Source organism: Eutrema salsugineum, unplaced genomic scaffold (assembly GCF_000478725.1).
Source record: "Eutrema salsugineum unplaced genomic scaffold, Eutsalg1_0 scaffold_22, whole genome shotgun sequence".
In the NCBI taxonomy this organism is placed as follows: domain Eukaryota; kingdom Viridiplantae; phylum Streptophyta; class Magnoliopsida; order Brassicales; family Brassicaceae; genus Eutrema; species Eutrema salsugineum.
The window spans coordinates 1-127,604 of record NW_006256812.1 but is presented as its reverse complement, the minus strand read 5'-3'; the positions used below and the strand labels follow the sequence as shown (position 1 = coordinate 127,604).

Genomic DNA, 127,604 nt, shown 5'->3' with positions numbered 1-127,604 from the left:
ATGCTATTCCAGAAAAATATCAGTCTAATGAACAAAAAGAGACCAAATTTCAAAGTTACAGACCTATAAACTCCAACTCTAAAGACGGCCAGCAAATTCAAAACAGAGACGACACTACACGAGTGGATATTGCGGCAAAACGCTTATACATAAAAAGAAGACAGTAAAAAGGAAACATTGAGCTTTAAGCTAAAAGTCGAAAGTTGGTTTTGTTTCCACTAGCGGATATTGCGGCAAAACGCTTACACAATAAGCTCGTGGAGGCGTATCAGCAGAGTGATATATGGCCGCTTCCATTAATTGGCTTTGCAACGAAGGAGAGAGGTTTCCTTTCCTCAGAAACGGAATCGAATCGGTCTTCTCTCTCTCTCGCTCAGAAAGAGATTTTGTGCGTGCGTAAGCAACAGAACGATGCGTTTTGATTCTAAACATCCACGTGTGACGACGTGAAAGGAACTGGGTAATGATATCTATTTTATAATTGTTACCTTATATGATATATCCCAAGTAGGATAATATTTTACAGACATGTAATCCTTGGACACTGTATCATCATATGTCAGTGTATGTTTTGCAGAACCGAAATTTTTAGCTTTTAGCAGACCAACCTTTCATGGTCTGAACCGAGACTATTATGTATTTTTATGATTTTAGTTCACAAATCTATCTATATGATTTTACCCAAAAAGAAAAAAATCTATCTATATGAAACATGTAAATAAGTCACATAAAAATTACAACCATTATTGCCGTAAAAACAAATAATCATAATTACAACCATCATTTTAACAAATATAAGGATAAAAAAAAACAATCACATATTCAAAAAAAAGTTTATTTTGTATTTCTTCCCTTTTCTCTTTGCAGAACTATTATCAACGTACGTGTATTTTTATTAAGTAAAATGTTCAGAGTTCTTTCTTATACAGTGGGAAAAAAATGTAACGATTTTAGCTCGAATATATAATTATTTTGGGGAAAAGTTAGGTAGATTAAACGTATTAGAATGATTGGTTTCAAACCTTAAAAAATTATGGTAAGATGCCAATAATCTACTAATCATCAAATGGCACCCCTATATATATACTCACATCGATTTCAATGCAGAAAACTGTTCACAATACAAGAAAACCGACATGTAAACTTCCCAATAATAATTATCATTTCTTAATCTTATTCTACTGTCTGTATTAGTTTTAGACTTTTAGGAGATCAACAAAAGATGCATGGGACCCACTTATATATCATTTGCTTGGCCCTTTATACCATTATTGCACGTTAATATCTGCGTCCATGTATATTTTACTGTTCTGCTGATGTCATGGATGATCCACTTCCTCCGCTCTTACATATTCTCCCATATATAAAATGAGATTACGAAAGCTTGATATTATACGGTGAAGATTGGCCGTCCGATTAGATTCTCCTTTCGAGATTCGAATTCTTTTTCAAGATTCTTTAAGCGTGGAATCTTCAACAATATACAGCTATATATATCTTGCAGGACTTTGCCTGTCTCCCTATTTGCTGCACTTATTAATCTGTTAAGTTCTTTTCAATGTATATATATGACGTATGATTATAAAATATCTGTAACTTTTCTTTTGGCAGCCTACTTCTTTAAAGATGTTTTTGTATAATAGTGTAAGATACTAAGATGACATATTCAAAAACTGCACTAGACGACCAGAAACATCTAATATAAACGAATCTGAATATATATATATATATATATATATATATCTAGTTATTTTTAATCCACTAGGATTCACAAAGTAAGTTTTAGATTACACAACTCTAGTTTTAATAAATACATTTAATAATTTGTACCACTTCCCTTTAATAATAGTCCTATATGTCTCAGGTACGTTAACCGAAGGTGATAACCTTTATTTTGTGAAATCAAAATACTTTCAAACTTTAAGGAACTTATTCGCATGTAACTAAATATATGACTTGAAAATCAATATATATGATATATATATATATATATGAATCGTTTAATCTAACATAGATTTGTGTAATTGATAAGGCCACTATGAAGCCACAAGTCATTACCAATAACTATTTATGGTGGAAGGATAAAACTGTTTTCTAACCTTTCAAAGTTTGCATGACTATTGAAAAGCTAAAAGTGCATGCAATTATTGTATATGTTGTCTTAGGTTATTAGAGCCAGATTCGCTCTTTGTCGATGACAAGTACGAAAATAGTTTTTTCGGGATCAGTCATATTGTCACGAGATCCAAACTTAATGTAAGTTTGTATCGTTTTTTTTTTTCTTTCTTTTTTTTTGTTTTGTTAAAATTATATAGTGTGCGAGAGAACGAATGAAAACATGGAAAAAACATGGATGCTAGCTCGATTTTTGTATCCACGGCCACGGTGATTATTTTTCGATAACATATTATTCTGGTTTCCGAATAGTGATCTCAATAAGAAAATAAAAATTGTCACAGTAATTCAACAAAAATCAAACAGATTGTCGCAATGATGAGCTGAACATGTTTTTTACTTGGCAAATGATCTGGAGTCTGTGCACTGGAAACTATACTTTCTCGCATTTGTACAAACTCAAAACGAAAGCCAATAAGAAAAAGAGAGTTTCAGAAAGTTGGGGCTGAGGCCTGAGGGTGTTGCATGATTTGCGAATCAATGCTCAAGAGGTTTTGGAACGAGCTGAAAAACCCACTAACCCTTTAATAGAGTCAAAACAATTCTGTTTAAATATTAAATGTTATTTTTTTATATATATATATATTGGTCAACCAATATATAGAGTGTTTAGGTCGTAAAGGAGAAGATTCAAATGTTACTGTTTTTGCAAGTAATGTCAAAGTTGTGTGACGTTGGTCGCTTTCTATCATTAAAATAACGATGAGCCAACCTCCTCTCTCTGAAATTTCAGCATAACAGATTAATCTTAACTACTCTGTGATTATAACCTAATCAGGCCTCTCTCACTATAAGTTTCTATTATTCCCTATTTTGTGTAATTAAGTCTTCTAATCAAAACCCACACAAAACATGTCTTCTGGTAAAAGTTTTTATTTTGTAATGAAATATATCTAATTATCCAGGCCTAATAAGGATCCAAAAGGCCCAATTTGTATTTTCTGAAAGTGCTGAAAGAAAAACTCCAACGGAATTGCAAACCTTACGATCAATTTTTGTTTTGGTGTGATCATCTTTGCTTTATGTTTTAATCACTATCTAAGGACATTGCAAATACACAGATCTTGTTCGTCGTAAACATGGACATTAAAATGGTATGATATCAAATTAATTGTATGAATTATGACACCGACTTTTTGATCGGTCCTATAAGGCTATAAGCCAATAACAATTATTTTGACTATTCATTCAATTTATTTTTGAGATTAGTGTTGCTTATTAAATTGATTAAAGAACTTTCAGCCTAAATAGAGGAAGAATAAAAAAAATTCAGAAACTCGGGGAAAAAAAAAAAAGAAAACACTTCTCATCAGAAAAGGAGAGAGAGAGAGAGAGAGAGAGAGGAGAGAAGAACAAAAAAAAAAAGGAAAAAACTTTCCGTCGATGAAAAAATGGAGATCGGAGAAGAATATCCTCCATAACCATTGACCCTTCAGGTTCTTCTCTCATCTTTCTGCATCGATGTAAATGATTTAACATGTGTATCTGAGCGCGAAATGTATGTAATGAATGCTTAAGGAAAGTTTCTGTTTTTCTGTTTTAATAGCGTATATTGTGAATGAAAGGTAATTCAATCTGACCGGGTCGAGTGATCAGATCGATGGTTTTATTCCTCTTGTTTCTCTGTCTCATGTCTGAAATCTCAATCATGTTATGTGGATTCGATATGACGCAAGTTTCTTAATTTTCGAATCTCTATATCTATTGATTTCTGAAATGTGAATTTGGTCACAGTAAGATCTGTGATTCCCGTAATGGTGAATTCTGATCTGGAACCATTAGTTACTGACTGATTTCGGTTATTGGTTAATAATACTACAGGATCCTGATCGATGTAGTTTCTTTTTATTTTGTGGGATATTGCGGATGATGTATAATATAAAAGTGATGACATGTTGCAGAAGAGTTGGGAAGTGAGGACTGATGTGTTCTGGTGGAGAAGGAAAACAATGGAGTTGTGGAAAAGCGGGTGTAGTGAGTTTGCAGAAAGTTGGATCTTTGGTTCGAGATTTGAGCGAGCCTTGTCTTTCACAGTCACCGATTCAGGTTGTTATCACTGTAAGATCTCCTCTTTTACCCCTTTTAACAATGTACTTTCGAGGCCTACGTTTTTTTCTTGTGTGGTTATTGTATCATTGTATGACTAAAAGTCGTTTTTTTTTGTAATGCAAAGATCGGCAAAATGCTTAAGCCAGAGAAGTGGCAGGCGTCTTTTGATAGTGACGGAAGAGTTTCTGGTTTTCAAAAGGCGCTCAAATTAATTATTTTAGGGGTATGTTTTCTTCTTTGCAGAAGAATTTGTAACAGTTTTGAATGTTTCGTCCAATACAGTGCTCTAATGTAATGGTGTTGTTCCTTATCAGGGGATCGATCCGTCTATTAGAGCTGAAGTTTGGGAATTTCTCCTTGGCTGTTATGCATTGAGCAGCACCTCTGAACACCGTAAGCAACTCAGGGTAGCTCGAAGGTTAGACTGTTTGATTGAGTTAATGTTGTACCACAGCTTAGAGTGCTAAAAGCGAGTTAATGAGAGAGTTCTGAAAGCGAGTTAATTTTTATTAAAAACCTAAGTGTCTTGAATTTTCACGCAGGAAGCGGTACAATGAATTGCTCAAGGAATGTCAGACGATGCATTCAAGCGTGGGAACTGGTTCACTTGCCTATGTTGTGGGGTCTAAAGTCATGGATATGCGGAAATCTTATAGAGATGAGGCGGTAAAGGTTGCTACTACAGATGAAAACAGAGAAGAAGCTTGTATAGATGATACTGATAATGCTAATACTGAAAATCATCACAGTGATTGGAGTAATAATGGTACTGAGACATCTCATGTACACAGACGGGGAAGTTCTAGTGAGTCTGTTGATTTAGTAAGCGGGAGAGAAAGTCCGGAGAGCGTAGTATACAACACATCCTCTTTTGTATCTGCTTCTAGTCCATATGGCTTCGCTTCCCCTGACGGTTATTTTGACTTTCCCTCGCTACCGGTTACAGATTTGTTTGGGAGGAATAGTTTAGATAAGATAGAGGTTTCTACGCCAGACGAGGATGCTTCGTTGCAAAGTGATGAGGGATTGCACACTTTTCGAGTTGACAAGAATGCTGATTTAGTTAGAGAACAACATAGGGCCACTTCAGAGATCGAAGTGATGCATCCGGATTCTGTGGGACAATCGTCTTATTCTGGTCGCAATGCAGAGATAGGTGATAGCTTGAAAATATCTGATGTCCCTGAAATGACATCAGTAAAGGAGACTCCCTCTCGTGTTGGGAATGTCACAGAAGACCGAGTGTCTGAATGGCTTTGGACATTGCATCGAATAGGTATGACTTCTTCCTTGTCTCTTTTGTTGCGAGAACTTGCAGAAATCTTTCTTTTTCTGTCCCGGCTTGCATCTTTTCATAGTTAACTTTGTCCTCTTCTCAGTTGTTGATGTGGTAAGGACGGATAGCCACCTCGAGTTCTACGAGGATCCAGGAAATCTAGGAAGAATGTCGGATATCCTTGCGGTGTATGCTTGGGTTGATCCTGGAACTGGTTATTGCCAAGGTTCCATATATCTCTTAAAAGTTTGATTTTTTAGATATGTTAGATTGAAACTTGAGGAGGTTTTACTGGTTTAGGATACTAACTATCTGGTTGCAAATCTGTTGATAGGAATGAGTGATTTAGTCTCTCCTTTCGTGGTTCTTTTTGAAGATAATGCCGATGCCTTTTGGTGCTTTGAAATGCTCATTAGAAGAACGGTAGATCCAATGCTTAATATTTCATTTGTTTTAGATTCTGGCCATAATTTGAATAATGCATTACCCTTTTGCTATGTGTCTATTTGTGTAGCGTGCGAATTTCCAGATGGAGGGACCAACTGGGGTGATGGATCAATTGCAATCACTGTGGCACATATTGCAACTCACAGATAAAGATATATTTTCTCACCTATCACGTATTGGTGCCGAAAGTCTTCATTTTGCCTTCCGTATGCTTTTAGTTCTGTTCCGGCGGGAATTGTCTTTTAATGAAGCTCTCAGAATGTGGGAGGTTTGTAGTTCTTCTATCTGCTTCATATACCGAGACTTTTGTTTAGTCTCTGTTTCTTTAGCTACATTGCTTAAACCATGCAATTTGTCAATGGGTTTTGTCTTTGATGTAGATGATGTGGGCAGCTGATTATGATGAATCTTTTGCTGAAACTTTGGAGAATGATTGCTTGGAGCCTTTGGTGATTCAGCTTCCACGAAAATCTGAAGCTGAAGCTGAGGTGAGTGAAGAAATGATTTATGTTGGAAATACAAAGAGGGAGCCAACTACTTCAAAGAGCGGGCCGATCTCAAAGAGCAGCGGTTTGTTGTCTAGGAGCGGTTTACTGCCAAAGAGTGGTCCGTTGCCGAAAACTACTGGTCCACTCTCTGATGAGAATGGTATAAAGTCGGCATCTTCCTCCACATATCACTTCTGTGGTTTGACAAGAAGTCTTTGGTCAAGGAACGATAGAACAACACATGTCCCTTGTGTGATTTCATCAATCAAAAAAGGGGATGATGCCCTTCCTGTCTTTTGTGTGGCGGCTATTTTAATCATGAATCGACATAAGATCATGAAAGAAACTCGCTCGATTGATGACATGATACAGGTAGAAAGTTTTCTCATTTGTATTTAGTTTGTTCTCTATACATGCTCAATTGATGAGATGCTGATTCAGAAGTTTTTTTTGTGCAGATCTTCAATGATAAGGTTCTTGTATTTCGCGTGAGAAGATGCATTCGCACAGCCATGAAACTTCGTAGGAAATACATGTACAAGGTTAGATATGGCTCAACAAAGAAAGCTTTTGGTGCTGGATTAATTCTATTATCGCCATTTAACTGTTGAACGCTTGTTAGAGTCAGGTAATCAAGACGAAGAGCCACACTCAATCTCAGAATCATAACGAGGTTCAAATCCAGCACCAAACTCATATGGAGAGCCAGAAGCTGGAAGAGGTTCAAAGCCATGGTGAGAACCGGAGCCAAACTCCAAGTTCAAATCATAGTCCTGCCGCTCCGTATGGTGACTAGTCAGATTTCAGTTTTAACAGTATAATAAGATTAAAAAAGAAAAACAAAAAGAAGAAGAAGAAGCTTACACAAGTAGGTCATCTTTGAGGAAAGGGTTCTGTTTGAAGATTCGTGCTTTGATCTGTGGCTACGACATGTTTGACAATTTTTTCAAGGTACCCATTTTTTTTTTTCATCTGAAGAACATACATGTTCGTGCATAATGAAATCTTGGAAATTTGCAAAATACCAGAAAGTGTGTGTGCAAACTATCTTTCACATAAAGTATGTTAAATCTTAATCGCTTCTAAAGCCTTTGCGATTTTGTTGTTTATAAAAATTAAAATTATCTTCTTGAAGCTAGCAGGAAGGAACTAGCAAGAGATTGAGAAGCTTGTGGCATTCAAACGCTTGGTACTACGCAAATTGAGAGTCTAAGACTCATAACCAAAGAGGTTAGACAAAATAAAATCTTATTTTCTATTTCTTGCGGGAACAATTTTGATTGCATACCCTTTATACTTATGTGAATATCAGAAAAATGTCTACTTTTTAGAAACACGAAAAGAATCAATCTCCTTTAGCTATAGAGAAGCCTTTTTCACGGCGATTACAATGTAATAAATGACAACAACAAAATTTATATCTGAAACATAAACTTTCTCAATCTTTTTTCCTTTGTTTGTTGTTTATACCCTCGGTTTATTCTTCTTGCAATAACAGAGACCAGTGAGAGAATGTTTCTTTTGTGTTTAGTTTCTACGCCTGCAATCTCTTCTTATCTCACCTTCGTTTTTAGTTAACACATTTATGGCTCCCATTTTGCTCATCGAAAGTGCAAATGATTTCCGAAAATCCTCAAAACTCTCTGAGAACTCCTCAGAGATCTGTTTGGTGTCATCATTGTAAAGTAGTTGTTGATCTACTTCAAGTACAGATTTTTGTGACAGAACCCGTGAGTAGAATGAGCTTGAGAAGCTGTGCTCTGATCCTGAGTCCGGGTTTAGGTACACGAGCGGATCAGTCTGGCCTTTCCTCGTTCTTGGTGGACATTGCTTTGCCATTTCGGTCAAGAAAGACTTGTTTATGGTCGAGCTTGGTTTACCGGTCTTGTTGAAATTGTGGAGACGGTCAACGACGTAGCTGCAATGTGTTTTCCCCATTGAATGTGATCCTGGTTAAGGAGGTGCAGCTCAATTTAACTGATTCAAACTAAACCAAAACAACCTTCAAATAAACCGATTTGGTTTCCTTTTTTCTATAAACAAACAAACCGTAACTGAATTCAAACCGAAAAGTTCCATTGAACTGACACCGAGCCTATACTTAACCGAACCGAGTGAGAATTTTGTTCATTTCTCATTGATTTCGATAATTCATAAACCGGAGATTTAAAACCCAATCCGAAACACCGTATGGGTAATCCTAAATCCTGATTAACCGGTTTTAAAGATGTCAGGAAGAAAAAGGTGACTGACCTAGAAGTGTAGCCATGTCAAGAACACTCAAGCCTCTGGATTTGAAGTAAGCCATGGCTGTATCCCATGAGATGGACGGTGATGGTAGGTCCACGGTTTGCTTATCTGAAGTCAAGCCATCTCTCCTGCCCGTGAACACAGGATAAGATGGTGCACCCGCCTGTAGGAAATCATTAATTTTCCCGTATATCGAAGCTGGTCAGTATCTACAGATGATGATCCATATAATATGGATAAAGAGAAAGAGAGATTGAAAAGGAAGGAGATATATAAACCTTATGAACAGCATCCCGAGTTGCAAGATTAAGAATGTCGGCGCAAGAGACAACACCGGGACATCTTTGTTCCAAGACTATTTTGATTTTGTCTATGATCACGAATGCTCCAAGTCCTCTGTTTTGTGGCGCCATTCTCTCCGAGTTTGGACCTTCTAGAAGAATCGATGCATCGCATCCCTAACATTATAGAGTCACATACATACAATGTTCGGTGACTAATTCTTAAAATAACACCACTCCAGTTAATAGCTTGGTTTCGCTTTAGTTCTAAGGTTTTACAAAAAGTGAATTAAAAATACTCTTTAGGTTTCTTACTAGTTCGGTTAGGTGCAGTTTTAGTTTGGTTCGATTTAGATTTGTTTCTGTTTTAGGTAAAAAAAAGGTAGTAATTACTGTATATTATACTTATGATTAAAACTTTAAAATATAATTTTTTCGATGAATACATCTATTATTAATTTATACATAACAAACAAAATATGCAACGTTAATAAATCATGGTTTTACTTAAGTAGTTATGCTGAAATTGGTTTCTCTTTTTTTTGGATAAAGATGAAATCGGTTTCTCTATATGTTAAAAATACAAAATCAGTTTCGGTTTCAGTAATAAAGATTAAAATAAGAAGACCAGTACCGTTAAGAAGATAAAATAAAATAAGACCAATCCAGGTTAGGTTTGTAACATTTCGTTTTAGTTTGGTTTCATTTGTTCGATTACATTAATTTGTCTCCGTGCGTCAGTGCGTGGATCAGTCCCGCGCAAATTTTCTAATTAAATCCTCTTAATACATATATAGGTATATATTCATATGATAGATAAATGATAAGATTAGTTAGACAAGAATAAGAAAAAACTTACTGTGACAAAGCAATCGGAGTAGAGGAGACGGAGGAGCTTAGGAGCAATGCTTTTATCACTCTTGTAGAACTTCTCAACTTGGTGCCTCACAAAATTCTCGGCATTCTCGCAAGTGTTGTAAACTTTGTAGTAATGCCATGTCAGTTTCTGCATCGACGGCCCCATAACGGCGGCTTCTGCCGTCTCCGGGCAGAGGCTGATGGCTCCAACCATCACCGCTGCGAGGAAGAAGTGAATCATAACCATCTCAATGTATAGGTGTTGAGTGTTGAATGTATGGAGAAGACAAAGAGATGTGTTGTTGAAAACTAGTGAAGTTTAATATAAGGAACTTAATATAGATTGTGAAGGTGCTTAAGGGTTTATTTGTCCACATGGCATATCTGACTAGGATTAAGTGGTTTTAGATTTAGTTAAAAAAAAAAAAGTTTTGCAAGCATAATAATCGGATCTTTGTTGAGTTTGATTAGGTACCGTGCAAAGTAAGTTGCCAGCCCGTAATGTCGTCTTGGCATTTAATTGTTGTGTCTACTTTTTGAATTTTTTGTTTGAGAAAATTAAAGATGTTTTAGTAAAAAAACAAATGTGAGAAATAATTTGCATGAAAATAAACACCAATGATTTTTAAAAATGGATTATTTCATAAATATGATGATTTGATACATGGAAATGTCTTTTAATGATATTTTATGAAAACGATGAAATAGTAAATGGTATAAAAATCTTCTGGAATGTAATTATGTAAATGGAAGAAAATTCAGATAGGCTGGGTTTAAACTTTAATTTTGGTTTTAAGAGTTGATGGTTTGTCTATGAAGATGTTATGTCATATGTGATATGCATGTAATTAGAAGCAAAGGTCAAAACAGAAACTAAGAAGACTTTAGTTAACACGATTGGAATTTTGGATTTCAAAGTATATTTTTTTTGAAAATTAATCTTTTGTTTTCGTTGAAGACTTGAAAATTTGATATTATACGTGTGACATCTTAAAATATTAATTAACTCTTGGAATAGGTCTATAGTTTACGCTATGATCATCAGATAGTGAAGCAACGTGTAATCATGTGATCTTAACTCGGATTCTGCGCGTTGTTTGATTTCCCATGCACAATTATGAGATCCCATTTCTACATATCTTGTTCTTGTTTACTGTAATATTTATTGTGTGTAAGACTGTTTCAATGTTTATATATAGATGGGATGATTTAAATTTAATTGTCCACAAAAGACTAATCATGTAGCAAAGCGACTACGGATTTCGCAATTAGTTCGTACGATGATTTGATTGATGGCGATATCAAATAATTAGCAATGATTATATGGTGATTGATTAAATAAAGAGTATCCGTTGTCATATCACATTAGCGAAAGAATTTTTCGTCTCAAACTATACCCTTTTACCACAATATATATGGTCCGATAATATTAACGAATAAAGACGTACAAGATGACAGTCTTATATATTTTGATTCAAATTCATCATCTGTATTATATTCTGTAGTTTATGGTTTTGATTATACAATCCATTTTGTAAATGCACAGATTTACCATTAGACCAAGGTGATGCTGTGATGCATATATTTAGCTACCGTAGAATTGACGTGATAGCTTTCTGGATGTGAAATATTTGATATTTGCTTTAACTTAATTGAAACATTAACAATAATATATATGGCTTATTTTTCTATAAATACTTAACTATGAGTCTATGACTTATTATTGCCGAAAGTTTATTATAAAAGCGGGCCAACAAGATTGAAACACAATTGTCAAAAGACTCAAAACCTTCTTAAGTAACCTCAATTTGCCATTTACATGTTTATGATGAAAGCAGGCCGAAAAATAATTTATTTAGGGGATTCAGAAATGTTAAAAAAGGAATTCATTTACATGTTTTAGTCTCTGTCCTTAAAAAAAAGGCTATATACATCGTAAGATAAGATATATAATTTCTTTTAAAAATTTGTTACTTACATATAGTAAGATCTAAAATCTTTTTTTTTTGTGTGTGTTCAAATAAGATCTATAATCTAGAATTGTTAATTATTTATAAAAGAAAGAAAAGAAATGCGAAAAAACATTAAGACATGAGAGGATGTCATATTGATATGAATTAAAACAGCTGGAAACTCCCGATTAATAATAATTAGTACACTGTATCTGTATCTGACTGTACGTTTTATACATGAACGGTTGGTCTTTTCCATTTTCTTTGTGTGGTCCGAAGTCTATTTTAAGTTTTCCTCTCTTACCGATTATATATATTGAGGATAATTTTAACTAAAGAAAATTCCATAAAAAACTCATTAACTTATTTTCAATAAGTTAATAAAATCTTCAACTTTATGATTATCCAGAAAAAAACTTCAAGTATTTTTTCTGCCCAAAAAAATTCTCATATGTTAACCGTGTGACCATTTTAAAATGGTTGGGTTACAAAAGTTAACGGTACTAATAACGGTGTTTAGATTTTCGGATTATCTGTTAACTATCTAACCATAGTTAAAACACGATTTAGTTCATAAAATCCCCAAATGCTCTAAACCCTAATTTCGTATCCCATTTACGTTCTCTCTCTCTCCGATTTTCCATCGATTTGTAGTGATGAATCAAAGCCAAAGCTCCGGTTCAGCATCGAACGCAATAATCGGAGGATTCATGGGCGAATTGAAGTGTCACTGTGGGAAGGAGTCGGTGGTTAAGAAGGCTTGGACGGATGATAATCTGGGGAGAAGATTCTATGGTTGTGGAGATCGAAATTGGAAGTCCTGCAACTTCTTCAGATGGTTTGATGTTGAGAAGCCTCATGGATGGCAGAAGAAAGCATTGGTGGAAGCTCGAGACACGATTCAGGACCAATTACAAGAGCTGAAAAAGCTGAGAGCTTTGGTCGGAGAAGATGGTGAAGTAATGGCTTCTGCCGGCGAGCAGATAGAGTCACGAGCCGATAATGCGGAGAATTCGGAGGTATGGATCGAACTGACTAACGAGAACAAGGCTCTGAAGGAAGAACTTGCATTGAGCGTGGAAAAGGAGAAACTTTGTCGACAATTTGTGGTCATTTCGTGGGTGGGATTTGTGTGTGTGACTGCAATAATTTGCAATGCTTTCAAGTAAATTATAATGATTTTAAGTTTGGTTGAAGTTTGGTTGTAATGTAGTTCGGTTGAAGTTTGGATATTGGTCTTTGTAATGCTTTGTTTGGTTTAGATATTTGGTAATGGTTGTAGTGTTTTGTTGGTGAAAAATGATGGTGATCCAAACCTATTTAGTTGCTTAATGTTCTCTATTCTCTCAGATAACAAATAAACATCATCAATAGCAAATGAAAACACAATGATAAAGCTTGAACACAAAAATACCAAAACCAAACAAAACAAATGCCATAACACCAAACACCATACCCAAGTATTCTTCCCTGAACTGTTTAGACACCAAAAACAATAACAAGCAAAAGAAAAGCAACTACTTGTGTGCACTTGGTCCTTGTGATGAGCTTCCACCGACCTCTCTTGCATTTTGACCAAAGCATTCAAATACCCGATTTGTATAAGGGCACATGAAGACACCTACACCTCTTGGGACTGTCACCTTCTTACGGGCTTGTCCTCTTCCAGGAGGTCGACCACGGCGGCCACGTCCACGGCTAGGAGGTGCTGTAGAAGAAGATGAAGCTGCTGTTGCTGGTGCATGTGCAGTTGACGGAGCCACGGTGGAGGACTGTGATTGAGGTGTAGATAGTGGAACAGAAGGCTGTGACTGAGGTGTAGTAGTGGTGCGTTTTTTCCTTGGCCGAGGATTAGATACACCATCCTATGACAAAATATGAGATTGTCAAAACAAAACAAGAACATCTTACAAAATGTATTATAGAGGGAAGAGATACACTTACATCTATCTTCCGAGGTCTTCCACGCTTGCGAGTTGGTCCTTGAACCACAAAAGTCGGATTTTTGCAACCCAGCTTGTTATGTCCCATCTGCTTGCAGTTTCCACATGTCATTCTTCTGCCATGTCTGGTGACTCGGTTTGGCTTGGAAGGAGACTCATGTGCAGCTTTGATCCTCTTTTTCTTAGGTCTTCCCGACATCTTCCTGAAACCGGGAACTCCAATTGGTTCCTTGTGAGTCTTCTCCCAATATAGCTCTCCATTAACAGGCTTTATGTTTTCTTGGTAGGTTGCTATCCAAACTTCAGTCTTGTAGTAGTTATCAACATGGCTGCAATACAAGGGTTGTGAAAATAAAACCTGATCAACTCAAAGCAAAAACATAAACACGGTAAAAGGATAAAATGGTTGTAACACATACTTTTCTGGTTGTTGGTGGTTTTCGTTGATAACTCTTATGGCGTGTGAACATGGAATGCCAGTCAGGTCCCAATCTCTGCAAACACAATGACGAAGACGAAGAGATACCTCATAGCTGCAACCATACAACAAAACCTCAAACAAATTGTCTGAACTAGTAAGTACAGAACAATCCTTGCTATCCTCTCTATTTGCTTCTAATATATCGCTGATCTTGTGTGGAAAAGCCATTATGCATGCCTTAGCTTTCTTAAACCTGCGTGCAATACGAGTCATAGCCTGCCTCCTTATTGTCTCCAGCATATTTATCAGAGGCAGCTCTCTTGCTCCTTTGATTGTCCTATTGAAGCTTTCGGACAAGCTGTTGCACACATTAGCAGACCTTGCATTTCCACTGAAGAAAGCAAGACACCAAGTCTTCGGTTCCTTAGCTAGCAAATCGGCATGTGCTGCTGGATCGTGTGCTTTGAGCTCATCCATGCGCATTTGGTATTCTCCCACTGATTTGCTGTATGCCACATTCTAGAAAAAGGCTTGTAATCCACATCACTGTACTTCTTTTTCCAGTTCCCATAGACATGCTTTGCACAATTTCTATGCTCAGCATTCGGAAGAACAGTAGCAAGAGCTACTTGAAGACCCTGCAAAACAGATATATCATTCGTTAGACTTTAAAAACACATATAGCATTCATTAGACCCAATAGAAACACATATACCTTCTGTTTGTCAGATATGAATGTATATCCATCTCCCACACCCAAGTCTAAATCGACTTGCAACCTTTTGATAAACCATTCCCAAGACTCCTTGTTCTCGCCTCTAACAATTGCCCAAGCAATAGGATAAATCCTATTTTCAGCATCCCTACCAACAGCAGCTAATATCTCTCCTTTCAACTCCCATTTTAAGAAGGCCCCATCCAAGCCTATCAAAGGTCTACAGTTTTGCTTCCAACTTCTTCTCAACGGTTCAAAACAGACATAAAAGCTATCAAAAATCTGCTTTCCATCCTTTGTAACTGTAACAATCTCCGTACTAACTCCCTCGTTAGACCTAATCAGCTCAGCTTCATAATCCCATAACTTAGCGAATTGTTGTTTCTGGGTATCCAGAACCATATCCAATGCGATTCGCCTTGCTTTTCTGCATTTGAATATTGAAACTGAGACCTTGTACCTATGCATTAGCTCGTCTTTAATGTCAGAACTCCTTATTTCTGGTCGTCTTCTTGCTTTTTCTTTGAAAAGCTTCGCAATAGTGCCTTGTTTCAGCATCCTTACTCTTCCCGTGGGCAAATGACAGTGTTTATCTTCGAAGACTTTGACCATCCACTTCCGTATAGGCTTCTCCATCGCACAATATATTCTCCAATTGCATTTCTTGTGTGTGCATATGGCTGCATACCTTTGAGAGTTCCACTTATTCAACTTCAAATCATATTGGGTTTTTAAAACATACCTCAGAAGTTGATCCTTGAACTCTTCACCATTGTTAAAGGTTTGCATCAGCCATAAGTATGGGGGCTGATTATAATCAGCCTTACTCTTTCCTTTAAACCTCCTTCCACGATCATCTGTGTTCTTCCAATTAGCCCATTCTTCATCAGTGTCTTCCGGAGAATCTGGGTATTCACCTTCTCGTCTTTGTTTCTCACCTTCAATATCACTATCCACAGCTTCGTCATCTGCATTATTCTGAGTAGGTGCACCACGAACTACAGGAGGAGGCTCATTTTCGAGTGCAGCAAACATATTGTCAAACCGTGGGTCAGGAGCTCCTTCGCCTAAGATCTGATTCTCATCTTCAGATGGTACTCCACTCGCTTCTTCTCTAAATTCCACTATTGCACCTTCTTCACGTCTCTGTTCTTCTTCCTTTTCTTCCTCCCTGTTTTCAACATCACTTTCATCACTTTCAGACTCTCTCTCCTCGTCATCGCTACTGCTATTGTTCTCATCATCGCCATTCTCACCATCGTCATCCTCCTCTCTATCCTCTTCGTCATTCTCTTCCTCTATATCCTCTTCATCACTTTCATCATTTTCAGTAGCATCAATAGGACCACCAGTAGTGCTCGGACTCAACATCATCCCGCGATGGAATCCCACTATGTCCAATGTAGATGTGAACCTCTCCACATTCATTTGCTTCCGCCGCCATCTTCATAAGCTCCCGATCCTTATCCTCGTACACACATCTTAGCTTCGACATATCCTCAGAAGGTAGTCTGTACCATAATTTCACCACATCGCTCGTAGCTTCAGGATTTGAACTGAAGTCTTCGAAAATGTAGAAAGTGAGCAAATCGGGATCTACCACCATATCAGGTTCTGTCAATCCTCCTTTATAGCACCACTGGTCTCCTTCCTTTGACATTGACCCTCCATAGTGGATGTGGAGCTTGAGCTTGTCGTCGCCGTTACTACACGAACACAGACATTTCTATTAGAAAATTACGACGCAAAATTTAAACGACATTAACAAAATGGGATCGATAAACAACTCGATTTAGTGCAGATTATACCTCATGTCTCTGGATTTTCCTTCAATTCAGTCTCACGATCTCGATTTAGGGTTCATATGTAAATTTGGGGATTTTAGGGTTTGCTTCTAATTTGAGAATTTTTGTTCGATTTGGGGAATTATGTTCGATTTGGGGTTTTTGATCGAATACTCGGGTTTACTTTAATCGGGTTTAAGAATCGGGTTTGGGTTGTTTAACTAATGCTAAACCACGAATAGTGACCATAGTTAGTTTCCTAACGTCGCTCTAATTTCCGTTTACTGTAGTTTCGTATACGATGTAAACTTAGTATACGGTTAACATATGAGGATTTTTTGTGGGCAGAAAAAATACTTGAAGTTTTTTTCTGAGTAGTCATAAAGTTGAGGATTTTATTAGTTTATCGAAATTAAGTTAATGATTTTTTTTGGAATTTTCCCTTCTAACTAATGATCGTACTTCGAATTCGAATAGCTGCAGTGAACGAATTAGTACAAAATGAACAAAATTGGCGGAAAAAATAAAGAAATGGTATATATGATGTAGAACATCCGAACTCCGAAGTAACGAATAATTAAAAAATACAATAACAAACAAAGTTCAAATATTTTTTCTTGCATAATTTCGAAATTATTCGATTATACTTTAGGCTTACTTCACACTGATTACATTAAATGCTAAAAGTTTTGTATAGCTCGTCGTGTATGCTTCGAATGCACGTGATTTTCTTCTCCGTCGTATACATATAGTCACAACAAGGGATCACCATCCAAAACTTCAAGATTATTAAATGCCGTTGTTTGCAATCGTAGAGAAAATATATTTATCACATAGACAACAGAACTATAATTACCACACAAAAGGAGAAAGATGAATCATCAAGAAAAGTTTTTTTTTTTTTTTCAACAACAATTAAGAACGTCCATATAGCAATTTTTAATTTCTTCTTCAGTGCACATTAATTATCACCATAATCACGTAAAAATGGGAATTTACACTACGTCAAATTGTTTTATGACCATCTCACACAATCATAGAGCAAACACTATTATCACATGCAAAGAGATATATGAATATAAAATAAAGAAATGTTCATTGTGAGTTGTGACCCTCTTTTGTTATTTATATAGCCGGAATATATCCTGGATAAAAATCTGAATTAATCTTCTAGACTTGTTAAAAAATGATATTCTTGCTGTTTAAATCGTTTGTAATGAATAAAAGTAAATCACTAAGTCCATATATTTACATTTAGCAATTTATGAGGTTTTTTCTTCTGGCTTTGCAAATTTGAGTGGAATTCGAGATAGATTTTTTTTTCTTTTCGATGATGTACATATACATGTTATCTCATTGTATACTCATATATGAACACATACATGATACATACATGTCCATATATCAACTGTGTTTATGGTCTACGATAATAGTGCACGATGATTGTGTAACCTTTGAATAATTTTTGTTTATTAAAAGATTTATAGTTGTCTTTGCAATCATGGAGAATTAACTAATTAACAAATAAAAGGTCAAGCTGTGTCTATACATACACATATCTGAAATTTTCCGTCTCTGTTAATTTCTAAATTATTTAATTGTTAAATAATGAATAGAAAGGAGAAAACAAAAGGAATTCTCTATTATCCAATTAAAAGAGTCGCTTTCAACATTTCGCTCTGCATTATTTTGTTTTTTTCAACCTTAATACATTATCTATATAGATTAATTGCATAATTTCCAAAATTAGGGTTTTCGTTTTTATCCTATGATTTTGTGAACATATGCTTCTTTAGTTTTTCTTGTTTAGGGGTTTGTGGTGTGTGTTTGATGGCTAATCATTCATGGACAAACGAAGAGAGAAATCACCATAATGCCTACTTCGCCAACTCAAAGTCACCGTCACAGAGCTTAGAGATGAAACACCACACCGGAATCGCCATGGATTGGAGCTCTGAAGAACAAGCAATTCTCGAAGATGGCCTTGTTAGGTTAGTGAAATATATATGTAGATCAAAAGTCGCTTTGGATCTCTCTAAGATTCAATACTAGGTTTCTCAATTTCTTGATTTATTGTTTGCTATGATATTTTTCTTGCATGAAGATATTCATCGGAACCGAGTATTTCACGTTACGCGAAAATCGCGTCAAAGCTTCAGAACAAAACCGTTAGAGATGTTGCTATGCGTTGCAGATGGATATACGTAACGTCTTCTCCTTTTCCTTCTTCCGCAAGTTTTCTTCTTTCTCTGTTTCTTAAATGCGCACTAATCATTAGTTTGTTTATGTCGCAGAAGAAGGAAAATAACAAGAGAAGAAAAGAAGACCATAACGGATTGGGAAGAGTCAGAGTTGACAATAAGGTTTGAAATCTCGCTCTGTTCTGTTTCTATCTCCAGCTATTTTTTTTTGTTTTCTAAAATCTAAATCTCGCTCTGTTCTTTTACATGGTTGATTTCTTCAGGAAATTATTGATATGGTGGTGGCTTCAAACTCTGTTCCACATCTGTTTGCACTATCCCCTCTTCTTGGAGAAGAAGATGGTAAGTATATATCTCTTTGATCCAACGATTCTTAAGGATGCTCCAAGATTGTAGACAATGAGATTTTAAACAGATATGGAAATATCAATAAAGATTCATTAAATGATATGCAGGGATCACCAATGAGCTTCTTACACAGAATGAGCAATTCTTCAATCAAATTTCTGCAAATCTCACAAATCCCACATCATCAAGGGTAAAGTATAGGTCCCTTTCAAATCACCACTTTAGGTCTCTTGAGGGAAAAGCTAATTTACTTCTTCTTCCTTTTTTGTTCCTAACAGTTGACAGAAAACTTGACACTCCTCTACAAAAGCCGCGAAAACATCCGTAAACTTCTCAAATGGTATGTGAAATTTCATCAATTCTGCACAATGGCTTGTTTATATTGTTCTCGTTGTTGTTAAGTGTAGTATATCATTACTTAGTTTTTCTTGTAAGCAAAACGATTTTCCCAAACAACATATATCATAGTTTTTTTTGTTTTGATCTTACAGTTTGAATGAGAATGTGCCGGAGCCAATGAAGCATATGCCACCATTGCCGGAGCAATTGAACGATGAGCTTGCTACAATCCTTCCTCCCTCAGATCTACCACAGCTACAATGAATGACTCTTTGTGTGTTTCTTCCTCTACAGTTCAATTTCTTCAGGACCTTCTTCTAATTGTTTCAGTTGACTTTTGGGTTCTTAGGTTTTATTGTTTCTCTTAACAGAAGCCCTAGCTTAGAGCACAAGTTTGTAATTAGTTGATGTTAATGATGTATCAGATCAAGAACATTTGAACAAAAAAAAAAAATTCAGTTTTATTCTTGTTCATATATCTATATATATAAAAAGAAAAACTTTACAGTCAGCACTAGTTCACAATTGAGGGCTTGTTTGGAATCTTCGAGAAAAAGTATTGAACTTTGTCCCGATTGAGTGAAAATGGATAGACTGAGAGATTGCATAGAGGAAATGGTGAAATTCACACTCGACCACCGTACAGATTTCGATTTGGGGCTGACCGGTGATTTCTGCTCCGGCCTTCTTTCCGGCGACCCACTTCTTCCCGCCGGTGATTGAATCGAACCGCCTTTCTAACCTTTGCTAAACCCGATTTGTTTCCCGTTGGCATCCCTTTGAATCATTCTGCGTTTTCTCGATGCAGATACTGTAGAAGAAGCATTTGCAGGTGTTCCTGATTATCCCTTGTACAAGCCTCTAGCTTTAAGCCTGATGAAATCAGTTGCTTCTGGTTGTTTCTGTGGAACCTTTGAGAAGATTCCGTTGGTGAAAGAGGTAACCTGGTTGAAGGAGAGAGAGGATGAGTGGAGCAAGCTGATTGCCCAAAAGGGATCCGAGTTAGTCAATGTGAGTCATGGTATAGATTATACTTCCAAAAAAAGCATAATTTCTCGTCGATTAACTCGGTTCAGTGTTGAATTTGAAGATCCGTACCTGGGATTACTTAGGAATCTGTGAATTTGATTGATGATGTTGGGATAATCAGAGTCATCAAATGCTTACATTTTTGTTTGCTTTTGACTATTCCCTTTGAAATATTCTAACAGGCCGTTAAGGATATAGCTTGTGAGCTTCACGTTCAAGAGCCCTTATTCTCCCTCATGAAAGGTTCAATTTTCCTTTTTAGGTGCCTGAAATTTTGTGTGGTTTAACCGCTCGTCAATGTCAATATCAATATCTAGTGTGCCAAGAGTTACTGTTGATCAGCTTTTCCGTTGCTTAATTTGAATGGATACATTAGATGGCATCAAAACAGTTGACGCAAGGTGTTTCGAAGCTGGGTATGATAGGTAAGGGAAGTGAAAAATTTCTGAGCATGATCAACTTTTGTATCTCTTCGTGTTCACAAATTTTGTTTGATTTCTTCAGACTTGAACAAAGAAGCTCAACTGTTATGATAAATAAATGTCTCATATTTGAAGTTCTGGTGAGATATATTATTGCTGGCATCATTTTCTTTAGCTTTCGTGTTTCTGCAAACAATTTCTTTTGTGTGTGTGATAGTATCTCTTTGATGTTGATAAATAGGAAGTTCACCAGTTTTCTTCCTTTTACGAGCTGTTGAAAGCCGAGAGTCCAGAGAAAGTGTTTCCTGGCATTAAAACATTGGAACAAGGTAGGCTTTTTCTTTATCTCGATCCCTAGCCAATAGCTTCAGTGTAAGTTCTGTTACAAAGATTTTACAGTCTTAGGTATGCAAATGTTTAGGAAGTTGTATGATGTTGATCAAGAGGAGGTAAACGGTGTTGTAGCAATCCATCTTACTAAATCAGTTTCTCAGCCTTCTGTAGCTTTGGCTCACATACTCTCTGTGAGTTGTAGTTTTTCCATGTCTTCTTCTGTGATTTATGATTCATATTCCCTTTTCCTATGTTTCTCCCAAAAACTAGTTTTCAAAATTGCAGGGTTTGAGTTACACCGGGGTGCAAAGCCTTCTGGGTCTTTCTCACACTATTGGGTCCATTTCTCATGCTCTGCCTCCTCCGAGATCGATTCTACTCTCTTCATTCATGCTTCCATATAGACCAAAGGTACCACAAAAACCAAGATATAGTTCGACTATATTAACTCAACGTGTATACATGAAAGTGAATTCTTTTGGCAATAACGAAGCTTTGTGGCATACAATTTAGAATCTTAGAGTGTTTAGTTTTTCTGCTTTGCTGAGATAAAAGGTTGTAGATTGAGCCATGGAGCTAGAGCATTAGCCAAACATGTTGATCGAAGTAGCGACAGATTTTGGGGTGTTCTTCATGGAACTGGTAAGTAACTTGGCCAGCTTTCAAATAACTAGTTCCTAGACACTTTAGCAAACAATCCAATTTTGCGCAAGATACTAATGCATTTCCATATCCGAATATCGCTCTTCATTTCCTTTTTTTCAGATTCAGATAAGAATAGCCTTGCGATGGAGATTATCAACCGCTTTGTTGGCCACTGTTGCTGGATGAACATACATATCGTTCCACCACACGGTGAAGTGTTCGAGATAAGAGTAGCTCAAGGCTATGGAGCACGTTGGTCTCAAGATGGAACCAAAGTATGTAATATAGCTTTGAAACTAGAAGATATGTTTCAGCCATTATTTTATGTTTGATCAACTTGAATGACTGTTTCTGGTTGTTTTTTGCAGTTCATTGGATTTCTTGAGCCTTACACTGAGGACGGTCACTCCATGGACTGGAAGCATTAGACCACACCTGAACATTTCTTTTGTAGCTGAATTTTTTTCTTTAAAAACTCTAAATGCTTCTTTTCTTGTGGCAAACACGAAATCATTGATTTTCTATAGTAATAGATTTTGCGGTTGACTATGAAACCGAAACAGACCGTATACAACAAGTATTAAGAACTTGGGTATGAAAATAGTAAAAACAAAAATATAGGGACCTAAATGTAAGCTTCCAGATACATATATGATTGGGCTGAAGCCCAATGTGAAAATTGTTTGATACATGGGCTAAGGGTAAATCTGGAATTTCGAATATACGAGTCTAGGGCTTCTTCTTGAACCAAAAGTTTTAACATTTAAGAGTGTCTTTTATATCTTGACGACGGTTTTGTTCTTGCTCTCTGTGTGGAAGGCGGCTAGCTAAAACAACTGATCCGACAATGGTACTTTTTCTCTGTCTTTTGATTTCGTTTCATCTGTGTAGGATTCCGCTAGCTAGCTATTGATCTTTATAACTTGGTTGTAGTAGCTCGTTTTATCGTCCACTATCTAAAAGCCTTTTTGCAGTCTTCTTAGTTTACAAACGTTGCCACTTTGTCTTGATTATTTCTCAATATGAATGATGAGTTTTGCTTTATTTCTTGTTACTTTCCTTAAGATTCAGTAAGACATAGGATTCAGAGAAATTGATCTGTTATTGTTGTTTTGATGTATTGGCCTGGATTCTGATGTTCATTATTATCCTGCGGATTTGACTACAATCAATTTGAATTGCTGAAATTTGTATTAAAAATTTGCTCTTTTGAAATTGTGAAGTTTTGGATATTGATGATCTGATTGAATGTGCAGCCTAAGCAAATCCACGAGATCAAGGACTTCCTTCTCACAGCTAGAAGGAAAGATGCTCGATCAGTGAAGATCAAGAGGAGCAAAGACATTGTGAAATTCAAGGTCAGATGCTCAAGGTACCTGTACACGCTCTGCGTCTTTGACCAAGAGAAAGCCGACAAGCTTAAGCAGTCTCTTCCTCCAGGTTACAATCTTAACTCTGCTCTTCTATTGCTCTACGCTACACTGATTGTCTCACTTTCAAACATTTGAGGTACCCTAAAGAATAGTAAATTTTGGCAATTTTGGTTTGTTAATCTTTTTTTTTGTTTTATGAAAACAATTGTCTGGTTTTTATGATAAGTGTATTAGATTGTTCGTACGGAACACAAATTGTCGTTATTGCATTCTCTTGAATTTTAAACATCGCATTATATGTTGTGTTGTTTCTGAATTCTGATTGGTGGACTCTGTTGCACGTTTTCAGGTTTGAGTGTGCAAGACCTTTGAAGATGAAGCCATGTTTCCGTGATGATGATGAATCCATGCTTCTTCTTTATAAGTTTTCTTAGGAGAAAATGTTTTGTGTCGTTACATTATGTTTCAGACGTTTACATTATGAGTGTGCTTTTGGATTTATTCAGTTTAAAAAAAATCAAATACGGTCTCGCTCTGGATTAAATTTTCTTAGGGTTCTAAAAATTGTCTTTGACGGTCGCCTTGACCACAAAAAGCGGCGGACGGTGATTAGCTGTGCCGATTTTTAGCCTTGTCGCTTTAAAATTCTCAAATTTTGATCATGAAGAAAAGATCAATAGTCATTTTGTTCTGTTAATAAATTGAATGTAATTGTCGTTGGAAAAGCTACCAAGGGAGAATACATAGCGTTAAGAAATAATATTCTAATTTTGACAATTTCTTTTTCTTAAAATCTCTTTTTTTTTAGCCTCTCAAGTGCTCTGAATTTCTACTAATCGCCCACTAGAATTGTAACAGTAATTCTGAAAAATATGTTTAAATCACTTTTTAGATCTTTAAACTCCTTCAAATCTTTTTCAGACTTAAATGTATGCAAACATATCTAAATCACTCATCCAATATATCCTTAGATTTTTGTTTAAGAGTTACTCTTATTAGATGTTCAAAAAAGAAAAAAGTTATTCTTATTCAACGCCTAGATCATTTAAAGAAGCGTTTAACATTTTTTAAGACTTTAAAAAAAAAAAAAAATTATTATCCCACACGTTACTATAAATCATAATCATGTAATCAAAATCTATCCGCTGAAGTACAATTTCTTGGAAAAATGCATGAAATGACAAATTTTCAATATTTTTGAAAATGTTAGGAACGATTGCTCTTTTTAAGATTTTGGGGTCGAGATAAAAAAAAAAAAAGGAACAATCTATCCGTTGGAGCTTGGGCTTTTTAGGATACTTGTTAGCCTTTAGACCAATTTGTACGATTTATATGGCCAATTATTTAGAGTCAACTCCAAAATCTAAACTAATTAATTGTCACCTAAAATTTATTAGTCAGAAAAACTAGATAGAAGATAATCTGAAATTCAAAGTAACACTAATAATAATGTATGTTTGGAAGTGACGTATTTATGGATTTGCTTATAATTTTACGATGTAAAAAAATTCTTCAACTTTGTGAAAAAACATGACTGACAAATCATGTTTAAAACAAATAAAACAGAAGTTTAAATAGACCAATATTAATATTAATAATAATGACTACATGTTAATCCACTTATTTACTTCTGAAAAGAGTATATAATGACACTGTCTGCAGAATACTTACATCAGAAACCCACATAGGTGTAATGGGTAAGATGTGTTCTCTTATTTTTTCGTTTAACATCTTATCAATTCATAACATATCTCTTTATTATGGTGATCACCAATCACAAAAAACGGTGATTACCAAAAGAACGAGCAATCAATGCTTATTAAAAAGTTTTCTATTATTATTTTTGTTGAATAAAAATATGTATTGTTATGAAAATGATGCAAGAAAAATCACTTCAAAAAAGAAAAATAAAAAATAATAGCTTGGTTGACAATTTGAATACTATGGTGTGAAGTTTTAGCCATATGAATTTTCAAACAAAATCTATTAAATGTGAACAACTAAGCCAATCATATAGTTATTTGAAAAATGAGTATGAACTTTGAAGTGAGGTCCTAATCATATACAAGTGGCTCATTTTCAATTAGGTAGGCACAACTCTTACTGGATTACTTTGGTGTTGTTGACAGACATAATCGTTTTACACTTTTACTCAATATACATATATCAGAATGAATTTAATATTATCAACTAATGTATAAACTTTTAAACCTTATGATATTTGATGGATTATAATAAATATTTTTAAATCAATACCTATAACTTTTTATTCGACACTATATGTAAGATTGACATAAATTTTGATTTTTTATGGGGGGGGGGGAGTTTAAATTTGAGAGAGTATAGCTGTATAAGACATTATCACATGTAAAAATTAAAACCCAAGAAGCTCAAAACTTTCATAAACTAGTTGATGTCTCTCGGAAAAATAGAAAAAAAGAAACTCAGATATGAATTCATAAAAGTATAACTGTATAAGAAGACATTATCCCATGTAAAAAAACTCAGATCTGAATTCATTAAAAGTATAACTGTATAAGAAGACATTATCACATGTAAAACCCCAAATGATATGTACTAGTAATACCATCTAACGAAATCAGCAAATTATTGAATATTGAGCAAAGGGAATTTTTGTGTGTTTCTTTCTTTTTGTTCGGCGTCGACCCAAAAGGAAATGTTTTTTCCTGGCTTCCAAAAGGGAATCTAATCTAGCAAAATACTAGTAAAGAAACAACAAATTAAATGGTGAAACCGTTAAAGTAATAAAAATCTTTATAACATATACAGTACTAGTGATAATTTATTACCCTTTTCAATAGACTTTAATTCTGAAAACCAAAAAAAATAAAATAAAGGTACTTGCTCGTGGTCGAATAATTATAACCAGTTTATGAATAATGTGATGGCACGAAACACAATTTATTGGGGGATTTAGTAGTTGAGCTAATATAAATTTGACTTAAAAGCGAAAACAAAAAATTAAATAAAAAAGAGTAAAAGCTGTCTCTAGCTCTGACGTCTTTCCTGTCGAAGTCGCAGACTCGTCATCACAGCTCAGGCAAAATTCTAGCTTCCTACGCGCAAAATCTCAAGAGGCTTTGAAGGTAATCAATAATCTCTCTCGTTTCTTTCTGAGGAATCTATCGGAGAGAGGTAGAGAAAGGGGGGAGAAGGGGGCGAGAGAGATAGAGGATGCCAATGATCTCCAAAGCTTCATCTACCACCAATTCATCGATTCCTTCTTGTTCTAGGGTTTATCTCTCTCTCCCTTCTTTTTGCTGTTATCTTTGATTCAGATGACTTTTGAAAGCAAAATAGAAAAATTCCGATCCGGTTTTATGATGGTTGGTATGAGATTCAGCCTTTTGAGCTACTATTCAGATAATATCTGTGATTTCGTTGCTGGAAATTCTTAGTACAGATTTTCTCTTTATTGATCTTTGTTTTGTTTGCTAGGAATTATTTCTGCCGATTCCTTGATTGGGTTAGTATTGTTTGTATTGAACTGAACGGCCTTAGTAGAGCCGATTCATTTGTATTCTTTGAGGCTACTACGCTTGGTTTTACCCTAAAGATCACTTACTCTGCTTGATTAGTCATCTAATATCATTTGTATTGACTGGTTAGGTGAAACTTTCGATTGAATCATCTAGGCATCTATTGTCTGCTTTTTGACAAATGTGTTTAGTCTTTTTTGGCAGCCTTATTATTGTTTCAGATTATAATTTTTTATCTAACCATGAAACAGATTGGAGGTCAGCTTTGTGTGTGGCCGGGTTTGAGACAACTTTGCCTCAGAAAAAGCTTAATATACGGAGTAATGTGGTTATTATCCATGCCACTGAAAACATTGCGTGGGGCTAGAAAAACCCTCAAAATCACCCACTTTTGTAGCATCTCCAACATGCCATCTTCATTAAAAATCGAACTGGTTAGTATGCTTGCCTTATCACTTTGCAGTTTTTCATTACCTCTTCTTCTGGCTTTGTTTATCTTCTGCATCTTTTGCCACTGCAAGTACTTCTCTTTATTTTGTTTTCATTCGCTTGCTTTTCATCCTGAAGGTGAGCTTACTTATACCCGAAGACATGAAATACGATCTATTTGTCTTTTCTTATTTGTCGGGGATGTTTCAGGTGCCATGCAGTAGGGAGAACTATGCTTATCTTTTGCACGACGAAGACACCGGCACGGTTGGAGTCGTTGATCCTTCTGAGGCTGCACCTGTTATTGATGCATTGAGCAGGAAAAATTGGAATTTAACTTACATATTGAATACTCATCATCATGAGGATCACATAGGGGGGAATGCTGAACTGAAAGAAAGGTATGGCGCAAAGGTATGGGGATACTATCTTCGGTTTGAACTTGTTATAACTTTGTTTTTTGTTTTCTTTCTACTCTTTGCGCAATTTATAGCTATGAAACATAGAGCTCTACGGTATAATGGTTTGGTTTTAAGATGTTGTTAAGTGTTAGTCTAACCAGAGAAATGGCTTTCTGGCCTTTCTGGTTATAGATTGAAGTTGACTTCTACCTTAATAGTCTGGCTACTTGTTTTGCAACTTTGTTTGGTTGTTTTTTTTTTTTTTTTTTGGTTGATTCGGCGATATATTCTAAAGTGTTTTATGGGACTTATGTGTGCAACAGGTGATTGGATCAGCTGTGGATAAGGATCGGATTCCTGGAATTGACATACTTCTGAAGGATAGTGATAAGTGGATGTTTGCTGGCCATGAAGTTCGGGTAATTGACACTCCTGGCCACACACAAGGTTTGTAGCTGCCATATACCTTTACAGTTAAAACTATGAGCATATCTCTACAGTCAAATATTGTCAACCGTAGAAACGTTTGGTGGACCGCGTCTTAGTAACTTATTTGTTATTCTCGAAACACACTGTGTAACTGCTCTCCTTTTTCATCCTTTCAAGTGTAGAATAACTAGTTAATTCATGAATACTTGGTGCCATGTTTTAGTCTCTTAACTGTTCTTATTCTCAAGCAGGCCATATTAGCTTCTATTTTCCCGGGTCAGCCGCAATATTCACAGGAGACCTGATATATAGCTTATCTTGTGGTACCCTCTCAGAAGGTACCCCCGAGCAGGTAACATTACTTGTAGAAATGTGCTAAGTGATTTGCGGTATTAGAAATCGTGTTCCTCAATAACTTAAATAATAAAAATGTTATTGGACTTTTTGAAGAGATCAATTGGGAGTAGAGTACTCTGATAACCTAACTTCATCGTTTCTTTTCACAGAAGAAAATTTATTCCGCTCTGACCTCTTTTAACGATAATACCCCCTTTTTTTTGCCTCTCTCAGATGCTTTCATCACTCCAAAAGATCGTGGCTTTACCAGATGATACAAATATATACTGCGGTCGCGAGAACACAGCAGTAAGTTTTCACACATAAATACTGTCTTATCTCACATTGTTCAGATACTCAGGCGAAGTAAACTGTTTATATGTCCTCCATAATACAGAGCAATCTCAAGTTTGCACTATCCGTAGAACCAAAGAATGAAACTCTTCGGTCTTATGCAACCCAAGTCGCTCATCTTCGCAGCCAGGGACTCCCATCGGTAAAATATCTCATCTTTTCTCTTTCTCCCCTCTCTCTCTCTCTCTCCAAACCTCTTTCTGGATTTCATTTGCGGGTTTTTGTCTGTAGATTCCAACGACTGTTAAGGTTGAGAAAGCTTGTAACCCGTTCCTCAGAACATCGAGCAAAGATATCCGCAGATCTTTAAGCATTCCAGACTCAGCAAACGAAGCCGAAGCACTGCATCGTATACACAGAGCCAGAGATCGTTTCTAAAAACTTGGGTGTCTTTCTTATTGTATAGTTGGAAAATCATCATCAGCTGCAAAGATTAATTATTCTGTATGTTTTGGGCTTTTTCCAGTTATGATTTGGATTTTCATTCAAACAGAGAATATCTATATATATTTAGCTGGGTCAATTATGAATTTTCAAGTGTAATATATATGCTTTTTCGTTTTGCATCAACATGACGTACGTGTATGTAGATACGTTTTAGCTCACTCTTCCAACGCTTGCCAAAATTCTAACTTTGGAAATCATTAGTTTGGTGGGTTGATGGATTTGGTTCACCAAACCGTAGAAGTGAAATCTCAACCGTGCGTCTATGAATTATTTTTGATTTACGATTTTTGTAATCAGCAAGCAAATAATTTTTATTATTTAACAAGAACTATATAGTATTCTATCGTAAGTTATTACGTTTATATACTGGAAAAATCTCAATATAAATGAAAACGCTAAAGCCTAAAGGTTTCGCGTTTGCAAGCATATGATCTGCCCGCCAAGCAAGCATATACATACTGTATTCAGCTTTTTCTGCATTTTGCACCCAACTCCACTCGGCCCTTTTTCTCTGAGTTGACTCGCGAGTTATATATTGCGAAGCCGATAGAGCGAGAGCTGGGGTTCATTCGACGATAACAATGGAGGAAGATGCCGATTCTCTTCTTAAGACCTGTGTCGTCCTTGGCGGCCGAGGGTTCATTGGCAGATCGCTCGTCTCCAGGTTGCTTCGACTCGGAAGCTGGACAGTCCGAGTCGCTGATTCCGCTCAGACTCTCCATCTCGACGAGTCCGATTCGGTCCTCGAGGATGCTCTCTCTTCTGGCCGCGCCTCTTATCACTGCGTCGATCTTCGTGATAAACCTCAGATCGTTAAAGGTATTTTTCCTATGTACTTATCGTTTCGATTCTAGATGCTTGCACTTTGTTGAAATTGAGGTTTTAGACAGAGGACAGATAGGTGTTTGGTATCTGAGTAAAATGCAGTGGGAGAATTTTTGGATATGGGATTTTGGGTTCTGATTGAGTAATGCATTTGAGATTTTAATGTTTTTGATGTTGTGCTGTGATTGTAACATCATATGGCTGTTTTGTTCACTGCAGCTACGGAGGGTTCCTATGTTGTGTTCTACATGGGAGCTGCTGATTTACGTTCCCATGATTACTTATACTGTTACAAGGTTATAGTTCAAGGTAAAGTTCATACTCATTTTATTCTACTAATATTGTTGTTGGTTTGGGTGAAGAATCGATTTCTCATATAATTATTTGTCTCCAACAGGCACAAGAAATGTGATTTCCGCTTGTCGTGAGTCTGGAGTCAGAAAGCTTATCTACAACAGTACTGCTGATGTCGTTTTTGATGGTTCCCAACCTATACGTGATGGTGATGAATCCTTGAGACTTCCTTTGAAGGTAATCCCTGAGCATGATTGTTTAATTGTTTTTTTTTTCTTTTTCTTTTTTGCTTTTGCTCTTGCTCAGGAATGATATCTGTTTTGCTCCGATTGTGTTGCAGTTCCAATCTAAGTTGACAGACTTCAAAGCTCAAGCAGAAGCGTTGATCAAATTTGCTAACAACCGTGATGGTCTCTTAACTTGTGCACTTCGCTCTAGCATTGTGTTCGGACCTGGTGACTCGGAGTTTATACCTTTCTTAGTGAATCTAGCCAAATCCGGATATGCAAAGGTCTGACTATTTCATCCCATTTTCTCGTTGACGTGTGTATTGTTGGATCATGTTATCATGAGAATCTGTTCGTTCTTATTTTTGGCATCAGTAAGCTAGACCCTGTAACTGTTTGTGTGTCCTAAATTTTGTTCTTGCCTCAGCTCACCCTATATTCTAAGTTTGTCAAAAGGTTTGACATAACAGACACTTCCTCAGCTAGATTCATTACTATATTATCATTATATGATGCCTGGTAGTTTTCCTTTTGGATGGCAATGGCATTTTCCTTAAGCGTCGGTTTTCTTTTCTTTTTTTTTGGGAATGACCGTCTTGTTTTTAATATTTCAGTTCAGAATCGGGAATGGTGAAAATATGTCTGATTTCACTTACTCTGATAACGTTGCTCATGCACATATTTGTGCCGTAGAAGCATTAGATTCACATATGGAGTCTGTTGCTGGAAAGGTAACCATGATGCTCACTTATTTGTCAAAACACTCCTGAAAGCGCTCAAACTTTATATATGATGAAGTTTTCTGTGCCGATTATTTGTAGGAATTTTTTATCACTAACCTTGAGCCTGTCAAATTTTGGGACTTTGTAAGCCACATAGTTGAAGGTTTGGGATACCCAAGGTAAATAAGCATTTTAACAGTTTTTGTTAAAAGGATATTTGTGTTGAATTCCTTTATTATGCTATTTCCTGATTATCCGGTGTCTGCTGCAGCGCTTACAAAGATCCATCAGAATTTATGAACCCACCCTGAATGTTCCATTCTTAATTCGTCTGCATTCTTATCATCCTTCTGTTAATAGATGTCATGAACAACAATCTAGTGGAACTGTTTCGAGTAGAGCCATATATATTTTTATCAGAAAATTATATAATGATTCTCGGTGTTATTTATACTAGCTTATACATGGTCGTACATGTTTCCTTCTCTTATTCCCTAGGGCATTTGATCATTTTGAAAAGTTTCAGATCCTGAAAGCCAAGTTTTTGCCTTTCTGGTTTACCTGATTTGATACTTTTCTTGTCTTTTATTGCAGACCATCCACTAAACTTCCTGTTCGGCTGGTTTCGTTTGTTCTGTCACTTCTTAAATTGACACAAGAAAAGGAGGGCATTGGAAGTTATTATGACACTGCTCATCAGTTTGCTCTGTTAGCTTCCTCAACGAGAACTTTTAACTGCAATGCAGCTAAGAAGCATCTTGGTTACAAACCTGTTGTGACACTTAAAGTGAGTTTACTTTAGATAATATTTTGTTTCATCATATTCAGCTGATTGATAGTTCCCTTGCTTACAATAGCTCTTGTTGAATTTGTAGGATGGTATTGTATCAACGGTTCAGTGGTTCTCTCGCGATCTTGAGAAATCTGATGATACGAAAATTCAGTCTAAAGCAGATGAGCTTCTTGGTTGTGGAAAAGGTTAGAACCATGTCCCTATTAATAATTATAATGGTCTGATGATGTCATCCCGCTACATTGCTTTGAGTCTGTTTCTTATTTAGCTACGGATATGATGCAAACTGCATGCTTATAAGGCTTAGCCTGGAAAGAATCTATCTCTGTTCTTATCTTAGATATATTGCTTCTATATATCTAGAACATGCTGATGTAGCTGCCCAGTCCATCTACATTCGCTTCCAGACACATCTAATTTTATGCAAGTTCCAACTGCATATCATGCACATATAAACAAACTCTGTGCGAGTTTGGTCTATGCAACTGTTAACTCTCCTTAAGTTGACGAAATGTTTCTATCTTATGTTCCTGCAGTGGCAGACATCTTACTATGGAGAAATGAGAAGAATACATTTGTATCTTTTCTATTCCTCAACTTTTTATATTACTGGTTCTTTTCTGGAAACACATTTACATCGTCGGCAGCCCAACTTATGTTTCTATTTGCTGTTGCTCTCTATGGACTCGCTTTTGTGCCGTCAAACATGTAAGTTGTGATTCTTAAAAGTGGCTTTCTCTTTACCACTACAGAAAACAGTGAACGTGGTTTGTGATACTAAAATTGTCCTATGCATACATGTATATATATATATATATATATGTTTCTCTTTTGAATCTATCACATTATAGTGACAGGTTTTGCTTTTTTCGACAGCTTTGGGTTTCAAGTCAAGAAAATACCCCCGTGGAGATTTGAGATCTCAGAGTCTGCGGTAAGAGATCTTAGCAGAGATATCGTAGTAGTATGGAACCACGGAGTTCGCAGTTTTAAATCCTTAAACAGAGGAGGAGACTGGATCATGTTCTTCAAGGTATAATAATACTCTCTACGCACTTCTTCTAATGCTCAAAAAACTTGAAAAAACCTCATTTCTCTCGTTTCCTCAAAACCAAAAAACAGATTGCGGGATCACTATATCTCCTGAAACTGATCTTATCGCGCTCCTTGGCAACATTCATATTCACAGGTATACAAAGCTTTTTGGTATTTGTACATATCTTTTATCTACTACTCTTCCTGACCATAACATTTGAACGATTTACTTAACAGCGATGTCATTCTCGTTCACTTCTTTCTTCATCTATGAGCAATACGAGCTTGAGCTCTATCACCTAGCCCGGATCTTCATAGAATGCGTAACAGTTGTTAAAGGGATGGTGCTGAAGAACCTTCCTGTTTCTGATACTTCGTCTAAACCAATGTTCATGTGAAGCTTCCAAGTCCAGAAAACGAACACAGCGATCTCGGGGACTGACCGCAGTTATTAAATGTTTATCTACTGACAAAGATGCTATTAAAAATCCTTATTTTTAGACTGTAATCTTGGTGACGGAATCAAAAAGTTGTTGTTACTGAGAGACAAATATTCATGGTATTTTACAAATTTGCCATAACGACTATAAACGCAGCGTTCTATTTTTTCTTAAACATAAAACGCAGCGTTCTTAATTTAGCAAAAGTATCCATCCACAAATTAAAAAATATATATATAATTAGAAGAAAAATAATATTCACAATGTGACAAAGGGAAATTAATTATGTATATATCCTTTGAAGACCCGCCGCTTCGATGATCTTTGCTCTCGCTTTTTCTCTCTCTAATCTATCTTCTTCTTCTATCTCTTTTCTAGGGTTCTCCTCTCCTCTCAGTTGTTAGGAATTGACGACGCATCTTTCTCTGAATTTTTCTCGGTCAACGTACTATTGCTTCATCGCACAATTCGGCTCTCGTTTTCGACTCGGGGATATCAAATCTGATAATCTCTAGGTAAACTATCAATTCGGGGATTCGAAATTTGATCCCAAGGATTGCCAAATCCTTAACTCTGAAGATGGCGACAGCTATGAAGCCTTTCAGATCACGTGAAGCTGATGAATCGGGTTTCAAGTCGAACAATCTATGGGTCGGTAGCCTTACGATGGATACCACGGAGTCAGATCTGACAGAGCTCTTTGGAAGATTCGGCGATATTGATAGAATTACGGCGTATTCTTCCCGTGGATTTGCGTTCATCTACTACAGACACGTTGAGGAAGCCGTCGCAGCCAAGGAGGCCCTTCAAGGGGCGAATTTGAACGGAAGTCAGATTAAGATCGAATACGCGCGACCGGTTTGTTCTTATCTCTTTGATTTGTTAGTTTTATCTCGTCTTCGTTTGTTCCCTAGCTTTGATGGTCTTTTGTCAACGATGATACTGTCTTTACGATTCCATTCTTTAGGTTCATATATCTTGACCGTGTTTGATGCTTCTTTAGTCCAAAACAAAATTGTTGAGTCTGAGTTTTTCTCCTCGTACAAATCAATTCAAAATCAAAACCCAAACCTAGATTTATGTATATATTTTTTTTAGTTGTGCGAAACCTGATCCGGTCTTAACTAAGAGGAACGCATTTCTCAAACCTTAGTTTTGTTTTATCGCAACGATCTAATCAAACTCGCGCCAAGTTAACCACAAAGAGCGAGCTTATCCTCGAGTGTGGTGCAAAATTTGAGTGTCAAAGCATATAACGAATGCATCAAGCACCATGTTTTCTCTCGTTTACGAGTTTGCAGCAAAAGCGTTGATTCAGTTATCGTCGCTTCGGTCTGCAATATCTTCACACTTGTGTCCGAGTAAACTAGTCTGATTTCAGGTTTGCTCCAGATGAGCCCACTATAGACTAATCGAACAAGCTTGAGTATGAATGAATTGCGTACAGCACCCGAAAATTCGCAAGGTAAATGCTAGGTGAAAATTTGGAAGCTTAAGCTAAGCATATCGATCATCGCCAAACAAATCAGAAATTGGGAGTTTTAAAGTTCAGTTCCATGCGAAAATAAACCGACTGGAGAAATTTGTAAATTCCGGCGAGATATTCTGTACTGCAGATGTCAACAGCTGCACTTGGGGAGTAGTTTTTACTTTCTGATAACATTAGTCCAGATTCCTCGTATCGCAGACACGATTCCATGTCAGCGTGGGAGAGCTTTGTGCTTGTTTTGGCTTGAAGATGAAGTAAGACAATTTTGCGTCGTCGTCGTGAAGCAGCTACTCTCTTTCCTCAACCAATAAGAAACGTGAAAGATGTTATGCTCAAACAGTGAAAATGGCCTCTCGTGAAACGGCTCTTTGTAGAATCCTGCTTATCACTGTGTCTTGCCGTACGTAAAATCTCTTGTTTCCCAGCTCAGTTCCTTGAGGAGTATAATTTGTACCGAGAAATCCTGAGTTTAGTATATTTGGTCCGAGCCAATCTGCAGTGATCAAGACAGACATTCCTTTCCAGACAGTGTTAAGATCTTTCGGCTTTGAGCTTCTGACTGAATGTCCCAGGATTGGTTTTATTTGTAACGAGAAATCCTGAGTTTAGTCAATTCTGCAAGGACAAGTGAGGACAAGAATGCTTAGCAGAAAGTGTTAATGTCTTGTCCCCTTTGGGGACGGCATGCGTCTCCTTATGACAAAGGAGAAAACTATTCACACCGATTGACAAAGGAAGAGAATATGTTTCCTTGCAGGAATGTTGTTTTGTGTATTAGGATAGCAACTGATATGAATTGGTGACATAACGTTTTTGAAATTATTGTTTCCGTGTGTGTTAAAATTCCTTGATGCTTTCGAATTTGTATTCATGACTGGCAGTTTTCTGTATAACATTATTGTATCGCCTTCTTATAGACCTTTTGTTTTTGTAGGCAAAACCTTGTAAGAGTCTTTGGGTGGGCGGAATCAGCCCAAGTGTCTCAAAGGATGACCTGGAGGCAGAATTCAGGAAATTTGGAGAAATCGAGGATTTTAGGTTTCTTAGGGAACGCAAGACAGCTTTCATTGATTACTTTGAGATGGAAGATGCCCTACAGGCAAGGAGCATGAATGGCAAGCGAATGGGTGGTAGCTATCTGCGCGTTGATTTTCTCCGGTCACAAGCACCAAGAAAAGTAAGCATTCTTGAGACATTTAGTTTTTACTTATGATAACGCTCTAGCAGCCATTTCTTTGTTTTTATTATCAGTTTTAACTTTTCTTTGCTGAAATCAATTTTACATTTTCTTTATCTTTAGGAACAGTGGGCTGGCTCTTACGATAACAGGAATGGCAATGTGAATCATAAACCTCAGGTTCGTCTTAAATGTTGAAAATAGTTTCTTTTTTGTTGCTGCTGATACGTATCTGTTAATTGGCTTTGACGTTTTGTTATATGTTTACAGTATACTCACTCACATGAAGATGCCAACGGGGATGACCAGCCAAGTAAGGTTCTGTTTATTGGGTATCCTCCTTCTGTTCAGATAGATGAGCAAATGCTACACAATGCAATGATACTCTTTGGTGAGATCGAAAGGAAAAAAAGCTACCCATCAAGGCATTTTTCACTTGTGGAGTTTAGGAGCATGGAGGAAGCTCGCCGTGCCAAGGAAGGTCTACAGGGGAGGTTATTCAAAGATCCTAGAATCAGAATTATGTACTCAAACGATGAGCTGCCTCCTGAGCAAGATGATACTAGTTTTTACTCTGGCGTGAAACGTTCAAGACCAGATATGTTCATCAATGATCCTTCATTTGTATCTTCTCCTCATTCTACTGGAGTTCCTGGGTCTATGAGGCCTTTCAGAGGTGGCAATGAGCGTTCGTATAATGCTTCAGAATTCAACGACGTTGTTGGTAAGGAGCCAAACTGGAGGAGGTCATCTCCAAATGGCACTGGAATACTCCCATCTCCAACAGGACCTGGAATCCTCCCATCTCCTGCACAAGGTATGAGGCACCCTGCGAGGTCAATTTTCTTATTCCTTTGGATATGATCCTGCTCAGCCTGACAGAGAAAGCAAACGAACAAGAAGAGATGGATCGGTGGATGGTTTTGCTCCAATGGGTGTCGATGAGAGGCCATTTGGGCGTGGTTCAGTTGCTGCTAGGCCTATCCGCGGTCACCCTGATTCTGATTACATGTGGAGAGGAATGATTGCCAAGGGTGGAACTCCTGTCTGTTGTGCTCGTTGTGTACCTATTGGAAAGGGGATTGAAACTAAACTGTGAGTACCATTTACCCGCATTTTTAACCCTTCATATTTGTTTTATGAGAACCATATCATTCATAATATTATTTTAAATAGGGAATTGTAGGTTAACTATTGCTTTTATAGTTGCTGAGATGCCTTGATTTGCGTGGTGCTGATGCGCTAACTATTGACATTGCCCTTCAATTGCTGACTTTGGTCTATTTTTTTTTTTATAATTGATTTTAGCCCTGAGGTCGTCAATTGTTCAGCAAGAACTGGTTTAGACATGCTCGCCAAACATTACACTGAAGCCATTGGATTTGAGATAGTTTTCTTCTTACCAGACAGTGAAGAGGATTTTGCGTCTTACACCGAATTTCTCCGCTACCTCGGCTCAAAAAATCGAGCAGGTGTTGCCAAATTAGATGATGGAACAACTTTATTCTTGGTGCCTCCATCAGATTTCTTAACTGATGTACTCAAAGTGTCCGGACCAGAGCGGCTATATGGTGTAGTTCTCAAGTTGCCCCCACCAGCCGTTCCTGTTGCAGCACCGTACAGACAAGAATCTCAGTCCAATCCTCTGCCTTATATGGATCAAGCCCGGGATTCACCTGCCAATGCCAGTCATGGTTTATATCCTCCTGCTAAACCTTCGGCTAGTGAGCCTCTCAGAATGCCTAACAATGCTGGGGTTAGTTTAACGCCAGAGCTTCTAGCCACTCTGGCCTCTTTTCTCCCTGCAACTTCTCAACCTGCTGGCCCCGAGAGTCACCAACCTATGCCAGGCACTTCAACAGTCGTTTCCGCAGTAACTCAATCCAATGGACTGTACAATGGAGAAGCACCGTCTCAAGCTTGGAACAGAGATCCACAAACAGTCCATGATGCCTCAAATCAGTCGTTCCAACAATATGGAAATCAGTACAATCCAGCCGGGCAACTACCTCCTCCTCCTCCTCCTCGTTACGCTCCAGCTTCAAACAACCCCAACTACTCTAGTGGAATGGTCCATGGAAACATGCAATACCAAGGCCAGTCTGTTAACATGCCTCAGCTATCTCCGTTACCGAATATGCCTCATAATAACTATGCCATGTACACTCAGGGTTCGTCAAATCAAACTGTTTCTCAGCCCATGACACAGCAATACCAACCAGAAGCTTCCGTGCCAAACCAAAACTATGGTCCAATTCCAAGTTATCAGCAATCCAGTTATCATGGTGTAACAACAAATCAGGCGCATAATTTAAACGCTTCCCAATTCCAAGCTGCCATGCAACCATCAGCTGACAAGGCAACCGTGGAGCCACAAAGCCAAGCACCACAGCTGCAGCCTGTGCTCTCTGGGGCTGGTCAGGGTTCAACAGATGGGGAGGTCGATAAGGACCAGAGATACCAGTCAACACTGCAGTTTGCAGCAAACCTTCTTCTGCAGATACAGCAGAAGCAGCAGCAGCAGCAGCAATAGTCTTTGGGTTCTCGGGCTGGACAGGGCTCTTAGCTCGTCTTCGTTATGTTGTTTTTTTTTGGATTTTTCTTTTTCTTTCTTCTGTTCTTAATTAGTTCTTTCTTTTTTTTGTATTACAAAACAAATCCTCCTTATGATATCAAAATTGTTGACGGTATATTTCAGTCGAGAAACCCAAAGTTTTCTTTTTGGTTTTCTCAAGTCTCTTTCGAAACTACCCGTTATACACCAAACGAAACACTAACGCTAACGCACATTTTCTATCAAAAAACTCCAACATATACGGTTTTGTTGAATTTATTAATCAAAAATGCTAAAGTGATACATTATTAAAATCTTGGGGACTACAAGAGGGAATAAGCAGAGCCTCCACCACCTTCGGGCACTGTCCACTCTATGTTCTGCTTTGGATCTTTGATGTCACATGCCTTACATTAAAAAAAGTACCAAAACAACGATTTAAGCTTTTCTCCAAAATCAATTGGGTCACATGAATACACACTAATTATAGTCCATTAACTCCATCAAGTGATGCGTACCTTGCAGTGCAAACAATTTTGGGCGTTGGACTGCAGTTTCAGCTTACCCTCTTCATCTTCTACATATCTTTTTAATCAATGCAGAAACAGGTTGAATATATTGTCCACGTATGCTGATCTATAGATCAAAGAGAGAAAGGGAACTCTAGTGCAGTTTGTGTCATGGTACAAACCTGTATAAGATGTTGGCACATCAAACGTTAAAACACCATCTGGCTGTGGTTACTCAATTGGCGTGCATTTCCGAGCAAGCTGCATAAAGATATAGCTCGACTTCAGTTGTGTTTAAGCCAATGAGTGCTGAAAGTAAAATCATATTAAGAAACAAAACATACATGAACGACATATTCAACAGAATCTCGATTTCAGGTTGATGGTCTTCTTAATTTTGGTACTCTTTTGAATCACCAGAAATCACTACACGAACATTCACCGTCTTGAAAATGATGAAACCTGTTTGAATCTCTCAAGATTATCTGTCTCCCTTCGATCTTTGATATATACTTGAATGCAGAGTGGCAATCACCGCAAACTCTGAGGTTCTTCATTATTCTGATGGGCAGCGTAGAGCTCCTCTGGGCAATGAGAACAAAAGCTACAGCGAGCTTCTCGCTGTGATAGCTCAGAATCTCTTCCTTGTTTTCTTGCTCTAGATCATACAAGGCGAATCCTGTCTGTGGCACATAACCTGCGTCTCTCATCTTTATGTTGAGCTCCTTGAGCTTCTTGTAAATCAAATCAGCGTCCGGGTGTGACTTATCACCAGCAACAAACATATGGACTCCATCCTTCATTGTGACCCAACTGTAACCAGCTTCCTTTTTCACATCTGCATCTTTCATCTTCTTTCTCGCCTTCACTAAATCTTCCCATCTTCCTCCAGCAGCATACATGTTACCAAGCAGCACATAATTTACAGCGTTTTCTGGCTCCAATTGAAAAAGCATTTCTGCTGCCTTCCTCCCTAACTCTGCTTTTCGACCATTGGCTCTGCAACAAGCCCCAAGTACAGTCCTCCATATGAGAACATTAGGCTTCATCGGCATTTTAACGATGAAATCTTCCAGCTTATCGAGTTCACCAGCACGGCCTAGCAAGTCAGCCATACATGAGAAGTGTTCAATCCTAGGAGCTAAGCCATAAGAATAACTCATAGATTCGAAATGTTTAAACCCTTCTTTAACCAAACCCGCGTGGCTACAAGCTGACAAGACTCCCACGAATGTAACATGGTCAGGTGGTGTTTCGCCATCGAGCTTCATATTTGCAAATAGCTTCAAAGCTTCTTCTCCTTGCCCATGTCGTGCATAGCCCGAAATCATCGAGTTCCAAGAATATGAATTCTTCACAGGCATTGCGTTGAAAAACCTCAAAGCATAATCTAGTCTTCCACATTTGGAGTACATGTCAACGAGTGCACTCCCAACAACCACATCAGATTCTAACAAAGCTCTCACCGAGCAAGCATGCACTTCCATGCCACGCTCTAGCGTTGCAACCGAAGCAAATGCGCTAAGAACCGTCGCATACATGAAATTATCCAATCGTTGACCGGTCTGCAACAAGATACACACCAAGTCTAAGGCTTTGCCAAAGAGCTCGTTATGTATATACCCCGAAATCATGGAGTTCCAACTTACATCATCTCTTCTCTCTAACATTCTAGAAAATATCTTCTCACACTCATCCATCTCCTCACACTTCCCATAACAAGCTATAAGCGCATTTTCAATGGTTGCTTCATCTGCAATATTGTACTTTAAGGCTAGCGCGTGTATTTGCTTTCCCAGTTCACCGGATGAAAGGGATGACACAGCTGAAAGAACGCTTGAAAAAGTGATTCTGTTAAGTTTTTGTCCTGCTCGTTGCGCATTCAAAAAACATGCCACGGCTTCAGGTACTGACCCTTCTGAACTAGCTAAAGCTCCTATCATGGAATTCCAAGACACCTGATCATGCTCTGGCATCAAGGAAAATATGTTACGGCATGCGTTGAGATTGCTGGTCTCGGCATACAGTGTAATAAGCGCATTTGAAACTGAAACATTCAAATCAAGCCCCAATTTGAGGCTTTCTCCATGAATCTGTCTTCCAACTTTTGCCCACTTCAAGCTCGCGCATGAGCTGAGTGAACTAATCAGTGTGAAACTTCCAGGCAAGATTTCATGTCGTCTCATACTTTGGTAGCGTTCCAAAGCTTCTAAAAAAAGGCCGTTTTGGTCAAGACCAGTGATCATGGAGTTCCAGGAGACAGAATCTTTCTCCCTCATGAAACAGAAAACACGTCTAGCATCATCTATTGAGCCGCACTTAGCATACATATTAACAAGGCCATTTCCAATGCCAACCATGAAGTCAACTAAGCCGGTTGTTATTACATGCCCATGAACCTCTCTGCCTTTTCTCAGACCTACTTCCTCAGCTAGAAAATACTCAGGAAATGAGCTCAGGAGATTTACGTATGACTCAGGACTAACATCAATCATGCTTTTCATGTCCATAAAGAGCTTAGTTGCTTCTTCTCCCCGTTTCTGTCGCACCAGACCAACCATTAGACCGTTTAAGGTGACTGCATTTCTTGTTTCCATCTGATTAAAAATCTTCCTAGCATAACTCAATGAGCCTGACTTTGCAAATGCACTCACCAATCCGCTTCCAACAAAAAGGTCTGAGAGAAAACCAGATTTCTGGATAGTGCACATGATCTGCTGTAGCAAACTAACATCTGGTTTAGCCAAAGAACAAGCACTAGTTACAAGACTACCGAAAGTGTACTCAGTTGGTCTAGAACATTCACATTGCATGCTAGAGAACATCTTAAACGCAGATCTCAAATTCCCAGTCTGTGAATATACAGATATGATCGAATTCCATGATACAGAATTTTTAACTTTTATGTCATCGAAAGCACGAAGAGCACAGCTAAGAGACCCTATGCATTTCCAGTACATTGATATGAGGACATTAGAAACTACTGCATCCACTGCATAGGAAAGTTTGAACATTAGGCCATGAATTTGTCTCCCGAAATGAATGCCGACAGAATCTAACTCTTGACAAGCTCGAAGCACACTAGCAAAAGCGTATTGATTTGAAAAAACCCCTTCTTTGATCATATTTCTCAAGAACAATAAAGCTTCCCTATGTTCTCCATTCCGGCTATACCCTGAAACAACACACGCCCATGTAACACAGTTCCTGTGAGGCATTTCTTCAAACACCTTACGTGCAGAGACCGAATCACCCGTTCCAAAATAATCATTGATGAGGTTGTTGCACAAGTACACATCTTCCTCTAGACCATTCTTATACAATCGCGAATTAAATTGTTTAGCTCCTTCATTTCCAACGCAGCTCTAAGCAAAAGAAAGAAGATCGACAACATGGCTTAGGAAAAAGGAAAAGACTTACGTTTAGAAACGACATGAAAGAAGTGAAAACGATCAAAACCAGAAAACAAATCAGTTTCTTTGGGTCGTGCTTTGCAATAAAAAAAAAACCATTCTGTTTTTGCCTTGTTCGTAACACAGAGAATACAAACAAAAAAAATCTTAGGACAGAAACAGAGGGAGGGAGACAAACCTGTTCGTGTCTCCAATGTGGAAGAAGGTCATCAAGTGCCACAGGTTCAAAAACATTACGAGATATGATGTGTGCTCCTACAAATCGAAATTCGATAGTTAATGTATATGACAACCAACTTCAAGAATCCAAGAGATAGAGATAGATACAGAGAGACCAGATAACTTTCAAAGATTAATACTTTGAGAAAGACAAAGACTAAAAACGGACCTACTTCTGCTCCTTTCTCAACGAGAACATCATCGTACTCTATCGACTCTCTTCCCGCTTCACTGCTGATACATCTACTCCCATTTATTCCTAAATTCCTCGAATTTGCGCTTAAATTTCGCGAATTTCGAAACAACACGGCGGAATTAGGACACCCATATGGAGGAACGAATCTATGCATGATCACTTAGTAATCTAATTGACTGTTAGACCCAAGAAGAACAAGTGAGCCGGTGGTGCTCTGCTCCGGTGTGTCAAGAAAGAGAAAACAAAACAAAACAGAAAGGTCTAATTTTGAGTGTCAGACGAAAAGTGTCTTTAGTTCCACGAGCTGACCCCACATGGGTTTTGACCTTTGAATGTGATTTTGGATTTTTTTTTTTTTTTTCTCTTTTTGTAACGAGTTATCTTTTGTTTTTCTATTAATACAGATATGCCCCATGATGTCAAAATAGTTGATGTCAATTTTATTTTAAACAAAATTGTTGATAGTTGAGAAATTAGTTCTCTCAAGTTTCTTTTTTTTTTTTTGGTTTTTCTTATACCACTTTCGAATCTACTTTCTTTCGCCTACCCGTTAATGTCAAATGAAAGTTTACAACAAACAAAACACTAATTTTTATATACATTCTATTAAGAAAATTCAAGACAAATATGATTTTGTTGACTTGAGACTCATTTATTTATCGGATATGGTAAACTGAGAGGTTTGTTGATGAATATTGGGGACTACATGAGGGAATACGCAGGGCCTCCACCACCTTCAGGCACTGTCCACTCTATGTTCTGCTTTGGATCTTTAATGTCACATGCCTTTTACATAAAAAGACCAAAATAACGATTTTAAGCTTCTCTCAAAATTCAATTGAGTCACATGAATACACATTATTAGTACACAAACCTTGCAGTGCAAACAGTTTTGAGCGTTGATCTGTAGTTTTGGCTTACCCTCTTCATCTTCCACATACCTTTTTAATCAATGAACAAACAATGATGAGTATGTTCAAGGATGTTAATCTACAAATCAAGTTGTATATATATATAAAACGAGAGAGAAAGGGAAGTTATTACTCGTACACACGGGCTGGGCAGTAACGTGACTCTGGTGCAGCATACTCTGGAAAGTTTAACTTTTCTGGAATTTTGGGATCCTTCAAGCGCAGATGAGATGGTTGATCATGATCATGATTAGTATTACTCCTGTTATCATCATTTTTGAAGATGAAACCGCTCGTTGTTAGTAACGTAGGAGGAATACTTTTACATTGTAAAGTTATTGCAGTTTGTATCATGGTACAAACCTGTATAAAGAAGTTGGCACATCAAACGACAAAACACCATCTGGCTTTGGATACTCAATTGGCGTGCATTTCCGAGCAAGCTGCATAAAGATGTAGCCCGACTTTAGTTGTGTTTTTTATCAGTGTAAGTGAGTTCAGTGGACTGTTTTTGATCTGATTATAGTGGAAATAATTAAGGTTTATCCGAGTGCTTATATACTTACATCTGTTGCTTCGTGGTCTGCTTTCCCGTGCTTAAGCGTGAAAGGTACCTTTCCTTTCAGTACATAGCTGCATAATCAAACATAAAACAGTTCACTTATAACAAAGATCATACAGAACACAGCCAAATGAAGAGAATCAATGCCGGGTCTTACTGTTCCATAGCACTTACGGCCAACCCAGGGAGTAGCCCATACTCAAACGCCTGCAAGTATATGAGATTAAGATCGTCCACGAACGAACAATTAGAGAGAAACAAGATTTGCTGATATAAGTTCATAATATTACGTACAGGGCGGTAGTTTCGAGCTGCGTAGAGCTCCTTCCACACCCAAGAATCCCTCAGGTTGTCCCAGTATGTGTTCATGTTTAAACCTTCATGAAGTGCACCAAATGCAGCCTCTGCTGCTAACATTCCTGTAAGATATTGATGAAACTGAGATGAGGATATCTATGATGGGACAGTAAAAAGAAGAAAAAAGAAACCGTATAATTTATTAAAGATAGATTGTGACCTGATTTCATTGCGGTATGTGTCCCCTTAATCTTGGGTACATTGAGAAAACCAGCTGAACATCCAATTATTGCTCCTCCAGGAAAAACTGGATAGGGAATGGACTGAAATTTTACTAACATCAAGTTCAAATATGTTATAACATGCCAAAACAAATTATATCTTTACTATTCATAAAAGGGTTCAACTAGATTATCTATATTCACGATGATATCCAGAAATCTCATTTCCCAGTCAACAAAACAAAAATATGTATATACAAGAAATGGAAAAATTTTCTGCTTTCAGAGTCAAAGCACCAGTTAAATCTAAGGGAGTGAATTTCAACTCACCTGAAAACCACCTTCATTTAGAGTACGAGCTCCATACTGAAGCACAGTACCACCTTCCAAGACGCGTTTAATGGCAGGATGGTGTTTTAGTTTCTATTTGGAAGATAAAATTATATAATTCATCAAACGTCTTTGTTTTGTGAATTGGCTTATTAGAAAGGTATTTGTAGTAACCAGTGAAAAGTCTTATCGTTATGAGAAACTGACATACCTGAAACTCCTCATACGGATTCAAGAAAGGGTTTTTGTAATTCAAGGCAACAACCAAGCCAAGCGCAATCTGTTTGGTTGAAAAGAAATCTGAGCTACCAAAATTGAAAGGTACCAAAGGATCTTCCAAGTGAGAAATGAGTTACCTGTCTATCGTTCATGTGGTACAAGAAGGAACCTCCATATGTCTTGGGATCCAAGGGCCAACCCAATGTGTGAACAACTTCTCCGGGGTTATGCTTGCTTTCGTCTATCTCCCAAACCTGTAGAGCTCAAAGTATCAGAAACTATAAGGACCAATGTTTATACAAAGAAACAAATCTCCAACCCTAATAAAGAATGTATGATCACCTTTTCGATAGAGATGTTACAAACCTCTGAATCATAAGAGGACAAGAGAAGAAACCTATTTAACAAACTACCAAAATATTTGTAGACTCAAACATGCATTCGAGTTACAATTGGATCAAGGATAAGAGCATACCTCCTTAATTCCTAAAGCATATGTCTGATGTTGTGCATTAACCTCTTCTCTTAATTTATACTTTTTGATTATTTTCTGCCCAGAATATAGTACAAAAATGGTTAGCGTCAGCAGCAGATGCATTGTGATAAAATGAATCTTGTGACCGGAACGTTTCTGCTGACCTCAGACAATGATCCTCTGCATCCTTCTGCAAATAGTGTCACTCGTCCTGTGAATTGGACACACATCTTAGTACAAGAGACTCCTATAGAAAGTGAGAGAGAGAGAAAGAGAGAGAGAGAAACAAAGCTACCTTTTATGTCTACGCCTGGTTGGAAATTCTCCTTCTTGGAACCATCTTTGGATATTCCCATATCTCTGGTTGCAATCCCAACAACTTTATCGCTTGCATCGTACAACACCTGATATCAGAACGTTTGCTATGCAAAACATCAAATGGTTTTGAGGATAAAAAACACAAGTAGAAGCGTGAGATGACCTCACTAGCAGAAAAGCCAGGATATATCTCTGTTCCAAGCTCCTCCGCTTTTCCTCCTAGCCAACGCACCAGTTGGCTCAAACTGCATATACAAGCACCACCAAATACTAATCATCTGAAATGAAACTTAAAAATTGACATAAAAAGTGGCAAAAATGTTCATCTACATGTACCTAATAACGTAGTTTCCCTTGTTATCAAACGGAGAAGGAAGTGAAATGGCACGGTCTTTCGTCAGAAACCAGAATTTATCGGAAGAGGCAGGGATCTCAATGGGTGCCTAGAAACAAACAGATCAGGAAACAACAAGGATACGAATAACCTTTCAGTTTGATTTCCAAAAGAAACATTTGATTCCTGCTTAGTTCTTAACACACAGCATATAAGAAATGTATTTGGATTGAAGCAGACAAACCTGTTGTTGCCTCCAATGTGGAAGAAGTTCATCCAGTGCCAGAGGTTCAAAAACATTTCCAGAGATTATGTGTGCTCCTACACATTTGAAAATTCCACATGACAACACCAATATCAATAATCCAAGAGACCAGATAACTGCAAAGATTAGTACTTTGAGTAAGAGATAAAGAGAGAGAACGAAAAACTGACCTACTTCTGCTCCTTTCTCAACGACACACACTGAGAGATCGATGTTATTCTGCTGACACAGTTGTTTCAATCGTATAGCAGCAGATAGACCGGCCGGTCCAGCTCCGACAATCAGAACATCGTACTCTATCGACTCTCTTCCCGCTTCACTGCTGATACATCTACTACTCCAAATTACTCCAAAAGTCGTCGAATTTGAGCATAAGGTTGGCGACTTTCGAAACAAATCGGCGGAACAAGGATACCCAAATCGAGAAATGAATCGATTAGCAGGGATCGAGGGCCTTGGAGGAGACCCAGAGGCGGTAAAAGGATTTGACGTGATTGATGAAGGCAATAGAGGGAGAATGAAACGCTGATTCTTCGAGTGTCTCAACGGATTAGAAGAAAAAGATGAAGAAGAAGAAGAGAGCTTTACAAGGAGCTTATGCATGATCACTGGAAGATGATCGAAAGAGGATTAGGAACAAGAGTGCTCATTCCTTCCTTCATATACTAGCTTCGAAATGAGTCGGCAATGATGTGGCAAACCTTCATTAATCTCTCTTATCTAATCTTCCAAGCATTTTTGTTTTGTTTTTTTTTTTAAATCTATATGCGATAAAGTTTCATTCTAATGAGTAAACCAATAAAATAATTATGGAGTATTTTTCTTCGGTGAATTTCTTCTTCATATGATGTGGTCTCTTCTCCTTTTTTTGCAGGGTGTGATGATCTAATGCATTTCTCCTCTTCCAATCTACAGAAGCTATGTAAATTCTATGGGTTCTGAGTTGGTAGAGTTCCAGTTTGCTTAAAGCTTCTAATTACGTTTGTTGGAATATATTTTGGTTTTTTTTTTTGGTCGTAATTGGAATATATTTTGTTCTCTTGGGTATTATACTAGATCCTAATTATATTTATCTGCAATTTTTCCTTTCTCTCGTCACAATAACAATTGGTTTCCTAGCCGTAGGTGCATTTCTCACACTTGCTTGTAACTTGAAAGTAAAACACACAATGCTTCAGGATTCCCATTTGTCACTTTACACTATAAATATCAACTAGGAAGCTATTGCTCACTTTTGTATAGTTACAGGGGTGGTTTTTCAAAGATCCTAGCTAGAATCACATTTATACTGTATATATGTACTCAAACGATGAGCTGCCTCCTGAGTCCTGAGCAAGATGATACTAGTTTTTACTCTGGCATGAAACGTTCAAGGCCATATATGTTCATCAATGATCCTTCATTTGTATCTTCTCCTCAATTCTACTGGAGTTCCTTTGTCTTTGAGGCCCTTCAGATGTAGCAATTTCATATAATGGTTCAGTAATCTTCTAAGCTCGCTAGGTACAACAAGAAGGCGACTATTTTAATCCTTTATAATTCCTAATTAGGGATTAATCCACGATATAGCGTGGGAGATATATTTTTAATCTTTAATTAATTTAAATAATTTGATGAAAACAGTTATTGTTATAAACTTTACAATAATATAGTGCATATTTTTGTAAATTTTAAATAATGAGTTGATCTATATATATATATATATTTTTTTTTTTTTGAATTATAAAAAATGAGTTAATCCGTATATAAAATTATTTTATAAGCGTGTAAAGCAAAATAAGTTGTTTTAAACCGTTGGTACTAAACTAAAATATTATCTAGGCTATTATATAAAAATTATAATATTATAATCATCAACTCTAATTTGTATCGTTTAATAATTGACATTTCTAATCTGTTCACTAACTATAAAAATTTAATTTTATCTTTTTAACTATATATGAAAATAATATAATATTTTTTACACTTAGGTTTGATATATAATAAATAAATATACAACAATTTATATTTAATTTAAAAATATATATAATTTAGTAGATTGAATATATTACCTATTTTTAAAAATTAATATTTTGATTTTTGAGATTTTTTTATGGGTATTAAAAAATTAAAATTATAATCTGTTCATATCGAACTAACCCGTTTACTTAACATATTTGTATTGGATTAAAATTTAATAATTAATTATAATATTCACCGTTTAATAACTCTCATTTCACCACAAGCTTTTTTTATTTAAAAATCAATTTTTCATATCAAAATTTTAGTAAAATAACTAAAAAAGTATTTTTGTATATAATCAATCAAATGTAGCAAATTATTGAAAAAAAAACAGTTCACCACTTTTTTAATATCATAACTTTTAATTTTGACTTTTATAATATTTCTAAATTCAAAAATTTATTTTCACGTTTTTTAATTAAATATACTTTATAATATCATTTGAAAATAAAAATAATAAAAACTATCATATTTTTGAATTTAGAAATTAAATAATAAATATACTCTATTAAATGAGAAATAAAGACTTTCCATATTTTTAGCAATAGAGTTGAAAGACAACTATATCCTTTCCTATTTTAATTATTCTTTGTTATTTGTAATGGCATATCATGTAATATTTTACAAAATAAAGATTATATTTTAAAATGTCTACTCAAATAATAATATAGAGATTTTTATCCCCACCACTATAATCGTTTTCTTTATATTGGCTTTGTTGATTTTCAATAGTCATTTTGTTTATCCCCTCCTCACATGGATGCTTACGATATGCAAGCCACATAATTAATGGTTACATATGACCATATATAAAATAAGTATAAAGTGTATGAAATTCCATATTTGGTGCAACATAGTCACCAACTACTATCAAACGCAATTTCATAATTAATTATTGTTCAACCGAAATCTCACCCAACTCTCCGTCTCGTACATATATATATAACATACTAGTAACATATGGTACGAGGAACTTGAGCACACTATAGATTGAGATCAATCAATGTCGGAACAAACGTACATGTACGCGTATGTAACTCTGCCTCGCCATGACCAGAGCGAATGGTACTCTCGGAAATGTTATCGAGACGGAAGACGTGTGGTGTTGGCAAACTACGACTTGATGGGATCAAAGAGTTTCAGTTTCAAAGAGAAGCTTAGGAAGTCTGTGAAAGGAATAAACGAGTCAGCCGAGCGGTTGGTTTTGGATGTGAGGCAAGGTACAACCAAAAGACGTTTCGCGATTAGAGTTTTGAGGACAAAACTTGGTTTCTATTCTTGCTTCCTTACTAGTATTAGACGTTTTACTTCTTGCTTTGGGTCATAGGGATTTATAATTTCATCATGTTATTAATCATATCAGAAGTTATTTACCGATCGATATGTTGCTTTACATACATGATACATCCATATATGTAAATACATCACTACTGTATGTATGTGTGTGCTTTCATGAGAGTCTCGTACGTGTGAATACGTCAGTATCACACATTGAGGTTGAACAAACTAGATACTTTATTGCGTGATTTAAGATCAGGATTGTCTTACAATTTCTTGTATGTATAAAGTTTTTTTCTTTTGTGTAAGATTGTATATATACATATAATTAGAATCATGAACGGTGTTGGAAAATTTATACCTAAATTTTGGTATTTCAATGATTGATGCATGCTCACAATATTTACCTAACCACTGAATATTTTCATAAATATAAAATGGCATATATTTTAAAGATTGTTATTAGGAGTACCTTTTAATGGCGTTTACTTTTTAAAAAAACACTATTACCTTTTATATATTAACAAAAATGAAAAATTAAGACAATCAGTATACAGCTATACAGTTTATTGCTAATCAGTATTAAATTCAACATATTTGAATATATATTTGGAATCTATCCTCCTTAGCGAAGAGAAAAAGATCACAAGGAATTACGAGGCACTATATAATTAAAAGTCATTAAGTTAATGTTTAGGAAAACAACAAGTATGAATGAAGACGTTGCAGCAAGCTCCACCAAAATCATTTAAGGTCCGTCGGATATTAATTCTGCCATCAACTTCCGTCGCAGTCATTGCAACTATCATTAGAATTACAACGATTAACACAATCGCAGTTTTCCTTTCAAACGCCATTTTTTGGTTTTACTAATTTTTTTTATCAAACAAAATTTATTGTGCTGACTATGAGTTTAGCTATCAATGTATTTATACGCTAACCCAAGTTTCCAAATATAGTAAAATTCTAATTTAGACAACTTATTCAATGATTCCTGTGGATGCTGTTTAAGTGAATATTATTGCTAATTCTTGTGGATGGTATTTTGAGTGAAGCTTGTGATCTATATTGTAGCTACGTTGATTGATAATACTCATCTTTATATTGAAGCCGGTTGATTTTGTTTTTTCTTGGATTGGATTTCTTATGTCATTGATTTTGTTTATCACCTGATTTTAAAAATAGGTTGAAAATGTAATACCAGATAAAGTTGTTGTTTGTGATCGATGTGAATAAGAGAATCTGTGTAGTTACCTTAGCTACACACATTATCTCTGCCTAAACTTTAAATTATAGGTCATGCATTGCCCCTATCGATAAGCATTTACATAATATTTGCACAATTTACACTATGACTTTCTTATGGAACTGCCCTCTATCATATAATCCTGAAAAAAATGATATGAGTCGACATAATTCCATAAAACTTAATACAATAAGAAAAAACCCAAATTTTAGCAGAAAATTCATATGAAATTATCTAACATTTTGAAAATTATCATTAGACAATAAAGAATGTTTTGTTGTATAAATGAAACTAAACCGGTAGAAACATGCTTGTTGATATCAGCATTCTGATTTACGAATGCTGATGAGTCTGAAATATATGAGTTTGAAGTGGATGAGTCAGAAGTAGATGAGTCTAAAGTGGATGAGTTAGAAATGGATGAGTCTGAAGTGGATGAGTCTGAAGTGGATGAGTCTGAAGTGGATGAGTCTGAAATGGATGATCAAAATTCAAAAATCAAAATCTGATTGGACCGCCATATTTCGAGAAACGCAGAGCAATTCATTCTTTTGATTCATTCTTTTAATTCATTTTTTTGTTCAAGCAGTTTTCTGCAAAAAGCTTCAACTGATTCACTCTTTCAATGTAATTTTCTATCTAAACTACTAATTTCTGTATCTTTGTATATATATGATTTACATGCAAACAAAGAAATCGGGCTATGAACATAGATATAATACATGAATAGCTAAACTTAATAAAAAAAAATTTTACGTCTTAAATTTTTGTAGGGTACAATTAAATGGGTTACCAATATATAATAAGTGATGAATCGTCACAAAGTAACACAAAATTTGCATTTTATAAAATAAACTAGCAAATCTATTGACACGATTAGTTATGATTCAGAATATAAAATAATAAACATTAAATTCGTATGAAGTATGTTTACCGCATAAAAGAAGAACACGTGGTATATTAATAATGTTATTTTGTAAACTAACGTCAATGTTATCTTTGCTATTCAAAACAAAAACTGATTTAGTGTATCAATAAAGTATAAGAGAAAGTTACATTATAAAATAAAAAAACTGTGGAATATGCTATAATGAGTTTTTTGTGAAACGGATGGAACATGATTAAAACGCTAATCATCATTTGACTCGTACTGATCTCACTCGTACTGGGTCAGACGTCGTTTACATATGTGATTAATATTTTGGACCCAAATAATGGGCTTATATTGGGCCGAATAAAGACAATTCAAAAGTCCGTATTTTGTGTGTTGCACTCCAGATAAACAGCGACCATTCCTGTAATTTCACAAAGTGGGTGAATGCTAGGGTTATGCATCTCCCTTACATTGTATATAAAACCACAACTCTCTCTCTCTCCCTCTTTAAATCAGTCGTCTCTTTAATTTTTCCTGAAGATCTGTGAATTGTTTCGATTGTGTTTGGTATGTGAAAAAGGGCTCCATTTTTAACGAGTCAACAGCAGGCGCCACTCTAATGGCGTCCTGACTGCCGCTTGGAGCCCAGATCAAATGCCAGAGGAAGACCCATGAAACTAATTTGATCTCTGTTTTCATGATTCAATACTCTTGGCTACATCTCTTTAGTTTACAAAATTTGAGATTTTTGTTTTCATTTTTTTGGTTTTTTAAGTTTTGATGGCATTAAGTCAGACACGGGTGCTTGTTGGGTTAATAAGAAACAGCAGAGCAACCTTTTGCATGGTGCCTATATCAAATAAGCTTCTCATCACGATTGGAGGCAGTCTTGATCTGATGTCTTCTCATGGCTTCCTCCAAATTTAAAGCAGCTACATTTCTTGGTTTTTTTGTTTCTCATTTTCACATCATTCGGATTTTTTTTTGTTTTCTATGAAATTTTGAAGGACACGCAGAAGGAATGCTTAGATATAAGACAAATGAGATATGATTATCCTTCTTTAACTCTCACGGCATCGATATGATTATGTTAAAAGAAAAAGCTTTTGAGGGGATTAGTGGAAATTGATTTATATATGTTGGTGCCGGAGAGATGAGATGAGATGATCTTCTGACTATAATGGTTGCCGATCAAAAAATGAATCTTTGAGAATTGAAGCATTCATGAGCTTTGGAATCAAAGGCACAATGTCCGAACAAGCCCTCTGTTATCTTGCTGATGCAAACTCAATCTTTCCGTATTGGAGATGAGTTTTCAACCACACGCTGACCAGCTCATGTTCAAGTTTCTGTAGATTCTTCAGAATCAGAATTAGCGAGAATGTTTGGTTCCTACTTCTCACCAATTGTATTTCGTTTTAAGTTGTGACACTAAAAAGCTTTACCTTTTACAATGATTTGACGATTATGTGATACCATTGTTAGTTAATCGTATTAGTAGATGTCTAGTAGATTTGCTCCTTAAGTAAACGTTATTATCTCTCAATCTATCTATCTTTCATTTAATTTAAAAATTTGCAATTCAATTTAAAATATGACAAAGAGTTTCGTTCTTCATACATATGCTTTAGAGAAAAGGAGAAGCAAATTCTGTTTCTATTTGATAGACACTTGTGAGGTTTCTTGTAATTGACCTGTTAAAAAAGGAGATGCAAGCGAGCACAATGCTTCAAAATTTAATTAATTTTGAGAAAAAAGAAATTCAAAACAATCCTCAAAGCAACTTTTGTTTGGCTTGCATTTTTCCTTCCAATTTTCATACATTCGGAACTGGAATAATAAGTTTACTACAGGATTAAAATTTAGGCATATTCGAATAACGATAAACGACCAGTGGTATCACTAAATCTTCCAATAATGCTACAAAGTAGATGGTGCCAACTTCATAGTGTCCAAACTTCTAGTGAGAAGCTGAAGCAACTTTTTCACAACTTTCCGATTCAGAATCATCTTCGGAGAAACTTGGGGGTTTAGGAGTGAGTCCCAACGTCTTGAACATGAGCTGGTCCGCGTCAAAATCATTGTTGGGTGTTGTTAAAAGCTTCTCTCCAGTGAAGATAGAGTTTGCACCGGCAAGGAAACACAGGGCCTGCTCGGCCATTGAGAACCGAACTCTACCAGCAGATAGCCTCACCATTGCTTTTGGCATTACAATTCTTGCTGTTCCAATCATTCTGATCATCTCCCATATCTCAACCGGCTGCAAAAACCATTAAAGGTTTTCAAAACCCTTTTTACCATCAAGCAGCTATCAATCTATGATGTGCATTTTATTGTTTTTAGATTTTGGAGATACCTTCTGGTCTTCAAGAGGAGTGCCTTTCACTGCAAGCAGAGCATTTATGGGAACACTCTCAGGGTGAGAAGGAAGTGTTGCCAGTGTGTGCAATAGGCCTACTCTGTCCTCCTCTGCCTCTCCAAGCCCTATTATTCCTCCTGTTAATCAATAGAAAAAGAAAACAATTGAGAACATGTTAGTTGACCTATCAAATCAATGAATATAAGGGAATTGTGACTCTTAATGACAGGATGAAGACAGGCTTCTGTCCTTTATTTAGCTAGAACTGAGGCATACAAGAATCCGGAAAAACTTGGAATGTCTTTGCTTCATATCGAAATTACCTGAACAGACGTTGATTCCAGCTTCACGAACATGGTCAAGAGTTTCAAGGCGTTCGTCATAACTTCTAGTAGTGATGACGTTTGGGTAGTACTCTCTCGAAGTATCAAGGTTGTGGTTATAAGCAGTGAGGCCAGCCTTCTTTAGCTGTAATGCCTGTTGCTTCTCAATCATGCCCAAGGTGCAGCAAACCTCCATCCCCATGCCTCTGTTGTGCAGTGAGAGCCCAGAAAAAAAATTATAAATATGCTAAAGCCATGAGAGCATATTAAACATCATGTTTATTCTTATCCCGGGTAAACCACATTCACTTTGAAAGGATCACTGAAAGGATCACTGAAAGGATCACTTCCGATATATCACACACACAAGGGTAAAATCCACCTAACTCAAGAAGATTAAAAATTTCAAAACAAATTTTAATGGTAGTTGCAACTTGCAAGTGGGTTTAGTGTTCAGAATCAGAAAGCAAATGCAAAGGGGATAATATGTAGTACAAAAAAAAAGAAATTCAAAATGAAGCCCATCTTAAGAAAAGTATTAAAGTTGTCAGAGATTCAATAATATGGGTACCTTATTTCTTTGATGTAGTCAAGTATCTGGTTGAAATTGGTTTTCCGCCCTATTGTATCTCGCCACGCAGCACCCATGCAGAAACGTGTGCTACCAGCTTCTTTTGCCTAACAACAGATTAAACATGCTACTCAGATCAGAAGACCTCATTACATTCTTAAAATGCTTCATTCAAAACAATCCCAGGATCCTAAATTTTCAGTTGTCGTCATCAATCCTCAAGCTTGAATATTCCTAGATAAAAAGTAGAGCTAGGAAAGATGCATCTCAGACTCTTTTGAACAGAGCTCATACTGAAAAAAATAAACTAACCCACCGATAAAAGCAAAGGCCAATCGTGGGATCAGATGATGAAACTCCAAGCCAACTTAAATATTCCTCATGTATATTACTGATACGAAAGAGAAAAGGAAACAGCTAACCTTCTTTGCTGCATCAATGACAGCGTCCTTGGACATGAGTCTCTGGGCCTTGACTCCAGTGCTATATCTCGAGGACTGAGGACAATATGAACAGTCCTCACTACACCCACCAGTCTTTATGGAGAGGAGAGTACATTGCTGTACTTCCCTGAAGTTATGAACATGTCTATGAACCTGAGCCTGAAACCCACACAATATCATTATCAAGTAATCAAGAGACATTAAAAAGAATAAACAATATATCGGACTACACTAAAAATCTCAGACCAGAGTCCTGGGACTTGAATGAGATTCAAGTTGGGCAAAAAGTTACATACTCAAACAAACATGTTCCGGGTCAAACTAAAACTAAAAATCGATACTTTCCTCCGATTTTACTCTAGTTTTACAGAGACCTAAAGCTTTCAGTGAATTTAGAGAAACTTAGAACAACAAAGGGAGGAATGAATGAGTGAGGGAAATTACTCCATGGAAAAGGAGGTCAAGAACAGGAGACTCAAAGACGGCCTTGATTTCATCTCTACTCCAGTCATTCCTGGGACCTTCCCGGATCGTTCTTTCAGCTTCAGCTGAAGCTGCGGATGAAGAAGAGTAAGAAGAGCAAGATGCAGATTGCCGAGCTGAGACAGAAGGTATCAAATGAGATCGAAATACAAATCGAGCAAGCATCATTTCCGCCTTTGTTCTAACTCAGATGAATGTGAGAGAGAAGAATGAGTGAGATTTGGTGCTATAATCCTCCACTTCACTGATCCATGTGAGTCACCTAACCAAAAGCCACCGTTGGAATTTCCGCCTCTACGAGAGAGATCATTTTCATGGGCCTTTGTTGGGCCGAAAATAATTAATTCACCTAAACGGCAACGTTTTGTCTATCTCTCCTTAAGGTCGTTTCTCTTTCTAGACTAACCGGAGCCGCCGTGAGAGAAGAGGGGGGCAGAAAATGAGCGGCGGAGGAAACAACGTCGTGAACAGAGTCTTTTACGCGACGTCGTATCATCCGATTCAAGCGGGAAGTATCGACGGAACCGACGTTGCGCCACACGATAACGGGGTCCGTCGAGCTCTCCTCTGTTACAACGCCGGTCTATGTAAACTCTCTTTCTGTCCAAATTTATTGCTTTTGTTTCTGAATTGCAAATTTCATTGATTCGAATGTCTTTTGGGTTACGGAAGATGATCCGTCTGGTGATTCGAAAGCCGTCGGAGATCCTTACTGTACTCTCTTCGTGGGTCGACTCTCTCATCTTACTACGGAGGATACTCTTCGAGACGTAAGGGTGTTTCGTTATTATGACTACAAGCTTGGAACTTCACACTTCGTGTTGATTCTACGCGTTACTGTGTGTTTGAGTATGATTGTTAATTCTTTTCAGGCCATGAGTAAGTATGGCAGGATTAAGAGCTTTCGCTTGGTCAGGCACATTGGTAAGCTTTTGCAATTGTTTTGCTTTAGACGCCATTCAGCTTTATCTTTAAGAAATCTATTTTGTTGCTTGCTTCTACCGAATTATTTTCTTAGGAGAAGAATTGTGATGCCATATATTCCTTTAATTCCCACATTCTGTATAGTTCTGCCTGATTATAGATTTGTAGGCCTGTCTGATTCCGTTCTTGTTTCCTTTTCAGTGACAGGTGCTTCACGGGGATATGGTTTTGTGGAGTATGAGACTGAAAAGGAGATGCGCCGTGCTTATGAGGTTCCAAAACTTTCATTTTCTATCTCTTGCTTCTGTCTGAAATCCTTACAATTTTTGTTTCGTTAGCATCTCTACATATATGCTGTTTCCGGAAACCAGTGGAGTTTGATTGTCGGTATGGAATGTTTTACAGGAAGCTCATCATTCCTTTATCGATGATCGGGAGATTATTGTTGATTATAATCGGCAGCAACTGATGCCTGGGTGGATACCAAGAAGATTAGGTTTTGCCGTTCATTTACTCTATACTGTCTAATAATAGGTTCCTCGTTAGATCTTCTTCATCCCTTAGCCTAAGTCCTAATCTTTCTTCTCTCGAAACAGGAGGTGGACTCGGTGGCAGAAAAGAATCTGGACAACTTCGTTTTGGAGGACGAGAAAGACCTTTCCGAGCTCCCTTGTATGGTTTTTGCTTTTGCTCTCCCTTTTAACAGTCGAAGATAGATAGCTCACGGATCTTCTGATTTTCATATTCCTTGATGGAGAGAGATTTAACTTAGGATTCTCTTTTGTTAATATCAGGCGGCCAATCCCCCATGAAGATTTGAAAAAGCTCGGCATTCAACTTCCGCCTGAGGGAAAATATATGTTGCGTACTCAGGTTCTGGTTCATGTCTTTTAACTTTACCACCACTCTACATTTCTTTGAATCTTTCCCCTGTTTCATCTCTGTTGCTATTTTATATTGCGTCTTTTGCTCATGTTCTATTCTGCTAAAATATGCAGATCCCGTCACCTCCTAGGAGAAAAGGAAGTGTGTTGGATAGGGAGGACGGACATTATCAAGAACAGAGGAGCTCTGTAGAAAGGGAAGAAGAGCTTAAAAGGTCTTATCACAGTCACAGGAGGAGCTCACACACACATAGCTCCCATAGAAACCGCATCAAAGACAGAGAGGAGCGTTCCAAGAGAGAGTCTGGGTCTGATAGAAAAGAGAGATCACGAGGGAAGGCAGATCGATATGGTGACAATAAGGAACAAGTTTCTGGTACTAGTAGAAGATCACACGACGACACAGAAAAAGAACGCTCTCACAAACGTCATAAAAAATATTGACTATAAATAGTTTCACGCGATAGCTTAAAATTGTTTCTTCTATGATTCTTCCTATACAGAGGAGTTGTAACCGAATTATTCAAAATGATTACAGATAAAAAAACGCTTTATTATCTTTTCTTGGCCACCGTGTGATTCCTCTCTGGGCCAGTCCGGTTTAAACACTTCCTTTCGCTTTTAGTTCGAGATGTTTTGTTTTTCTTTCTTTTCATTTTTTTGTTTGTTTTGTCTCAACAGTATTGGTCATATCTGGAAATGCTATTGAACCTGTGGCACTAGATGATCTCCTCCCATACTGGAGATAATAACAGGTATCTGTCCAAAGAATTTTTCTTGCATCAACAAGCCAAAAAGCAGTTATTTGTTTGGAAATTAATCATGTCCTTCTCCTTATCATTTCTTGGCCTGTCTAGTTATTTCGATGATCGTACTAAAAGCAAAGCTTTCTTGTTTACCAAGCAATTACACTATTTCCTCCTTTTTGTTCTTTTGTAAAACTTGTAAAGGGGAGCAGCATTCTCCCCCATTCAATAACGGTAACGGTAATGTAATTTCCTCTTTAAGTGTCAGATTAAGATTTCCCCTTTTAATTAACTGTTTGGTTTGATTAAAAATGTGTGTTTCGTTAGATAAAGTTATCTCCATACCAAATCTCTCAGTTCCATAGACTTCTCACATAAGTTATGATCCTGAGGCCTGGGTCTGGATGCTTGAGAAACAATCTGCATCTACCAGATGTCCTGGTTTGATAACCCGGATGATGATGATGGTGTCCTGATTGTGACCGAAGTGGAGCCAAATTCTCGAGGTAAGGAGATATAACAGGCATATCCATGGACAGACAGCGAACCTCACCCGTCTTTGAATAATATTTGAGCAACTTCCTGTCGAGCTCGGTATAGAAGACAAGATCCCCTTGCTTAGAAACCGACACCGGCCAGTAATACAAAATGAACCTCGTTGACTCCGGTAGAGATGCTAAACTTATGGAGTAAATCTTGGTCCATGTTTCCTCCTCTGCATTCATCCTACATATCTCTAGCATACATTCAGGCCCTACTCTCGCTGCTCTGGCTGCCACTAGACGGTCGTCAAGGTTCACAACTTGAGTCACCCGCGTGACCAGCGTATCCGGAACTGAGACGATATGGAACTCTTGCTTGTGAAGATCCAAGGCTAGTATTCTGTAATCCAACGGCCTAATGCTTCTCTCCCTCAAGAATAACCAATACATTGATCCATTCACACACGCCGGTCTTCTTCCCACACTCAAAACATAACGAGGCACCCTCACTTTCTTCCATTCACCGGTTTCAACATCAAGAACATCGCATTCTTCAATCCTAGATCCAACGCATATATTCACTACTTTATAGCTCCCCCTAACTGCGTCTCTACCGAATCCCATGATGCAATTTCCCAGAAAATCTTCATCCGACACTGCTCCACAAAGTTTCGATTTTTTAAAAAAACCCACAAAAACAAAACCAAAAGGAAAGATATATAGTACGTACTGCTTTTGAACAGGGAAGACTCTGTATCTATGCCGGAAGGGAATCGGAGGATTTGTCCGGTCGATGGGTTCAAAACGATGATCCAATCTGGTTCGGGCAAACAGACCAAACCGTTGTAAGCCATCGAGGGTCGTTCTGCATCGCAGTGCAGAAAGGCGATCTCTTGGTCCCCTTCGAACCGCGACTCGGGGAAAAGGCTCGGCCTGTCGCCGCATTTGCAGTTGTTAGCAGCCAGGAGGATTTTCCGGCTCTTTTGAACACTCATACGCCTTACCACGAACTTGTCCGATTCCAGAATCCATCTCCATTGCTTTGAGACGGTTTTGAATGTGAGGATTGATTTCAAGGGCAGTCCAAGGAAAATTCCTTCTAGAAGATCAGGAAATATGTAGATCGGATTATTAGGATTTAATTCCCCATCTTTGGTTGTGTAAGGTTCTGAGAAACTCGCCAACATATAAAGAAAGGATTCGACTTTTCTTCTTTTCCGTTTTTAGGTTACGACGGTGAAAATATCACATTTTTTATTTCGATTGTAAATGTCAAGTACAAAAAAGTTACTAAATATAAACTAGATTTCTTTCTATATTTGTTAATATACATTATTGATTATTAACATCAACTTTTATTTATGCGTTTTTGCTTGATATCGATTGCCGTTTTGCTTCCTCTTTTTTTTTTTTTCTCTTTTCGAAATTAAATGGTTAATCCTTCAAAGCTGAGAGATGGGCTTTATTAAAATGATCGTAACCCAGCCCATTAAAGTTATAAAATCGGCGACTGTTAATTCACCTTTACAAGTCAAAAAGCTTTGTGTTGTGTTGGAACGTGGAACATCTTCACTCAACACATAGAGAAGATTAACAGAATTTGTGTCGATGCCTAAATCAAGCACTTGGGTCTCTATTTTCTTCTTGCCTCTAGCCTTCGTCTTCTACCTCTACAGGTACCCTTATTCTCCAGCCATCGTGGAACATTCATCCAGCTCCATCTACGACATCTCCGTTAAGGTATTATCAGCTTAAACTACGATTTTTAGCAGCTATTTGTTGGTTGACTCGCGGTTATGTTTAGTTCTGATTCGGAAAGAAAAAATCTTTCTACTTGATTGAGTTTTGAATTCTAATCCACTACGAACAAAGACGTGTTTTTTTTTAAGAGGAAAGTAAAGGAAATGATGCTAATTTCTTGAAATCTAGACCAAAGTATTAACTTAACTCTTAACAACTACAGTAGTTACTATTGCATATTTATTTAAGGAAAGTGAATCTTTCAAGGAATCTATTGTTTATGTTCATAGTTAACGAGTTCTGCAAGGTTATTCATATCATAAGTTACATAGTAGTATAAAATTCTCTAATTGAAAATGCAGGACATCGAAGGGAATGATGTGAGTTTGAGCCAGTTCACCGGAAAAGTGCTTCTTATTGTGAATGTGGCCTCTAAGTGGTACGTTACTAAGTATCAAATGATGTTAACTCTAAAAACTTAGTGATTGAAAGTGACCAATACAAGATTTTTCATATTGAATTCTTATAATGGCTAACTTCTTTTATCTGTAATCTTGTTGGTGATGAATGGGCAGTGGTCTAACACATGGAAACTACAAAGAGTTGAACATTTTGTATGCCAAGTACAAAGCTAAGGGTATGTCTCTTACTCTCGCCGTGGCTTTCTTAGGCTATTAACTAATTAAACATATATATAAGCGTTGAGGGAAGCATCATTTCATACAGGGTTTGAGATCTTAGCGTTTCCCTGCAACCAATTTGGCAGTCAAGAACCTGGTAGCAACGAGGAGATTAAGAAAACTGTTTGCACAATGTTCAAAGCCGAATTCCCCGTCTTTGACAAGGTCTCATGAACTACTTAACTGGTCTCAGTTTCTATCACACAGTGGCATATCGTCTTAGTTGTAGTTGATACTTACGTTTTCTCTGTTGCAAGATTGAAGTGAATGGGGAGAATGCTGCTCCCCTTTACAAGTTCTTAAAAGAACAAAAAGGCGGATTATTTGGGGATTCTATCAAGTGGAATTTTGCAAAGTTTCTGGTAGACAAACAAGGAAATGTTGTGGATCGATATGCTCCAACAACATCACCTCTTGAAATAGAGGTTAGTAGAAATTTCCCCCCTGCAAACTGATGTTCATATCTCTAACTAGTAAAGGAACTTACCATGTTGTTTTGTCGTACTTCTTTTTCCCAGAAAGACATAGAGAAGCTATTGGCATCTGCTTGAACATAAAATTTGAAGGTGAGTTTTTGTGCTAGTCCCAAAAGATATATGTACCTCTATCAAATAAAATAATTTTCCCTCTCTGAATCTAATGTATAGGTTGAAAGTAATAGAGATTAGATAAAGTGATGTCTGGAGTCTGGAATGTGAACATATATCTGTAGTTAGAACTTGGAATGCAACTTTTGCCAAACGCTTAGGAGCAGTTAGGTCGTAATAACTCCTCCGAGCTCATAGGTGGGAACATAGAAGCAACAGAATCTTGTGAAATTAGTATTACACTCCTAAGGCCAAGAAACAGCAATATGTTATCTTGAAAACACTCATGGAGATGGCAAGGAATATAATGTGGACCGATTTGGGTGCAGGACAGGAGAGCAGAAGCATCGAACATGTCCGAGATTGAGAATGAGTGCCACTTTTTTTACCTGTGTGTTTATCTAAACCCATCATTCATGCGTGGAAAAGAAAAAAAGCTTGTCTGAATTCTGTGAATGTGATTTTATTAGAGTACCAGTGTGAATCTCATTTTCTTGTAAACAAGTTGTTAATGATCTAATCTTGATCAAGAAAAGAAATAAAGTTTTATTTATTTGCTCTTTTATGAATCTGCATTACAACAAATTTTCCCTTGCAAAATCTTCTTGGTCATTAGCCATTTTGTACAGACCTGAGCAACAAGGCTCTACAACAAATGGTGGGTATTTGAAGCAGGTCAGTCTCAAAAGAGAGATATCACTCCTGCAAATTGGTTGTTCATAGTCTTCTTCTTTCCCACCACCATTGATTCCTCAACTTTTGATTGATCAAATCCAATCTTGTTCCTCCTCAAGAAGCTCTTCTCAACTGCATAATCTCACGGTGCATGCCACAGCTTGTGCCCAGAATTTCAACCTTGCTTTTACATCATCAGGATTATCCCCTGTTTTTTTTCACATATTTCAACCACAATATAATAAGAAAATCTGAAAAAGAAATACAAAAACAAAACTTTGCTGAAATGTTTATAAGAAATAAAAAATCAAAGATTGAGCTTACCAGGACTAGAGATCTTCCAGCTAGCTATAGGGCTAACGGGAGATTCAAGCATCGCCGGCGACTTCTTCTCCGGCGAAGTATGGTGATGATCTTGATCCATAAACTTCTGACTCATCGAGTAACAAAGCTCAAGAGCTGGTAAAGTGTTACAAAGCTCAGGAATCTCCTCGTAATTGAAGCCGAAGCCTAGATCTACACAGCCTTTAAGCTCCTCGAGATCATCGTCCGTTAAACTCTTGGTCCTCTTAAGATCATCACGATCTCCATGATGAACCGCCGAATCTAAAACGTAACCTTCAAGCAACACATTGCTCTTCTTCTTCTCCAGTTTCTTCGTTCCCTTGAACTCACCACTGAAGCCATTGTCGATCTCTTCCTCAGATTCAGTGTACGAGGAGCAAGAGCTTGAGGAGCTCGAGATCTGGGAGTCTGAATCAACGTCTGCCTCGTAGGAGGAACAGCGAGAGAGAAAATCTGAGTCGCACATTGTGAATTTTAATGGAGAAAGTTTTTTTTTGCAGAGGAAAAAAAGGTTAAAAGAGGAGAGAAAGTGAAGAGAGAAAGAAGGTGGAGAGGTGCTTTATAAAGCTACCAACGGGGCGGGTAATTATTTGTTGTCTCTTTCTAAATTATAATCATGTGGTTACTAATCGATGTATGGTATGTATATGATTGTTATATATCATACCATGAATGGATCGATTTGGGCCGGAAAATTGGGCCCCACCATGTGCGCCTAGAATCTAGATCATCGAATCGTCGTCAGAGAGCACATTTTTGGTAAATTATTCCCACCGCTTTTTTAGCCGTAACACATACATAATTTACAATTATGTGTTGTAAAATTTTAATTTGATCTCTAATTTTTGTAGATAGCATCTCATATATTATTATTTGGTGGTTGGTTAAATGAATCAGTATTATGTTTTGAGTTTTACCCGAAAATAATAAATTGGGTTGATTATTTACTTACGGCCGGCATTGTGAAAAAAAGAAAAAATATAATAATCTCTAATATCAATTAAGTAAACTCTGAATAAATGAATTTTCGAAAATTCCCTGCATTGTTTTAACAAGAAACTTCGAAAACAAGCACATAACTCATTGAGTAATTGGACGTCTAAGAGAAAAGAAAGAAACAAAACGAATCGGACATATTGTTACTTCTCCATCGATCAAATTGTTGTTTAGAAGGGAGCTAGATGTAACTTACGTGTGGAGACTACGTACCTTTCATACATCATTAGAAGTTAGTATTATTTTTAAAAATTACTAATTCATTTATCTACAATTTTCACGTGTGAATCCATTTGTTTACGACTCTAGAAGCAGTTTTCCGACTTTCAAACCATAATTTTTTCCTATAAGTTTTAAAAGGTTTGAGTGTTGGTGGATGACATTCACATTTTTCACGCTTTATGGTTAATGTGAAACATTTTTCGGAAAAAATCAAGGTGGTATTTTCATGAGTAATAATATGGAAGTCTAAAGTGTTAAAATGTCGAGAACCTATTGGGCTTAGCCACGAATGTTCAAACCTCAAAAAGAAGACGTGTATAGTGTAACCGGAGTTACTCGGTCCTTATATGTAAAAGTAGAATTAAACCGCGAAATATGCTTGTGAACCCTTGTTACAAATAATAATGCTTATGTATATATCATATTACATGTGTTAGCCGTAGTATTATATAATGCATACAGTTTCATATCTAACTTCTCGCGGCCGCAACAAGAAGTCGTTGCTCCAAACTCGTTAGGTTGCTTCAATTATTTTACTGAAAAGATTATTGTATATTTGTACTCAACAACTAAAGGAAAATATAAATCTTTATTTAATTTAATAGAGAACTGTGTAGGTGAAAGACTAAACCATTAAATAATTTAACTATTACAAATCTAATTATATTCGAATCACCTTCGGCCTGCCGATAAGTCGTTGGCCTCGAGATGCGCCACGTCAGTTTTACATTTCCCTACGACTTAAAAAAAACATTTTTAATACGACAAGTAACTTTAGATTCCACAACAACATTTTGTTTATTTTTATCTTATTTTCTCTAGATGCCAAGCAAATGAAAAGTTTGATTCTTTAGCCTTATTGACAATTGTTAGTGATCTGAAGCAAATCATTGGAATGACTGTTAGGGTCGGTTACCAAAGCGAGACAAAATTATTTGCATCCGTCTATATTCGCTAATTGATGTATATAAGTAAATAAATTACATTAATTGGTTTCTCTTCATTGTAATGTATTCATATCTAATGAATTTGATTTAGCGTTGTTTTAGTGAATTTATTTCTAAAAATCATGTTTGATACTTCACTTTTGAACATATATGTATGTTATTTCTATTTGCAAAAGAAAGAGGAGTCGAAGAGTATGTATCTATTTGAATTATTGTTAGATACTGTGATTATAACGACTTTTCTCATAATATCATGGATTAGTACCTGTGTTTCCTAAACAAATAAAGCAAATCTACGACAAAGTAAAAAAAAAACTTAACAGTTGTTTGGAGATACAGTAATTAATTTTGAATTATATGATTATCAAATCTATATCATCGGCTATCACAAATAGGTATTCATCATTAGCTCCTTTTTGCTAATATAAATGGAAATTAATACTCTCATAACGAAATAAGTTTTTTTTCTTTTTCGAAAACTCCTTGCTGTGAACAGCTAAATATAAGAAAACTAAAATCATAAAGAAGAAAAAATTGTAGAAGCCGAAACAAGATTGCTTCTCGAAATTTCTAATGGAAAAATAAAATATGAAAGAAAACGATCGTGGTCCAGCTTTTGATGAGCTAATTGGCTTCATTGACAAATTAACATGACTTTGGTATATGGTGCGCCGGCGTCAAATGGAGACAAACGTGTCATGTTAATACATGATGACATTCATGTCATGATGATGATCATGGTGATGGTGACATGACATGGTATAGATGTCATACAATTATGTTTCTTCAATGGATGTGGGTTACATAATCAATATAAAAGAAGGAGAAGACGACATGGTCTAGTTTCCCATATTATTGTCCATATAGAACGAAAGGCTCCAAATGATTGTGGTGGTTATGGCGCTGCGAATTACAATGTAAAATAAATGCGAATATTGCTCACTGAAAAAACGATGTTGATTTGGAAATTTTGGATTGGTGGAAAGTAGACACTATTAGTAGTTCATTTAATTTGTAAATCTCGATATATACCAATATATTATTAAAATAGTTAAACTGAACGGGAACTATGTCCACTAATATCTAGTGCATATAACTCAATATCCAAAAGGAGAAGGATCACGAGAGACGAACCAAATAAGTTTTTTCTTTAGTTTATGATAACCATCAAATAAGTTTGTTTGGATCAACAACCATTAATAAGTTTTGTTTGTAAGAAACAAGTGAATAATAATTAACTTTTTTTTGTTTAAACTTTAAAAATAGTTAAATTCAATAATTGTGTGATGGAAACAATTAACAAACGCATGTGGAAGGGTAGGGGGATTATAAATGTGGAAATGCAAGAGAATCACATGTGAACGAAACAAGAAGACAAAAGGCAGGGGAGGAGCCACGTGGACAGTTACGATAAGAAATTAAAGGGCTTAGGGCTTTAAGAGGGGCCCATTTAAACAAAAAAAAAAAAGACAAGAAGAGACCCAACAACTCACGTGTCCCCATTTTCCCTTTTTTCTTCTTCAGCTTAACTAATCAGCACCACATTTCACACCCATTCTCTCTCTCTCTCTGGTCTTCACGACATTCATGTTCGCCTGGGTCTCACTTCCATCATTATCATTTGTCCATTTACCACATACTACTATTCCTTTATCCCTTTTTTGTTTAATTTTTACTTTTTATTTATCACGGGGTTATTGCCTTATTGAAATTATATAAAGAATATAGCTGTGAATTAATGTATTTATTGGCAAAAGTAGTAATTTATAGTAATGGGATTTTTTCGGTAATATGAAAATTTAAGATCAAACCTCAAACTTATTTTTGAGAAGATAATATTTTTCTATGTAAATTAAAAATGGATATAAAACTAATTTTATCCAAAGTCGATTTAGATTATGGACGAAAAAAAAAATTATTTACATCCAACTATCGTCCAGAAAAAATTATTTATATCATATAAACTTTTACTACAAAAGAAATGTAATGGAACCCAATGCAGCAAGATAACCATATCTAAAAGAGGATAGTATCTTTCAGATAAGTACGAAAATAAATTGAACACAGGTTATTAAAGTAATAATAAATCACAATTGAGTAATTGACACAGAAAGTATTAGATTACCAAAAACACGAACCTACATTGTATAGTGACACATAAGACAACCCAAAGGATACGTTATACAATATCCAATCATACAATTTGGTGGGCCTTTTTATGTCCCTAATTTTATTGCCGTGTCCAATCCAATAAATGTTTCTGTTTGATCTCCCTTTGTTTTCCTCAAATCAATTAAAGTCGTGACAAAGACAAATTATTCTCGTGTTAAATTTTTACGTAACAGAAAAAGATAAATAGAACACAGTTCGTAAGACAAGTCCTATGTTTGTGAATCAACAATCATGTATTCAATGCTCTTGTCGACTTTTCTCACATCGTCTTTAATGGCAATCGCACCGTTTTGATCATAGACACATGACACCATAGGGATTTGCAAAATCTCCAGAACATAGACAAAAAAAAAAATATTGGAAACCAAAGTGGACCCTAAATGTGTTTATTTACAAACACACAATTCCTAACACATTACAGTTGCCAACATCACATTCATATCATGCTAAACCGGAACCAAATTCCCCGGTTTAATCTGTGCATTCACAATACACGAGCATGAAACCACTCAAGATTCTTGAGATCGAGATCCCTGCTCGAGTAACCCCTCCATGTTGTTGCTATCGCTGCTACTGCCCCAACCACTGTTATTCCCCCAAGCTCTCTCTTTCCATATCTGTTCAACTTCCGAAAACGTTAGCCCCTGAGTCTCAGGGACAAACACAATCACAAAGATAACCGCAAGAACCGCAATTCCCGCCAAAATCAAGAAAGCCATTCCTGAGCCAGCAGCTTCCGCTATCGACAAGAAAGTTTGTGCCACGACCAAATTGCTGATCCAGTTAACTGTTGCGGACATGCCTCCACATATGCCTCGGTACTGTTGTGGGTATATCTCCGAGTTCACAGTCCATGGGACCGGTCCCATTCCCGGTGCAAAGAAAGCAATGTATAGAGCTAAACCAAGCACAGCGAGCCAACCATAGAGACCCCCATCAGATGATGATGCATCACTTTGTTTGAAGAACGAGACAGAGAGAATTATGAGAGAGATAATGACACCACATAAGCTTGAGAGAGCAAGCTTTCTCCGTCCACAATGATCGATGAAGTATATCCCAACGACTGTTCCAGCAGCGTTCATAGCAGCAATGATGAGAGAAAGTAACAGAGCGAGCTGGTTTGAATGAAATCCAGCCATTTGGACTATCGTTGGGCTGTAATACATAACAGTGTTGATACCAGTGAATTGTTGAAATGCCTGCCAAAAGTTTCCATCTTTATTCAATTCTTTAGTCCTATAAATTCTCAGTCAAAAACTGCAAAATTCGACATTTCCTATTACCTGAAGCCCTGCTCCGGCGAAAAATGCGAGTCTCATTTCTTTGGATTTAAAAACATCCAAGTAGCTAACAGCGTTTTTCCTTAGCTTTTCTTCCTCTTCAGCAGCAGAAAGATGATCAATCTCGTCCTCTAACCGAGAGATGTCATAGATTCTCACAAGCACTTGAAAGGCTTCAGATTTACGATTCTTCATGAAAAGCCATCGAGGGGATTCAGGCATGAAAATCATTAGGCCAAACTGAACAACAGCAGGAACACCTGAAACCCCAAGCATCCATCTCCATGTTCCTGGAACCTGCCAATACTAATCTCATGAATTCACAAGCTACCAATAAAATGCCAAGAGTTTCAATATCTCTCTATAGTTTCTTAGACATGAAAAAAAACTGGTCTGAGTTTTTTTTTTCTTTTCCAAGTACCAAGCTACACTAGCAAAAAATCTATACCAACCTTACAATTTCATATGATCGATTTCACTTGGTTTTATTTTTTACAGAATAACTCAGTCTTCTATTCAAAAACTGAATTAATGTAAAGGAAGGACCACCAAATAGGGACCTTTAATGGAACTCAGGATAGACTTATTGTTTCGTCATGCTGAAAGGACAGATAAGCTGCCTTAGCTGGGACATGAATAACTGCAGCATAGTAAAGTATGTGCAATAGAAATCAACCAAAATCAAGGTCACAAAGATCATCTAATATGAAGTAAATGATACGGCACTCACAATGTGACTGTAGCATGATTTGAAAATATCAAGACACAGATTTCTCCAAAGTTCAAGACTTTATTGTGGTGAGGAAAGATATGAGTGACTAACTAACCTGTGTGAAAGCAGCATTAACGAGGTATGAAAGAAACTGTCCACCAGTTATCATCAATACATTGGTGCTCACAAGTCCACCTCTCACTTCCGATGGAGATGCTTCCGCTATATAAACCGGTGCAGTCACAGAAGCTACACCAACTCCTAAACCAACCAATAGACGACCCGATATTAAGACATACGGATCGGGCGCAGCAGCCATAACGATTGCTCCAGCTGCAAACACAACATCAGCAAACATAGTCGCCTTTTTACGTCCGTAGTAGTCATTGATCCAACCTCCTGATGCAGCACCGATTATAGCACCAACGATTGCCATACTTACAATAGTTTCCTACAAAGAACACATTCTTCGTGAATCACTACTAATACTGAAAGTTACCAGCTTGGAACAGACAAAGCAAGAAAGCATATATACCTGTAAGAAACTGCTCTGCTTAACGACTTCGAAATCATCCTTAATGTACAAAAGGGCACCGGAAATTACACCTGTAAAAGCAACACATTTTCAATGAGATAAAATTAAAACACAAACTAACTCAAACCCACCAAAACAATTTTCAGAATTTTGATAACATTAGAGATCCAATGAGGCTAGTGATGCAGATTGAAAGACTCCAGTTTCAGTTCAATTTGCAGAATTTCTACGAAGGGGCCAGTGAAGAAATCAAATCCAATGCCTAAAACATCAAAATTCGTGAGTATTTCAGAGTTGGGTAATAAGAGAGAGACCTGTGTCATAACCGAAGAGAAGACCACCGATTCCGGCAGTGACAGTCAAACCCAGAATGTAAGAATTCCCAAAATACGACATCCTTCTCTCCGGGAACATATCCAAGTACCCGGAGCTCCCTGGTGCGCTTGGTATCGTCAATGTCATCTTCTTAGTTTACTCTTCTCGCTACCGGTTTGACTTCGATCAGCTAAGAGCAACGCACTTTAAAACGGAAGATTCTCCGGAATTTCAACGAGAAGAGAGAAGCGAATACTAAACCCCCGAATAAACAAATTGCGATTGGTTAAAATTCCGAGACTCGAGGAGAAAGTTTGGAAATCTGAAGGAATTTGTTTTCTCAAATTTCTGCCTGATGCTCAAAATTCTACCGAGAAAATTCCAATAATGGATTATCCTTCAGAATCTGGATATTTTCAAACTGGGATACTGAGCGCAGAGGATTTGGATTAAGAATCGCCGAGGTAAATGTGGCAGCACAAACGAAGCCGTGAAGAAGAAAAAATGAAACATTTTTAAAGACGTGAATCATAAAACCTGGTTGCCTCTATTTTTTCCTCTAAAACAGAGGTGCATTTGTTTGGTTACCTCTATTTTTCCCTTTAAAAAAGAATATTCTTATTATATTCTTTTTGTTGTTTGTTCTTAACACCTTTTATAAATAAAATTTATGAATTGACCCCACTTATTTTTTTTATAAAAACTTAAATAACTTATAATAATACTAACTTTGATAAATAAAGTTTGTGAATTAATCTTTTATTTTACTTTTTATAAAAGTTTTTATAAATTATAGTAATAGTAACCTTTGACTACTAAAAATTTTAAATTAATCTCACTCACTTATGTTACCTTTTTATAAAAGTTTCAACATATTATAATAATACTAGAAATTAAAATTCATAAATTAAAAAAAAATTGCTGTTATTTTTCGTTTATTTTTATGTAATTTTATTTTGCAATTAATTTTTATATTTTAATTTCAATGAGAATTTTTATATTTAATAATATCATATATTTTTTTTTAACTATAACCAAAATTATCACATTTATATTCATAAAAAATTATATTTTTTGTATAAATAGAAAGATTTAAAAGTTAAAGGACTACTTTATAAATAAAAAAGTTCAGCTCTATTATAGAGGAAAAAAATAGAATCCCTCTATATTTGAAGGAAAAAATAGCAATCTCTATTTTAAAGGTGAAAATAGAGGTGGGTTGGAGCATAATCTCTATTTTCACCTTTAATATAGATGTGGGTTGGAGATGCCCTAAAAGAAAGGAAACAGAGAGGATTATCTTGGAGTTACAGGGCGGTGACTGACAGACAATAATATTTTTTTTTATCAACGTGGCGAGTTTCTCTGGATAAGGTTGTCTTATTATTACCAACTAACGAATCAATAATACACACTCGCGCGGTTCTGTAATAATACGCTTTCTCAACCTCTCTTTGTTAAGAAGTCGCACTTGTGGTGGAAGTCACGCGCGTATCTACACGTGTAAGAAGGTTAGCTGATAAGTGATAACTAGTGGCTCTTGTTTTGTGTGCGTGCGTAGGCGAGTGTAACCACGCTCTCCTCGAACCATCTTATCTACAACGACCGTTTAGGATAAAACGGTTTAAAACGTGTAACCCTCGATTACAAGAGTTTGTTGGCCCATGCAGTAAAGGGCTTTTATGGCCCATTATTTGTGTTTAAAATGTTCATAGAGAGACCAATTTCTGAAGTCAGACAACGACCAGAAGAGGAACAAAAGAAAATGGTCAGTTTCTGATTTGCAAAGAATAAAAGGGACTAGAATTGTAAATAGCCTGGACAGATATACAAAAGCGGACCAGCGGGTCTGAACAGAAGCTTCGATTAGTTGGCCAAACTCCCTCTTTCCTTTTTAGATTTAAAAAAATAATTTATTTTTATTTTATTTTTTACTTTAAACGTGTGAGAGATCTCTTTGCTCTGAAATTTCAACCTTGCCGCTGTTGATACCTAGATTTTCGCCGTGTTTGAGAGGAATCTCATCTTTTTTCGTCTGAATCGAATTTCGTGTTTATAACTCCTCCACTGATCGCTTTGTATTGCTTAAGTTATTGCCTCAATAAGCAAATAATCTGTAAGTCATCTTCAGTTTCTTTGTTGTCTGTTTCTTGATGCTCCACTGATCCTGTAATCGGTTGTTTAGAAATGAAATTAAAATTCAACTTTTGACTTCATTTTGAAAATTGTGGCTGCAAGAACTCGTGCCCATTGATGGTTTCTGGTTTTGATTTTGATCCTTGTTGGTCGTGTTTCAATGGTAGGGGCTTGTAATTGAAGAGATTTGCGTAGATCTCGCAATTGGGCTAGTATTGAATCTGTAAAGTTCTAATTTTGACTTTTGTTTGTCCTCCGCTTCGCTCTGCTAATTTTTATATAGTTTGTCATTAAGTTTATCGTTGTATATGTTCAAAATTGCTATCCGATTCATGTCTTTATCACGTGAATCATGTGATTGCATCGGCGTTAGGTGAAATCATGATGTCTAAGGGTTTGAGTTAAAGACGTCAAGAGTGACAATCGCATTGCTAAAGTTTATATCTTTTTGGATAGTTTGTAGATTGTTACCATTGGATCACTATTGAGGGAGGACTCTTGAAGATAAAGAATGCGTGCACCATCTTTGCTTGCGCAATGCTTGCCCGGTTTGCTGCCTCAGGACCGTGGCGGTGTGGCTGCACTATCAGACAAGGATTTGCAGCTTCCCACACCAGCTGTTGAGATCATACCTTCTAAGGTTGTTTGCTCATTTGTCGGTTTCATAATCATAACTTCTTTTTTTTCTGAAAAGTACAGTTTTTTTACGACTTTAATTTTCCAGGGCATCTTTGGGCTCGCCTTTGTATTATACCTTCTGCTGAAAAAAAATTAAGTTGGAGAAAAAAAATGAAGGGTGGCCTTCATTTTGTGAATGAAATAGACTTATTTATCATTTGAATACATCCAAAAGGATGCAATTCTAATTCTTTTTTTTTCGTTTACTTTCTTCTGTAGACAGCAGCTCATCACAGGTATTCAGGGGAGAACGTAGATATGCTCGGTTTACAAGTTTTCAAGGTACTGAAAATGTGGTTTATTAGGATACTGAAACATCTCTAAAATTTAAGGCAGTAGAAAACACTGATTTGTGCAATCTTGGCTTTTGAGAGCCACTTAAGAAACTTTGCTTGTCAATCCTTTTTTCAAGATTTAACCTAAAGAAGTGATTGCTGGAAGGACCATTGACGCGGTAGGATGATATTCTAATGATGGATTTCTGAGTAAATAACGAGATATAGTAAACTTTTCTTGGCTAAAATGTGAAACAGAAAGTAACCAGACTGTTTTTCTTTGAGAACCTTGTAAGTATGTCTGATATAGGTTAGAATCAAGAAGTGCACGATTTGCTTGATCTTGATATATTATCATTGAAAAGTAAAAGTTAATCTTTTTTTTTGTGATTGAATAGCCTCCATGCTTATGCGCTTGTTTTGTCGCTTTTGTGGTGAATCTTATGTTTTGTTTCATTACTCAGAAAGACCATGACACACTTCTATGAACATAAAACTCCGGACAGGATTAAGAATGTATAGAGAATTCTAAATCTTTGCATTGAAACCATCAATCTCGTGCAGGGAAAAGTAAGTGTTGCTGATTTTATCGGGCTCTCTGGTTCAGAAACTGCTCCTCTAAAATATGAAGGTATGTGCTTCACATGCACTTTCACCTGATGGTTTTCCTCACTTTATGTATTATAAGTAACTGTATCAAGTAATAATTAAAAAAAAAAACATTGTGTAGGTTCTCTGAAAAGCTGGGAAAGCGCTATCGTTCTTGTTGATGTCCTTAAAAACGAGATCCGCGATGGACAGCTTAGCTTCAGGGGCAAAAGGGTCCTCGAGGTACTTCCTCCTAAATTTCACCCTTTGTTTAGTAAAGCAATACTAATCTCCCTGAATCTTCCTTTATCTGAATTTGTACTATGGTGAAGATACCATAGATGTTCTGCATTTTGAGAACAAGCCTACCAATTCCTTGTGTTCTGACTTGCACCTTTTCTTTTTCCTTTGTCTGGCGACTTGAGCAGCTAGGATGCAATTACGGAGTTCCTGGGATATTTGCCTGCTTGAAAGTAAGTAAACCGATACTGCAAGATAGCTGGTACTGTCACGCTTCTCATAATCTAATCTTCTTTTTCTTTTTTTGAAAGGGTGCTTCGTCAGTCCACTTTCAAGACCTAAGCGCAGAAACAATAAGATGCACAACCATCCCAAATGTACTTGCAAACCTCGACCAAGCTCGGGAGAGGCAAAGCCGTCAGCCAGAAAGCCCGCACACACCATCAAGACAAGCCGTCTCTGCATCTGTCCGTTTCTATGCAGGAGAATGGGAAGAGCTCCCGACCGTTCTTTCCATCATAAGAACCGATGTCCTTGAACCAGCTAACCCTGGAATGAGCTTGAGTTTCTCAGAGGAAGATTTCATGGACGGATGTAGCAGCCAAGACGGAAGCATTACAGGGCAACAGGAATTCTCCTCGAGGCGATCAAGGAAGCTCTCGGTAAGCAGAGCGTGGGAAAGAGCTAACGAGACTGATCAAGGAGGAGAATGTGGGTATGATGTTATGCTAATGACTGAAATCCCTTACTCGATAACTTCTCTGAAGAAACTATATTCTCTCATTAAGAAGGTTGGTTTTTGATCCTACTCTCTCTAGTTCTTTGACTTGGTGGTTGTTTCCATGTCATAGTGATGGTTATGTTGGTGGTTTTTGTGTGGAAACAGTGCCTGAGACCACCTTACGGTGTGGTGTATTTGGCGGCAAAGAAGCAGTATGTGGGATTCAACAGTGGAGCGAGACATTTGAGGAACTTGGTCGATGAGGAAACTATCTTAGGAGCTCATCTGATTAAGGAAACTACGGACAGAGATATTTGGAAGTTCTTCCTCAAGTAGGTGTAGAAGAAATCGCTCATGACCAAATATTCTGCAGCTGCATCAGTTGCAAAGAATTCATATACAAAACACTTTTTCTTATTGTATAATGTAATGCAATATCATTGAAGTTATCATCATCATGTCTTCTTTTTTGTTATCTTGGTGGTTCCTTCATTTTATTTTTGGTTTAACTGTGGAGCCTAAGTTAGATAAAAGTTGGCCAGTAATTTTACTCGACTCTTCTATCTGTTTGAGTAACTGGAATTCATTTGTATATAGAAGTGAACATTGATACTAGCAAATCTTAAAAAGAACTCCTTTTCCATTTTTCCATGAAACATCTTATATATCCAGAGAAGTTTTTTTTTTTGGTTACAGAAGCAAAAATGATGATGGAAGAACTAGTTCTAAACTTTCGAATTGCATAAAAAACGAGAAACGTATGAATGAAATCGAAATGTCATGTCGAAAAGAATCAAATCTGTTCCTGTAAAGCTCTCACTCAATACAAGAAGAAACTGTACGGACAAAAAATGATCCCCCAAATTCGAAAAAACCTAATTTCTGGGGATGATTGGGCCGATATCGTGCAACTGCTCAGTCCCGTCGACTCTGATTCCGGTGCGACGGACGGAATCAAACAGCGGAAGAACCCTTTTACGGTGGTGAATGGGTCGTGAGATCTCTTCGTCGGCATCAATGGAGACAGTTTCGACGCCAAGCTCCCTGAGGCGAAGGCCAAGCTTCTCGCCGACGCGTGAAGCGGTCTTCGAGTCCCAGAAATTGTTGGAACGAGGGAATCGGTAGAGATTGGCGCGGCTCTGGGCTAGGAATTCCTGCTCGGAGGAAGAAGCCATGGCTACGATTGTGGAGGTTCCTGGCTGAGTCACTTGCGCCGTGATCTTACGGCACGATAAGACTAGCTGGAGGAGATGGTGACGTTGAATCCCATTCATCGCTTTTCTCGACCGATCGATTGATTGATTGATTCCCAAAGATCTCTCCTTGTTGCTCACGGAGGAAGAGAGATTGGGAGAGATTTGTTTTGCTTCTTTAAACGAGAAAGAAAAAAAATATGTATTTATTGTTTTACTTCCTTTCCAAGCTCATCTTTTTTTCACCTTTTCATCTTCATTATTTCACGACTAGAAAATAAAAATCATATCTTTATATTTCAATTGAACATCGGAGCCTAGATTTTGGTCGGAAAGATTCCTTTTTTCATCTATTGTAGATTCAAATTGTTCCTAGTACCTCTGCCTGTCCTTGGATTCGCATTTCTATCGAGAATATCTGAAATTTAGATTCAAAACTTGTCGGGAATGAATCTCGCTCTTTCTTCTATGGAATATGTAATTAACAAGGAAAAATGAGAGGACTCGAAGAGTTTTTGTTGCAGGCTATGTCTGTGAAGCTCTGTCAATGAAAAAACTTGAAGCTTTATATATAGTATTCTCATCAGTCTTTTGCGGTTTCACTTTGCAGTGGATGGAAGATCCGACAAAACACCCTTCACTGTCTTCAATCATTTGTAGCCTGAAAATCAACCAGGTAGAATGTGTTATTAGCATTTATGTCAATGTCTTACTCTCATTTGCAGTTATAGTTGAACATTGCATATTGATCAAATTAACACTTCTTCAGTTGATATACAAAAAATGTAAAACCCAAACTTCTCATCTGGTGCTTCAGCATCAGTCCTAGTGAGTAGTGACCTACTAAATGAGGATTTATGTTAATTATTATCATCATTTGGTGGAAATTGTGAAGCAAAGGCCCGTATAGCTCAGTGGTAGAGCGTCAGTCTTGTAAACTGAAGGTCCGTAGTTCGATCCTGCGTGTGGGCACTTTTTGACCACTTTATTCACTAATTTTATTTATTTATCAGTAAGTGTAAAAATTCTCATATCTGCTACTACCGAGTTTCTCGATCAATGGCTTGATCATTCTTGTCTCTTGCGGATCGATTGAATAGCTAGTATTTTTCACAATCGGACATTAATCGACTTCTTTGATAATCCACAACATGTATGTTCAATAACATTCGACTCTGCAGCAGCTGTTATCTCCATTACTCATCAAACAAATTGTATTGCAATTCTCCAACTTCTTTTTCCACTATCTTCGCCAGAGAAGGCAACCTTTTCGTTTTGGTTTATTCTTTTACATTCCCTCTAGCAAGCATCCATAGAGCATCAGTCTTCAGGGAAATTGACATTAATTAAGCTAGCTTCTGTTTCACTTCTCGATTATCATTATCATGTGCTTCTTGAAATTCCCCTTTCAACTTCCACTACCACCAATGTCACGACGTTAAATATTCGACTTAGACCCTCTTATACGGCTTACAACACTTATAACTCGGTCGGAAGCTGTGTCCCAATAAATTGTGGATTTTTTTAAAAAAAATGTTAAACGCGGAAATAGATTTATCTAAAAGTTCCTTCTTTTATAATCTTCTGTGGATGCATCTTCGAGCTTGAAAATTGATATGGACTACAAGTTAATGTTCCCAAATAAGCAAAAAACAAAACATAAGCAGAAGATATGTAATATCATTGGTAAAGTCAAATTAATCATAAGAGCGGGCATATGCCTTCTCTCTAGCTTCCTGAATGTATGTCCATTATTTGATGCTCGAAGCTAATTAATTACTACTAATTGTCTGCTTACCTTAATAAAAATATTGTTTTGACATTTTTGTGTGTTATCACATCTTCTTGGCATACTATAAGCGAGCCTGTAAGCGAGTAAGCGTTATATATTGCTATGCTAAAAAGGTGAAACAGTTTGGAGATCTCTTTAATTTTGACTTTAGAGGTTATCGGGAATTCTCTCTTTTTTTTCTCCAGCCGTGGACTACGTACTGATTTCGACAATAAATGAAAGCTATAGGGAACACGTTTTTTTTTTTTTTTTTTTTATCTTGATGTACTTTCGAATCAAAAGATGTCACAGATCAATTTATTATAAACGTTAGGAACTTAGGATCAATTTTAGAGACGAAGTATAATGCGTATACAAAACAAAGCATTATTATCTTTCTTTTTTTGAACTTTTCATTAAAAACACATCATAGTGGTGGTATAAAGGTATGAAATTACGTGGGATGAATAGAAAAATGGAACAAGAGTGGAGTCGCCACTACCGAGAATCATTGCAACTAGCATTTAAAAACGACGAAATCAAAGAAGAAGAAGAAAAAAATCCTAAAATAAACCTCTGGTTTATTAAAATAGAAAAAAAAAGGAGGGGGGAGGGAAGTAGGAATCCTTTTTCTTAAAACATGAAATGAAGTGAAATATTGTAATAAGAAAAGACAGTAACAGATAATGACCTCCAATTATTGTAAGTATGAATTATGAGTGGAGCTGGCTTGGGTGAGCTGGAAGACAACCACGAAGTCCATAACACTTCTCACAAGTCAAATGTTCTTGGATCCCGTTACACTACACCCCGTGAGAGTCTACTACATTACATTTTTCTATAACTATATATAAATAAATTTTACACAAAAACTGAATTTTTATGTTATGCTCTACGCCCTGCTAATTCTTACTATATTTTTTTTTTGTTGATGAAATGTTAAATCTATTTTTTTGTTTATTTTTATTGTTTGAGAGAAACAAATCGTAGGGTCAACTTAACTTACTAATCGTAGTGTGGTGTACACTAAACCCCGACCGTGAGAATCTATATTACATTTGTCTGTAACTATATACATTGTAAACAAAACTGAATTTTAAGTTTATGCTCTACGCCTCTATTAATTCTTACATTATGTTTGTTGAAATGTTAATTTTTATTTATTTTCTTATTACTTGTTGAGACAAAAATATAGGGTCAACATAACTTACAATCGTGATTATTATGCGACAGTCCAAATATACATGATAACCTAAGCGCACAAACCTCTATAAGATATATGTCAAAACAAATGAAAAATGTTCGAGTAGACAGTGGGTAAAAGAAATGAGAGATATCCAATTTCATAAACTGTTTATAAACGTGACTAGATTCGGCGATCTTCACCTCATTAATCTAAAAGTGGTGTGTAAAGGACTTATACTTTGGTTGAATTAATCACTGTAGGAGCTATATATAGTATTTCGTGTCATGTAATTCAGGTTTGGTTTATAAATAATTCTATAACTTTATGCAGTTACCAATGTAGTAAAAAGACTTTCGCCTCAAGCCCCCAAAATATGTTAATTTTTCAGAGCCCATATTTTCTCAAGAGGTGGTTAAGTGGTTTATGGTTGGCATAAAGTCTTTTTTTACATAAGATGTTTTCTTATTTTTGTTTATAAGAGAGAAAAAAAGGAATAGATATAGGAAAGAGATTAAGATTACATTCTCCCAATAGTTTTAGGAAATTGATTAAGATTTGATTAGATTATCGGCTTTATAACATCCTAAAATAAGACCAAAACCTAAAGCCCAAGAGAAAAAAAAAATTCATAGATTGCTTATCAGATATTGCTGACAATTCCAGTTTCAGTTGCCTTGGCTGAAAGAAGTTTTTCAAAGTTGAAGTTGATAAAGTCTTAGTTGCGATCAACTATGTCAAAAGAAAGATTGAATGGTCTATCTATCATATCTATAGAAAGAAAACTAGTTAAAGACCTCGATTATGAGAGTTTGGTGAAAAAGTTTATTGAAAAAGAAGGAAGAAAAATTATGTCTTAATTAGTTTTTTTAGATTAAAATTTTATTTTTGAATATTTTATATGATTTTAAAATTATATTATATTTTTTTGTTAGAAAACCTTTTTTTAAATGAAAAAGACCATATTTTTTTAGTTTGCCTTCAGTCCCTATAAACATTCACACGGCACTAACTTTATGTTAGCCATTGGCTTAAATTGAAATTTAGTGTTTATCCGTTTCACCTTGTTAGTATTGGCCATGCTAGTTGTACTATTTGGTAGAGTTCTAGTTTTACATAAGCTCCATTTTGATCGAAAATCTAATGAACATTTCTATAGATGATTTCATCCCAACGCCAATGACTCATTTATTCGATGATTTACTTTCCAACGTATACTCTACTAATTTTTTAAAATTAAACTATAGTAGCTCTTCTTTTTTTTTTCAGAAAAAGTTGATCAGTTCCTATCGTTTAATTTGACATCAAAGTGATAATCTATGATGGTTGTTGAGCAAGTGGGTCCACGTGGAAGAAGTAAACCAACGGAATGGCGACAACCTTCGGGAGGTGAGGAGATCCAACGGTCATAATATAACGGGCGTCATTCTTGGCGCGTTTTTTGGTCCCCATTGTCTTCCTTTAATTCTGAGACCCGTTACGTTGTTGTTGTTTTTTATTTTTTGACATCAAAGACCCGTTTATATTTTTATCATTAAAAGTAAAAGACACTTGTTTTACTGATTCTAGAAAGTTTACGTCAATTCTATTGGCTTCGAGTTCATACAAAAACATTGTGTTTATTTGAATTAGACAAAACTGTCGGACAAAGAAAAAATATACTTACGTGGAGATTGCAGATATTCAAATACTTAATCGTCAATTTTGATAAAACCTAAATCCAAAAATAAATCACTATTATTCAATAGTTGGTTTAGAATGACACACATCATATGCTTTACATTTAAGAGATTTTAAAAATTTTAAATTTATATTTTACTCATAAGATAAAAAAAAAGAGATGATATAGAAGTTTACAATATAATGAAGACCGGCGCATTGATTAGATAAAATAACCAAACAAATGCCAAATGGGGACAGGAACCAAACATCAACAATTATAACAACGCGTTTTTGACATTACTTCCTTTTTAATTCAACCAGCAAAAAGAAAAAAAGCGATGTATCTGTTTAACTACACCCCTACCTTCTTCACGCGTTTTCTGCCATTTCTTTACTTCTCTTTATATTAAGAGATTACTTTTTTTTACTAAATCAATATCTTCTTCATTTATAAAAATATGTATTTAGCATTCGTTTATCATGGTTCATGACTTCATGTACACTTAATAGATTCTGTAAATCGCGGCTTTATCTACTTTTAGCATTTTTAACTTGTATCAGCCTTACATTAACAACAAAAAAGCAACTATTATTAGCCTATTAGATGATCATTCGTTATGCGACTTTTAAAAGTTTAACCAAAATATATATATATATATATCAAATTTAGCTATATATCATTAGTGAAAATGATTTATCAAATCTTTAAACTTCTTTGTAATAATTTTCAAACTTCAAAAGTGATAGTAATGTTTTATGTAGTGTAAAGATGTTATTTAGATGATACGATTTTTCGTCAAATTTTATATTTAATTTAATTTCAAAGCGTGACTAATAAAGAATACATAGGAGTCTCTAAAGTTTCAAATATTTTCCAAAATATGTTTTCAAAGATTGTTCAGACTAATTCCTCACTCGCTTTGTTTATTTCACTAATCTTTCTTTCCACTTGGTGGAATAGTCCTCAATTATATTGAAGAAGAAGAAGGTAAAAAGCGAAAGCAAATTAAAGGAGTAACGTATATGTTGATCAAATTACTGTAGATTCAACGGTTATATAGGGATGAAAAACGAACAAAAATTTTCCCGATAATATATTATTTAATGTGTCTGAAAAAGATATTATTTGGTTATATAATAAGTAAATGAAACACACACACACACACTCTCTCTCTCCCCTCTATAAAGACCAACAATTTCCAAGTTTTTCTCTATCACCAAATCTCTGTTTTCAAGCTCTCTGTTTTCATCAGATTTCGGAAAATAAGAGTTTTGATTCGGCAGTTATGGTGAGAATTTTCCTTCTCTACAATCTATTAAACTCGTTTCTTCTCTCTTTAGTACCAAAGAAGCTACGAAGTCTCTTCCCTCTCTCTTGGTTCGACAAAACTCTCCACAAGACCTCACCGTCGTCGATGTTACCCTCTCCGTCACCGTCGTCTGCGCCGACGAAAAGAACAGATCCGTCCGAGCTCAAACGGGTTTTCCAGATGTTCGACAAGAACGGCGACGGTCGAATCACTAAAGAAGAGCTCAACGACTCACTCGAGAATCTAGGAATCTACATACCTGACAAAGATCTGACTCAGATGATCCACAAGATCGACGCCAACGGCGATGGATGCGTAGATATAGACGAGTTCGAGTCGCTGTACAGCTCGATAGTGGATGAGCATCACAACGATGGAGAAACAGAGGAAGAGGACATGAAAGACGCGTTTAACGTGTTTGACCAGGACGGAGATGGGTTTATCACCGTAGAGGAGTTGAAATCGGTGATGGCTTCCTTGGGACTCAAGCAAGGGAAAACCCTAGATGGTTGCAAGAAGATGATTATGCAAGTGGATGCTGATGGTGATGGTAGAGTCAATTACAAAGAGTTCCTTCAGATGATGAAAGGTGGTGGCTTTAGTAGCAGTAATTGATCTTTGATTAGGGTTTGATTTGACAGGAGCTTAAGAGTGTGTTTATTCCATTGATTGGTTTGTTTTCTTGTTTTTCCCCTGTGAATAATCTTCTTATGATGAGTCAAAACATCGCAATCAAGGTGTGTAATCTTGTTTTTTAGGGTTTCTCTGGGCTTATGTAAGATTCACCTTCTCATTTTATCTTGTTTAGTGTTCTTTAGTAGATTGTTAAACTTAAACATTTCTTATCAAGATACTATAGGTCCATATGTAATGTGTTAATGTGTGTGTGTGAGTATATTAGCTTCGCTTCACCAAGGAAATTGCAGGACCAACTAAACTCTGTATCCGTAATGCAAGAGTTAAATTCATGTCCTGAAACCTGATTTGTATTCATGTTCTCTTCTAATCTATGGTTACAAAGTTTCTCCCATTACATTCCATAAACTACAAGATTCAGTCACATCTACATTACACTAGATCCATTTGAGATCGGGAAAGGCAGTAAAGAATGTACAGCAGCACACATTTATAGATGGCTTAGAGGGCATCTTGTTTACTTCGCAGTAGCTCGAGCTCTATAGGTTCGAATTCCTTCAAACTGTTCACCACACTCTCCACTTTCTTTGCTATCCGATTACTATGTTCTTCAACAATCTTTGTGAACGCATCTAGCTGTTCCTTGTACGCTGCACATAACCGCTTCTTGTTTCGTAGCTCTATCGTCAGTTCTTGAATTCTCTTGTCCTTGTCGTCCTAGAACAACGAAATTCACCAAAATGGTTTCACACATTTTGTGCTCAAACACTTTGTTAGATTGCACAAGGGCATAAGTTAAGTTACTCACCAGAGTGTGACGAGCCTCGCGAGGTGCAACCACGAGCGGATGGTTATGTTCTTTGACGAATTTGGTTATGACCCATTTGCCAGACCGGTCATACTTGACATGAATCATGGCCTTGCAACCTTCTCTTGTGCTCGGTCTTAGTTTCCTGACTGATCCAAACTTACCTCGGATGCTAACACAGTGACCTTCTTTGTTACAGCCGAATCTCCGGGCAAGGATTCTTCCATCTTTCTCGGATCTCCGGCAAGACATTACACGCATTACAAACCCTAAACGTCTAGAGTAATCATCGTAGAACATCTTGGCCGCATCCTCGGATTCAAACTCAATCCCCTCACGAGGTTCTATGGTCAAATCATCTTCCACTGCCATAGAACCAGAGACAATTTCAGCTTTACATTTTTATGCTAATTTTTCACCTTTACATTTCTCTGCTAATTTTAAAGTGATTAGCTTTTACTTGAAGAAAGTATAAAAATTATGTGAACCGTTAAAGCTTAATTAAGCTAAAACAAAAGGGTTTAATTAAGCTCCGAGAATCTGAGAGCTTTCCGACAAGACAGGGATTCCGATTTGAAAAAACTCAGAAATGTTGGAAAAGTTTGAATTTTTTTTCTCTTTCTGAAAAAGAATATTGATCAGAGTTTAAACTTCTTATCTACAATCTGAACAAGAATGAGCCAAGTAGTAATAAAGTTGAAACCTAGAGACGAAACCCAATCGAAGAAATCCGACAAATCGCTAATCCGAGAAGGAAAAACAATCGAATTAAGGAAGTTAGATATTCAAGAACAATAAAATACGAGAGAAGCTGAGAAATTTCCTTACTGGATTTGACGACCTGCAGGATCTTCGGTTGCACGAGCACAGAGAGAGTAAGAGAGAGGTGACCTGAAGTGATATTTTAGAATTTGACTGGGGTAAATAGAAAGAATCAAATATTTGAGGTGGTTTCTGCGAAGAAGATTTTAAAAATACTCAAAACGAGTGCATATGGATCGTACCTCTGACATGATAAACAGTACAATGCATATATAAACGCACTTATATGGGATCATGATGGGCTTAAGTAGCCCAAAACAATACGATTTTGATTTTTTTTGTTGTTTTTATAGTCATCAACAATCTGGAACGGAAAGTCGATCATGTTAAAAAAAAAAAGGAAATCGATCTCTGGGTATAATTTATGGAATTTCTCAATTACAGAGAAAAAAACCACTAGGCATAAAAAAATGGGTGAAAAATAAGAAAACACTAATCTGAAATCCGATGTACATATTTCCCCAGCTATTGGAATATTTTTTCATCTGAATTCAACTAGACATCATTCGATTCTCTATGAAATATAGTTGAATGAATTGAGTTGATTTTTTTAATAAATAATATGGAATGGCTGACGATTGTGCTGGTCTTCAATTGAGTTAATTTTGATCCTTATTTAATGAGTCTGAAACATATGATTATTCTTTTGTTAAGTTTTTTTATGCACTTTTTCAATTAATAACTTGTACTAAATTTGAACACTAATATGGTTTATTCTTTGATTATTGTTTGCGGATAATGAAAGAGGTTCACTTTATTTCGAAAGCGAATTTCGATCCATACAAATTTACAAAAATATTTACTCATAAAATGTATTTAAAAATTGACAAAGTTAAATAAAAAAAAATTTGAGTGATAGCTGGCTAGCGGAACAGAAGATGGGTTAGTGACTATTTTGGATTCATGACTCGTTTTGTTTGGTTTGATTGTGATTTGTGAATACTCTGTTTTTTCAGGTTATGGAAGAAGAGCCACATATCTCGATCACAAAGTTTATCTCTCGGTTTATAATAAGCAGAGACAAAGCAGTTGTTCTAATTATTATATATCAATGGAATGAATAAATGTTTAAAAACATCAACACAATACCTAAAGACTAAACCACACAACTGTTCACATTTTGTGCAATTTATTAGTTGATCAAAATTCTAACTAATCCTAGTTATAGAATTATGAAAATAAACAAGATATAAGCATGAAACATTACACATGTTTAGCATCATCGCAGTAACATCTTTGACCTGATCACCGTTTATATTGGCTGAACTTGGCTGAACTTGGCTGAACATCCGCACGTCGGTAAACACAACTGGTGTGATTTTCTACAAATAGCACTATAATGAGTAAAGCTCAATTTGTTGTGATTTCACATTTAATATGTTTCTTAAATTTTTTTCTTTTTGTTATTGAGAAGTTATTTAGTTAAAAATACTTAATGGCAACCTGCTGTTACATTGTCACTACTCCGACTGTGGCAAATTTATTTTACATAAGCTAATCAAAGAATACATAATAAGCACGATCAACGTATGAAATCTCTTTGAGAATTTACCACAAACACCCACTGTGAGTAAAACCCATTTTATTTATAACATTCCAAAAAGAGTCATTGTGACGTTTATTGAAACTTTCTTCAATATGTACTAATTAAATTAAACTAGTTTTGTAAGAAGATAGCTTATTGTAGAGTTTGCCTCTTATATTGTCGAAAAAGCGGCTTCTTATTTTGTCAAAAGAAGCCGAGGTAAGTTTAGTACTCTACTATTATTGTTGGTTATTTCATTTTTTCTTAATGTTTTTTTCATTAAAAACCAGATTCTGGAGCTAAAATTGTGGAAAGAAAGATATAATTATTTCTTAAGTGTATGATGGCTGCATGGATGAAGTACAAAGACTTGATGAAGAACAACTCAGATTGAGTCAGAAGATTTGCGGAAGGAAGATACTGTAAAGATTGCAAACCAGTAGCTGAACAAGAAACATGTATCTACTACAAAACACAAGAATATATACAGTAGCTAAAAGAAAAAGAATTTTTTTTTTTAATGAGAATAAAAAGGTATTCTCTCTTCTTCATTTAAGGGTGACTTTCTTCAGTCTTTGCCTAAGAGCCTCAATTGCGTTCTGTATCCTGTTGCCTTCTCTAATTCTCACTTCCAGAGACGCCTCATGTAAGTTTTGAATCCCTCGACCCAAGTTTGCAATCGAAGGAGCTGAAGGAAGAGACACAGCTGCACATTCGATCCCGTCTCCATAGAGGAGCAATCCCGCACAAGTTGCAAGACTGGCTCCAAACGTTGCCAACGGTAAGGCACCAATAGGTTTTGCTCGTCTTTTCCGCATGATCTCATAGAATGCAGCTCTCATGGCAGAGAAGCTCGTCTTTTCAGCAGAAGCTATAATACTATGTGTTACTGCTCTGATTTTCTCGGCGGATAAAGATGCTTTCACTAAAGACGTTGATTTGGCTCCAGAACTAGCAAAACCTGGGGCCATTACTTTTGAGGGATACGCCACTTTGGTAAATGCAAATGTCAGTGCCTTATGGGTATGTGTCAAGAAAACGTTCAATGAAGCTGGGACTTTCAAAGTTAATATCTTGAAGAAAGGAGAAGCAGAAACGGCCTTGGATAGTGATGAAGCACCCCAGATAGCAGTCGCACCTGCACCAACCGCTACCACCGGTTTATCAGACAACAGTCGTTTTAACTTCGAGTCATTAGTCTTCTGGTCGTTATCAAAATTTTGTAGCATATGCTCAGACATTTCCTTGATTTCCTGAGGAACACAAGTTTTCCAGTGCTTCCTAAGACCTGCGAGGCTACTTGCATCTACTACTGCTACTACGTTCTTAAACTTTTTAGCCTGGCTTCGAAGAAGATCACCCATAAGTGCATAAGATTTGTCGTCAGAAGAGAGCTGTGAAAACTGAACTTCGGTTCGGCTTGAACTTCCCAGGTTCTTGATGGGTAGCCGACCAGCATTGTTCAAAGCAATTCTTAAACCTTCAACTGCAATCTGGAAAAGGTATACTTCAGAAATAACCTCTGTATCCATGGATTTCCCTGTATTTACATCAGACAACATCTTTCTAGCATTTGCTAGAGCTTTCCCAATAGATGGCAGATCACTAAAAATATCATGGAGGTCAACAAGCAAGGAATAGATGGATTGAGCAAATGGTGGAACCTCATGACTATCGGACTGTGTTCCGTTGGAAACCACACTGGCAGCACAGCTTGATGGGCTAAGCTCTTTACTGAGCTGATTGAACTGCAAAAATAACAACTTCAGCATCTGTGCGTGTACATCATTGGTTATCAGAAACCTTCGCGAGCTTGCAAATACAGTAGAGCCAGAAGACTGTGGTATGAGACTATTCGCTAGACGTTGCATCTTGCCTCCTGGTTCAGTATCTCCAGGGGAGGCTTCCATGGCAGAGATATTTACAAATGGAGATTCAAGCACCAGAAACGATGAACCAACCTCCCCAGCCGCCCGTTTGGCAGCCAATAGATGTCCATTAAAACTTGTTCCAAAAATCTCCCTCAAAACCAAGATCCCTGCAACACTCTCGTAATTTTCTTTGTTAACCTTGTCTACAAAACACTGTCTAAGAACTTGAAAAGCTGATGTGGGGATCGAATCACTTGAGCCATCCCCTAATACACTCTCCTCAACTTGAGCTTCTCCAAAAGCTGATTTGTCTACTTGAGCCACTACAGCGCCAGGGCGGATTTCCCGTATAAGACACTCGGCATCAACAGCAGATCTCTGAGATAGATTCTGAACAGAAAGTAAGTAAACAGTCGAATCATGCTCAGGGACTCTGATTGCAAAAACAAAGTTCTTTGTACTCTCAGGAACTGAAAGTCTGCGAACAAGCTCCTCTGATTCCCTCAGCTCATTGTTCTTAAATACTGAAAAAGGCCATATATTTCGCAGACTATTGGCAAAAACTAATGCCACCATTATCAGATTCGTCGGATGATTTCGAACCCAGTAAAATGAATTCTGAGACGAGCCAACAAGACGAACCCGAACAAATCTCTAGTCTCCTATCGAGTTCAATCGACCCGGGCATAGATAAGAAATCGGTCTAGTGAATCATGCGGGCGATTTCGTAATAACTACTCAAATCGAATTGGAGCAATAAGATTTTCCAAATCCAGAAATTGACGATCGAATCAACACTCAGATGAATCAACAAAGAGAAGAAACGACAAATTGAGAATCACAGCAGACACGAACAGCGGCTGATGTCGGAGAGGTACCTGTTTGGCTAAAAGGAAAAGCTGTGACGAAGAATCGAGGATCGATTTTGCAGATTAAGGTTCAATGATTTCGAATTCCTCCATACCAGTTCATGAATTTTGTAACTCTGACTCTCTCACGCGACTCGCGTTCGTTCGCACACAGATACAGAGAGTTCTTCCTCGTGTTTCTTAAAAACAATTTAATTTAATTTTCATTTGAAATTCTGAAAAAGCTCTTAATTTTGTGATTCGCTTTATTCAACTCTTCGGCTTGGTTCAGTTTGGTTATGTTGGTTTTCTCAATTTAGTCGATTTTGATTGGTTCCATTTTGGTATTTCTCCAACTTTCTATTGATAATTACTCCGAACCGAATTTTGGTTATGAAATTATGTAAAATGAAGTAAAAACTAGTCTCTTGTTCATAGAAAAAGCGTGAACTTGTTGAGCCTATGCCTAAGAGCCTCGATTGTGTTATGTATCCTGTTGTTTTCTCTGCTTCTCACTTCCAGAGACGCCTCACGTAACTTCTGAATCCCTAGACCCAATTTTGCAATCGAAGGAGCAGAAGGAAGAGACACAGCTGCACATTTGATCCTCTTTTCATAGCAGAGCAATCCCGCACAAGCTCCAAGACTGGCTCCAAACGTCGCCAACGGTAAGGCGCCAATAGGTTTTTCTCCTCTTTTCCGCATTATCTCTGAGAATGCAGCTCCCATGGCAGAGAAGCTCGTCTTTTCAGCAGAAAATATAATACTCTGTGTTACTGCTCCGATCAAATATGCTTTCAACAAAGACGTTGTTTTGGCTCTAGAACTAGGAAAAACCGGGGCCGTTACTTGTGAGGAGGGATACGCCATTTTGGTAAACGCAAATGACATTGCCTTATGAGTACTCTGTGTCAAGAATAGGTTCGATGGAGCTGGGGCTTTCAAAGTTAGAATCTTGAAGAAAGGAGAAGCAGAAATGGCCTTGGATAGTGATAAAGCACCTGCTCCCACCGGTTTATTACCAGATAACAGTCGTTTTAGCTTTGAATCACAATCGTCAGACATATCTTTGACTTCTTGAGGAACACAAGTTCTCCAGTGTCTCCTAAGACCTGCGAGGTTACATGCATCTACTACTGCTACTATCTTCTTAAACTTTTTAGCCTGACTACGAAGATGATCTGCCATAAGTGCATAAGCTTTGTCCGTACAAGAGAGCTGCGAAAACTGAACTTGGTGGGTTCGGCTTGACCATCCTAGGTTTAGCCGACCAGCATTGTTCAAACCAATCCTTATACCTTCAACTGCAATCTGGAAATAGTAAACATCAGAAATAACCTCTGGATCCATGAATTCTCCTCTGTTTACATCACACAACATCTTTCTGGCACTGGCTAGAGCTTTCTTAATGCATTTTTGACCCTTATATATGTCATGAAGATGAACAAGTAAGCAATAAATTGATTCAGCAAATGGTGGAACCACATCAGTATCGGACAGTACTATCTCATTGGACACTACTTCATTGGCAAGGCATCTTGATGTGATATGCGATGGTAGCAATTTAGGCATATGTGCATCATTGGCTATCAGAAACCTTATCGAGTTTGGAAAATATGCAGAGCCATAATCTTGTGGTATGAGACATTTAGCTAGACCTTGCATAACAAAAGGAGATTCAAGTACTAGAAACGATGAACCAACCTCCTCAGCCATTCTTTTGGCAGCCAGTAGATGCCCTTTAACACTTGTTCCAAAAATCTCCCTCAAAACCAAGTTCCCTGCAACAATTTTGTAATGTTCTTCGTTAACCTTGTCTACAAAACACTGTTTAACAACTTTAAAAACTGACGTTGGGATATAATCAGTTGAGCTATCTCCTAATAACACACTCTCATCAACCAGAGCTTCTCCAAATCCTGAGTTGTTTAGTTGAGCCACTACTGCATCAGGGCGGATTTCCCGTATAAGACACTCGGCATCAGTGACAGATCTCTGAGATAGATTCTGAGCAGAAAGTATGTAAATAGTTGAATCATGCTCAGGGACTCTGATTGCAAACACAAAGTTCTTTGTACTCTCAGGCACTGAAAGTCTGCTAACAAGCTCCCTTGATTCCCTCATGTCACTGATGCTTTCAGGTATTGAAAAGGGCCAAATATTTCGCAGGCTATCCAGAAAACCAAATTTCACCATTATCCAATTCGTCTCCAAAGACAGAGAATTTCAAACCCTAGTAAAACGAACTCTGTTCTGAGACGTACCCTCCACGGCAAGCGAATGAATCCGAGCTGAGCCCTAAACTTCAATTCAATTCAATCGAGCCGCGCGTAAATAAAGAAATCGATCGTAATCCTACACAGAGAGTCGAATTAGTGGGAAGAAACTTCTCCTCCAACAACAGATTTAAGGACGCTACCGAATTTAATTATTTGATCCTTTCGGTTTAATATTTCTCTCCCCATTCGCTTATTACGTCAAAGCGGCTTGGTTCGGGTTGGTTGGTTTAATTTTCTTAATTCATAGTATGAACCCGTATATGAATCTGATTTTTATTTTCTTTGGTTCAATTCTGGATAAACCTAATTACGTTTACAATGGTAATCAGATTAATTAATATTCTATTGATGAAAATATTGCTATTCGGATATACTCTTCAGCAATATACACATATACGGGTTGGACCCCGGATGACGGTTCAAATACACTAAAGTTTTGTTTGGTTTGATTTTCATATAATTAATATATTATACTGTGAATATCATATAAATAATCAATCTTATTATATCTTTCAAAACAACAAGGAATCCTAAACCGATATCCAAACCAATCTTTTAGACTTACAACTTTGAAAAGCCGGATATCATGTTAGTAAGAATATGAGTCACAAAAGTTATTCGCTTTGGACATACTAAATTTGGTTTTGGTTCGGTTGCGATTTATTTTATTTGATATAAAAAATACTCCCTATGTAGGTTGAAAAAAACGTGACCAAATTTGCAATGCTCTCGTTAATTTTATTCATTAACAATTTTAACAAAAAGAAAACTTCATTTACAATTTTATAGGCTATCATTTATAAAGTGTGAAGAGTGAATAGATTCGTGGTGTATTTTGTTCTAAATTGTGTCTACAACAACAGGTCTCCAAGGAAGTGCATGCAAATTGCGTGTATCTTATTTTTAGGGAAAGAAATATAGATGGTGCCGTAGATGCCTGCCACACATTTTTAGGCTATTCTCCTTCATTCATCACAAAAGAATAAGGCTTTTAATTCTCATGTGAATTAGTTAATGGTCAAGGCATGTTTTAAGCTTGATTGGACCGTAATTTTGTTTTGTTTTTTTTTTTTTTTGTTTTCTCTCAGGCCACGACATGGGGCACCGCATAATTTCTGAATCACAATTATGAAGATCCCAGTGCATAAAATGAATGCAATAATCTTCTAGTCCTTAATTAATTAGGAACTCCTATAATTAGATATTTCCTACAACAACAACAATATCAATTAATGCTCGTGTTTATGTTAATGTAAGTTAAAAAGAATACTTTAAACGAAATTACGAACAATCATTAATTAAAGACGTACAAACAAAAACAAGTTTTTTGCTTTAATACTATACTCCAAATCCAATAGAGAAAAAAACTAACAAGTCCAAGCGAAAGAAACATTTGACCAAAAAGCCAAAACTTGGATACAATAGTTACGGGAACTCTCACCACCCTCCTCACCGATTCAAAGCCGACACGTCACCCTCACTAAAGCTTCATAGCCACTCATACTCAAATCTTATTGGTCTGTCACAGTCACCATGTGTCAGCATGAGAAATAGACAGAAATCAAATTAACTCTCTTTTTTTGGTTATTTAATATTTTTCGGCTGTTTTGTTTTTATTTTAACTCCAAAGAAACGCAATAAAACGGTGTTGTGAAATCAAAGCAAAAACAAAGGGACGTGCGAGAGAATAAGAGCGCACTTCAATCGACCGACGGATTCATCTTCTTCTTCTTCATCTTCGCATCTTGTGAAGCTGAAGCTCGAGGAGAGTTCTAGATCCTATTGAATTTCTGTAATTTAGATCCCACATATACGACAAGGAAGATTGGAGAGAGAGTATCGAAATCCTTCTGGATCTACGCGGTTTAGGCGGGAGGAGGTTTGGGCTGGGGAATGCGCTGTTGAGCTGATCTTATAGGTCCATTGAGGTTAGTTTGATCGATCTGGTTCTGATTGTTTTTTCTCGGAGTTTGATTTCTGTGCGTAAAAAATGTGATTTTGCAATGGCGCCACAAGTTATGCTTGATTCTGCTCTCAGCTTACATTCTCTTCTTCTTCCTTCTTATTGGGTTTTGAGATCTACGTTCGTTTCATTATCTTTGTAAATTGTGGTTTTATGGTTATTAAGATCTGATCGTGGGATTTTCACTTGGGTATACAAAAACCACTCTTTGGCGTCGCTCTTCCTACTTCTCATTTGTGAAATGTTTAAATTGAGTTTCTTTAATCGTGATTGCTTCTATTGTTTTTCAGGTTTAGCTTAGTCTAGAATTGACAAGTTGGGAAAGGCCGATGAAGAACGGGATGGCTGAGTGCAGCGTATGTCGTTCAAGGTTGGTTTCTCCCAGTAGCAAAGCTATAGCGAGGGCTTATGAATATGACAACCACAAGATTAGAGTATCCTCAAAACAACGAGCCCTCAATGTCTTTTTGGTAGTCGGTGACTGCATGCTAGTTGGCCTTCAGGTAAAATCATTTTAGAAACGAATTGGCTAAAACACTGGAGATTTTATCATATCACTGTTGATTCATGTACAATCGTAGTAAGTTGTTGTTTTGATTCCAATTCGTCATTTTTTTTTTTTTTGGATAAAATTTCATTTAAAAATTGCGTTTTTTTAATGCCATTACAGCCTGTCTTAGTGTACATGTCTAAAGTGGATGGAAAGTTCAACTTCAGTCCTATTAGCGTCAATTTCTTGACAGAAATCGCAAAAGTTATATTTGCGATTGTCATGCTTCTGATCCAGGTACGTTTCTGAATTGTTGACTTTAGTTCTTGCCAAATACCAATTATATGTGTGGATCATTTAAATTTCTTTCTTGCATCTAGAACTAGTTGGTAGATGTTTCTTCTGCACTAGAACATGAAAGCAATTTCTGAGGTTTTTGAAGAGGGTTAAATTCATATTCCTTTGCTCTTATGTAACTATATCATAGGCGTGCTTTGGTTGATTAACTGGTAACGGAATGCGATGGGGTTCATATTCATTTTCTTGTGCATACAGACAGTTTCTTGGTTTTCTCTTATTGCTTCTTTCACGCGTGTCTCGTTTTTCGGTAGGAAAAGTGGCCGCCCTTTTAACACTCATGTTTTTTGTGGTAATATTGTAGGCCAGGCACCAAAAAGTTGGAGAGAAGCCTCTACTGTCTTTTTCCACATTTGTGCAGGTAGCTCTTCGTGGCAATTAAGAATTTGGGAAGTACTGTAAATGATTCTATACTAGGATTGTGGTATGGCATAGTCTCAAATTTAAAGTCAGTTTTGTGGGCTCTCAGTGTCTAATAAGCTTGGTGTATGTTAGACATCTGGTGGTCAAAGCATGATAGTTTGAAATGTAGATGATATGTGACCACTAGACTTATCTGATGCTATACCTTTTTTTTCCGTAAATTGTTTCCTTCTTTAAAACTCACAACTTCTGAGTTCATTGTTTCCCATTTATAGTGCAAGTTGCAGTAACACGAGTCTTTGTTTCGCAGGCAGCTCGGAACAATGTGCTTCTAGCTGTTCCAGCAGGGTTGTATGCCATTAATAACTATCTTAAGTTTACAATGCAGGTATGTCTGCTTCTTATTTAAATACGTGTGTATTCTTTGGTCTACTTGAGCTGCAGAAATTGAATTTCATTGAATAATTGTCTAAGTTGTTTTATGTTTTACGCTTTCTGGCGTCATTTGCTGCTTTGAATTAATAAGAACTTAGCAATGGTTTCACCTATTTATCTAGCCTTCTCGGCTACTGTTTGGTTTTATCTTTCTTCTGTTTTAGTTTCACCCAGTAATTCACTTTTCTTCTGTGCCAGTTATATTTCAATCCTGCTACTGTAAAGATGCTCAGCAATCTAAAGGTTCTGGTGATTGCTGTACTTCTGAAGATGATAATGAAGCGACGATTTTCCATCATACAGGTCAGGTTCAATTATTCTGGGTTACTGTATGTGTGATTTTTTTTGGTTTCATGCATTGTTATGGACGTTTCTGTTTTGAGCTTGCTTACCTTCAACTCTAAACGGGATTAAATATGTTTGATTTTTTTTTGTTGTAGTGGGAAGCACTTGCTCTGTTGTTGATAGGAATTAGTGTAAATCAGCTGCGTTCTCTTCCTGAAGGTTCTACTACTATGGCTGTCCCAATTGCTACGGGTGCATACATCTGTACCTTTATCTTTGTAAGTTACATTTTTTGGTGCTTATATTTGCTTTTCTTGGACATTTAGTATGGAGGTGATTCTATTCACATAATTTGTTGTAATTCATACCATTGCTCACCCGTTATTGCATCAAAGAAAAAGTTGTAATATCGAGTAAGAGGCTTACTGAGCCCTTCAACTTGCAGGTTACTGTCCCATCTTTGGCATCTGTCTACAACGAGTACGCTCTTAAGAGCCAGTATGACACAAGCATTTATCTTCAGGTTAGTTACTCCTGATACATAGTTTTTCCATATAGCATCAGAGAAATGAGATGCTTCTAGTAAAATTGGAAGGCTTGTGGTGACCGTTGCTTGTAACCGTTTTTAAAGGCTTAAAGCCATTTGATTCGATTATGTTAATTAACTGTGAGGTATATCGCTGGAAGGGTCATGACAATCGGAGCTTGTCTATCTCAGTAGCCATTTCTATTAGAAAAACAGAATTCTTGGCCTGGGTTGTTTAATTCTTTTTCAGAATAGTCTAGTTTGCTGTGTTTACGTTGTGGGCCATTTACTGTTCTGAACATAAATTTTGGCACGTGTTGTTGAACTTGCTCTCTTCTAAGGTCTAGTCGGTGCTCTTAGCAATGTGGTTTCTCATCTTAGGGTTCACCGCTCATATGTCAAATTCTAAGACCATGGTTTTCTCCTGCGTCTTCCTCTTCTTTTGTTTTTGTTTGTTTATGTGTTCTGAATGTAAAACAATAATTTCCCTGGTGCAGAACTTGTTTCTCTATGGTTATGGTGCAATATTCAACTTCCTCGGAATCCTAGGAACTGTTTTATATAAAGGTATGGGTAATCTTAACACGGCAGAGAAAAATGTGATACATGTTGAAGCAAATTAAATGCCAGAAAAGCTTCTTGAAATCCTGTAGACGCATTGCTAACAACTTCGCCATTGTCGACAGGTCCTGGCAGTTTTGATATCCTACAAGGACATTCTAGGGCTACCGTATTTCTAATACTGAACAATGCAGCACAAGGGATTCTATCCTCCTTTTTCTTCAAATATGCAGGTAAAAAAAATGAGAAAAAACCTTGCAGTGATATATTTACATGGATATTTAGTTTTCTTCATTTTTGTATATTCTCAGATACAATCTTGAAGAAATATTCATCTACGGTTGCCACAATATTTACTGGCATAGCATCTGCAGCGCTGTTTGGACATGTATTAACCATGAATTTTCTTCTGGGGATTTCTATAGTTTTCATTTCAATGCATCAGGTAATCCATACAAACCGCTCCCGGGTGTATCAATTAACTTACGTAATGGCACCTCTCTCTTTTTCTTTTACATCTCTAATGTTTTTTCTGACTCATAATATATGCAGTTCTTTTCACCCCTCGCAAAAGCAAATGATGAGCAACAAAACGGAAACCTAGAATTAGTTAATGCAAAGGATGGTCATAGGTGTGTTGTTGTTCATTGATGAGATCATTATTTTCTTTATGATGTCATGTCATTGTTATATACTAAACTTGTTCTGAGAAACCAAAAGCGTCATTTGCCCGTATTTGCACCATCTAACTTCTTTTCTTCCTTTGTTAATTCCTCTAGGGCTAAAGACTCGTTCATCAACATGGCAGCGGGAGCAAATGAAGAGGTAAAGAACACACACACACTTACTCATTCCCATCTTCAATCATGTAATTTTCGGACTTAAGCTGATCATATTTTTGTCTTTCTTCTCTGTTTATGCAGGCTAGTCACCGCGTTGATTCAGACGACAAAGAGCCGCTTCTTCCCAGATAACCAGAGGTCCAGAGCCGTGCCCATGTTAAGAAAGAGAGTAACTCTTCCGCCACCTCGCAATTCTTTCAAAGAGTCAGTTAAGTTCGTTAAGAACATCTTTTTAAATCTAAATATGTAATTCTTTTCAGATAGAAAACAAACTAAAACAACTCTTCTTCATAGTTATACAGTATATGTATCTCAAAATTTATCTTCCTCTGTATCCCCATCCTTTTTGCTCTCTAATAACATCACTAATAGAAGCCTTGGAATTTTATCTTCCGAACCGACAGAACCGGTTGGTTCGACCAAACCAGAGCTCTTCAAACTAAGTCCATTCTCTCTCTGTTGTCCACAAAGCGAAACATCACACAATGAACATGACCACCTCGTGTTCTTCTTCTTCTTCTTCTTCTTCTTCTTCTTCTTCCCCGCGACTCTTCGCCACCAAATCTCAAATCTACAAGGCTCCTCTTTTATCCTTCTCGACTCCTAAACGCCGTCGTTCTCGTCCTCGCCGGAACCGCAAATCCAATGGCTCAACCTTCGACCTTAACGACGGCAATGTTCTTACCATCTCTACTTCGTCTTCCGCCGGAGCCGAAGACCAAAGTCTGAGCTTGACCCTAGACGTTCACCGGATTTCAGCTCTAGCTACTTCTCGCTTCCAATTGTTTCTCGATTCCGGCAAAGACGCTTTCTCCGACTTGCAAACTCTAATCGCACTCGACGATAACCGGCGAATCGTCGTCTCGTGCAGGAAATCAACTATGCAGTTCGTCGGAGGTGTGGTTTTGCTTGGATTCGTATTTGGTGTTGCAATTAGAGTTCTGGTGAAATTAGGATCGGCTTTTAAGGGTAATTTCCAGGGCAAACCCAAATTAGTAGTGAGGAGAGACAGGAGTCTTGGTGGGAAGGAAGTGGTTGTAGCTGTCGACAACAGTCGCTCATCTTCAAGCTCCATAGCTCCTGGTCAGGTTTCTCGAAGTAACTCTGTACCCACAAATCTCAAGCTCAGAGCTCAGAATAATTTGCCGAAATGGTGGCCTACTTCATTGCCTAGCCAGAGCTTGGAAGTAGACAGAGAAGACTATCAGAGAGAAGCCAACAAAATCGTTCGAGGTCACTTCTAAACTCCTAAAAGTCCTCTTTTTTTTTGTTTGCTTTTGGTTTTCCGGCAAGCTTTTGCTAAGACAATTTTTTATTTTTCTGTTTTGTTTCAGGTAGAAAGCCTTAAAAGCTGAAAGATTTCATTTTTCAATGGTATTTAGAATTACTTGTGTGTTCATGGTTTCATTCGACAAATGTAACTTATCAATTTAGTTTCCAGCAATCGTGGATAACAGAACCAGCGGAAAGGACATCACGGATAATGATATCATTCAAGTTAGTATTTCTTTACTTTCTTAATCATCACTCGATTGTGTAACTATGTTGAAATTGAGTAGATTACTCTCTCCTTTCTTTTTTGTTGCTATGAAATTATATACAGCTGCGGAGAGTATGTAGGATTTCTGGAGTACAAGTCTCTATTGAGCCAGCAAATACCCGAGATTCCTTTTACAGAACATCTGTTGATTTTGTCCTAAATGCTTGCAGCAGGTGTCTCTCTATTGACCTCTACTTATTAATTACATCTTACTCGTGTGTCTTCTGGTATGGTTCTGAACCTGTTTGAAAACTCTCTGTAGAGCTCCTTGGGACTCTTCTTCTGTCGAGATTTGTAGTGAAGATGCCCGAGAGTTCATCGCTGGCCTTGCTGAGAACATTGGACTTGCAAAGATAGATGCTGCTAGGATGGTTTGTGCAGCTGTTGCTGCACGCACACGTTCATGGTTTCTACAAGCTTGGGTAACTTACTATCCTTCTTCTAGTGTCTACTCGTTACTGCACACTTAGATAGATGATCACTGTATGTGATAGATACAAACACTAAAGAGTACATCTTTCCTGAGCAAACTCCATGTTACTGCAGGCTCTGGAAATACAAGGTAAACAATCTGAATCGGTGGCAGAACTATCGAAAATATGCCTCATTCATCGCATATTTCCTCCCGAGGAGTACTCTGTATGTGCTTTTTCTTGTCAAGTTTTCACCTTTCAGTCTCTACTTCCCTATTCCCATTGTTTTGACAACAAACCTTCCTGTTTATTGATCCATCAGGCTGAGATGGAAATGGTTGCAAGAGGGTTGGAGAAACTCATGAAGCTCGAAGAGCGACAGTCTCTACTGAAAACGTTTGTTGGAATGTGTTGCAGTGAAGAGTCTCAGAGAAGCGCAGCTGAGGCTCTGGGTTTGGTTCACTCGTAGTTAAATTGCTTCTATGCCTATTTTTCAACTTCTCATGAGAATATAAAAACAATTGGGACAACCATTTTGAAACACTATGTCTGATCTCAACTTAACAAAATGATTTTTTAATGAAATGAGACAAGGTTACTGAAACATCTTTATTCTGAGTATAGTGTCCTGACTCTTCGAAGAACAAAAGCTACGAAATAATATATAATTATGATACTGTATAAAGTCATGAATCAGAACAGGTTTGTTATAAGTCTGTGTACATTCCCTCAATCAGCGGTTATGGTAAAAGAACGAAGAAATTTTAGAAGATTACCCATCAACTCAATTTATCTTCATCTACTCAAAGCCAATTCCTACTCACCATCTCTTCCTTGATAACCCATTTACATTCCATTTGTAAATAGAAATAGGAAAAAATAAAACCTTTGAAGCCATGAATTAATTTAATATGCAAGAACCACAAAGAAGAAAATCATATCTGAGGGGTTGGATGAGCAGAAGCTGTTCCTGAAGACCTCAAGAGCGGTTGAAGAGCTTTTACGACAATGCTCATGTTTGGCCTAAACTCTGCTTCGTATTGCACGCACAACGCTGCAACCGCTGCAAGCTACATTTACCATAAAAACGCAAGTTTTAGCTTTTTAAGTCCTGTTTAATGCATTTATACATGTAAATGGTAAATTTTTTTATTTTATACATACTGTACCTTTGCAACTGCTTTGGGAGGGTACTCTCCTTTGAGTTTTGGATCAACACATTGCTTCACCTTGTCTTCACTTAGCCTTGGAGTAGCCTGAATATTTGATTTACAGAGAAACTTGTGAATAGCCAAGAAGATTTGGTAAGCTCAGAAGAGAGTAAAAGATCATATTAAGTAATAAAATTACCCAAGTGACAAGACTTTGTTGACCACGAGGCATCGTATGATCAACCGGTTTTCTCCCGGTTAGAAGCTCCAAAAGCACAACTCCAAAACTGTAAACATCACTCTTTTGGGTCAGCTGTCCTGTCATTGCGTATCTGCAAACCCAAAAATGTAGAGAGTTACATACAATGTTGAAGTTGCTAAGAATCAAGAAAGTTTCGAGCTTTGGATTTTGAAGCAGTTTACTCTGGTGCGTGATAACCAAAAGTCCCCAAAACTCTAGTGGAATGAAGACGAGCAGCCATATCAGGAGCTTGATTAGACAGATTGAAATCGGCGATCTTGGCTTCGAAATCTTCGAAAAGAAGCACATTGCTAGATCGAATATCTCTATGTATAACTGGAGGTTGAACTTTCTCGTGTAAGTATTCCAATCCTTTAGCTGCATCAACTGCAACTCGAACTCGTTGCATCCACTCAAGTGTTGGACCTGGCTGTGCTCCTTGGACTCCCTTTCTCCCTGTTTTATAACATCGGATTTACAGATCAATCTCAATCGTTAGATAGATTGATGTTGAGGAGAAAGCTATTCATACCGTGTAAAATGTCGTGCAAGGATCCCATTGTGGCAAACTCATACGCAAGGACGCGGAGATTTCCTTGGACACAATAACCAAGAAGCTGAACAAAGTTGTCATTCTTCAGCCTTGAGACCTTGGAGACCTGAGTCAAGAACTCGACATTTGTCTCGGGCTCAGATGAGTTATCGAGCTTTTTCACAGCCACGGCCTTTCCATCATTCAAGTTTGCATAGTACACTCTTCCATATGATCCTTCCCCAATTAAGGCCTTTGATCCAAAATTATCAGTCTTTTCTCTGAGCTCATCCAATGACATTGCAGGCACATCAATAGGAGGAGGCTCCTTTAAGACTGAAGGCTTCACAGGAGCTGGTGGTTTCTTATTGTTACGTCCTACACAAGCGAAGCAAATATTTGATATAACATCGATTCCTAATGCAGAAATCTGAGCTTGAATACTACACAATTTCTCATGTTTGGGCTAAGCATCTTTCAGTACAAGCTTGTCAACAAAACAGAGGAAAGAATAACTTGGACAACAGCTACTTAACCTGATGCACAAGCAAAGATACTAAGCATTGAGGATGTAATACAAAAAGAGGGCCAAGAATCTAATTCGATAGGTTACATAAATCACTTAAAGGGCATTTGAACAAAGATTAATACCATAGTCGTGGTGGCGAGTAGGAGGGCTTTTCAATCGGTTATGTTCAGATGAAGGGTAAGATTCTTTTACATGACAAGAACAGCAAAGCCACCTACGCATCTTCCCTCTCTTGCCTATATCAAGATCGTCTACAGATCTCGGTTTATCCAATCGAACAAAGTAGCTGCTCGGTGAACGATCATTCGCCTGAAATTTACATCAACATCTTTCAATCAGCTTCTCTAAAATGTTCAAAAGGAAAACAGAGGACTCTGCCATCAATTTAATAATAGACTAACAACAACAACATTTGCATATCATCATCCGCAAAAACAACAAAGGGTCGAGATAATTCCATCATTGTAGAGATTTCTCAGTGGATCACGAAATGCCCATCAAGATACACCATTCTTAGTTTTGTCAAAAACAGGGAGAATTTAACGATCATCATTGATCGAGATTGATACAAAGTTAGCACCTTTACCAAGACACCCGATTGGAAGGAAAAAAAATTAAGACACTTTGATTTGATCAAGTTTTTCTGCATGCTTACCACTTGACCACGACGATGAAAATCACGATCCATCAAGCACAAAAATGGAAAATGATAAACAAACGATCGACGAGCAATAAACCAGAGAGACGAATCAAAATGAGGCAGAGACGAAGGAGGACGAGGTAGTCGAGAAATGTTGGAATTAGAAAGAAAATAGGATAAGAGAGAGAGGGAAAAGAAAACAGCTAAGAAAAGAAAGAAAACGTCAAAAGGAAGCGACAGAGAGGCATGATCAAGAATAAAACAGACATCCCAAATTTGGCGAATTATATATAATCATAATAAATGGGAAGAAAAGAATGTGAAGAATTACCTTCAAAGTCTCTATCTTTATTTGACGGCAAAAAAAAAAAAAAGTCTCTATCTTTATTTATTCTTCTGATTTGGACAGAGACATACGTGGGAAAATGATTTCTTTCGACTGAAAAAGCTATGAAGAAAGACAGATACGAAAGAGAAAAGGGCGGCTAAGGATTAACAATAATAAAAATTCAAAAAAAAAAAGATAGTATACGTCAGATACATTTTAATTTTTTTCAAGAGGTGTTTAATTTGATTCTTAAACATGTTAATTTTTGGCTGTCACTGTGACTTGTGAATATTCTGTCGAGCTTTTTTGTGGAGCGCTTTTTTAAAAACTTTAATCTGTTCAAAACCAGAAAATTAACAAAAACGATTTTTTAAAAAAAGCTTTTTGTTGTGAAAACTTAGAAACTTTATTAATCACTGGAATGTATATATAGAATACATAGGGAATCTAGGTTAAGTACAATGCCCCTGATGGGCCTAATGGGTCGGTATAAGAGTCCATATATGATATGTGTTATAACACTCCCCCTTGGACGAGTGAACCGGGTCAGCTACTCAATCGGGATCTCGATAATGCGCTGGGGAATGTTGCCTCATTAAAACCTTACCAGGAAAAACCCAATGGGACAAAACCATGGTGAAGGAAAAAGAGTACAACACGCATTACTCCCCCTGATTGTAGCATCACTGCAGATCTCTAAGTCTATACATTCCTATCTGTTTGACGAGCTTCCGGTGTGTTGAAGTAGGCAATGATTTGGTGAAGAGGTCAGCTGAATTCTCACTGGATCGGACCTGCTGAACGCTGAGAGTGCCGTCCTTCTGCCAGTCTGAGGTTGAGAAGAACTTCGGTAGAATGTGCTTCGTCCGATCTCCTTTGATATATCCTTCCTTGAGCTGAGCTATGCATGCCGCGTTGTCTTCATACATCACCGTGGGCTGTGTGTCTTCGTCCATACCACAATCTCTGCGGATGTGCTGAGTCATGGAGCGCAGCCAAACGCATTCCCTACTAGCCTCATGAATGGCTAGGATTTCAGCATGGTTTGATGAAGTGGCAGTGAGTGTCTGCTTCATTGATCTCCAAGAGATGGCTGTTCCTCCATGCGTAAAAACGTAGCCAGTTTGAGACTTGGCAGTGTGCGGATCTGATAGATATCCTGCATCGGCGAAGCCGACTAACCCATCTTTATTTTGGTTAGTATAGAAGAGTCCTAAGTCTTGAGTACCTCGAAGGTATCTTAGGAGATGTTTTATACCGTTCCAGTGCCTCTGAGTTGGAGATGAACTATATCGAGCGAGGAGGTTCACGGCGAAACATATGTCTGGTCTAGTGTGACTAGCCAGGTACATTAACGCTCCTACAGCACTTAGGTATGGCTTTTCAGGACCAAGGATTTCTTCATCATCCTTTTTGGGACCAAGAGGGTCATCACTTAAGCTTCTAACTACCATTGGGCTGGTCAATGGGTGAGCTTGGTCCATATTAAATCGCTTGAGTACCTTTTCGATATAAGCCGATTGATGCACAAGGATTCCTCCTTTGATGTACTCAAGTTGTAATCCCAAACAGTATTTTGTTTTGCCTAGGTCTTTCATTTCGAATTCTGCTTTTAAGCAGTCGACTGTTTGGGAGATCTCACCAGATGTTCCGAGGATGTTTAGATCATCCACGTATACTGCTATGATTACAAATCCTTTGTTTGAGTACTTCTTGATGAAGATGCATGGACTGATGGGGTCATTTTTGTAGCCTTCTTTGATGAGGTAATCGCTGAGGCGGTTGTACCACATACGCCCACTTTGTTTCAGTCCATACAAGGATTTGTTCAGCCTGATGCAGTATTGATCTCGAGATGCATTTTTGTCTTTTAGTTCAATGCCATCTGGGAGTCTCATATATATTTCGTTGTCCAGGGGCCTATAGAGATATGCAGTTACAACATCCATTAACCGCAGATCAAGATTTTCTCTTATGGCCAGACTTATGAGGAATCGGAATGTTGTTGCATCCACCACTGGAGAATAAGTCTCCTCATAATCGATTCCGGGTCTCTGTGAGAATCCTTGTGCTACAAGCCGTGCTTTGTATCGAACGACTTCACCGAGTTCGTTCCTTTTGCGCACAAAGACCCATTTGTGGCCCACTGGCTTGATGTGTGATGGGGTCCGGATGATCGGACCGAACACGTTTCTGAGTTTGAGACTCTTTAACTCCACGTTTATGGCTTCTTTCCATTTTAGCCAATCTGTTCGATGTGTACACTGTGTTATTGACGTGGGTTCTAGATCCTCTTGCGTGAGCGCAACATCAAGTGCTACTTTGTATGCAAAGAGTGCATTTAAGTCGACTTCTTTTCGATTCTATTGTATTCCGGACATATTGTAATTGATGGAGATCTCATTGTTATCTTCTGAACCTGGAGATTCGGCGTCCCGAACTTCCATTGAGGGTTCATTAGATTGAGTCTCAGCCGCGGCTATGTCTGATATTGCAGGAATCCCGGTTTCGGTTATTGCACCTTTCTTTGATTTCCGGGGATTCTTATCTTTGGAACCGAGAGGTCTGCCCCGTTTGAGACGTGGTGCAGACTCTGTAGCAACTTGGGTCTGTCCCGTTGGGACAGCTATTCGTACTGGTGCATTACAAGCTGGGATGTACGATTTGGTTACTTTGGTCGGGTCAGCAAAGGAATCTGGCAATTGATTAGCTAGCTTTTGATAATGAATAATCTTTTGGATCTCTGAATCACATTCTAGAGTCCGAGGATCTTGCCAATTTAATGATGTTTGATTCCATGAAAGATCTTTGACCAGCTTGTTTGTCTCACCACCTAAAGAGGGATATATCGATTCATCGAATTGGCAATCCGCATATCTGGCCTTGAAGAGATCTCCAGTGGTTGGCTCGAGATATCTTATGATGGTGGGAGAGTCAAAACCAACATATATTCCCATCCTTCTTTGAGGTCCCATTTTGGTTCGATGTGGTGGAGCAATGGGTACATATACTGAACATCCAAATGTTTTGAGATGGGAGATGTCTGGCTCATGACCCGAGAGTAGTTGGGATGGGGAATATTTGTGTTCACTAGATGGCCGGATGCGTATGAGTTCAGCAGCATGTAATACTGCATGTCCCCATGCTGAGGCCGGGAGCTTTGATCTCATGAGTAATGGTCAGGCTATCCATTGAATGCGTTTAATGAATGATTCAGCCAATCCATTTTGAGTATGGACATGTGCTACAGGATGTTCCACGGTTACTCCCATGGCCATACAGTAGTCATTAAACGCTTGTGAGGTAAATTCACCAGCATTGTCAAGGCAGATAGTCTTTAGTGGGAAGTCAGGGATATGGGCCCGCAATTTTATGATTTGGGCCAAGAACCTAGCGAAGGCTTGGTTCCGAGAGGACAAGAGACAAACATATGACCAACGGGTCGATGCGTCTATAAGGACCATGAAGTACCGGAATGGTCCGGAAGATGGATGTATATGTCCACAGATATCGCCCTGGATTCTTTCTAGGAAATGAAGTGTTTGTTTAGAGATTTTAACTGGTGAAGGCCGAGTGATCAATTTGCCTTGAGAACAAGCTGTGCACATGAGGTGTTGAGGATAAGCTCGGTTTTCTTTGAGGGTATGCCCTTGAGAGTTTTGAATTTGTTTACGCATCATATTTGCACCGAGATGACCGAGCCGGTCGTGCCAAATAGTATAATCAGTAAACCGGGCTTTGAGAGTGGTATTAGCTTCAATCATACTGACTTTAGCATGGTAAAGTCCAGTAGAGAGCGCGGGTATGGTTTCGAGGATTTGTTTATGGCCGTCTACGGTTTTAGTGACTAGGAGGGATTCTTTGTTCCCTTGACCTTGGGTTTCTATGTGGAAACCATTCTGTCTTATATCCTTGAAGCTCAGAAGATTTCTCTTCGAACTAGGAGAATATAGAGCATCTGGTATTTCAAGTTGTGTGCCATTTGATAGCAACACATAGGCATGGCCATATCCTTCGATAAGGTTTGAGGGACCCGCGATGGTGCTAATATTTGCGGTTTGATAGGTTAGGTTTATGAAGTAACTTTTGTTTCTTAAGAAAGTGTGGCTGGATCCACTATCTACGACTATGGTTTCCATTTGCTGGTGTGCTTTATTATGAATAGAAGATAGAATTCAGTATTGAGGAATTCAGAAAATGTGATAAATCATAAAGTAAAGCAGTGTCTGAGAATAAAGGCAAATGGAAAAAAAAATGAAACAAATCCCAAAATTAAAAATATAAAGAACAAAATCAAATTGTATCAGAGTTTCAGATGATTGAATTAATCGAGGAGATCAGCTGTTTCATAGTCCATGGGGTCGGTCTGCTCGTTTGTGGTGTTCTCATCATCAAGGAGGTCGTCACCTTCCAGGTTAGCAGCATCGACTGGCTGAGTCATGTTGGCTTCAGCAGGAGCTTTTCCGTATTTCTGGTATAGATCGCAGTGGATCTTGGGGGTGCGACATTGCTTTGTTGGGTGGTTGAACATCCCACATCTGGTACAAGCAGAGTGATCGGGGTTGGTGTGGCGGGTCGGCTTGGTGATGCCTCGACCACGACCAGGACCATAACTGAGGTTAGGTCGGTTGCCACGACCATGTCCGCGTCCACGTCTTCCACGTCCATGTCCTCGCCATTACCACGTCCATTACCACGTCCACGGCGGTGATCTGAGGATCTATCGGGTTGAACATGGTAGGACTCTTGACGAGAAGCTGGGACAGGAGCCGATCCCGGGGGCCTCATAGCGCTGTTCCTCATAAGCAGCTGGTTATTCTTCTCAGCGAGGAGAAGACAGGACAACAAGTCTTCGTACAATGTGTGTTTCATTGCACGGTATTGTTGTTGGAGCACAACATTCTCTGTGCTGAATGTGGATAATGTTTTCTCGAGGAGATCATTATCTGTCACATCCTCGCCACAGAGTTTCCGGATGGCAACAATACGAAAGAGTTCGTTGTTGTAATCATCTACGGATTTGTAGTCCTGGAAACGAAGGTTCTTCCAGTCGAAATCTGCCTGAGGCAACTGGACCATTTTCTGATGGTCATATCGCTTTTTCAGCGCTTGCCACAATTCAAGTGGATTCTCAAGAGTGAGATATTGCTGCTTAAGGCTCGGGGCCAGATGATGGCGTATGTGACATATCGCCTGAGACTGTCCCTTACGGGATGCGGTGTTACCGTCGGTAATACACGCATCGAGTTCTTTCGATGCGAGGAACAAGCGCATGTCTAGGGCCCACTCGAGGTAGTTATCCTCGGAGACGTGAAGGGCCTCGAATTCACATTTCTGAATGTTTGACATCTGAAACATGAGATTGATTTTGTTAGGGATTGTTTTGAGAAAATTTTGAATGCTGATGATGAAACTTTCTATTTTGAGAATATTTCTATTTTAGGAAAGTTTCTAAATTTGGAAAGTTTCTAATTTGGGTAATTTTCTAAATGAGGAAAGTTTCTATGTCGGGAAAATTTCTATATGAGGAAAGTTTTTATATGAGGAAACTTTCTATTAGAGGGAACTTTCTCGGAAATAGTAAATTTTAAAGGGTATGGTTTTAGTTACCCCGAACATGATGTCGGTTTAATAGCTGTGATTTAATCGGTTAAAGCCGAATATAATTTCGGTTAATGAGAACCAGGTTTAGCCGGTTTTAGGCGGTTTAGGAGGAACCCTAGGGGAGCCGAATATGATTAGGGTTTTATCTAGGGTTTTAACGGTTTGGAAAACATATTTTGGATGTGATTTCGAGATCTATAGGATCTGTGGTCGATGGTTTTAATAATTTCATAAGGACAACAAAGAAATCACGTGAAAAGGACTAGGGTTTAAGCATTATGACTTACGATTTTGAAGATTACAAAATCGTGAATCAAGCTTAGGATTTAGGGTTGATTTTCTTAGTTTATTCAATCAAGTGTTTTAAGCAAGAGAATCAACAATCAAATAAGCTGCAACAAGCTTATTAAACATGAAGAAAATCGAATAGGTTTATGCCATAAACATGGCCAAAAACGGTTGTTAGGTTTTTGTAGATTAGAGTTTTATAAAACGAGTTTAAAACCTTTGAACATGCATAAACTTGTAATTTAAACAATCAATCAACAAGTTATCAATCAATCATCAGAGTATCAAACACTTTCAATCAATTAGAGATCGATTTTTTTTTTTTTTTTTATAGGGTTTTGAAGTGTTTAAACAACAGGTTCTATGGCTCTCAGTTTTAGAAGATACCTTTTCCACCTTTGGATTTCTGACAGGCTAATGAAACTGGGAGCTAATAAACCTCAGTTAGCCGCTACAAATTCCAAGGATTGATCACCAAAACTGGAGAAGCTGCTGGTTGAAGAAGGAAAAACTCGGATCTGGTTTTTTTTTTTCGGTTGATCGTCGTGTACTGTAAGTGTGCGTGAGGGCGCGTCCGACGTTGGATCGACAAACGGTTTTCACCAGTAGATTCGTCTCGTCGAGGGCTTCGATTTGATATGTAGATCGTCTTATGGTTCCTCACGGTTTGGAAGATATGCGTCTTTTAAGTTTCGACTTGCTTTTAGGGTTTTGGTGGTGGCCGGATTTATTAGGGTTTTTCGCTCAGAGAGTCTTATCGTGCTGATAACGTGTTGTAAAAACTTAGAAACTTTATTAATCACTGGAATGTATATATAGAGTACATAGAGAATCTAGGTTAAGTACAATGCCCTGATGGGCCTAATGGGCCGGTATAAGAGTCCATATATGATATGTGTTATAACACTTTTAATTATCTTAGATTATTCAGCTTTTAGGTTTTAAATTGTATACGAGCAAAAGATAAGGAAACAATTGATAGAAAAACATGTAATGTTTCTGCTACTACTTTCAAACAGATTTTAGCTTCTCTCATTTTCATCGCCTATCATTACTGTCTCCGCCGCTTCCACCGCCATACTGTGTGGAGTTTCCGTTCCAAAAGGCATTTCCATCACCAAACGGAGCGTCTTCTTCATCGTGTTTCAGCGTATGAATGTTACTTCCAGTCCTAGATGTGGTTGGTCTCCTGTTCCTAACGTTGCCCCTACCTTCTGATGGATCATGAAACGTGGAGCCCATTTGCGCTGGATTGTTCCTCAGCTCCGTATTCGACGCAACTGGTACTAGAGACGGACGAAAAAACAAAAAAGGTGAATCAGTTAAGCAATTACATGACTCTGTCAATAAGAAAGGATTTTATGAGCTGCTCACCGTACTCCCCCATACTCCTTCGAGGTTCTGGACCAGAGTTTGATGCATTTGCATTACCGCCGCCAAAATATGAAAATGGGTTTGCATAAGACATCAGTCTTCTAACATAAGCAAAGTAACCACCATTGTTAAGGTTTTCAGGGTCTGTGTTGTTGTTAGACTCCGAGTAAGATGGCCCTCTTTGATAAACGGTTGCTCTTCTACGCGGAACCACTACAAGTGCTTGTCTACCGAACAAACCCAACTCGGATAGAGACTTCTCAAGATCTGCAGAGATCGAGAGTAATGGAGTTACATATAAAGCAGAACATGATATTCGATTAGGACGACGGTATGTTCAAGCTTAAATGTTCTTTAAAAAACGTTTACATATACTGAATTCATTGGAGAATTAACGTACCTTGGTCACTATACACCTTACGGGGATAAGGGATCGCAAGATCATAAGCACCAAGTCCGATTGTTTGGTTACTGTTCACATAGTCCTTGACCATCCTCAATATACTTGTCACAGAAAACTTCTCCTGAAGGCTACTACCATCAGGCAGCCGAATGTTTAAATGAACATCAGATGATTTTTTGTAACTTTCTCCGTCATCTTCCTCTCCTCCTTCATCCTTTGGCTTTATGGCCTCTTTTGTACCAACAGATTTTGCTAAATTAGTGTCCCTTCCAATAACACCTGAACCACTTTCCTGTTTCCTTTTTCTATCGGTAGAAGATCGAACGCTGGATGTATTATCATTTGGTCTTGAAGCTGCAGGACGAATTGGTTCCTTTTCTGCCTGAACATGTGAAGAAGTCTCTCCACGTTCAACAGTGCCCTTAGTGTCTTCAACAGAAGATGCTGGCTGATTACCGTCATTATCACACGAAATAGTGGGTTCAGCAGATTTGTTTCCCTGTTTTAGAAGAAGATTGAACCATGTAAGCACAACATCAAAGTAAAGTACTGCGAAAATGATTTCAGCTCCAGGGACAACCTTAACTACAGCTGTGCCATCATTGTTTTCTTTTGTTGATGCGGATGTCTCCGTTGACTTTCTCTCTGAGGGTTGAACACTAGAGGCCGCTGATGGAGATGCAACCGCTGCATCTAAAGAACCGCCTTCAGAAGGCAAGACAACATTAGAAGCACTAGAATCAGGTTGCTCTGAGTTCTGTGATGCAAGTGCTGCTGAAAGGATACTTGCAGTTGTTTCCTGAAAATGAGAAATGCCTAAGGCATTAGTAAGCAAACAAAATAAAACCCATAAAACGAAAATGTAATACAAGGATAAACAACATCATAAGTAAGTGTGAGAGAGAGAAGCAGCTACCACGTACCTGGATATGAAGTCCCACCCACGCCTTTTCTAAACTGGATGCGAGGTCTTCAGCAGCAATAAATCCTTCTGCAAAAATAAAAGGGAAAAAAATCAATCTTGAGCATGTTCGCTTGGCTATAATGAATTTCTCAGTCAGAAAATACATATGGTCTTACCATTTTTCCAAACTTGTGTACCACTGAATCCAATGGCAGCTATACAAGGAACAGATGAATATGGGTCTAGAAACTGATGTAAGGATCTTTCTTGTTCCCAAATTGTTGCCTCAAGAAAATCAACAGAAAAAACTTGCATTACACACGCACGCAGCTGTATAGTCCTAGAGATAACACAGGAAATGAGCCAAGGTGATTTCACCAAAAGATTTCAAATTGACTAAGGTCCACTCTTCTTAAACTAATTTGAACTCTACCACAGAGGTACATAATCCTACAAAACATTACTTCTTCCGGCTGGTAGGATATGTTCATATTGCAAACCTACTAACCAGATTCTATAGAACGCCTGCTAAAACGCCGCATTTACTATACAATCCAGAGGAACAGCTCTTTATAACTAGATGAGAATTCTTAACTTCTCTCATAAAAAAGAAAGGATACATATTGCAGAGAAGTTTGTGGCATCAACACTTGCAGCTTGGATATGCAATAAAATGCAATACTTGGACAGCGACTCTGCCACCTGTAACAGGTAACAACATCAGACAAATGTTATGAATGAACAATGAACTTGGATTGCAATTTCGATGTAACTAACTGAGAATGCAAAGTATATAACAAGAGAAACCTACCGATGCCTCAGCCCATGTCAATTTGTTCAACTTATCTGACTCCTCATCATCTCCTAAAAGTTGGAAGCAAATCCATTTCAGTATTAGCCGATCAAGTTTCGAGATCGAAATCACAGTATGATATGACCCACTCATGATCGGATTTCAACAAGAATTACCGAAAAAGAAAAAAAGGAAAATCCAAAATTTACCAGAGATGTAGACAACGAAAAGCTTCTTCTGCCCTTTGGCCTCAAATATGGCTTCTGGAATAGAACCCTTGAATGTAAGAGATGACAGAGCTTCCATCTATCAATCTAAGAATCCAAATAAGCACACTCAATCAGAGACATTGAATCGTAAATTCAGTGAAATAAACAACGAATTCCAAAAACCCTACCTAGATATGATCAACCCAGAAACCGAAGAAGATACACAAATCACCTGCTCGAATGAAATCCGAACTACCCCCACTGTAAGCAAGAGAAAATTCGCAACACAACGACGAATAAAAGAAGAGCAGAGGAGAAAACGAAGCTACGAGTCTAACGTGAGATTAGACGCCGTTAGGACTCTCCAGTCGGCAAGTCTTCCCTCCACACAACAAACGACCAAACGGCGCCGTCACGATATCGTCGTTAAGTGTTTACTATTGCTAAATTTAACTGAGGTCCTTATTTTCTTCAATACATCCTAATATTCCTCTTAGTATTTATATTGTCTAATTTGAACCCAAACCAACGAATCTCTTAAAAACTTCCTTTTTTCTTTGGATCAACACCCTCAAGAGTTTCCAAAACTTAATAGTGTAATAAATTAATAATACCATAATAGTATTTTATTTAACTGAATTATCTACAATTAGTATTGTTCCATGATCATAAATCGTCCCATTCCATCTCATTTGATTGGTTATAGCCTTCACTTTGATAAGAACATCAAAACGGTCTTTTATTATAACCGCCCCCTCTGGTCTAAGAATCCTCTGCATCTCCAAGAGTATATCAACAATGTCACATCTATCATCATAAGAACAAAAAAAAAGAAACATACCATTACACATTATTTTACAAAATGTGAATCAAAGTTTCAAGTTAAAGAAAGAGATCTTACTTGTCCAAATACAAGCTAAATGCACCATTGGCATGAATCAGATCATAGGTTCTAGGATATGTAGAGAAAGCTTCACACCTGTAATAACCGAACAAGGAGGTAATAAGAGAGGTCAAATTAGATGATATGAGTAACATTTTGAGTGACTTACCAGTTCATGTAAGTTCCAATGAGGCCACGATCGAACACAACACCGAGTGTGTTTGGTTTGAGATCAAACGGAACCACATTCATAACCCACATTGGATATTTGATCAATGCTGCAGCGAAACTACCTAAACCAGCATTCATATCCATAACGTTTCTGTATTTTCCATTTCTCAGAAACTTCAACTTAGTGTCATAGTAGACAACTGTTCTCTGCCACAGGATAGTGTCAGCTTTGAAGCTGGAAACGTTCACTCCGTGTATTGATCCGGTTTTGATTCGCTGAGGCGCGTTATTTAGTCTCTCAGGCCAGTTTCTGAGAACGGTTTTGTTGTGTGTGTCATTGACATCTAGAAGTGGAGTGATGCAGGGCGCCATCTCTCTGTACCTATTGTTCAAAAAAAGATGTTCCCAAATCATGCTTAAGCTACTGAAGATGCAGAGGAAATTTAGATTTTTGGGGAAAGTAAAGTCACCACGCAGCGTCAGGATCACTAGAAGAGCAGAATCCAGGAAAAGTAAGAGCTTCTTTTAGTCTTTGTCTACACTGCAAATGATTAGAAGGTTTTCTCCATATGACAACTGGGTATCTTTCAGCAATCTTTTCCCAACAAAGTCTTATGAAAACATCATTTAGTTTCTCCATCTGCTTCTGCAAATCCTTGATGACGCTCTTCTGGTTCTTGGATTTAACCATTGATGTTACAGGTGGTCCAGAAAACACCCAGTATCCATCAGGACGTAGAACACGATCCACCTCCATTAAGTAAAGCCCATCTGGATCAAATGTTATTTCTCTTTCAGTATCAGAAGCAGAGGAAATCCAAAACACAGTGAACATAACTAGATACACAGATTACCATAGGCAGTCCAATTGACAAGGCATCTAGAACAGTGGACCATGTCGAAAGATCTCGATGGGTAAGGCAGCTTATAAGTGCTCAGGACACCGAGCATAGCAGGGAGTCCACGTTCTAAGGCAAACTGAACTTGAGCCTCGTGTATATCTCTCGGTGCAACGGACATTGTTAAGATGTTATAGTTCAACAGAAAGGCTCCAAAGCTCGCTACCTGACATTTCGAGTTCAAGCAAAATCAATCGCAAGCACTAATACTGCAGTCGAATATCATCAAGATTAATCAATTTCTGTTGTCTACTCATCATGTAACGGAACTCACTCCACATCCAACATCAAGAACAGTCCTGATACTCCCAGAAGTCAATGGCAAAACATCAAGAATCACATCAACGTAGTCCTTCACGCCACTGGGAAAAGAAGTTCCGCCTCCCGGGAAAGCAAAGCGCTCTCCTTCAAGCCTAATCCAGTTCTGAGTCTTTTTAAACTCAGCCAGCTTCTTGAACGGAACGTTCTTGAACCAAGCATAGCTTCTACTAATAGGCCAAGGAAAAGGCGTTTTGTAGCCAGAGGGCTTTGGGACCAAACACCTGAGCTTCTCGTGGGCTGAGTCAGGACAGTGCCTCTCTCTCCGATAGTGTCTCTCAATGCTGTACTTCCTTGCCGTTGAAGGATCGTGGCAGGGCAAGTAATTGGTGAAGTTCTTGGGACAGAGTGGAAAGTATGTTGATGATTGGTTTTCTGAAGATTCTGGAAGAGAGGAGTAATGGGACATGGAAGGTTCTTGAAGCTGTGGAGGATGGTGAGGATATTGGGAAGAGGAGATGGTGATGGTTTTGATAGTAGTGAGGATGTAATAGATTGAGAAGAATAAGACTGGAGTGAAGAAGAAGATTAGATGCTTAGGACAGGGCTTTGGTACGTTTTGTTGTGATGGATTCATCCTTTTCTTTTCTTTTTTTGTCTAGACTTCTTCTGCAATTAGGTTTCAAGATTAGAGAAGACAAATTTGTGAAGTACTATTTCTTAAGTTAACAAGTCAAAGACTCACCTCGTTTTCTGAAATGGAATCTTCTTCAACTGTGCTTTGACTCTAGTTGCGGTCATCCAGATGGGATTATTCTTTCTTTTTTTTTAAACTCACTTTCTTATATTATAGATTTATAATAAACATTAGAATATAAAAAACATTATCTTTACAGTGGAGAATTATTCATAGTTTCATACAAACATTAAGAGAAATATATTAGAGTGACAGGACTTAGGTACACAAGGAAGGCTTTAAAGCAAAATTTCGGGAGACTAGGATGCTTCAGTGGTCATAAAAAAGAAAATAAGACAAGAGCTTCATTTTAGCATCAACGTTGAAGAACATTGTCTCTTGAAGTAAACTTGTCTCCATGTAATGTGATTTTCCAGCAGTCGAGTTGGATGATGAATACAGAGAGCTTCTTGGGAACAACTGAAGCAGATTGATTACAATAACTAAGTCAAGCCTTGAGAAGCTTGGGAAGATAAATATTTTGACATTTATCGTAGACAAATCGGTGTAAAGCTTCAAGGTACCTCGAAATTTATCGTCTCTTGTGATTATTCCAAATGTTTCGGATGTCTCGCGCACCATAATCCCTTGTAAGCCAGTGAATGATGCAATCTTGCTCTCAGCAACTGTCACAAATAAAACAGGTTGCTCTGATTAGAAAGAACAAATTACACAACATGAAAAAAGATCTTCCGTGGACAGATCAAGGAATAGTATCAAAGTGTGATCAAGCGTGCAGAGAAATTGATTTTTGAAAGAGAGAGCCAAAAAGATCAATCCTAACACTAGAACATAGGATTACCAAACATGAAAGCACCGTGAAGATCTGCTGAGAGAAGAGTTTGAGCTAACTGAATTTTCCTGCAAAATGAGAGTATATTGTCTAAGAATGGTGACCAAGCTTAAAATGATTGTGAATGCTACGTTACACCCCTCAATTTCGTCCTTGTAAGAGCACAAAGTTTGAATTAGTATTCCTGTAATCAGATAAGTAGCTGCAGCTTACCCAGTCACCTTTATGAGTTGCATCATGTAAGTTTCCCACATACCATGCATTGGCTTAAACAAATCAAACCTGCACTCCAAATAAAAGAAAACATTCAAAGTCTATTATAACTAAAACAACAAATTAAGATACACAGGCTGAGCCAGTTCAATCTCTATGACAGCAAAAAAAAAAAGAACTCACTTTTGGAGATTTTCAGGAAAATCCAAAGCACCAGATTTCTTGAGTCGCTTCATAGACATACGCCTTTTAGAACGTTTTGAATTCTGCTGTGTCGCCTTTTTAGAACCAGAGGCTGAAGAACGTAACTGTACAAAATTATCAAGGAGGATGTAGATGTCATTATCCTTGTCCAGCGTCTTCCTTTTAGTACCTTGTAAGTACTTCTGAGCAGAGTCACCGCTTCGAAGGAGATTATGCAAAACCCTGTTTGCTATAGTTCCCTTTGCACTAGAAAACTAAATCACAAAAAAACACACACACACATATTGAGCAACCTTATCTCAAATCAGACAGAAGAAAAATAACTACAAGACAGTGGTTTTCTCTAGTCAACAACTTGAACTTACCTTAACATCGGTTGCCAGCAAACTCTCATCAACGGGATGGGACAATTTTCTATATGCAGCAAAATTATCATCCTCCGGATCTACAACACCAAATTTTCATCACAATCACAGTTCGATAGAAAAAGTTCATAATGCGAACCAGTCGTGGCTTTAACTCAACCATCAAAAAAACCTTTTTTAGTTGATGACTTTGAACGATTAGGCAGTGAAACAGCTTTATGTGGTTCTTTCGACGAGACAGCCACATCACAAGCTTCCTTCCTGTCTCTCTCATTCTTTAGCATCTTCTCAATCGCAGCCCTTGCTAAACTCTGATCATTAACAGCCGTCTCTGGAGCCATTGCATCCGGATGGAATCTAACCTAGTCTCTGTAGCTGATTACAGAATCAGCAATAATCAAGAAAAGAAAAGAAAACAGATTAGAGTTTTTTTTTCACTCTTTAAGGTTTTCAGCAAATGAGTGACGGAAAGCACAAATCTTCATGCAAAGTCCATCACTTTGTATCTATCTATTTGGAACTTTAGCTAAGCTATATGATCAACAGAATTAGGAACTTAGGATATTGAAACTACGAATTAAGAAAGCTCAGTTTTTTGGATTGTCATTACTAAGTCAATCAGCCTATTACTCAATACAGTCAGGCCTAAAATCGAAAATTTAGAAACACTATTTAGGGAACAACCGCTTACTGATCGATCAGATGGTCGAAGCAACTAAGACCGACGATGCACAGGCACGGCGAGCTATTGACGTGAGTTGAAATCGGCCGAGAGAGAAGAAAAAGTTTGTTCTTTTTTTTTTGTTTTGTCTGAAGTCGGCCGCTTTACAAAGGAGATGATCACGTGAACCCTAAGAACTCACGTGACATTCTTTAACTGTCTCTAAAAAAAAAAGTCTTTTTGACGCGCGAATCGCAAACCCAATCAAATTAGAAAATAGTTATCTATTTAATCTGGTTCGGTCTGGTTTTTCCACCTGAAAGCTGGAACTGGCTGGTTTGTCCAAATTCTTCTCTTTCTTTTCGACCAATTTTTGTTTTCTTCCTTCGATGGCTGCACTAAGCTTTTGCAGCTCGTCTCCTCCTCGAATTCTTCTTCAAAAACAACCTAAACCGAGCCTTTTCCCTCCGGATTTCACCATTTACTTCGGACAATTATATGCGAAACCCATCTCTCTATCCAGACGATTCCGTGGCGCCTTTATCGTCACCGCAGCAGTTTCCGATTCCTCCGGAAACGAGAAGCCATCTTCGCCGGCGAAGAAGCTAAGAGAGATTTTACAATCGCCTGGTGTTCTTCAGGGTCCCTGTTGCTTCGATGCTCTTAGTGCCAAACTCGTCGAGCGAGCTGGCTTTCCTTACTGTCTCACCTCTGGTAATAATGAATATATCGGATATAGATGATTGTTGATGAATCTGCTGAACTAATTTCAGATTAAACGATCTGTCTCTGATTGCTGCGAAATTGATCTTCTACCGTTGTGGATTGTGTGTTCTGCTTAAAGTTCAAGACTTTACAGTTTTTAGCTCAATTCTAAAAAAAAAAAGTTTGCTTTTCGATCTTTCCGGCTCCTTTTTGCTGATATCTGTCTATGCAAATAGGGTTCTCGATTTCAGCAGCTCGTATTGGTTTACCGGATAAAGGACTCATTTCTTATGGAGAAATGGTCGATCAAGGTCAACAAATCACTCAATCTGTATCAATTCCAGTGATTGGAGACGGTGGCAATGGGTTCGGTAATGCGATGAATGTTAAGAGAACCGTCAAGGGATATATCAAAGCTGGTTTTGCGGGAATTATCATCAATGATCAGGTTTATTATAGAGACGATATTACGCGTGAGAAAAGAGTGGTTTCTAGAGAGGAAGCAGTGATGCGTATTAAAGCTGCGGTAGATGCACGTAGAGAGTGTGATTCAGACATTATCATTTTAGCTCAAACTGATTCCCGAGAAGCGGTTTCTCTGGATGAATCGCTCATTAGGGCTAGAGCCTTTACAGATGCTGGAGCTGATGTTCTCTCCATTGATTCTCTTGCTTCTAGAGAAGAGATGAAATCATTCTGCAATGTCTATCCACTAGTTCCTAAATTGGTAACTTCACCTTGCGCCATATGTTGCTCTTACTTATCTAATCTTGATACTACTGGGAGAGATATGAAGTTGCATTTGTGTGATCTTTCTGTAGGCTAATATGCTTGAAAGTGGTGGGAAAATTCCGATACTAAACCCACTTGAGCTAGAAGAGATTGGATATAAGCTAGTTGCATATCCAATTTCCTTGATTGGTGTATCGATTCAAGCAATGCAGGTAACAATCTTTATGCTAATAATGTGTAACCTCACTGCTCTGGCCAAGAGACTTAAACTATGTGGAACACTTGCAGGATGCTCTATTGGCGATTAAGGGAGGTCGAATTCCTCCACCAGGAAGCATGCCGTCTTTAGAAGAAATCGAAGAAATTCTTGGTTCTGACACATACCATGAGGAAGAGAAGCGGTATGCTACCTCCTCATCAGAGAGAGGTGAGAGACATGAAGGGTTTCTGTTGAATCATCTTTGGGAGATATCAATCAGTACTTATATTGGTTTTTTTCTTTCCCTTTTGAAGCAACGAACAGAAGTAGCCTCTATGGTAACCAACGAGTGGCTCAAGATGATCCAGAACAGAGAGAGGACCCAGTTGTTGAAGTCATAACACCTGAGGTTGTTTATAGTGAATCAAGAAACCCATTTTCAAGAATCTGGTCACGATCTCTCAGGATCAAAATCATTGGACGTGATGGGTTTGAGAAGCTCGATGTCAGAATTCCTGTAAGTCTTTTGTAAATCCTTGTTTTTTTTTTCATTTGTCCGAACTGATGCAAAAACTTGTCTAATGGTTGGAGTAGGCCGGATTCTTGGAAGGTGTCACCAACATTGTTCCAGGTATTTCAAAACTCAGTTCATATTCGTTGTTCTGTTTCAGTTTCATTTGGCAGAGTTATTTACAGACACTGAGAGATTTTTGCAGCTTTAGGAGGCGTGAACCTGAAGCAATTGCTGGATGATGCAGCCGATGAAGTCGGAGGGAAACTTCTGTTAGACTTTAAAGACACTGGAGGTGATAGAATCCAAGTCTTTTTGGAATGACACACAATGAAGAAAACGTAAATACACTCAAACAAAAATGTTAAAAGAGAGAATGAAATGATTTATTTGTTCCGTGTATGGAAAATGTTATACAAATATTCAATACGTGAAACCCAAAAAAAATAAAGAAAAAAAAATGTGTATACATCAAATTATATGCATATAACAAAAAGGGCAGACGCGAGGGAGGTTTGCCACTTTCACCGGTACAAATTTCACAACAAGCTCTCAATTTGGTCCTTACTAAGAAAAGGAAAAAAGAATGATACGTGAAAAGAACTGTGAAGAATATGCTGGGATGAATAATGTAACCTGAGTACTTCCGTGAAGCAGCTGGCCAATCTGACTACTATTATGGACTGATATTACATATCCGGAGGTAAAAAAAGAAAAGCACATAGCTGAACGGAGCGAGAGTGTTCCGTTCTTGATTTTACAAGTGGAGTCTAGTGTGGTAATGTTTTGGCTTGATCTTACCGGTATCCACCACCATAGGATTGTTGAGGGTTGTAACCACCTTGACCCATCATCGGATTGTAGTTGTTACCGGGCATGTTTGGACCAGGGACCATCCCGGGGTTTTGTGGTTGCATCGGATAGCCTTGGCCATATCCTCCCATGTTCATGTTCATGTTCATGTTCATGCCGGGTCTCATTCCCATACCCATGGTTTGGTTTTGGTTCATACCACCATATCCACCAACACCCATCCCACCTCCCATGGGCATGCCAGAGCCTACCATTGGATTTGGCGGTGGTCTCATAGCGGTTGCACCAGCGCGTCCTAAGCCAGTGCCTGATCCCATGGCTTTACCCATGTTGATAGTCGATGTTGCTGGTGTGTTTGTCGGTTTCTCTAGGCGTTTCTCTCTCCTGTTGATCGCCTCGAAGTCAACCCCTATGTCTGCCAATGGATTTGTTTTAGCTGCACATATGTAGAAAAGAAGAACAGGTGTTAGAAAAGTTTGCTCCAAACCTGGAAATTTGTTTTCTCACATGTTGTGGCGGAAATCTATCTTACGTCCAGATATGTTAAAGTTAACAAGCCCCCTGCTCAACGTGTCTGCCCAGACTGATGATTTTGGCTCAAACTTTTTCTGAGGCGGAGGAACAACCTCAATCGCTCCTGTTAAAGGTGTGAGATCTGGATGAGATGACGATGACGTTAAGGAGTTTGGTGCAGCCTGTGAAAACATGTCTCCCATGAAATTGTTGTTCCCTTGCAGAGTAACAGGCCCGGATTGAGTTCGTTGTGGACCCTGGGAAGGCGGCATTCCATGACCCTGGTGTGCCATGAACTGACCAGCCGGTCCACTGGGGGTAGAGTAATGAGTCTGTGAGCTCGATGAAGAAGCAGCAACCTGTCCTGGAAGGAAGCTTTCGCTTGTAGGGTGTGAAGTTACTACTCCAGGAGTGTAACTGGCTGAGCCTGGCTGGTGCATGTAGCCTCCATTGTGAAACGGCGTGGCTCCAGTCATATTTTGAGAATGAGGAACCACGTTATATGGTTGTGCAGCTTGCCCAAATGGAGTTTGTCCAGGCATGTTTGGAGCTGTAGATACTGGCTGAGGATGAAAGCCATCATACGTGTTATTTCCACTGGGAGGAAACTGAGATGTTGGTACTGAGGCACCCGATTGTTGAGGGAGTGAAACTGGTGGTCCAGATGGTGGGAGAATGCCAGCAAGAATGTCAATATCACTCTGAGATGTAGCAAACTGTTCTTGGGGAAAACCTGGTGAGTTTGATGGAGGTTGCACACTCTGAGAAGCAGGATCAGGATTGGTTACAGTGGAAAATGAGTCCCCAAAGCCAAAGTTATGAGCGGTATCAGGATGTGACATCTCTGAGCTGAAGGCTGGTGGTGGTGGCTGGAAAGGAGCTCCAAAACTCTGCTGTGGGGTTGAGTCGGTTTCAGTAGAAGTGAAGGCTTTGAAAGGAGAGTCACCAAATGGGTCATCAAATGGCTGCACAATCCAAATAGCAGTCAGAATGTTACAAATTTAAAGGAAGGCATCTCTTAGTAAACCACCAAGATCTTCGTGTACAAACCCAGTGTTCATACCTGAGTTGAAGGCTGAGATGTAGAAAACGATGGCGCTGGACCAGCGTTTGCTTGTCCATTGGTTTCTATAGAGGTGGAATCAGCTGGTACAATGGCCAATGCGTTTGATGAAAATATGTCTGAAAGGGAGCCAAGCAAGTCCACCTCAACACTGTTTGAGGTGGGAGGAGCAGACGTAGAAGCCACTGTTGAAGGAGCAGTGGGAGGGGTAGCTGGAAAAGAAACGAAACACAATGCTCACACTCAGAACATGCAGAAGTTAATGGGATAACAATATAACAAATCGAAATAAGAATACAATCATACACCCTCTCTAATAAGGTGTCCTAAAACATTTCCTAAGTGTTTATTGGATAATTTAACAGTAATTAACTTTTTAATCTTTATGCAGCCAAGGAGTTGAAGGGCAAAGAAAACTAATAAAAATCACTAGATATAACAAACTAAGAACAAAAGAATCGCAAACTTCGAGAACTTTGTACCTGAAAATGCACCACGTGGATCAAATTCATCAAAAGTCTCAACTTTTTGAGGAGATGATTCATTAACAAAACTAACAGCTTTATTCTCTGTGCTGATTCCAGCAGGAGGAGAAGCAGCCACTGGAGCAGCAACTTGCGGGGGGGGAGGAGAAGCAGCTCCTGGAGCAGCAACTTGTGGGGTCTCCCCACCATCCCTGTCATTAAAAAAATTCTTCAGAACCAATGAAATCAAAGTAGATCTCATTTTGCAAAGCAGAATTATCACCTTTCACTATATACAGGGCTGCGTGATTCACTGACAGCTTCTTCATAACTAGGTGGAGCACCAATATTTTGTTCAGAAAACTTCCTCTGGAGCTGCCCTCTATCATATTCACGAAAGAAGATGATATGAGTTAACATGTCCACAAAACTTAATACAATAAAGAAAGAGGCCCAAACTTCACAGCAGAAAGTACAACCGAAATTACCTCCCATCCTGAGAATGGCCATCATCCTCAAACGTCCGTTCCCTATCTGAACTCCTACCCCGTGACCCCTGTTGATAGTTATCAACACTTCTGCTCCTTCCCCTGTAATCATCTTCCCTATTACCATCTCTCCCATAACGTTCTTCAGAGTCTCTGGAATGACGATCTCCATCACGACTATTTCTATCATCATCCCTGTAACCATATTCTCTCTCTCTTCCATAACTACTTCGCTCTTCATCCCGGGATCCGTAATCATATCTGTCCCCATATCCTCCTGAAGGCTTATACATCCCACCTGGTGCTGAGCTGCGATACCTGTTGTAAAGATAATGTCAGGTTGGTATGTTCAGCATATTTTTAATCTGACCCTAAAAATATGTAAATTTTTTATCTCTAAGAATTAAAAACTCTCAAAAGTCAGAAGGTAATAATACTTTTAAATGCCACAATCTACAAATTGATAGACTACTAGGAAGCATAATAACAGTTGTAAGGCCACTAGCAACCAGAAATCAAACATGTGTCCAGCGAGACTAACACAGAGAGGAAACTACAGCAATTCGTAAGAAAAAAAAGATACAATGACAAGCAAACTTACTTATCTCTGTTAGCAGCAGCCTTCTGTCTGACCTCCGCTATTCTTTCCTTGTCATTAACCAACGCCACTAGGCTCTGTGATTTCTTCCTAACATTGCTTCCTTGATCTCTACCACCGGAATCAATATACTGAAAATCGGACAATGTCTGCCACATGGAAAATGGATATGATTTAAGATAGTCAACTGCTGAGATAGAGCACAAAGGGATTCTTTTAATGCTGAATACTTCTAAAATAATATACTCTGTGTGGTCATTACCGAAATTTGATATGCACGTTCTTTAATCTCGTCTATAACACGTTCGGACCCATGGCCTACCATGTACTCCAAAACTGTCAAAGCCTGAAATGGATAGAAGACGTAAACCAACAGGAAACTGTTTTTCAATTCACTGCCACAGCAATGTAAACAGGAATAAGCCAACAAGGCATTCATATTCTTTACCTTATAGACATGCCGCCAGTTCTTTCCAGTGTCGCTAAGGCGTTTCCATATGACCACCATAATCAGCTGGTACTCATGGCTGCAAGAGATGTAACATTTATGTCATTCCTGTGCAATGTAATAATTACAGCATAATAGAGCAGTTGGAAAGTGGTTGTAGTAACTAATTTCTCGAAGCTTGAGCAAGATCAGCAAGAAGTGATCCATGTGGACCCCATGGCTCATTGCTAGTAGCATCTAGAACCTGAAGAGAGGTGAGAAACAACATGAAACTATGTTTGACAAGCCGCTAAAAATTCCATAACCACACTAGCCAGATGACGAAAATTAATGAAAATGATCTAAACTAAAACAGATCTGAACTCAGTTTAAGCAAAATTTCAATCAAAACAAAAACAGAGAAGAAGCTAAGAGGGTCATTTACCTTCTGTTCAATTCCAGGCACTTTGAGCACTTTCTTGTTGACCTCTCTCTTGCTAAAAAAAAATTTAACATAAAACCAAGCATCGTTAATGAAAAGTAAATAAACCACACACCGATTGGCCATGAAAATATCATTCGCTTCCAGGCATTAAAATTCTTACAGGTCTCTGACAGTTTGACCGAAGACTTTCTTCATCTTCGTATGTGTTCCAGGAATAACTGGCTCTTAAGAAAATGTGCCAAGTACCCTCTATGAAGTCTGTCTCAAAACTAGTATGATCACCTTTGCTGTCAACTGTTTCAAACAAGACATATATCACCATGAAAGGATAGAGCAAGAGAGAAAACGAAAAAGAAACAAAGTCCATTCAAAAGGAATACAAATGAAGTTAATGGAAGATGAATCCAATAACAAAACAGTAAGAGCAAAGGCCACAAATCAATCAGCAAAATGATGAGACTATGATCGATTATTACTTCGTTAAGATTCCACCAAAACATAATCAACGAAATGAAAAGCGCCACCTCGCAACATGACCTCCCAATTTAGCACAATCAAACGAATAAAAAGAAGAAGTCAAATCAAAATCCGGGTCCTATGCAGACTCAATTTCAGACGGTACCAATCAGAATCGATCAAATAACAAGATTGACATTCAAAATGCAACTTCCACAGATCTTAGGCCCAAAACTATCACCTCTAAACAAAAAGCTAGACAAAAAAATCAACCGGAGATTCCAAAATGGAAACACAGATCTAATGAAATCCAAAAAAAAACTTAAACTCAATAGACGGAAACAGGAATCTAATCTAAAAACAGCTAGATCGTACCTCCGGAAATGTAAACTCGAGCTGAATCGAATCGCGGATCGCTGAGGCACAGAGAAGAGCGAGAAGAAGAAACACCAATATCAAGGGATTGAGCAAAGATGGAAATCCCTTGAAGCTTGTGATCTCTCTGTATTTTGAGGGTGGAGATGGTCTCCTCCTTCTCCGTATTAGCTTTACCACTTTCGAATCTTAGAGAGAGAGAGAAGAAAACAGCAGCCAGAAGGGAAAATTCAATAGATAAAATTAATAAACAAAATAAAAGTAAATATGAGGATAAAATAATAATAATAAGACAGCGCATCTAACACGCAGAATATTAAGGGCTCCAAATCATTTAAATGTTCATCGTTCCAATTCGTCATTTGAAATCACAGCTGTTTCTTCTTCATTTTCGTCTTATTTATTTGACATGACACACAATTATTACTTTGGTCTGAGCACGATTTATAAGTGAATTTCAAAGTTGAAGAGAGTAATTTTTCCAACAAATACGTTTACATAGTCTAATTTACGATTTGGAAAAAGAAATATCAACTTGATTTTATGTTTTTTGTAAGCATTATGCTTTCACTTTTCTGTCTAATGGAAAGGTATTAAAACATTTTAATTTAAGAACAAAGTTGTTACCTTCATTGAAATTAATCAGAGCTAATTACGATATTCCCATTTTGACGCAAAGATGTTTAATCGATGGGCCTGAAAGCCCATATCATAATCAATAATTTAGTATTCGACAACAGTTGAGCAGTTTTTCATCACGTGTATTTCGTTGTTTAGTCCCGGTTTTCATATGCTTTTCTTCTTTTTTCGGTTAGCAAAGTATACAACAAACTACACAATAAAACTAAATTTAAGTTGGATAAGTTTGATATCAATTCGTTTCAAAGTTTAGATTCATTTTTTATTCAAATGTATTTTAAATTGATTTTTTTCAATGGATTGAAATTTCAATCCAGTGTTTTGTCACAAATAGTATTGCTCAATAGTCAACACCGAAAAAATAGGTAGATATTAGTTGAACGAAAGTGATTCTTGGACTACTACTACATAACACAATAAATTAATAAGCCAATAAGATGGCAAAGTTGTTACTTACTTCCACTTTCCAGCGTTTGAAGCAATGAAGATAATAAGTTGATAACATTCTGTCTGTACGAACAGATATGAAACGACGTTGTGCCCAACTCAAAAGAATGTCTTGTAATAATTTTTGTCTTTCCAAGGTTATGTTTTCAATACAGGAAAATATTTTTAAATCGAACAACCTTAAGAAACAAGAAACTGAACACTTTTTTATTTGCTAACAAATCTCTCATTACATTAAAGAACAAAAAATATAGAAAATGTATGCACAAACAAATAAATTACGAGACCCATTTTTCTCACTTAACAGCAAAAGGAAACAAAGAAGAGTATGAAACGATCTAAAGGGGTCTTGGAAACAATTTGACTTGACGAAGACACGACGATGATTATGCAGAAGTGGAAGATGAGCGACAATGAATAAGAGGAAGTGATGTGGATCATTGTTGGTGATGTAGGACTCCTGGTTTCCACGCGACGATCCTTATTTGGTTCACTTCTTCTCCTCTTTGACATTGACCCTTCCTTTATTCCATTTTTTAAAAGAAAACCTGTGAAGAAAGAAACTGAGATTTTAGGACAAAGTAATATTGAAGTGGGTGATAAAGAGTAACTTGAACGTTTTGGACCGTGGGGACTTACTTGAATAATGGGGAAATTTGGTTGAATTTGATGAGCCTAGTAATGGGTGGGAGGTGGGGGAGAAGCGTAGATGTAGACTGGAGGTGGAGGAGATTTCACCGGTGGTGGTGGAGAGTTGTAATAGTATGGTGGTGGTGGAGATTTCACTGGAGGAGGTGGTGAGTGGTAGTAGTATGGTGGAGGAGGAGATTTGACTGGAGGGGGTGGTGAATGGTAATAGTATGGTGGTGGTGGAGATTTCACCGGAGGAGGAGGTGAGTGATAGTAGTATGGTGGAGGAGGAGATTTCACAGGTGGGGGTGGTGAGTGGTAATAGTATGGTGGTGGTGGAGATTTCACCGGAGGAGGTGGTGAATGATAGTAGTACGGTGGTGGTGGAGACTTGACTGGAGGAGGTGGAGAATGGTAGTAGTACGGTGGTGGAGGAGATTTCACCGGAGGAGGTGGAGAATGATAATAGTAAGGAGGAGGAGATTTCACCGGTGGTGGTGGAGAGTGATAGTAGTATGGTGGTGGAGGAGACTTCACCGGAGGAGGTGGTGAGTGGTAATAGTATGGTGGTGGTGGAGATTTCACCGGTGGAGGTGGTGAGTGGTAGTAATATGGTGGTGGTGGGGATTTCACCGGAGGAGGCGGGGAGTGGTAGTAGTACGGTGGCGGTGGTGATTTGACTGGAGGAGGAGGAGAGTGGTAGTAGTATGGTGGTGGTGGAGGTGG

The 127,604-nt window shown here is 37.6% G+C and overlaps 36 protein-coding genes and 1 non-coding gene across 56 annotated transcripts in view; 17 read left to right on the top strand and 20 right to left on the bottom strand.

Annotated features, from left to right (window-relative positions):
* Window positions 1–420, bottom strand: part of LOC18015478 (protein NLP8) — a 4,889-nt gene extending 4,469 nt beyond the window's left edge. Inside the window, exon 1 of the mRNA XM_006397457.2 lies at window positions 247–420. The gene's annotated coding sequence lies outside the window, so the exon portion shown is untranslated. The remainder of the gene's footprint in view (window positions 1–246) is intronic.
* Window positions 1–7,086, bottom strand: part of LOC18015572 (defensin-like protein 197) — a 19,243-nt gene extending 12,157 nt beyond the window's left edge. Inside the window, exon 1 of the mRNA XM_006397462.2 lies at window positions 7,075–7,086. The gene's annotated coding sequence lies outside the window, so the exon portion shown is untranslated. The remainder of the gene's footprint in view (window positions 1–7,074) is intronic.
* On the top strand, window positions 3,480–7,881 carry LOC18015477 (small G protein signaling modulator 1). 6 transcript variants are annotated; one of them, XM_006397456.2, is made up of 12 exons: window positions 3,480–3,611; window positions 4,077–4,221; window positions 4,349–4,447; window positions 4,539–4,642; window positions 4,767–5,500; window positions 5,604–5,726; window positions 5,835–5,923; window positions 6,015–6,215; window positions 6,328–6,807; window positions 6,894–6,977; window positions 7,058–7,386; window positions 7,571–7,881. In XM_006397456.2, exons 2-11 carry the CDS (start codon window positions 4,099–4,101, stop codon window positions 7,229–7,231), a joined length of 2,211 nt encoding a protein of 736 aa, XP_006397519.1. In that variant the 5' UTR covers window positions 3,480–3,611; window positions 4,077–4,098; the 3' UTR covers window positions 7,232–7,386; window positions 7,571–7,881. The 6 variants fall into 6 exon arrangements, with proteins under 6 accessions (XP_006397519.1, XP_024010702.1, XP_024010699.1 ...); XM_024154934.1 differs by having other exon boundaries at window positions 4,077–4,233; window positions 7,064–7,386; XM_024154931.1 differs by having other exon boundaries at window positions 4,077–4,233.
* An 81-nt stretch (window positions 7,882–7,962) lies between these two features.
* LOC18015476 (probable peroxidase 26) lies at window positions 7,963–10,071 on the bottom strand. The gene is made up of 4 exons (XM_006397453.1): window positions 9,826–10,071; window positions 8,964–9,143; window positions 8,689–8,848; window positions 7,963–8,384 (listed from the first exon to the last, which is right to left on the bottom strand). Exons 1-4 carry the CDS (start codon window positions 10,069–10,071, stop codon window positions 7,963–7,965), a joined length of 1,008 nt encoding a protein of 335 aa, XP_006397516.1.
* Window positions 10,072–12,432: 2,361 nt separating this feature from the next.
* On the top strand, window positions 12,433–12,945 carry LOC112086204. Its single transcript, XM_024155075.1, has one exon. The coding sequence runs from the start codon at window positions 12,433–12,435 to the stop codon at window positions 12,943–12,945; it is 513 nt and encodes a 170-aa protein (XP_024010843.1).
* A 5,491-nt stretch (window positions 12,946–18,436) lies between these two features.
* LOC18015474 lies at window positions 18,437–19,926 on the top strand. Its single transcript, XM_006397451.2, has 7 exons — window positions 18,437–18,630; window positions 18,744–18,843; window positions 18,934–19,002; window positions 19,104–19,182; window positions 19,296–19,378; window positions 19,467–19,528; window positions 19,680–19,926. The coding sequence occupies exons 1-7, from the start codon at window positions 18,470–18,472 to the stop codon at window positions 19,789–19,791; spliced, it is 666 nt and encodes a 221-aa protein (XP_006397514.2). The 5' UTR covers window positions 18,437–18,469; the 3' UTR covers window positions 19,792–19,926.
* Window positions 19,927–20,056: 130 nt separating this feature from the next.
* Window positions 20,057–22,515, top strand: LOC18015473. 6 transcript variants are annotated; one of them, XR_002899359.1, is made up of 11 exons: window positions 20,057–20,242; window positions 20,336–20,538; window positions 20,739–20,799; window positions 20,933–20,981; window positions 21,061–21,118; window positions 21,220–21,307; window positions 21,378–21,502; window positions 21,597–21,722; window positions 21,867–21,953; window positions 22,077–22,231; window positions 22,325–22,384. XR_002899359.1 is itself a non-coding variant. In XM_024155025.1 (11 exons), the coding sequence occupies exons 1-11, from the start codon at window positions 20,113–20,115 to the stop codon at window positions 22,382–22,384; spliced, it is 1,149 nt and encodes a 382-aa protein (XP_024010793.1). In that variant the 5' UTR covers window positions 20,057–20,112; the 3' UTR covers window positions 22,385–22,515. The 6 variants fall into 6 exon arrangements, 2 of the variants coding, with proteins under 2 accessions (XP_024010793.1, XP_024010792.1); XM_024155025.1 differs by having other exon boundaries at window positions 21,860–21,953; window positions 22,325–22,515; XM_024155024.1 differs by having other exon boundaries at window positions 21,842–21,953; window positions 22,325–22,515.
* Window positions 22,516–22,677: 162 nt separating this feature from the next.
* On the top strand, window positions 22,678–23,894 carry LOC18015472 (60S ribosomal protein L38). Its single transcript, XM_006397449.2, has 3 exons — window positions 22,678–22,806; window positions 23,213–23,396; window positions 23,679–23,894. The coding sequence occupies exons 1-3, from the start codon at window positions 22,804–22,806 to the stop codon at window positions 23,699–23,701; spliced, it is 210 nt and encodes a 69-aa protein (XP_006397512.1). The 5' UTR covers window positions 22,678–22,803; the 3' UTR covers window positions 23,702–23,894.
* Window positions 23,895–26,311: 2,417 nt separating this feature from the next.
* Window positions 26,312–29,308, top strand: LOC18015860 (hydroxyacylglutathione hydrolase 1, mitochondrial). The gene is made up of 8 exons (XM_006397448.2): window positions 26,312–26,584; window positions 27,081–27,263; window positions 27,469–27,672; window positions 27,983–28,106; window positions 28,340–28,440; window positions 28,659–28,733; window positions 28,822–28,920; window positions 29,010–29,308. Exons 1-8 carry the CDS (start codon window positions 26,525–26,527, stop codon window positions 29,154–29,156), a joined length of 993 nt encoding a protein of 330 aa, XP_006397511.1. The 5' UTR covers window positions 26,312–26,524; the 3' UTR covers window positions 29,157–29,308.
* Window positions 29,309–29,643: 335 nt separating this feature from the next.
* Window positions 29,644–33,738, top strand: LOC18015859 (3beta-hydroxysteroid-dehydrogenase/decarboxylase). Its single transcript, XM_006397447.2, has 12 exons — window positions 29,644–30,044; window positions 30,270–30,359; window positions 30,448–30,581; window positions 30,685–30,855; window positions 31,186–31,302; window positions 31,393–31,472; window positions 31,888–32,080; window positions 32,169–32,271; window positions 32,623–32,794; window positions 32,963–33,119; window positions 33,209–33,275; window positions 33,359–33,738. The coding sequence occupies exons 1-12, from the start codon at window positions 29,807–29,809 to the stop codon at window positions 33,517–33,519; spliced, it is 1,683 nt and encodes a 560-aa protein (XP_006397510.1). The 5' UTR covers window positions 29,644–29,806; the 3' UTR covers window positions 33,520–33,738.
* A 148-nt stretch (window positions 33,739–33,886) lies between these two features.
* Window positions 33,887–38,917, top strand: LOC18015858 (flowering time control protein FPA). Its single transcript, XM_024154991.1, is given in 6 exon segments — window positions 33,887–34,419; window positions 35,985–36,227; window positions 36,351–36,407; window positions 36,498–37,066; window positions 37,068–37,322; window positions 37,536–38,917. Coding segments are annotated over 6 exon segments (2,661 nt in total). The 5' UTR covers window positions 33,887–34,140; the 3' UTR covers window positions 38,794–38,917.
* Window positions 38,918–39,099: 182 nt separating this feature from the next.
* Window positions 39,100–43,287, bottom strand: LOC18015857 (putative pentatricopeptide repeat-containing protein At5g09950). The gene is made up of 6 exons (XM_006397445.2): window positions 43,092–43,287; window positions 42,882–42,958; window positions 39,635–42,655; window positions 39,473–39,551; window positions 39,300–39,366; window positions 39,100–39,188 (listed from the first exon to the last, which is right to left on the bottom strand). The coding sequence occupies exons 1-3, from the start codon at window positions 43,270–43,272 to the stop codon at window positions 39,704–39,706; spliced, it is 3,210 nt and encodes a 1,069-aa protein (XP_006397508.2). The 5' UTR covers window positions 43,273–43,287; the 3' UTR covers window positions 39,100–39,188; window positions 39,300–39,366; window positions 39,473–39,551; window positions 39,635–39,703.
* Window positions 43,288–43,624: 337 nt separating this feature from the next.
* Window positions 43,625–47,729, bottom strand: LOC18015856 (electron transfer flavoprotein-ubiquinone oxidoreductase, mitochondrial). Its single transcript, XM_006397444.2, has 18 exons — window positions 47,221–47,729; window positions 47,030–47,106; window positions 46,788–46,894; window positions 46,615–46,696; window positions 46,429–46,537; window positions 46,298–46,344; window positions 46,134–46,208; window positions 45,796–45,912; window positions 45,651–45,719; window positions 45,440–45,532; window positions 45,109–45,211; window positions 44,886–45,010; window positions 44,749–44,798; window positions 44,596–44,662; window positions 44,393–44,472; window positions 44,163–44,291; window positions 43,993–44,059; window positions 43,625–43,904 (listed from the first exon to the last, which is right to left on the bottom strand). The coding sequence occupies exons 1-18, from the start codon at window positions 47,651–47,653 to the stop codon at window positions 43,821–43,823; spliced, it is 1,914 nt and encodes a 637-aa protein (XP_006397507.1). The 5' UTR covers window positions 47,654–47,729; the 3' UTR covers window positions 43,625–43,820.
* Window positions 47,730–50,054: 2,325 nt separating this feature from the next.
* Window positions 50,055–50,421, top strand: LOC18015855. Its single transcript, XM_006397442.2, has one exon. It carries the CDS (start codon window positions 50,055–50,057, stop codon window positions 50,376–50,378), a length of 324 nt encoding a protein of 107 aa, XP_006397505.1. The 3' UTR covers window positions 50,379–50,421.
* Window positions 50,422–51,015: 594 nt separating this feature from the next.
* Window positions 51,016–51,186, bottom strand: LOC112086180. Its single transcript, XM_024154927.1, has one exon. The coding sequence runs from the start codon at window positions 51,184–51,186 to the stop codon at window positions 51,016–51,018; it is 171 nt and encodes a 56-aa protein (XP_024010695.1).
* Window positions 51,187–54,218: 3,032 nt separating this feature from the next.
* LOC18015854 (biotin synthase, mitochondrial) lies at window positions 54,219–56,888 on the bottom strand. Its single transcript, XM_006397441.2, has 6 exons — window positions 56,590–56,888; window positions 56,125–56,304; window positions 55,703–55,809; window positions 55,132–55,337; window positions 54,806–54,945; window positions 54,219–54,709 (listed from the first exon to the last, which is right to left on the bottom strand). The coding sequence occupies exons 1-6, from the start codon at window positions 56,794–56,796 to the stop codon at window positions 54,410–54,412; spliced, it is 1,140 nt and encodes a 379-aa protein (XP_006397504.1). The 5' UTR covers window positions 56,797–56,888; the 3' UTR covers window positions 54,219–54,409.
* Window positions 56,889–57,040: 152 nt separating this feature from the next.
* Window positions 57,041–58,999, top strand: LOC18015853 (U11/U12 small nuclear ribonucleoprotein 35 kDa protein). Its single transcript, XM_006397438.2, has 8 exons — window positions 57,041–57,215; window positions 57,301–57,398; window positions 57,501–57,552; window positions 57,754–57,824; window positions 57,958–58,048; window positions 58,149–58,224; window positions 58,347–58,425; window positions 58,551–58,999. The coding sequence occupies exons 1-8, from the start codon at window positions 57,068–57,070 to the stop codon at window positions 58,878–58,880; spliced, it is 945 nt and encodes a 314-aa protein (XP_006397501.1). The 5' UTR covers window positions 57,041–57,067; the 3' UTR covers window positions 58,881–58,999.
* Window positions 59,000–59,535: 536 nt separating this feature from the next.
* Window positions 59,536–60,851, bottom strand: LOC18015829 (F-box/LRR-repeat protein At2g43260). Its single transcript, XM_006397437.2, has 2 exons — window positions 60,395–60,851; window positions 59,536–60,320 (listed from the first exon to the last, which is right to left on the bottom strand). Exons 1-2 carry the CDS (start codon window positions 60,849–60,851, stop codon window positions 59,536–59,538), a joined length of 1,242 nt encoding a protein of 413 aa, XP_006397500.2.
* Window positions 60,852–61,193: 342 nt separating this feature from the next.
* Window positions 61,194–63,173, top strand: LOC18015827 (probable glutathione peroxidase 3, mitochondrial). Of its 3 annotated transcripts, none has more exons than XM_006397434.2 (7): window positions 61,194–61,404; window positions 61,767–61,843; window positions 61,980–62,041; window positions 62,131–62,249; window positions 62,342–62,509; window positions 62,603–62,650; window positions 63,006–63,173. In XM_006397434.2, exons 1-6 carry the CDS (start codon window positions 61,273–61,275, stop codon window positions 62,633–62,635), a joined length of 591 nt encoding a protein of 196 aa, XP_006397497.1. In that variant the 5' UTR covers window positions 61,194–61,272; the 3' UTR covers window positions 62,636–62,650; window positions 63,006–63,173. The 3 variants fall into 3 exon arrangements, with proteins under 3 accessions (XP_006397497.1, XP_006397498.1, XP_024010835.1); XM_006397435.2 differs by having other exon boundaries at window positions 63,001–63,141; XM_024155067.1 differs by lacking the exon at window positions 63,006–63,173 and adding an exon at window positions 62,732–62,980.
* A 20-nt stretch (window positions 63,174–63,193) lies between these two features.
* Window positions 63,194–64,216, bottom strand: LOC18015828. Its single transcript, XM_006397436.2, has 2 exons — window positions 63,671–64,216; window positions 63,194–63,554 (listed from the first exon to the last, which is right to left on the bottom strand). The coding sequence occupies exons 1-2, from the start codon at window positions 64,155–64,157 to the stop codon at window positions 63,475–63,477; spliced, it is 567 nt and encodes a 188-aa protein (XP_006397499.1). The 5' UTR covers window positions 64,158–64,216; the 3' UTR covers window positions 63,194–63,474.
* Window positions 64,217–68,246: 4,030 nt separating this feature from the next.
* On the bottom strand, window positions 68,247–71,392 carry LOC18015826 (inositol transporter 1). Its single transcript, XM_006397433.2, has 5 exons — window positions 70,873–71,392; window positions 70,559–70,629; window positions 70,139–70,474; window positions 69,315–69,608; window positions 68,247–69,230 (listed from the first exon to the last, which is right to left on the bottom strand). Exons 1-5 carry the CDS (start codon window positions 71,018–71,020, stop codon window positions 68,538–68,540), a joined length of 1,542 nt encoding a protein of 513 aa, XP_006397496.1. The 5' UTR covers window positions 71,021–71,392; the 3' UTR covers window positions 68,247–68,537.
* A 1,413-nt stretch (window positions 71,393–72,805) lies between these two features.
* On the top strand, window positions 72,806–76,052 carry LOC18015798. Of its 3 annotated transcripts, none has more exons than XM_006397431.2 (8): window positions 72,806–72,989; window positions 73,466–73,649; window positions 73,907–73,969; window positions 74,527–74,593; window positions 74,693–74,793; window positions 74,979–75,023; window positions 75,102–75,581; window positions 75,677–76,052. In XM_006397431.2, exons 2-8 carry the CDS (start codon window positions 73,521–73,523, stop codon window positions 75,845–75,847), a joined length of 1,056 nt encoding a protein of 351 aa, XP_006397494.1. In that variant the 5' UTR covers window positions 72,806–72,989; window positions 73,466–73,520; the 3' UTR covers window positions 75,848–76,052. The 3 variants fall into 3 exon arrangements, with proteins under 3 accessions (XP_006397494.1, XP_024010839.1, XP_024010838.1); XM_024155071.1 differs by having other exon boundaries at window positions 72,810–72,989; window positions 73,734–73,969; XM_024155070.1 differs by lacking the exon at window positions 72,806–72,989 and adding an exon at window positions 73,175–73,232.
* Window positions 76,053–76,146: 94 nt separating this feature from the next.
* Window positions 76,147–76,928, bottom strand: LOC18015799. The gene has a single exon (XM_006397432.2). It carries the CDS (start codon window positions 76,783–76,785, stop codon window positions 76,387–76,389), a length of 399 nt encoding a protein of 132 aa, XP_006397495.1. The 5' UTR covers window positions 76,786–76,928; the 3' UTR covers window positions 76,147–76,386.
* Window positions 76,929–77,604: 676 nt separating this feature from the next.
* TRNAT-UGU lies at window positions 77,605–77,676 on the top strand. The gene has a single exon. It is a non-coding gene; the product is annotated as a tRNA-Thr (tRNA).
* A 4,795-nt stretch (window positions 77,677–82,471) lies between these two features.
* Window positions 82,472–83,497, top strand: LOC18015797 (calmodulin-like protein 5). Its single transcript, XM_024155013.1, has one exon. The coding sequence runs from the start codon at window positions 82,607–82,609 to the stop codon at window positions 83,243–83,245; it is 639 nt and encodes a 212-aa protein (XP_024010781.1). The 5' UTR covers window positions 82,472–82,606; the 3' UTR covers window positions 83,246–83,497.
* Window positions 83,498–83,600: 103 nt separating this feature from the next.
* LOC18015796 (protein FAR1-RELATED SEQUENCE 5) lies at window positions 83,601–84,965 on the bottom strand. The gene is made up of 3 exons (XM_006397429.2): window positions 84,903–84,965; window positions 84,075–84,439; window positions 83,601–83,983 (listed from the first exon to the last, which is right to left on the bottom strand). Coding segments are annotated over exons 1-3 (582 nt in total). The 5' UTR covers window positions 84,904–84,965; the 3' UTR covers window positions 83,601–83,767.
* A 1,900-nt stretch (window positions 84,966–86,865) lies between these two features.
* LOC18015795 lies at window positions 86,866–89,319 on the bottom strand. Its single transcript, XM_006397428.2, has one exon. The coding sequence runs from the start codon at window positions 88,866–88,868 to the stop codon at window positions 86,970–86,972; it is 1,899 nt and encodes a 632-aa protein (XP_006397491.1). The 5' UTR covers window positions 88,869–89,319; the 3' UTR covers window positions 86,866–86,969.
* A 253-nt stretch (window positions 89,320–89,572) lies between these two features.
* Window positions 89,573–91,336, bottom strand: LOC18015794. Its single transcript, XM_006397427.1, has one exon. It carries the CDS (start codon window positions 91,334–91,336, stop codon window positions 89,573–89,575), a length of 1,764 nt encoding a protein of 587 aa, XP_006397490.1.
* Window positions 91,337–93,059: 1,723 nt separating this feature from the next.
* LOC18015787 (CMP-sialic acid transporter 2) lies at window positions 93,060–97,778 on the top strand. Of its 2 annotated transcripts, XR_002899355.1 has the most exons (15): window positions 93,060–93,347; window positions 93,673–93,885; window positions 94,053–94,169; window positions 94,534–94,590; window positions 94,903–94,980; window positions 95,226–95,330; window positions 95,468–95,590; window positions 95,758–95,835; window positions 96,336–96,405; window positions 96,525–96,632; window positions 96,711–96,844; window positions 96,952–97,031; window positions 97,179–97,224; window positions 97,323–97,449; window positions 97,646–97,778. XR_002899355.1 is itself a non-coding variant. In XM_006397426.2 (14 exons), the coding sequence occupies exons 2-14, from the start codon at window positions 93,712–93,714 to the stop codon at window positions 97,371–97,373; spliced, it is 1,221 nt and encodes a 406-aa protein (XP_006397489.1). In that variant the 5' UTR covers window positions 93,060–93,347; window positions 93,673–93,711; the 3' UTR covers window positions 97,374–97,624. The 2 variants fall into 2 exon arrangements, 1 of the variants encoding a protein (XP_006397489.1); XM_006397426.2 differs by lacking the exon at window positions 97,646–97,778 and having other exon boundaries at window positions 97,323–97,624.
* On the top strand, window positions 97,702–99,779 carry LOC18015786. The gene is made up of 6 exons (XM_006397425.2): window positions 97,702–98,474; window positions 98,683–98,738; window positions 98,845–98,954; window positions 99,044–99,203; window positions 99,328–99,420; window positions 99,517–99,779. The coding sequence occupies exons 1-6, from the start codon at window positions 97,727–97,729 to the stop codon at window positions 99,661–99,663; spliced, it is 1,314 nt and encodes a 437-aa protein (XP_006397488.1). The 5' UTR covers window positions 97,702–97,726; the 3' UTR covers window positions 99,664–99,779.
* Window positions 99,780–99,844: 65 nt separating this feature from the next.
* LOC18015785 (PTI1-like tyrosine-protein kinase 3) lies at window positions 99,845–102,422 on the bottom strand. The gene is made up of 7 exons (XM_006397424.2): window positions 102,303–102,422; window positions 101,770–101,956; window positions 101,119–101,496; window positions 100,769–101,042; window positions 100,545–100,677; window positions 100,364–100,450; window positions 99,845–100,264 (listed from the first exon to the last, which is right to left on the bottom strand). Exons 1-7 carry the CDS (start codon window positions 102,333–102,335, stop codon window positions 100,130–100,132), a joined length of 1,227 nt encoding a protein of 408 aa, XP_006397487.1. The 5' UTR covers window positions 102,336–102,422; the 3' UTR covers window positions 99,845–100,129.
* A 6,974-nt stretch (window positions 102,423–109,396) lies between these two features.
* On the bottom strand, window positions 109,397–112,481 carry LOC18015784 (plant UBX domain-containing protein 11). Of its 2 annotated transcripts, none has more exons than XM_006397423.2 (10): window positions 112,379–112,481; window positions 112,191–112,295; window positions 112,000–112,052; window positions 111,809–111,890; window positions 111,365–111,430; window positions 111,208–111,275; window positions 110,865–111,083; window positions 110,282–110,783; window positions 109,882–110,148; window positions 109,397–109,793 (listed from the first exon to the last, which is right to left on the bottom strand). In XM_006397423.2, the coding sequence occupies exons 2-10, from the start codon at window positions 112,285–112,287 to the stop codon at window positions 109,546–109,548; spliced, it is 1,602 nt and encodes a 533-aa protein (XP_006397486.1). In that variant the 5' UTR covers window positions 112,288–112,295; window positions 112,379–112,481; the 3' UTR covers window positions 109,397–109,545. The 2 variants fall into 2 exon arrangements, with proteins under 2 accessions (XP_006397486.1, XP_024010863.1); XM_024155095.1 differs by having other exon boundaries at window positions 112,423–112,475.
* A 335-nt stretch (window positions 112,482–112,816) lies between these two features.
* On the bottom strand, window positions 112,817–115,038 carry LOC18015463 (probable methyltransferase PMT19). Its single transcript, XM_006397422.1, has 6 exons — window positions 114,418–115,038; window positions 114,099–114,309; window positions 113,715–114,015; window positions 113,243–113,626; window positions 113,092–113,169; window positions 112,817–112,997 (listed from the first exon to the last, which is right to left on the bottom strand). Exons 1-6 carry the CDS (start codon window positions 115,036–115,038, stop codon window positions 112,817–112,819), a joined length of 1,776 nt encoding a protein of 591 aa, XP_006397485.1.
* Window positions 115,039–115,276: 238 nt separating this feature from the next.
* LOC18015601 (ribonuclease P protein subunit p29) lies at window positions 115,277–117,506 on the bottom strand. Of its 2 annotated transcripts, none has more exons than XM_024155034.1 (8): window positions 117,404–117,506; window positions 116,885–117,087; window positions 116,713–116,792; window positions 116,327–116,601; window positions 116,144–116,212; window positions 115,940–115,998; window positions 115,662–115,763; window positions 115,277–115,557 (listed from the first exon to the last, which is right to left on the bottom strand). In XM_024155034.1, the coding sequence occupies exons 2-8, from the start codon at window positions 117,051–117,053 to the stop codon at window positions 115,454–115,456; spliced, it is 858 nt and encodes a 285-aa protein (XP_024010802.1). In that variant the 5' UTR covers window positions 117,054–117,087; window positions 117,404–117,506; the 3' UTR covers window positions 115,277–115,453. The 2 variants fall into 2 exon arrangements, with proteins under 2 accessions (XP_024010802.1, XP_006397484.2); XM_006397421.2 differs by having other exon boundaries at window positions 115,302–115,557; window positions 117,397–117,499.
* A 199-nt stretch (window positions 117,507–117,705) lies between these two features.
* On the top strand, window positions 117,706–119,940 carry LOC18015744 (2,3-dimethylmalate lyase). Its single transcript, XM_006397418.2, has 7 exons — window positions 117,706–118,087; window positions 118,315–118,805; window positions 118,900–119,022; window positions 119,099–119,237; window positions 119,324–119,526; window positions 119,604–119,640; window positions 119,726–119,940. The coding sequence occupies exons 1-7, from the start codon at window positions 117,763–117,765 to the stop codon at window positions 119,842–119,844; spliced, it is 1,437 nt and encodes a 478-aa protein (XP_006397481.1). The 5' UTR covers window positions 117,706–117,762; the 3' UTR covers window positions 119,845–119,940.
* On the bottom strand, window positions 119,883–125,401 carry LOC18015793 (clathrin interactor EPSIN 2). 3 transcript variants are annotated; one of them, XM_006397419.2, is made up of 13 exons: window positions 125,163–125,401; window positions 124,492–124,625; window positions 124,332–124,383; window positions 124,072–124,151; window positions 123,908–123,986; window positions 123,722–123,805; window positions 123,463–123,608; window positions 122,862–123,179; window positions 122,657–122,755; window positions 122,392–122,585; window positions 121,910–122,121; window positions 120,821–121,811; window positions 119,883–120,748 (listed from the first exon to the last, which is right to left on the bottom strand). In XM_006397419.2, exons 2-12 carry the CDS (start codon window positions 124,524–124,526, stop codon window positions 120,837–120,839), a joined length of 2,274 nt encoding a protein of 757 aa, XP_006397482.1. In that variant the 5' UTR covers window positions 124,527–124,625; window positions 125,163–125,401; the 3' UTR covers window positions 119,883–120,748; window positions 120,821–120,836. The 3 variants fall into 3 exon arrangements, with proteins under 3 accessions (XP_006397482.1, XP_024010886.1, XP_006397483.1); XM_024155118.1 differs by having other exon boundaries at window positions 120,841–121,811; XM_006397420.2 differs by having other exon boundaries at window positions 119,883–120,769; window positions 120,866–121,811; window positions 125,163–125,400.
* A 1,032-nt stretch (window positions 125,402–126,433) lies between these two features.
* Window positions 126,434–127,601, bottom strand: LOC112086187 (extensin-2-like; the record flags this gene model as incomplete). Its single annotated transcript, XM_024154977.1, has 2 exons — window positions 126,434–126,796; window positions 126,888–127,601. A coding segment is annotated over one exon (678 nt), but the record flags the coding sequence as incomplete, so codon positions are not given.
* Window positions 127,602–127,604: the final 3 nt, after the last annotated feature.

Coding starts and splice junctions, on each gene's coding strand:
- LOC18015477 (XM_024154931.1), top strand. CDS start 4,099: ATGTGTTCTGGTGGAGAAGGAAAACAATGGAGTTGTGGAAAAGCGGGT. Junction 5,924..6,014: donor AAATGCTCATTAGAAGAACG/GTAGATCCAATG, acceptor CTATTTGTGTAG/CGTGCGAATTTCCAGATGGA. Junction 6,216..6,327: donor AAGCTCTCAGAATGTGGGAG/GTTTGTAGTTCT, acceptor TCTTTGATGTAG/ATGATGTGGGCAGCTGATTA.
- LOC18015476 (XM_006397453.1), bottom strand. CDS start 10,071: ATGGTTATGATTCACTTCTTCCTCGCAGCGGTGATGGTTGGAGCCATC. Junction 8,849..8,963: donor CTCGGGATGCTGTTCATAAG/GTTTATATATCT, acceptor GATTTCCTACAG/GCGGGTGCACCATCTTATCC. Junction 8,385..8,688: donor TGACATGGCTACACTTCTAG/GTCAGTCACCTT, acceptor CTCCTTAACCAG/GATCACATTCAATGGGGAAA.
- LOC112086204 (XM_024155075.1), top strand. CDS start 12,433: ATGAATCAAAGCCAAAGCTCCGGTTCAGCATCGAACGCAATAATCGGA.
- LOC18015474 (XM_006397451.2), top strand. CDS start 18,470: ATGGCTAATCATTCATGGACAAACGAAGAGAGAAATCACCATAATGCC. Junction 18,631..18,743: donor CTCGAAGATGGCCTTGTTAG/GTTAGTGAAATA, acceptor TCTTGCATGAAG/ATATTCATCGGAACCGAGTA. Junction 18,844..18,933: donor TGCGTTGCAGATGGATATAC/GTAACGTCTTCT, acceptor TTTATGTCGCAG/AAGAAGGAAAATAACAAGAG.
- LOC18015473 (XM_024155024.1), top strand. CDS start 20,113: ATGGATAGACTGAGAGATTGCATAGAGGAAATGGTGAAATTCACACTC. Junction 20,539..20,738: donor AGGGATCCGAGTTAGTCAAT/GTGAGTCATGGT, acceptor ATATTCTAACAG/GCCGTTAAGGATATAGCTTG. Junction 22,232..22,324: donor GGTCTCAAGATGGAACCAAA/GTATGTAATATA, acceptor TGTTTTTTGCAG/TTCATTGGATTTCTTGAGCC.
- LOC18015472 (XM_006397449.2), top strand. Junction 23,397..23,678: donor TAAGCAGTCTCTTCCTCCAG/GTTACAATCTTA, acceptor GCACGTTTTCAG/GTTTGAGTGTGCAAGACCTT.
- LOC18015860 (XM_006397448.2), top strand. CDS start 26,525: ATGCCAATGATCTCCAAAGCTTCATCTACCACCAATTCATCGATTCCT. Junction 26,585..27,080: donor CGATTCCTTCTTGTTCTAGG/GTTTATCTCTCT, acceptor ACCATGAAACAG/ATTGGAGGTCAGCTTTGTGT. Junction 28,441..28,658: donor CAGAAGGTACCCCCGAGCAG/GTAACATTACTT, acceptor TGCCTCTCTCAG/ATGCTTTCATCACTCCAAAA.
- LOC18015859 (XM_006397447.2), top strand. CDS start 29,807: ATGGAGGAAGATGCCGATTCTCTTCTTAAGACCTGTGTCGTCCTTGGC. Junction 30,582..30,684: donor CCTTGAGACTTCCTTTGAAG/GTAATCCCTGAG, acceptor ATTGTGTTGCAG/TTCCAATCTAAGTTGACAGA. Junction 31,473..31,887: donor GAAGGTTTGGGATACCCAAG/GTAAATAAGCAT, acceptor CTTTTATTGCAG/ACCATCCACTAAACTTCCTG.
- LOC18015857 (XM_006397445.2), bottom strand. CDS start 43,272: ATGCATAGATTCGTTCCTCCATATGGGTGTCCTAATTCCGCCGTGTTG. Junction 42,959..43,091: donor TGAGAAAGGAGCAGAAGTAG/GTCCGTTTTTAG, acceptor TTCGATTTGTAG/GAGCACACATCATATCTCGT. Junction 42,656..42,881: donor CACATTGGAGACACGAACAG/GTTTGTCTCCCT, acceptor TCTTTTGCTTAG/AGCTGCGTTGGAAATGAAGG.
- LOC18015856 (XM_006397444.2), bottom strand. CDS start 47,653: ATGCATAAGCTCCTTGTAAAGCTCTCTTCTTCTTCTTCATCTTTTTCT. Junction 46,538..46,614: donor CTGGCTTTTCTGCTAGTGAG/GTCATCTCACGC, acceptor TTCTGATATCAG/GTGTTGTACGATGCAAGCGA. Junction 44,799..44,885: donor CAGCTCGAAACTACCGCCCT/GTACGTAATATT, acceptor ATATACTTGCAG/GCGTTTGAGTATGGGCTACT.
- LOC18015855 (XM_006397442.2), top strand. CDS start 50,055: ATGTCGGAACAAACGTACATGTACGCGTATGTAACTCTGCCTCGCCAT.
- LOC112086180 (XM_024154927.1), bottom strand. CDS start 51,186: ATGGCGTTTGAAAGGAAAACTGCGATTGTGTTAATCGTTGTAATTCTA.
- LOC18015854 (XM_006397441.2), bottom strand. CDS start 56,796: ATGATGCTTGCTCGATTTGTATTTCGATCTCATTTGATACCTTCTGTC. Junction 56,305..56,589: donor TTGACCTCCTTTTCCATGGA/GTAATTTCCCTC, acceptor TGTGGGTTTCAG/GCTCAGGTTCATAGACATGT. Junction 55,810..56,124: donor TCATTGATGCAGCAAAGAAG/GTTAGCTGTTTC, acceptor ATCTGTTGTTAG/GCAAAAGAAGCTGGTAGCAC.
- LOC18015853 (XM_006397438.2), top strand. CDS start 57,068: ATGAGCGGCGGAGGAAACAACGTCGTGAACAGAGTCTTTTACGCGACG. Junction 57,216..57,300: donor CTGTTACAACGCCGGTCTAT/GTAAACTCTCTT, acceptor GGGTTACGGAAG/ATGATCCGTCTGGTGATTCG. Junction 58,426..58,550: donor AATATATGTTGCGTACTCAG/GTTCTGGTTCAT, acceptor TAAAATATGCAG/ATCCCGTCACCTCCTAGGAG.
- LOC18015829 (XM_006397437.2), bottom strand. CDS start 60,851: ATGTTGGCGAGTTTCTCAGAACCTTACACAACCAAAGATGGGGAATTA. Junction 60,321..60,394: donor GTCTTCCCTGTTCAAAAGCA/GTACGTACTATA, acceptor TTTGTGGAGCAG/TGTCGGATGAAGATTTTCTG.
- LOC18015827 (XM_006397434.2), top strand. CDS start 61,273: ATGCCTAAATCAAGCACTTGGGTCTCTATTTTCTTCTTGCCTCTAGCC. Junction 61,405..61,766: donor TCTACGACATCTCCGTTAAG/GTATTATCAGCT, acceptor TTGAAAATGCAG/GACATCGAAGGGAATGATGT. Junction 62,510..62,602: donor CATCACCTCTTGAAATAGAG/GTTAGTAGAAAT, acceptor TCTTTTTCCCAG/AAAGACATAGAGAAGCTATT.
- LOC18015828 (XM_006397436.2), bottom strand. CDS start 64,157: ATGTGCGACTCAGATTTTCTCTCTCGCTGTTCCTCCTACGAGGCAGAC. Junction 63,555..63,670: donor CTGGAAGATCTCTAGTCCTG/GTAAGCTCAATC, acceptor GAAAAAAAACAG/GGGATAATCCTGATGATGTA.
- LOC18015826 (XM_006397433.2), bottom strand. CDS start 71,020: ATGACATTGACGATACCAAGCGCACCAGGGAGCTCCGGGTACTTGGAT. Junction 70,630..70,872: donor TCTCTTCGGTTATGACACAG/GTCTCTCTCTTA, acceptor TTGCTTTTACAG/GTGTAATTTCCGGTGCCCTT. Junction 70,475..70,558: donor AGCAGAGCAGTTTCTTACAG/GTATATATGCTT, acceptor TGTTCTTTGTAG/GAAACTATTGTAAGTATGGC.
- LOC18015798 (XM_006397431.2), top strand. CDS start 73,521: ATGCGTGCACCATCTTTGCTTGCGCAATGCTTGCCCGGTTTGCTGCCT. Junction 73,970..74,526: donor TCGGTTTACAAGTTTTCAAG/GTACTGAAAATG, acceptor AATCTCGTGCAG/GGAAAAGTAAGTGTTGCTGA. Junction 74,594..74,692: donor TGCTCCTCTAAAATATGAAG/GTATGTGCTTCA, acceptor AACATTGTGTAG/GTTCTCTGAAAAGCTGGGAA.
- LOC18015799 (XM_006397432.2), bottom strand. CDS start 76,785: ATGAATGGGATTCAACGTCACCATCTCCTCCAGCTAGTCTTATCGTGC.
- LOC18015797 (XM_024155013.1), top strand. CDS start 82,607: ATGGTGAGAATTTTCCTTCTCTACAATCTATTAAACTCGTTTCTTCTC.
- LOC18015796 (XM_006397429.2), bottom strand. Junction 83,984..84,074: donor GCGAGGCTCGTCACACTCTG/GTGAGTAACTTA, acceptor TCGTTGTTCTAG/GACGACAAGGACAAGAGAAT.
- LOC18015795 (XM_006397428.2), bottom strand. CDS start 88,868: ATGGTGGCATTAGTTTTTGCCAATAGTCTGCGAAATATATGGCCTTTT.
- LOC18015794 (XM_006397427.1), bottom strand. CDS start 91,336: ATGGTGAAATTTGGTTTTCTGGATAGCCTGCGAAATATTTGGCCCTTT.
- LOC18015787 (XM_006397426.2), top strand. CDS start 93,712: ATGAAGAACGGGATGGCTGAGTGCAGCGTATGTCGTTCAAGGTTGGTT. Junction 96,406..96,524: donor AGGAACTGTTTTATATAAAG/GTATGGGTAATC, acceptor CATTGTCGACAG/GTCCTGGCAGTTTTGATATC. Junction 97,225..97,322: donor CAGCGGGAGCAAATGAAGAG/GTAAAGAACACA, acceptor CTGTTTATGCAG/GCTAGTCACCGCGTTGATTC.
- LOC18015786 (XM_006397425.2), top strand. CDS start 97,727: ATGAACATGACCACCTCGTGTTCTTCTTCTTCTTCTTCTTCTTCTTCT. Junction 98,739..98,844: donor CGGATAATGATATCATTCAA/GTTAGTATTTCT, acceptor AATTATATACAG/CTGCGGAGAGTATGTAGGAT. Junction 99,204..99,327: donor CATGGTTTCTACAAGCTTGG/GTAACTTACTAT, acceptor ATGTTACTGCAG/GCTCTGGAAATACAAGGTAA.
- LOC18015785 (XM_006397424.2), bottom strand. CDS start 102,335: ATGGATCGTGATTTTCATCGTCGTGGTCAAGTG. Junction 101,043..101,118: donor CTTGCACGACATTTTACACG/GTATGAATAGCT, acceptor GTTATAAAACAG/GGAGAAAGGGAGTCCAAGGA. Junction 100,265..100,363: donor CTCCCAAAGCAGTTGCAAAG/GTACAGTATGTA, acceptor TGGTAAATGTAG/CTTGCAGCGGTTGCAGCGTT.
- LOC18015784 (XM_006397423.2), bottom strand. CDS start 112,287: ATGGAAGCTCTGTCATCTCTTACATTCAAGGGTTCTATTCCAGAAGCC. Junction 111,431..111,808: donor CACAAACTTCTCTGCAATAT/GTATCCTTTCTT, acceptor ATCAGTTTCTAG/ACCCATATTCATCTGTTCCT. Junction 110,784..110,864: donor ATGGCACAGCTGTAGTTAAG/GTTGTCCCTGGA, acceptor CTTCTAAAACAG/GGAAACAAATCTGCTGAACC.
- LOC18015463 (XM_006397422.1), bottom strand. CDS start 115,038: ATGAATCCATCACAACAAAACGTACCAAAGCCCTGTCCTAAGCATCTA. Junction 113,627..113,714: donor AGTGATCCTGACGCTGCGTG/GTGACTTTACTT, acceptor TTTGAACAATAG/GTACAGAGAGATGGCGCCCT. Junction 112,998..113,091: donor TTTAGCTTGTATTTGGACAA/GTAAGATCTCTT, acceptor TTATGATGATAG/ATGTGACATTGTTGATATAC.
- LOC18015601 (XM_024155034.1), bottom strand. CDS start 117,053: ATGGCTCCAGAGACGGCTGTTAATGATCAGAGTTTAGCAAGGGCTGCG. Junction 116,602..116,712: donor TGCTGGCAACCGATGTTAAG/GTAAGTTCAAGT, acceptor TTTGTGATTTAG/TTTTCTAGTGCAAAGGGAAC. Junction 115,558..115,661: donor AAGAGACGATAAATTTCGAG/GTACCTTGAAGC, acceptor AATCTGCTTCAG/TTGTTCCCAAGAAGCTCTCT.
- LOC18015744 (XM_006397418.2), top strand. CDS start 117,763: ATGGCTGCACTAAGCTTTTGCAGCTCGTCTCCTCCTCGAATTCTTCTT. Junction 118,088..118,314: donor TCCTTACTGTCTCACCTCTG/GTAATAATGAAT, acceptor CTATGCAAATAG/GGTTCTCGATTTCAGCAGCT. Junction 119,641..119,725: donor TGTCACCAACATTGTTCCAG/GTATTTCAAAAC, acceptor AGATTTTTGCAG/CTTTAGGAGGCGTGAACCTG.
- LOC18015793 (XM_006397420.2), bottom strand. CDS start 124,526: ATGAAGAAAGTCTTCGGTCAAACTGTCAGAGACCT. Junction 123,987..124,071: donor GCTCAAGCTTCGAGAAATTA/GTTACTACAACC, acceptor CATCTCTTGCAG/CCATGAGTACCAGCTGATTA. Junction 122,122..122,391: donor TCCACGTGGTGCATTTTCAG/GTACAAAGTTCT, acceptor TTTCTTTTCCAG/CTACCCCTCCCACTGCTCCT.